The sequence below is a fragment of the Zalophus californianus genome, chromosome 9, assembly GCF_009762305.2.
Source record: "Zalophus californianus isolate mZalCal1 chromosome 9, mZalCal1.pri.v2, whole genome shotgun sequence".
Classification (NCBI taxonomy): Eukaryota; Metazoa; Chordata; class Mammalia; order Carnivora; family Otariidae; genus Zalophus; species Zalophus californianus.
The window spans coordinates 135,467,969-135,612,147 of record NC_045603.1 but is presented as its reverse complement, the minus strand read 5'-3'; the positions used below and the strand labels follow the sequence as shown (position 1 = coordinate 135,612,147).

At 42.3% G+C, this 144,179-nt stretch overlaps 3 protein-coding genes across 7 annotated transcripts; 2 read left to right on the top strand and 1 right to left on the bottom strand.

Moving 5' to 3' along the window:
• The first annotated feature begins 32,262 nt into the window (after positions 1-32,262).
• UCN3 (urocortin 3) lies at positions 32,263-37,821 on the top strand. Its single transcript, XM_027595343.1, has 2 exons — positions 32,263-32,344; positions 37,125-37,821. Exon 2 carries the CDS (start codon positions 37,131-37,133, stop codon positions 37,626-37,628), a length of 498 nt encoding a protein of 165 aa, XP_027451144.1. The 5' UTR covers positions 32,263-32,344; positions 37,125-37,130; the 3' UTR covers positions 37,629-37,821.
• Positions 37,822-48,014: 10,193 nt separating this feature from the next.
• On the bottom strand, positions 48,015-88,782 carry TUBAL3 (tubulin alpha like 3). Of its 5 annotated transcripts, none has more exons than XM_027592824.2 (4): positions 88,755-88,782; positions 57,248-57,491; positions 51,066-51,214; positions 48,015-49,408 (listed from the first exon to the last, which is right to left on the bottom strand). In XM_027592824.2, exons 2-4 carry the CDS (start codon positions 57,348-57,350, stop codon positions 48,464-48,466), a joined length of 1,197 nt encoding a protein of 398 aa, XP_027448625.1. In that variant the 5' UTR covers positions 57,351-57,491; positions 88,755-88,782; the 3' UTR covers positions 48,015-48,463. The 5 variants fall into 5 exon arrangements, with proteins under 5 accessions (XP_027448625.1, XP_027448624.1, XP_027448623.1 ...); XM_027592823.2 differs by lacking the exon at positions 88,755-88,782 and adding an exon at positions 71,629-72,188; XM_027592822.2 differs by lacking the exon at positions 88,755-88,782 and adding an exon at positions 71,367-71,490.
• NET1 (neuroepithelial cell transforming 1) lies at positions 70,929-131,038 on the top strand. Its single transcript, XM_027592818.2, has 12 exons — positions 70,929-71,183; positions 90,172-90,238; positions 94,296-94,355; positions 123,616-123,723; positions 124,188-124,355; positions 124,784-124,846; positions 125,121-125,217; positions 125,465-125,541; positions 126,216-126,473; positions 127,132-127,302; positions 128,580-128,766; positions 129,106-131,038. The coding sequence occupies exons 1-12, from the start codon at positions 71,056-71,058 to the stop codon at positions 129,510-129,512; spliced, it is 1,791 nt and encodes a 596-aa protein (XP_027448619.1). The 5' UTR covers positions 70,929-71,055; the 3' UTR covers positions 129,513-131,038.
• The last annotated feature ends 13,141 nt before the right edge of the window (positions 131,039-144,179 follow it).

The window sequence follows — 144,179 nt, the reverse complement described above, 5'->3', positions numbered from 1 at the left end:
GCCCTTATCCTCTGGACAGCTTGAGAAATGTGCCTGTTTGAGGACTCAAGCTGACAGAATGATTTCCATCAAGTCCTTCCCAATGTGGCATCTGAAAGGGTTTAAGTGTTCAAAACATGACGGTGCTCCCAATCTCAGTGTCTTGAAAAGCTGGTCTTTGCACCCGCAGATCCGAAAATAAGCTTAGCCGGAAAGAAGCTCTCATTTCCCTTATAGATGAAGTCCTTTCAAATTTCCCTGTAGGTTGCCACCACATGTATTCACTGTCTGCAGTCAATCGGAACAGTTCTTTGATAATACGTGTGTGTAATGCTCTCTCATGACCTCATGGCAGGTCAATTCTGAACACAGGCCATGTGGCAAAGCCCTCAGACCAGGCACCAGCCTTGGTGGCAAAAAGGCTTTCCTTCACTCTCCACTGACCCTTTTTCTGATCCACTTCAGCTTTCGAGAATGACCATCTTTTTCTGCCTGAGTCATTCTGTGTAGGACATAGATGAGCTTCCGACAGAGCTGATCATCAAAGGTCCCTGAGGATTAGGGACTCAGCCTAGAGAGGAAAGGGAGCAGAGCCAGGGACTGCAGTTCTGGAAGAGGAGCAAACAATTACTAGTCTGCTGCACGATCTGATATTCCCTTCCTCATCTCTGCTGAGTCCCATAGGAGCCCCAAGCAGGGCATCTCATAAAGGCATCTGGAAATATTGAAGCCCTAAGAAGGAATTAAAAGTTTTAGGTCGGTCCCAAGGTGGGAAAACATTCAGTCTACATGAGCCCAAGTAAAGTATGTTTACTTTTAGGCTGAGAAGGGTACAGGGTCTCTTTCCTTGCTCTCCAATCCCACACATTTTTTTTTTTTAACCTCTGTTGATAACCAGCCAGAGGTTTTTTTGCAAAATTCTGTAAGTTTTGTAAACTTCCCTTCTAGGTTCTTCATCAGTAAGCTCCCCTTCTGCATAAGGGAGCTAGAGTTCCTTTCCTTCTCTCCTTTGATTTAAATGTATTTTGTGTCCACTATGGGCCAGGAACCTTGCCACATTCTCCAGACCACTTCTCTCCACCCCTCTGAAGGTAAATCACCGCTCATTCACCGCACACATATTGAACCCTTTGATACATATGGTACTGTGCTATGTACCAGGAGTGTGTTCATCCTTCATCCTTACTGAAATGAGTGACAGCATCTTACCCCATTCCCTTCCAACAACCTCCCCTCAGCCACCCTTGTTCTCTTCATCTAGTAATCCCTATCTCCAAGCATTTTCTAGACAGTCTGTGATCAGTGGTTCCAACCCCTATAATCGTGGCTTCTTTCACTAGTAGACATTTGGTCCTGGGAAGTTTGTATTCTGCCCCAAGCTGCCAATCTCTGTGTTTTAAACGTCATCACCAAACACTATTTTTAAACTACAGTTTAATGAATAGGAACTATATTTAGCCTTTTATAAAGCTAGTTTACATAAACAGCTCTTACCCCTATTAGAGGTTTTGATGCTATCATCTTAATAATATTAAAATAATATTAATATATAATAATAACAAAATCAAACAATTATTAGACACTTCTATGTGTCTACCTTATCAGGTAGTTACGGGATTAAAGAAATGGGTCTTGTGGGAGAGATGGAAATTGAGTAGGCAATGTTATATTAAATAAATATTGAGGTGGTGGTGTTATTAATCCCATTACAAGAGAGGAATCGAAGACTGATAGCATCTTTCCACAGTCACACAGCCAGCCAGGACCAGGGTTAGCACCTGAACTCGTCTCTCTGGCTCCCCACCTGTGCACCTAACCTCCCTACCACACTACTCTCTGCTCAGGTTTGGGAGGCAATTTAACCCAACTTTGACTCTTGTCCCCTTCTCTCATCCATCGGTTCTGCCCCCCCGCCAAAAGCATCAGCATGCATTGCCTTAAGTGTCAGCATTCGGATGCCAGAGCTGCCAGAATGCCAGAAAATATTACATATATAATTTTTAGATGCTTAGTGGGACCATATTTTCAATCCAAGTATTTATAGTATGTGTTTACTTGGTGACAACAGGTACCACTTCTTCCTTAGGAATCCTGAAACAAAATAACCCACATGATGCTCATCTTAAAAGATATAAGTTATTTGCTCCCAACACTGCTGCCCTAGTTAAGACTCTCATTACCTTTCCTGAAATTCGTGTGGCCCTAATGGGTCTCACTGCTTCCTGTGGTCCCTTTCTCCAATATTAATCCTGACAGAGTCGTCTTCCCAAAGCACGGCTGTGAGCACACCACAAATCCTCCTCCTCTGCCATTGACTCTACATCACAGAAACTCCTCAGCAGTCACTCAAAAAAACGGCCTCCCCCAAAAGTCCTATCTTTCCAGTCTCATCCATCTGTACAACCCAACACTCCTGCCCAAATGCACTGTGCTCTTCTGTGAACACCCTGAGCTTTTGCTCATATTCTTCTCTCTACCAAGAATCCTTCTCATACCCACAATCTTTGCCTTTCAAAATTCTGCCCAGATGTCAAGGTCTTGCAAAAGCACACTCCACTATGAAGCTTTTGATACCTTCTTACTCAAATGTGATCTTTCCTCCTTTGAGCCCCTATATCACTTTGTTTTGAAATTCTCTTATGATCCCTTTCTTATTAGCTTTGTAACCCTCAGAAAGTCACTTAAGCATGAAGCCAGACTAACACCTACCTTACATGGTTGTGGGAAGGATTAGATGAGGTTAAAAAGAGTTTTGAGTAGTGCCTGGAGTATAGGAAGTACCCAGTCTATGTAGCTTTGTATTCTGCCCCGAGCTGCCAATCTCCACACACACACACACACACACACACAATCGTAAGCCCTTGAGGACAACTGCTGAGCTCTATTAATCTGTGTATCCCTAGTAGAAAATTTCACATGGTATGTCCTCAAAAAACATTGGTTGAACTGAAAATGCCAATGTCCCATACCGAGACAGCAACACTTAATGGCCAGATAGGAAGACACTCTGAGAAGATGCATAACTCACTTACCCTGTTGATACACCTAGCCTTTGTAAATACACTTATGTGTGGGGCGCCTGGGTGGCTCAGTCGTTAAGCGTCTGCCTTCAGCTCAGGCCATGATCCCGGGGTCCTGGGATCGAGCCCCGCATCGGGCTCCCTGCTCTGCGGGAAGCCTGCTTCTCCCTCTCCCGCTCCCCCTGCTTGTGTTCCCTCTCTCACTATTCTCTGTCTGTCAAATAAACAAATAAAATCTTAAAAAAAAATACACTTATGTGTTTCCTTCGTGAGTAGTGACAGAATAGGTATTGTCTTTCCAAAGAAAGGCTCTGGCATACATCCATATGATATAATAATTGCTCAACCTTAATAGCATTTTAAAAATGTGGTATTTCTCATGGACTGAATTATGTTATTTCTATTTTCTCCATCTGTGTGCGGGTCATGGAAGACAGTGGAGAGGCCCTACCATAGCTGTTGTGGTATCCTCAGGCCCTAAAATAGAATCTGGCACAAAACTTTTGCTCCAGAAAATGCTTTCTGAATATTGTTGAACCATATTCTTGCTCTATTTCTTAGTGAAGCTACTAAGGAGGGAGAAGCAATAGATCAGTCTTGGCTCATGGGGCTCAGCTAAGCCTCGGTAATTTCTCCCCCACGTCGATCTTGTTATTACTTCATTATCCTCAGGACAGTTGGCTCAGGTTTATTTCTGCACAGGCCAGTTAGGGGCAAAGGCTCTTGGATGTCCTGAAGATGTCAGGACTGTATTAAGATTTGTAGTTAAGGCTTGACAGAGCATATTTAGAAGCAGTCCTGTTACTTTTGTTTCACAAAGTTCTTCTGCTTTGTGAATCAATGTATCAGAAGCTGATGCAAGAAGAGGATATTAAACAATCCGTCAAAAATCTTTGCTTCTTTGCTTGAGGAAAACCCAATCATAATGAATATATATCTTTTTCCTGTCTTCTGACTCCTGAAATTCATGCCCCCAGGTTCTCGCTTCTGTCTGAAACTCCAAAGTATTTTTCTAAACCAAGACAATTTCTGCTCTAAGAGGAATTCCAACATCTGCTACCGAGATTTTTTTTCTCCACCCACTAGCAAAAGTGGAATTTTTTTTCCCACCCTCTAGAAAAGAATTTTAGGGCCAAAAAATGACTTGCATTTCAGCAATAGTGCTTTGCCCTTGTGCAGAGGATTGAGGGGGGGAAGTCATACTGGGGAACAGGATGCAACTAGTAGGGACAAGAAGATTAAGGAATAAGTTCATCCCATCTTGTAAATGCTTAGTTGAGAGCTGGGAATAAGAGGGTGGAATCAAGGATCTGTCCCAGCATCTGGCCAAGCAGTAGGGCCAGTAAGAGAGCTAGGGAACACTGAAGAGGGAAGATAATGAGCTTAGCTTTGGAAATGTTGACTTGGATGTGCTTCTAGAACATTCAAGTGGAGATACCGAGTGGACAGTTGAATGTGAAGTCTGGGGGCCTGGATGGTGAAATGTCTGGGCTGTAAATACAGATGGAGGATCATCCTAAGGAGGAAGAAGCCACAGCTTCCAGAATTCTTCCAGGAACAGGACACATGACAAGACAGGCCGGCTCTGAGTGAGAGAATTCTGTGAAACGAGACTGAGAAACTGCAGGGAAGGTGGAGAACCAGTACACATTAGTCCCGAAAGCCAAGAGGTCATTCTTGAGGGGGAAGTGACAAGTGAAGGAGAGACTGAGTGAAAGAGATTTGGAGGAAGTTGGGGAAATTATTTAATATTCCATTTTTTTTATCTTGAAAATGGGGCAATAATATCCACCCTGGAGGGTTGTCAGGAGAAGTAAATGCAAACACCCCACAGAAACATCCAGTCACAAGGCAGCCCATCACTCAGCCTGTCTCAAATATTTGTCAAGGGGCTGCAAGTTGTAAGATTTGATTTTATGTACATTTCTTTTGCCTTTGTTCTCTACATCAAGTTGACAGAACATATTTACTCACAGAAATGAAGACGAGCAGTGACAGAAATTGCCATCAACTCAGATAATACCAAATAATTTTTCATTATGCTTTTAGTAATAATGCAACCATATATTGAGTACTTACCCTGTGCCAGGTGCTCTAAGAATTTATACACCTTACCGCATTTTGACCTTTACAGCAACCCCATGAGATAGAAACTGTTATTCCCATTTAATGGATGAGGAATTGGAAAACAAATTCTTGATTATTATTCCTGATTCTAGAACCTGTTCTTCATTCTAGCTCATGAGAGTCTGAGCTGGGATTTGAACCCATTTGTCTGCCTCCAAAGCTCCAGCTTTTTCCCATCCACTACCCTATGACTGTTTTATACACCATTTACTTACAAATTTGCCTTTAAAATTGTCTTTCTCTTGGGAAAATTCTGAAAGAACAGCTAGTCGAGTTGAAATGAAAAGATTTGCTTGGGATCCACTATAGTCTCAAAGGAGAGAGATGCACAGGGGGACACATCGGGAAAAGGCAGGGCTTACCATGACTAACCCAAGCATGAGCCCTAAACTCCTAAATGGAATTTCTCATCCTGCTAAGGCAGAAGGGCTCCTTTCGTGTCTTTGATCCAAGGCCCTAAGGCGAAGCCAGAAAGAATGGCCTCCTTGACCTTGAGTTGTCTGTGCCCCTCCCAAGTCTCAAACCTTAAAACTGGCCTTTGATGTCTTATTGCTGGAAGGACAAAAAGTTGGCAGACAGAGGAGACCAAAGCAGAGTGTGTGGTTGACCTAATCCATGATAATTTATATTTCTACTGTGAAATTTCAGCCCCTAACAATGAGGCCTAGGAGTAGTCTTGACCCTAATTCACATTACCCTTTCTCCTTGGGAAGAATCCTCATTTCTCCCGAGCTGCGCTGTGAGTTGCTGCACAAACCTGAAATGTGCTCAGGGTCAAGGAGAAGATGCCCTGAATTCACAACTTGCCTGGGGGCAATAATAATAATTTGCAGTCAACTATACATATTTGCCATCAGACAGGCTAATGACCCATCATCATGCACAAGTACTGGGGCCATTCTATTTGTGCTTCTTTAAAGCAATTAAATGTCTTAGACACTACAGTCAAACTGGCAGAGAAATATATTAGTTGATAATTTCTCTTATAAAAACAGCTCCTAAGTGTTAGCTCTCCTTTCATTCATAAATCCACTCGATTCCATTTTAAACTTTATTATTTATGTAATCAGATGTTTTGGTTGGGCCTTGGGATTGGTTAGTTCTGGTAAAGGAAGCTAGACAAAATATCTCTTTGTGTGTATGTCACTCTCTGTGTCCCCTGGTTTACGGAGGGACCAAGAAGCCTCTGGGAAAGGTATTTGAGTTGAGATTCAGATGTGTCTAATGATCTGGAGGGGTCTCATGGAGATCAGATTGTAGGAGACGGGGTAGAAAGATCCTGCCACAGCAAGTAGGCCTGGCAACAGGATCAGAGCATCAGAGAACATGGAGTTTCAGACAGGGTTTCATCCCCTTGCGTAGGGGGCAGGCGGGACTAGGTAGGGGGCCATGGGATCAGGCTCACAAAAATCCAAAAACGTGGAAACCATTACCACAAAAATGTAAGGAAACCAGAGATAAGGAAACAAACCAGACCATCCTGTCTTACGTGTCAGAGGTGGGGTCTTGTTTTAACAGCTACTTATGATCAACAAAGAATTTAGAAAAGAAGGAAGCCATTGAAGGTGTTATCACTAGTCCTTACTCAGTGGTGATATCAATAGAGATGTTAAAAGGATTTAAGTTCCCTGGTTAGCCTTCAATAAAAGACCAACCCTAAAAGTCCTCAGTGGCAACCCTGTCTGGACCCCTCTCACTCCTGAGAGCTTTCTCTGTATCCTCACTTAATAAAACTCTCTGCACTCACTCTCCTTTGTCAGCAAGATTCATTCTTCAACTCCATGAAACTAGAACCTCACTCTCCCACTTCACCCTGAAGCCAATCATGATAAAGCCCTTGGTGCTCTCCCACAACAAAAAGACTGTGTTTGTGCATTGAAAGAGGTTTCACAGTCATGCCTTACAGTACATGACCTTGCTCTCTGACCCCTAGCAGAGTATAAACACAATAAGAATGCTTCACTTGTGGGGAGAGACTTGGCGGACCATGGAGCTTCTCCCGAGACTTGGGAGGCAATGTCTCACTTTCCCATATACTCAACATATAGACTTCCAGGCAGAAGGGACTTCTTGGAGCAGCAAATCCCCCTGTGAATGATATGGACCAGGGACTTCAGAACCTTATCTGGACCAGCCAAGTGGTGAACAATGGTCAGGAATGATTTGTTACCACATGTACCACCCCCAAGGAAGCCCAGAAATATTTAGGGAGGAGGTATAAAAGACTGACTTTTTACATTCAGCTGGGGTGGATGGCCAATGAGAATTTCATATTATTAATGGGAATAATTCTAAACTCCTGCAGTGAATGAACCTGAGACCTTTGGTATAATAAGGTAAAACAATTTTATTATAAAACTCACATTGTATTTGTTCTTTGTTCTCTGGGTCTTATGATGACACTTGTTGGTTCTCAGGTGCAAGTTCTGTGGCTGGCTAGAGCAGCCATATTAAACCTGTCCCAGCAGATGTGTCTCAGGTCCGACCACGTGGGAACTGTCCACCCTCACGGTATCACACTTACCAGAAAGCCAAGGGCTTGCTACTGTTGTGTAATCATGTCCTCCAATTCCTATCCCCAAAGTTCTACTTGGGGCCTTAGGCTGCGTTCTCATATATTCCTATTGAGAGTGTAAATCGATACAACCTCTATGGGGGCAAATCTGGCAATTTTTTTCAAAGTGATAAAGTCTAGATTCTTTGATCCAGTAATTCCACTCCTGGGAAATTATCTTACAGATACACACATATGGAAGCCTGTTGTTAATAGCAAAAGATTGACCATCAATAGGGGACTTATTTAGTCAATTATGGTACATCTTAAATTGGAATATGAAAGAATGAGGAAGTGCTATAGCTCTTTAACATTTGTGAAAAAGAGGAGGAAAGGGCGCCTGGGTGGCTCAGTTGGTGAAGCGACTGCCTTCGGCTCAGGTCATGATCCTGGAGTCCCGGGATCGAGTCCCGCATCGGGCTCCCTGCTCAGCGTGGAGTCTGCTTCTCCCTCTGACCCTCTTCCCTCTCATGCTATCTCTCATTCTCTCTCTCTCAAATAAATAAATAAAATCTTTAAAAAAAAAGAAAAATTGTATATATACAATATAAAAATTACATATAAATTATACTACATATTTATATAAAGCATTATATATATATATAAAAGATATTATATAGAGAGGTTTCACAACACACAACACACACATATAATTTACTTGTTTTCTGCATGAAATATCTCTGGAAGGAAGCACAAGAAATGTGTAGGTTTGGTTTCTTCCAGAGGAAAAGCTCAGTGACTCAGGGACAAGGTGAAAGGGACAGTTTTCACTGTGTGCCCTTGTGTACCTCTTGTATTTTGAATCACGTGAATGAGTTACTTCTATAAACAAATAACTTATAAATTGCATATTATCTTTGCTCGTGATGCAAACAAGCAACGCACCTCTAAGTTTGCCAAAAACCTTCCCAGGACTTCTCGCTGCTTCTCTTCTGATGGGCAGCATCAGAGAAGCCTCTTGTATAGAAAGGAGCATTAGATCCTAAACAAGACCACACCATCTCTCAAGTGAACCACGACCTCGTTTCCTGTTGGGAATGAATAATTCCCCTTCATCCTTCAACTGTCCTACTAAGCGTGAGCTTCGATGCCTGGGAATCGTTGGGTGGCACCCGAGACTGGACAAGGGGCTCCTGGAGATGTCCCCACGGCACCCTGGCCTCCCCTACTGTGGCAGCAGGTGATCTCATTGTCCTGCCATTGCCCATCTACCCATCTTCAGCCCAGCCCAGCTCACCTGGCCGGTTCCATGGACCTTAACTTCCCTTCTCCTGTAGTCCTATTAAGAGTACAAATTGGTACAATCATTATGGAGGGCAATTGGCAATATTTTTCTGGTATTATAATATCTTTTAAAATCATAAAAGTACAGCTCCTCTGATCCAGCAGTTCTTAGACATCTAACCTAACACTTAATCTGAGAATTGAAGAATGAATAGGAATTACCCATTCCTCACAGGAAATGAGCTTGTTCCGAGAGACGCTGCTTTGAGAGATGAGCTCTGAGAGCAAGAATCATGACTGTCCCACTCCATTTTTAATCTCCAGAAGTCAAGACGGTCCCTCACACCCATAGGCATTCAATGAATGTTTAAGTGGACAAACGCCTGTACCAAAACACAGATTTTCTTCATTATGTAAAATTTATTTTTAAAAGCCCGGCGGGTTCTTCTTCCAAATGGGACAATTAACCAGTCCTATAATTTTGAAATGGCAAAGCAGAGCATCTCTGAAGCACTTCGTTTGTTGAAAACTGAAATGTATTTATTAATGACATATAAACTGACAACTTTTTCTCCCACCTACTCCCCCTTTACAAATATTTCTGAAGAAAATCCATTTCTGGATAAATTTATCCTCATTTACGTCGAATGCTCTTCAGACTACACTCAGTGGAGGAGTGTTAGAAAAGATTAGGACAGTGGGGAAAGGTGACAACCAAAGAATCAAGTAAATGAAGAGCTTTAATCAGCAATTAGTCCGAATGAAGGAGGAGACAGAGGAACCAGACGCCTAGTCTAACACGCAGCAAAGAACTCTCCGCTGTGATTGACAGTTGCAAAGAACACATGGAAGGGATTTCTTGTCCTTTTAGACTTGTCTTTCTTAAACTGCAGATCCATGGACACTTACCAAGCCAGAAAAAGTCTCAAGGTAGCACCTGAACAGGTGAGCGCAACAGGAACACACTCACCAATATGGCCGGAACCAGAGCATTCCCGGCATTCCTGACTCATCTGGGAGGATGCATCTTCCTCTTAGCATCATTCTAGAATGAGGTGCTTCTAAAGCACCTGCTGGGTAAGTGGTGCTACCTATGAATCTAATAAATAACAGGAGTGACAAATTTGCATTTAAGGGCCATCTGAGAGCTAGCGCCAACCAGGCATATAATGAAAACTGAACTGATCTTAAAGCAAAGAGCCTTTCCCCCCAGAACACTTGGCTGAAACAATTATAGCAAATGCTGACCCTGAACTCCCATAATATCTACTGTCTATAATAGCAAATCTCAACCTTCTTGGTCTCAGGACACATTCACACTCTAAAAAGAATGCCAAAGAGCTTTTGTTTATGTAAGATACATTTATCAATATTTATCATAATAAACCTTAAAAGATCTTTTAAAAATAAAATTTTTTTTAAATATGTATTAATCCGTTTAAAATTAACAATAGTAAATCCACTACCTGTTAACATAAATAACCATACTTATGAAAAATAACTATATAACCTAAAACAAAAACTAAATTTAGTGAAAAGTGGCATTGTTTTATAGTGTTGCAAATCTTGTTAATATTTGAGAGATTTCTTTTATAAATACCAAATCCAAGTTCTTTTTTGGAAGTGTGATTTGCAAATGTTTTCTCCTAGTCTGTGTCTTGTCTTTTCATTCTCTTATTAGTGATCTTGAAGATCAGAAGGTCTTAATCTTACTAAAGTTCAACTTAGCATTTTTTTTTTTTTTAGTGAATCATGATTTTGGCATTGTATCTTAGGAATCTTTGCCTAACTTTGCCAAACTTATAAGAAATTCTTTCCTACATTTTCTTCTGGAGTTTTATAGTTTTAGGTTTTACATTTAGATCTATGATGAATTTTGAGGTAATTTTTATATGTGGTGTAACGTAGAAGTCCTTTTGTTGCATACGGATGGATATCCAGTTTTTTCAGCAGCATTTGTTGAAAAGGTGGTCAATTCTCCATTGAACTGCATTTGCTCCTTTACTGAAAATCCATTGATCACATGTATGGGTCAATTTCTGGACTCGGTTCTCTTTCATTAACCTATATGTCTATCTTTTCTCTAATGTCACATTCCTTTGATTACCATGGCTTTATGACTAACACTTGAAATCAAGTACAGTGAGTCTTCTAACTTTGTTCTTCATTTTCAAATTGGTTTGGCAATTCTAACTTCTTAACATTCCATATACATTAGAATTGGCTCATTGATCTCTTAAAAAAAAAATCCTGCTGGGATTTTAATTGGAATTTTGTTGATTCTACTGGTGAGTATGGGAAAAATTGACATCTTTACTATCTGTAGTTTTCCAATCCATGAACATGGTATATCTGTACATTTATTTAGGCATTATTTGAGTTCTTTCATCAATGTTTTATAGTTATCAGCATATGCATTTCACACATAATTATTTTTATGTCTAAGTAGCTTTTTAAAAATTTTTGTTGCTATTGTAAATGGTACTCTTTATTTTGATTTCTAAGTGTTCATTTTCTAATATATAGAAATACAATTGACTTTGCATGTTTGACCTTGTATCTTTTACTAAACTAACTTGTTTTCATGTAGATTCTTTGGGATTTTTAGTATAGAAATCATGTCAGTTGTGAATATTGTTTTATTTCTTCCTTTACATTCTGTATGTTTTTATTTCTTTTCCTTGAATTATTGCGTTTGAATTATTCTAGTACAATGTTGAATAAGAAGAGTGACAGCAGACATTCTTTGTTCACCATCTTAAAGGAAAGCATTCAGTTTTTCACCATGAAATATAATGTTGATGTAGATGGCATTTATTAGGTTGAAGTTCCCTTCTATTACTAGTTGGCTAAGAGTTTTTTTATTATGAAGAAATGCTGAAATTTGTCAAAGGGTTTTTCTGAATCTATTGAGATGATCTGATGGTTTTTCTTCCTTAGTCTGTTGATATGGTAAATTAAATTGATGGATTTTCATATGTCGAGCCAGCCTTGCATTCCTACGGTAAATTCTACTTGGTCATGATGTAATACCCTTTTTACATATATCGTTAGATTTGATTTGCTAGTATCTGAAGATTTTTGTACCTATATTCCTGAGGGATATTAGTTTGTAGTTGTCTTTTCTTGTAGGATTTATAGAATGAGTTGGGATCTATGTTCTATATAGGGCTGGGACCAGGGTGAGACACCAAGGTACAAAATTTATGGGGGCAGTTACTCACAGGCACTGACCCTGTGCTTGCATTAATGCCTCTCTTACCTCACTCTAGTCCCAGGCCAGCTTCTATATTGGAATTGTTTGGGTAGGAATCATATTATTTCAAGCGTTTGGCAGCATTTGCCTGTGAAGTTATCTAGGCCTGGAGTTTTCTTTGTTGGTAGTGTTTTAACTGCAAGTTCAATTTCTTTAATAAATATCATTACTATTGGTTATCTCTTCCTGAGTGAGCTTTAGGATTTTGTGTTTTTCAAAACCTTTTTATCATTCATCTAAGTTATTTAATTTATGGGTATAAGGTTGTTTGTAATATACATTATTATCCTGAAGAGTCAGTAATGATACCACTTTCTATTTTCTGATATTGGTAATTTGTGTCTTCTCTTTTTTCATGGTCAATCTAGCTGGAGGTTTATCAATTGTGTTGATCTTTTAAAAATACCATCTTCCATTTTTATTGATTCTCTCTTTTTCTATTCTCAATTTCACTGATGAAAGCTCTTATATTTACTATCGAATTTCTTTTACTTGCTTTGAGTTTAATTTGCTTTTCTTTTTCTGGTTTTGTTAGGTGAAAGCTTAGATCATTGATTTGAGAACTTTTTTTCTTTTCTAATATCAGTACTTAAAGCTATACATTTCTTCTACCCACCGCTTTAAATACAAACCACAATTTTGAATACATTGCTTCTTTGTTTTTAATTATAAATATTTTCTAGTTTTCCTTGTGGCTTCCTCTTTGATCCATGGATTATTTTTTTCTTTTTCTTTTTTTTTTTTTTTATTAGTTTCAGAGGTAGAATTTAGTGATTCTTCAGCTGCATATAACACCCAGGGCTCATTATATCAAGTGCCCTCCTTAATGCTCATCACCCAATTATCCTTCCCCCCGCCACTTGCCCTCCAGCAACCCTCAGTTTATTTCCTAGAGTTCAGCATCTCTTATGGTTTACCTCCCTCTCAATTTTCATCTTATTTTATTTTTCCTCCCCTTCCCCTATGTTTATCTGTTTTGTTTCTTAAATTCCACATATGAGTGAAATAATATAGTATTTGTCTTTCTCTGACTTATTTCACTTAGCATAATACCCTCTAGATCCATCCATGTCATTGCAAATGACAAGATTCCATTCTTTTGGATGGCTGAGTAATATTCCATTGTGTTGATCCATGGATTATTTAGAAGTGTTTTGTTTACTTTTCAAAAATGTGGGGATTTTCCAGATATCTTTGTGTTACTAACTTCCAGTTTAATTCTTTTACAGTCCAAGATCATACTTTGTATTGTTTCATTTTCTAAAATTTATTAAGGTTTATTTTATGGCCCAGAATATGGTGTATCTGGTCACATGTTCCATGTACACTTTATCTTAATTCCCATATAGTTCACATACAGTGTTATATTGGTTTCAGGTGTACAATATAATGATTCAACAATTCCATATATTACTCACATGTATACTTTAAATATATATATATTCTGCTGTTATTAAGTGGCAGGTTCTTGAAATGTCAATTAGGTCAAATGCATTGAGATAATTTTTCTAATTCTTACTGAGTTTTTTTTTTTTAATTGTTCTGATTGCTGACCAAAGTTTCAAAGTCTCCAACTACAATTGTAGATTATTGTATTTTTGCCTTTCAATTCTATCAGTTTTGCTACATGTATTTTGAAGCTCTGTTGCTGGACACACATACATTTAGGTTTATTACAGCTTCTTGGTGAATTGACTCCTTTATCACTAATGTAATATTCATCTTGATCTGTGGTAATATTTATTCTTCTAAGTCTGCTTTCTCTGATGTTAATATAGCTACTCCAACTTTCTCTTTATTAACATGTACATAATAGGTCCCTGTCATCCTTTTACTATCCTTGAATCTATCCATGCCTTTATAGTTAAGTTAGGTTTTTTAGACAATCCAGTTGAGTTTGGGGTTTTTTTCTTTAATCTGACAAACTATATGTTTATATTGATCATATATAATGTAATTATTGATTTGTTGGATTAAAGTAACTTTTCCTAGCCACTTTCTATTTGTTCCATGTTCTTTATTTCTTTTAACTATTTTTCTGCCTTCTTCTGAATTGATTATTTTTATGATTCTATTTTATCTCCACTATTAGCTTGTCACTTATCCTTTAAAAAATGCTTTTGGTGGTTAGTCTACAGTTTAATTGTAGTCTACCTTCAAATAGTATTATGCCACTTCATGTGCAGTCTAAGACAAAGTATACTCCACTTTCCTATTCTTTGTCCTATTGTATTCACATTTTACTTTTACATATGTTATAAAAATAAAATACATTGCTACCATTTTTCTTTATTCATTCACATTTTAGAGCAATTAAAAATGAGAAAAAATATTCACTTTATATTTACCTACACTTGCACCATCTCCAGTGTTCTTCATTCCTTTGTATAGATCCAAGTTTTGGTCTGGCAACATATTCCTTTGCCTGAAGAACTTCGTTTAACATTTCTTGCTGTGTAATAAATATTCCCAATTTTTGTTAGTATGAAAAATCTTTATTATTCCTTCAATTTTGAAAGACAATTTTCTTAGTTTAGAATTCTGTATTGACAGTATTTTGTCCCAGCACTTTTTATAACTTTTTATAACTGTCACTGCTTCTGAAGACACCTTCTGTAAATCTTTGTTCCTCTGAATCGTATCTTTTTTTTTCTCTGTATCTGGATGGGGCTTTATGAGGGACAGATCATTTATCCCTCTTGGTGTTCTCTGGACTTCTGGGATTTGTGGGGCTTTGTCAATAGTTTTGAAAAATTCCCGGTCATTATCTCTTCACAGATTTCTTCTCCTTTTTGTCTCCCTTCTCCTTGTGAAATTCCAGTTACAGTCATATTAGACCATTTTCTTTTACCCCACAGACCAAGAGTAATCTGTTTCATTTTGTTTTCACTCATTGCTCTGCATTTTTGTTTGAATAATTTGTACTGACCTATCTTTAAGTACACTGACTCTCTCCTTGGCTATGTCCAACTCTATGGAAAGTATTGTTCATCACTGTTACCATGCTTTTCTATTTCTTACATTTCCGTTTGGCTTGTTCTTATAGCCTCTATCTTGCTGCTAAATTTCCCCATCTGATCATGTATGTCTCCTGTCTTTTCCCTCAGAGCCTTTAACATATTATTCATTTACTTTAAATTCTAATAGTTCCAACATCCATGTTATATGCAGGTCTAGTTCCAATGATTGCTTTCACTCTTGACAATGTGTTGATTTTTTTTTCTTGTTCCTTTATAGGTCTCCTAATTTTTTGTAGAAAAAGTATTTTTCCTGCAATTTTGAAAGATAATTTTCCCAGTTGTAGAATTCTGCTTTGACAGTTTTCTCCCCCAACACTTTAAAGATGTCTCCCTGTTGTCTTCTGGCTTGCATACTTTGTATAGGACAGTAGAGATCCAGGTAAATGATATCTACATCTGAAAACACACAGGCCTCTGTGTTAATCCTTTAGTGTTGGGGTGAGGGGGAGGAGGGCTTGAGTAATTCGAGGTACGGTTTGGGATTTGTTGTTGCTGTGGTTACCCTCAGTGCACACAAGCTTCTAATTCCTCCAGCATCATCTGTGTCAGGGCAGAAGCTAGATTGTCAGAGGGTTTACCAGTGTCTGCTCCACACTCAGTTTCACTTCTTCCTTTGCATTTGCACCTTGGAGAAGAACGTTCTCCACATTCATGACCTTCCCCAGCAGTAGACATGTTGTTTATTACTTATTGCTTTCTAGCTTGGTAGTGATGGGCACAGGAAAGGGTTCTCTATTGTTCTGGTACAGCTTTGGTCTTAGATGGGCCTCAGGGATGAGGTTTACTCAATGACTCTGCCTCTCCCTTAGTGATAGGGAGACTTCCGAGGATGTGGACCCCTCACATATCCCTGCCCTCTCCTATCAGTATAGAGCTTTTGTTCTGTGGGTACAGTAAACCAAAGGATTTGTGTCTTTCCCCAGTGGCTTCTCCAAGCCTACACCATGAAATACGCTTTCTCCATATCTCACTCTGCCTGGTCTTTCTCATGATCATCCAGTAAGGCTTAAGGAAGAGTCTGTAATCATCTCTCCCTGGAGGTTGCTATGGTCTGAGTTTTTGTGGCACCCCCAAATTCTTATTTTGAAATCCTAACTCCCATGGTTAGGTACTGGTAAGTAGGACATTTGGGAGGTGCTTAAGTCATGAGAGTGGGGCCCTCATTAATGGGATTAGTGTCTTGATAAGAGAAAGAGAGACCCCAGAGAGCTCCCTCATTCCTTCTACCATGTGAGGACAAAAATATCAGCTATGAACCAGAAAAAGGGCTCTTATTGGAGTGTGACCATACTGGCACCTTGATCTTGAACTTTCCAGATTCCAATACTGTGAGAAACAAATGTTTGTTGATAAGTCACTAAGTCTGAGGTATCCTGTTAAAGCAGCCGAATCTAAGACAGAGGTACCTGTTTTTTGTTAGATTAGATCTCTATATTCTAAGCAGAAGCTGGAAGTCTCTTAATTTGGTTTTAATTTGCATTTTTCTGATGATTAATACTGATGACAACTTTGCCAACCTCATATTATCACTTTTATATCTTGTTTTATGAAATGTCTATTGAAGCCTTTTGCCAATTTTTATTGGATTTTGTCTTTACTATAGAGTTGTAGGCACTGTTTATGATTCTAGATCTATATCCCTTGTCAAATATATATTTTGCAAATATTTTTTTCCAGTCCATGAGTTACCTTTTCATTTTCTTAACAATGTCTTTTGGTAAGCAGACTTTTTTTCAACTTTAATTCAATGTACCAATTTTTCTATTACGGTTTATGCTTTTTGGTTCCTGTCTAAGAAATCTTTGTCCAATATAAGTTCATAAAGATAGTCTCCCATATTTATTTATAGAAGCATCATATTACAAGCTTTTATGTTTAGGTTTATGGTCCATATAAAAATCTTTTTTGTGTCTGATGGGAGGTTAAGAGTTGAAGTTAATTTTTCTCCATTTATCTAGTTGCCCCAGCACCATGTGTTGAAGAGATTTGCCCTTCCATTGAACTGACTTTGTGTGTTTGTCAAAAATCAACTGGCCCTATATGTGTGGGTTTATTTCTAAACTCTCTCTACCGTGCCATTGATCTATTTGTTGATTCATAGAATCCAGTATTATAGCTTTAGTAAGTCTTGAACCTAGTAGTATAAGTCCTTAAACTTTGTTCTTCTTTTTAAGATTGTTTTAACTACTCTAGGCCCTTTGCCTTTTCAGAGAAAATCCTTGCTGTTTTTTTTTTATTATTATTGGGATTGCACTGAATCTGTAAATCAACTTGAGAAGGACTTGTTATTCCTTAAAGTCTATTTCCTAGCTCACTCTATAGAAAGGGCCTAAAAACAGTGATACCCTAGCAAGGAGCACATCCGGAGTTCTCCACTACATATCATTTCTTTTTTTAAGATTTATTTATTTATTTGAGAGAGAGAAAGTGAGACCATGCATGCAAGCAGGAGGAGGGGCAGAGGGAAGGAATATCCAAGCAGACTCCTGCTGAGCACGGAGCCTGAAGCAGGGCAGCTTGATCTCACGACCTTGAGATCATGACCTGAACCAAAACCAGGAGTTGGACTCTCAGCTGCTGAGCCACCCATGTACGCCCACTAAATATCATTTCTAAACACCATTCCCCACTAAAAAGAACCAGGGCTTCTTGGAACAATGTTTGATCCCAGTCCTTTGATAGTGAAATTATAAGCCTATAATATATTGTCTTACCAGAAAGTAAGGACGTATTTAAAAAATAAAAAGAAACTAGGGGAAGAATGAAGGGGAGTAAGTCGGAGGGGGAGACGAACCATTAGAGACGATGGACTCTGAAAAACAAACTGAGGGTTCTAGAGGGGAGGGGGGTGGGGGGATGGGTTAGCCTGGTGATGGGTATTAAAGAGGGCACATTCTGCGTGGAGCACTGGGTGTTATGCACAAACAATGAATCATGGAACACTACATCAAAAACTAATGATGTAATGTATGGTGATTAACATAACAATAAAAAATTATTTAAAATAAGTAAATAAATAAATAAAATAAATAAATAAATAAAAAGAAACTAATAGGGACATGTCAAAAGACCCAGGAGCTAGCCTGAAGGGTCACTATTGGACACATTTTGCATAATTAGAGAATAAAAAAATATGGTAATGGATAATCCTGGAATTTTAAAAAGAATCTATAAGTCTGTGCTGATATGCAGAAATGAGAGACAGAGAGGGAGAGAAAGGTAGAAAGGTGGGGGTGGGGAGTTCTTCTCTACAGATAAATGCCAGCCAATAAAAGTGGAAGGAATTATAGATTTAGAAAGTCACCATTTGCATCCCCTATGTTAAGATTTATCCAATGTTGTCAGTAAATGCTGAAACCACTGAGTGAAATGTTACCAGGAAACAAGATATTCGCATGCTCTCAAAATATCAACACAGATTACTTATTGACTAGAAAGGGGGAAAGGTGCCTTACAATCAAGAACACCAGCAAGACCACGTTAACTAAGTGATCAAAGTAATATAACCAGTGACGGAACAAATTGTTATCACACACTTCTTGATGTGATGCAATAGGAAGTACATAATGTCATTGATGTGTGATTCTTGTCAGAAGCGTTTAACCTGAATCTAAACACGAGGAAACAGACAAATCTAGAATGTGGGGCATTTTACAAGATACATGGCTTGGATTGTGCACACGCGCACGCACACACACACACACACACACACGCAATGTTAACAATTGGTTAATTTAGGTAAATTGTACACCAGTGTTCGTTATGCTCTTATTTCTACTTTCTGGAGATTTAGAAAATTTTCAAAATAAAAGGTTCAGGTTTAGAAAGAACACATAGGGAGTCATTTGGGCAACCCCTTATTTATCATAGGGGGTGGTGGTGTTATCCTCGTGGCAGAGCACTGACACGTGGGCCGTCTCTTCAGTAACAAGCTTGGATGTTTGAAAATAAGCCTAGGAGAGAAGGATGAGCAGTTGTGAATGCATGATGAATTATTGTCGGGGGAAATCTCATTTTCACCTTGGAGCTGGGGCAGGAAGACTCGAGAGAAAAGTGATGTTCTCATTAGCACCCAGGTTCAGCTCAGATTTCCACGTGTTCTACACAGTATGTCATCAGCAGTCTCCCCTGCAGACATGGGTCCCTGAGTGAGTGCCTGCTGCTTACCAAGATGATGTGCCAACCTCCCTCTCCTGCGGGGAGTGTGTGCAGCTCAGCGAGCCATCCACCTGATACCCAGGGTGTGAAATGAGAAAAGCAATGTCGTTATCCCTGTAACAGAGTGGGAAAGTAAGTCTTGGATGAGCAAAAAGGGAGGTAAACTTGAAAATGTTCGGAAGTGCGGTGGGTAGGGGGAAAAATGGCAAAATATAAAGCATTATCTATGCTATGGTCACAAATCCATGTAACCCGGTTTCTCAGGCTACAAATCCAGGTGCTCATGCCCTTGTCTGAAGAACAAGGGGACCCGCAGTGCCACACTAGCCCCAAGACCCTAGGAGCTATTTCTGGGGATGTCTTATGAGAACTCCTGAAGATGACTTTTTCTTCTTCCATTTACAGCGCCCCCACCATGATCACACAGATGTCCTTCCCAAAGCTACAGACCCTAATGGGACCAAAGTGATGTCATTCCTCTCAGCTTTCACTGGGCCAAAGGTAAGGTGTGTTCCACAAAGAATGAAAAAAGCTGGTCATTTCAAATCGTCTTGGAGGCTCACCACCCATTCAATCACCTGATTCCTCAAACTTATCTACAAAAATATTCCTATAATAAGGTCATTTATTGGCTGCACCCATTGCTGCTCTTCTTACCTGAGACTTTGTTAAAATGCAGGTTCTGGTTCGTTAGGTCTGGGGTGAGAGCTGAGATTCTGCATTTGTCTAGAAAGCTTCCAAGGATGCTGCGGTTGCTGGTCCATGGACCACGCTTTGAGCAGCAGGCTCCCGTAGTACTTAGTACTAAGTCCTATTTACTTAGCACCTATGTTCCTCATACTTAGTCGGTATCCAATAAACATGCTCTGGTGGGCTGACTGCATCTATGGAATGTTTCTACAATAGTAGAATAAGGTAGAAAAGCTTTATCAAGACATCTGCCTTTCCTCCCACCCATGCACCTCTTTTCTCTTGGCATTGTTAGGTGGAAGCAGAACTGGCAAAGGGGGGTTTGTAAGAAAGTGAATCACTAGTCGGGGGGCACTCTCCATTCTGCCTGATGATCCGCCGTCGTAGGCTGAGCCTGAAGTCCCTGCTTGTAGCAGCTTCCATCACCACCTGCACAGCCGTTGTTGGCCAAAGTCGTAGATTTATCCACTGGTGGCTCTCCCCTACTACTCCCTATCTTGAATACATAGGTACCAGCATACTCCTTTTAATTTAAATGGCTCCTTCTGCCTCTATAACGAAAATGAGTTGTCTGATTTTACATTACCCAAAGCAAACTATTAGTGGTATTACCGCTTTCTAGCCTAGCCTTAGACCTACAGGAAGCAAGACACACATTCTTCATCCTTCTTTGATTATTAGAGATAAAATGTAATCTCAATGTGAACTGACTCCCTGCACTTGTCTTTTTGAATAAATATCTAATAGTCTCTCATTTTTATTTCATTTCAATAACATGACCTTCAGTAATAGGCTCATCTAAAACAATCACTCACTCTCAAGGCAAAGTTCTGTTCCCTCCTCGTGGTCAGAAATGCAGCATCGTCCGGCTTTGCTACAGAGATGACCCTCGCGAACATTTGCGGCAGGAGGCCTGAACTATCCCAATAACCTGTGTGTGACTCTATCTAAGCGACGGAACCGTGAAGTTTCTTAGGCCAAACAGTCTGTGATTCTAGAAAAGTTCGCAGAAGCAAAAGCACTTAAAATACCTAAAGAATAGAGTATCTGTTCGGGTATATGTGATTGACTGCAACAGTGTGTGTATGTGTGTACGTGTGTACATACACTCAATGTTCAGCCTCATTTATACATATATATGAAATATATACATAAACATAACATGCATATGTTATATACATATATATAAATTATAAACGTATATAAGTTACATACATATAAACTTTGCAACATATATAAATATTAATTTTTGCTATAGATATACATATATATATGTATATGTAAAATTTTGCTAATTCTACCTTGTTCTAGATTTCACAGATTAAACAGATTAAAATATATACCACACAGGTCTAGGAGTCAAATGGCTTGCATTCTTTCCTCACTCTGCCATGAATTTCCAGTGTAATCTTCTGTAAAAGTTACACACACACACACACACACACACACAGGCACACATACACACCAGCACCAGCAGCATCACCAAACACCACCAGAACCACCACCAACAGCACTATCAAGCACCACCACCAGCACCCACCAGTTTTCCTTCCATTGACCCAATCCTGCCTTTAGCGGCGGCATTTTCAGACTTGTGGTTTGGAAGGGTTGTTTGATTTGGAGTTTCCTTAATTTTATTTGTTATAACAAGAGCTTTGTTTTAAACAAAATTCTGTACAGAACCGCAGTATATAAAACAGAAGTAGACACTGTGGTTAAAGCATGGAAAGCAATCTGAAACTCTACCTGCACAGTTACCCTTCACTCCCATGCCCCCCCTCCCCATTAAGAAACAGTCCACAGAATCCTGACATTTCAGCACTCTAGCTGATGCATTCCATCATTTTGTCAGTGCTCCCTTCCACTCACAGGAGTGGACCCCCCTTTGCCAGTGCTGCTGCTCAAAGCGTGGTCCATGGACCAGCAACCTCAGCATCCTTGGAAGCTTTTTTTTTTTTGGTGGGGTGAGGGGAAGTCTAAGAGCTTCAAAACTAAGAAAATTCTGACCCTCAGTAATTCTTATTCATGAAACCTATTTCTATCAGCTGGAATCGCATTAACAAAAGAAATCTGCTCCTTCCTCCATATGAAGCCCTTTCAATAGGAGTTATCACTTCTCTCTTCTGTCTTCTTCAGATGAAATGTCCCCCATTGATTGGGCTCTTGTGTTATATTTTCAGGTCTGTCATCACCTCATGCAGGCTCTTCATTCAAATTCCAGTTTATCATTTTAAATACATAACACACAAAAACCAGTGATGTTCTCAATAGATACGGGCCTTCAGCAACATTCTAGAATGGAATGAGCTTTGTGGTGATCAGTATCCAGCTCACTAGAGCCTTCCTCTCTCAAAGTGGACACCAGAATTGGAAGCATTTGTAAGAGTAAAACTTTGCCAGGAAAAATATTCTACCCATTGAGGATCTATGCGGGGGGGGGGGGGTACCTTTGCAAATATCCATGTTCGTATTCGTCACGCAATTCTGGAAACTGAGCTCTATTTTGTTTCTTCGCTCACTGTGGGAGCAATGATGGCGATGATGATGGTGCTTAGATTTTGGTTTTCAATCTGTGGCAAGCACACAATCCTGAGTCCTCCACGGGTCCCACCCTCCCTGCTCTTTGTGGAAGAAAACAATTAGGATATTCTATTAAAAGATCTTCCCTCTTTGACAACGTCCTCCATGTTATTTCCACTCTGCTGTCCCAACCATCGATATCTGTTGTGTAGAGTACAGTACATGGTCTTTACCACAGCTACAGTAAGGAAATTAATTACTCTGCAGCCAAATGGGCTTGCTTGCTTTTTTTTTTTTTACAACAGGTAATTCCTACCAACATACATCTGAACCCCCATAGACAGATGGGTTCTGCTGTCCTGTTGGACTCAGGAGAAGCAGCAAGATACTACTGATTTAAGGAACCATGGTATCTTCACTTTAAGGAGCACAGACCACTACCAGTCAAATAATATTTAGGCATAACTACTAATATATGTATAATTATATGTTAACTACCTATCTGAATCATTTAATTAACAAACCGCACATTATCGTAAGCCATATACAAGAAAAAATAACTAGATAACATACAGCCAAATGGGATTTCTAAGGAAGTGACAGAGAGTTTACCAAGCAAACGTCTTGCTCCCACACATCTTCGTAATATGTGTAGTACAACAATCTTTCAATATATTATTTTTCCCCTCACGATTGCAGATTTTTCTTTCCCCACCTTCTTTTTTTTTTTTTTTAAGATTTTATTTATTTGACAGAGAGACACAGCGAGAGAGAGACAGCACGAGCAGGGGGAGCGGGGGAGGGAGAGGCGGGCTTCCCGCGGAGCAGGGAGCCCGACGCGGGGCTCGATCCCAGGACCCTGGGATCGTGACCTGAGCCGAAGGCAGACGCTTAACCACTGAGCCACCCAGGCGCCCCCACGCCTTCTATTTAATTGGTTGGACTGGCCCGCTGTCAGTCACTCAGGGGAGCAATGGAACAGGCAGGTAAGTGAGAAGCCTTCTTGGATTTGACCTCCAAAGACCCAAGCATAAAAGAGAACAGAGGGGACTCCTGGCATAAAACAAATGTTTGGGAGAAGAGCAAATAGTCACGGTAAGGGTCTCCCCTACAAAACTGCCACTAGGTTAAGAGTAGGTCATGGGTCCTTACAAAACTGCCACTAGGTTAAGAGTAGGTCGTGGGTCCTTACAAAACTGTCACTAGGTTAAAAGTAGGTCATGGGTGGGAGGCAGATGCGGACTAGAGGGGAAGGGAGTGAGAATAGAAAGGTTAGTGGGGGGGGTGCGCCTGGGTGGCTCAGTCGTTAAGCATCTGCCTTCAGCTCAGGTCATGATCCCAGGGTCCTGGGATCGAGCCCCGTGTCGGGCTCCCTGCTTCTCCCTCTGCCCCTCCCCCTGCTGGTGTTCCCTCTCGGGCTGTGTCTCTCTCTGTCAAATAAATAAAAAATTAAAAAAAAAAAAGAAAGGTTAGCGGGATGCAACACAAAAGGGAGGGACATCAAGGCAAAGAGCCACCAGCAACCCAGCCTCAGCGCAGGTGGGCACCAGGCAGCCCCCCCTTCCACGGTCACACAGCTCCCCTCTACCAGCTGGTAGAAACAACATTCCAATCTAACTGAGACTCAACCTTAAAAAAAAAAAAAAAAAAGATTTATTTATTTATTTTAGAGAGAGGGTAGGGTCGGGGCAGAGGGGGAAAGAGAGAGAGAGAGGCTCTCAAGCAGACTCCCCACTGAGTGCAGAGCCCGACCTGGGGCTCAATCCCAGGACCCTGAGATCATGATCTGAGCCGAAACCAAGAGTTGGACGCTGAACCGACGGCATCACCCAGGTACCCCGAGACTTAACCATTTTAACCTGGTCTTAAAAAGTGAAGATTCCTGGATATACCCCAGATTCTTAAACATGCATCTCAGTCCTTATCTCTATTATTTTAGAAAAATATTTGAAGAAAAGAAATTGAATAAAAGTATAAACTTTTTAAAGATTCTTGATAAGATCATTTCAGAAAACTTTTATTACACTACCCCCAGCAGTGTTCAGAAAATGTTCAGCCTCATTAATACGAAGAAAAGCAAATTAAAACAAACAGGATAAACATTTTGATAATATTCAAAGCTGACAAGGGTAATGACGAGATGTGTTCCCTCATGCATGGTGACATTATTGGCTGAAGATAATAGACTTTTTATTTCGATTGCCAAGAAGAAATGGAGGAAATTTACATCTTGTAAGCACCTTTCTTAGGCTAGGTGCTATGCTAGGTGATAACATGTTTGACCTCACATAATTGTCACTATACCCACCATGGTGGGTTTGATCAGTAAACACATTTTTATTTTTTTTAAAGATTTTATTTATTTATTTGAGAGAGAGAGAGAGAGGGAACACAAGCAGGGGGAGTGGGAGAGGGAGAAGCAGGCTTCCCGCGGAGCAGGGAGCCCGATGCGGGGCTCGATCCCAGGACCCTGGGACCGTGACCTGAGCCGAAGGCAGACGCTTAACCAACTGAGCCACCCAGGTGCCTCAGTAACCACATTTTGAAAGACAAAAAAAAACTAAGTGAAATTAGTTTGATTAATATATTTTATCTAACCCAATATATCCAAAATGTTATTTCAACACAGGATATAAAAAATTGTTAATGAGGGGCGCCTGGGTGGCTCAGTCATTAAGCGTCTGCCTTCGGCTCAGGTCATGGTCCCAGGGTCCTGGGATCGAGCCCCGCATCGGGCTCCCTGCTCAGCGGGAGGCCTGCTTCTCTCTCTCCCACTCCCCCTGCTTGTGTTCCCTCTCTCGCTGCGTCTCTCTCTGTCAAATAAATAAATAAATAATCTTTAAAAAAAATTGTTAATGAGATCTTTACACCTTTCCATACTAAGTCTTTGAAATATAGTGTGTTTCACACTCAGAGCCACCTCAATGGAGATTAATCACGTTTGAAGTGCTTGATAGTCACAGGCGGCTAGTACCTCCCACACAGGACAGCGCAGAGCTGGAGAGGGCAAATTTTCTCAGAAAGACTGTGATAAGGAACTCTCAGTATAGACCCCCTTTTAGCACAGCCTTCCAAATCAAGGGGCGGGAGATATTCTACAATTGTAACCAAATATCTTAATTTCACCAAGCCATTCACTTCTCACAAGGAGCCAATTTTGCTCTTGAGGCATTTTAAAGTTCTTTCCATTTCCACATTGGTTTTTTATTTTTAAATTTTATTTTATTCTGTTATGTTAGTCACCATATAATACATCATTAGTTTTTGATGTGGTGATCCACGATTCCTTGTTTGCATATAACACCCAGTGCTCCATGCAGTACGTGCCCTCCTTAATACCCATCACCGGGCTAACCCACCCCCCTCCCCCCTCCCCTCTAGAACCCTGTTTGTTTCTCAAAGTCCATCGTCTCTCATGGTTCATCTCTCCCTCCAATCCCCCCCTTCATTTTCCCTTCCTTCTCCTAATGTCCTCCAGGCTATTCCTTATGTTCCACAGATAAGTGAAGCCATAGGATAATTGACTTTCTCTGCTTGATTTATTTCACTTAGCATCATCTCCTCCAGTCCCGTCCATGTTGATGTAAAAGCTGGGTATTCATCCTTTCTGATGGCTGAGTAATATTCCATTGTATATATGGACCACATCTTCTTTATCCATTCATCTGTTGAAGGGCATCTCAGCTCTTTCCACAGTTTGGCTAGTGTGGACATTGCTGCTATGAACATTGATTTATCTTTGGCGCCCATAGAAAGTTTTTGCAGGCATCTCAGTTCTAAAACTAACCTTGAGAGGGTCCAAGCCCCTCTCTTCTGGTCCCTCGTAGATGTTAAAACCAATGTCCCTGACTCCTAGGCCCAGCGGTCTCCCCCCGGGGCAAACGTGACATCCGTTTATGTGTTTGTAACTTTGATTTTTAGTCCCCTGTGTTCTGGTGCCAGAAGACCCTCCCCAACTCCCCTTCCTCCTTGTGAGCTCAGAAACGCATTTTTAAATGATGTATTTGTATCCAGAATTTCTATATGGTCAGAGTTGGAGATTTAGGCTTATTGCAGTCTGCCATCCTTATCTGAGTCACAAGTTATACCATGAGAGAGGCAAAAGGGTAAAGGGAACTTGTTACAAAGGAAAAACTTGTCACCCTGCTTCCGGCTTCCTGTTTCCATTCATTCATTCAGCACATGGAGCTGGTCCTTGTGATCACAGATTCTATACCGCAGTTTGCTCACTGTATTGTATATGTTGTATGCAAATAAAAGAATACATGTATGATTTTCTGTATATTATGATGTTTTGTCATCCTAAAGAAACTTTCCAACTGGGAGACACTTGTCTTCCTGGGGCTAGGCCATCCTTCGAGATAACACACCTGTGATCTGCAAACTACCCAGTCCTGAGCCAGACCTCTCCGTGGGGCCTGTGCACCCCAGGAGGCAAGGTTCCTCTGCTTTCATCATCCCAGGGCCAGGGGCCAGGTAATCAGGGACACGCCTACAGCCCCGAGCCTGCCAAGTTGTTCACTATCTTGTCTTTCCTTTCCTGCAGAAACCCCAAAAAAGGCCATGGCTAAGCACTCTCCTTGTTCCTGTTTTCTGCCTCCTGACCTCCCTGGTGTTTCCCCACGTGGCCCTGCGTGGCAGCCGTGTCTCCTGCCTGCAGGACCTTTGAGTATGATAAACTTTGCTTTTCTGAGTCCTTCTTGCATCTCCTCTTACAGCCGCACCTGACTGACAAGCTCATAAAAGAATACAAAACACTTGCTTGAGGCACCTGGGTGGCTCAGTCGGTTAGGCGTCTGCCTTCAGCTCAGGTCATCATCCCAGAGTCCTGGGATCAAGTCCCGAGTCGGGCTCCCTGCTCAGAGAGGAGTCTGCTTCTCTCTCTCCCTCTGCCCCTCTCCTTGCTTGTGTGCTCTCTCTTTCTCTCTCTCTCTCTCAAATAAATAAAATGTTAAAAAAGAAACCACTTACTTATTACAACTTACTTGTAACTCCAAAATTAATACTCATGGCCCTTTCAGGGTCATTCAGGTACATGTGCCTGTGCAGAGGGGTGAAATGTTTGAGTCCCCCAGTGCACACGTTCCCGTCTCAGGTTGAGCAAGGTGATGCTGCCGTCTGCTTTCAGCTCCCCTGTTGCAAAGACGTGCACTTTTTGCAATATATTTACTGCTGCATTTTAGCATTTGTGTGTTTTTTGGTGGTGATTTTGCTGTTTTAAATGGCCCCTGGGTGGAGAGCTGAAATACTGTCTGCCGGTCCTCAGAGCAGGAGCTCTGTGATGTGCCTTACAGAGAAGATACCTGTTGGACGAAGCGGCGCTCAAGCCGGAGGAACAGCATGGTCAGCTGTGAGCTCAGTGCTAACGGCAGCCGGCTCCAAAGCCGACGCTTGCCAAGGGAAACAGATTAAAATTCCCAGCAGACAGGAATATGCTGGGTTCTCTTTCTCATTAATTGATGAGATAACTGACGGAGCATCGTACCTGATTAACCTGCAGCCATGTGGACAGGGGTTCTAAGATGCGTCTAGTCAGTACAGGGGCTGGAAGGGAAGAAGGGGCACAGGTGCATTTACTGCTTTTGGAGGAATGGCGTCTGTTTGGCCACCATCACTGCTGACCGTCTTCCATGCAGACGTGGGGGAGCACGCTGCCCACTCTACTGTGCAGAAGTTTCAGAGAGTTCCCATTTCCTCTGTCACTAGAGAAAACATCTATCCTCTACATGGATCTGGTGCTATTGCTTACTTGGTCTGCCCACCATGTAAATAGCCCCCCGAGTTTGGGAAGATAGCTGTAGAACAGGCATACAAGGCCCTCCAAGAAGGCGCACGTCCGCCCCTTCCTTGGAGAAGCAGAAAGCTTTTGAGTCTTTGTTCCACATAGCCCTGGCCCCCAGGAGCTTTGCTCCATGAACCCATCAGCTACCCAAAGTCCATTAGAGAGGACCATAAAATGTCTGACACATCACCTCTGCGCCTGGATATGGAGACGAGCCAGAACTTTCCCCACCTGTTCCCACCGCCGCTGGTTGCAAGATGAATACAAAGTCCAGTGAAAACAATCTGCCACAGATCCACAGGGGAGGTGTTGCGGGACTGCTCCCAGCGAGGACTGGATGTGACCTCGGGGTAATGGGCCTGCTATTATTGCAGAAGTACTCACTATTAACAACGAAATCCGTCCTGCCCGTTGCAGGAAACAGGAGTCAAAGCACGGGTCTCCCCTCCCCAACAGATAGAACAATTTTACCAGGTTAAGAGTGGGCTGTTCGTTTTTTGTGGAAAACAGGGAAAGCAGGGCTTCAAGGAAACACTGGGGCTTTGAATGTTTATATTATAAACTAATAAGAGGGAAAATGAAAATGAAGAATTAATCCAGCAGAACACAGACGGAGGAAAACACCAGGGCAAATAGAAAGCACAATGTGAGACAGCAGAAAATAATCCAAATACGCCCGTAATCACTAATAGTACAAGTGTGTTAAAGGCCTTGTTAAAATACAGGTTATTTTAAAATTTAAATATGTACCATTGACAAAAAAATGTTGATGCGGAAAAGACCAGAAAAGTGCACCAAGGGAACGTGACCCAACAGAAAACTGGAATAGCTATTTGGATACCAAGCAGAGCAGACTTCAAGACAATCAGCATTATTTGGCATGAAGGGGTAGACGGTCATATGATGAAACAGACACTCGCATGTACCCAACACCCCAAAAAGATAGAAGGACCCACAATAAGAAACCCACAGAGTGGGACATTAACACACTGGCCAGACATGGAGGAGTCAAGTAAACTGAGAATCAGGGAAAGTGAGGGGAAGACTGGACAGTAAGGCTGACAATAATATTCTGTGTTCGTATAAGCCTTCATCAAGTTCCTACAAATGCTATTTTGGTACCAACCTTGTTAGAAAAACAGGGAGGGCTCACTAACCCAAGTTTCATAAAGCAGGATACAAAGAGAATGCGCTAGTCCCAAGCAAATCGCCATGCGAGCCCCTACGGCAGAAGGGAAAATGCTCTTTCCCGAAACCAAGGTAAATCCTCTCCCCTGTAAATCAAGTGTTCTTGCAATTCCCTAACTCCTTTCCCTGCCTTTTTCTTTTGCTGCCTCGCTCAGAAGTTGAGAAACTAATTGTGTTATTATGTGTAATGGCTCTGAGCGCTTCGGAGATATGAGCGTTGTAAATGTAAGCCGGTTCTATTCTCATGTGAAGCGGCTCAGCGTGTTCCACGTACTCTCTACATCCCTAACCGACATTCTAGTGTGGAATCCACGGAAGATACCGATGGCTTGCCAGGGCCAGAGAACAGCACAAGCAGAGCTCAGCAGCAGAGGAACAGAACGGAGACCAGGGTTTACCAGGAAGGACACCCCGGGGGCTTTTGCTCACCAGTGGGCTTCCTTCTGTCCACAACTCTCTCCAAGCCTCCATCAGATGCAGCCAGAAGTGGCTGTGCGGTTGTAAAGCAAACAGACTGCTCTTGAGGTTTTAATCTCTAAGACAAGCACCTTTAGGACTGCACGCTCAGCCACCACCCAGGGCTATGCGACCACACATGGGACCCTCCTCCTCCCAGGCTGAGAGCTCCTGGGAGCCATCGGCAACCCCAAGGCCAACCCAGATGGGCCGATGCGGACTGATGAGCCTGCCTGTCTGGAGAAGGGATGGTGTGCTCTAGGACAGCCACTAGCCCCTGACAAGAGAGGCTCCCCAGTCCTGTGGCACTTGGGACTTAAGTAGAGAGATTTTGTAGGAAGTTGAGAGGGGACAGGGCAGATCAGCAAAAGGAGAAGCCAGTGTTTACAGTCTCTCTTTCTAAATCCCATCTTCTAGGGCAGTGGTTCTCAACTAGGTCAGTTTGGTCCCCGGGAGACCTAGCTGGAGACAGTTTGGGTTGTCACACCTGGGCAAGGCTAGGGTGTGCTCTGGAATGTCATAAGGAAAGGGATGATGCTGCTAACATCCTACAATTCTAGGACAGCCCCCCACAACATCACCGGGCTCAAAATGTCAGCAGTGCCAAGGCTGAGACTCTCTACTCTAGGGGTAGCAATGTTGGGTATCTTCCCAAGACCACCTCGCTCGAATCCCAGAGCTCAGAAAGTCAGAGAAGGGGTTAAACTGGGGTTTTTAACTATCTACCCCTCAACCTACACCAATTCCATTACTGCCTAATTATTTGAAATGGGGGAAAGAGAATTTCTCCCAAAGACGGATATATGAATGGGTAAACAAGGGAATGAATGAGTTTGGGTCAGATCTCTAGTTTCATGTGGCCACTCATCCCAGGAGAACCTCAGCCAGGCACCTTTGGAAGAAGGTGCAGTGAGGTCCAATCCTGCGCATCCACAATGAAGGCTGAGACTCTGGGCGGCCTCGCATCCTTCCCCACAAGGCTTTCTACTTGTTCCCCAAAATACCTGTGAGCATGAAGACGTTGGGATAGTTCCAGAAGTCCACTTAGCTCTTCATCTAGAGGAATTTCAGGAGGTGAGAACGTCCATCAAGGATGGGGAGCTGTGGTCTTGCCTAGAGGCCTGGACACAGCGTGGGTCTTGCATGGCTTCAGCCAGAGGTTCCAAGAGCTCCGGGGCCACAGGAGACCCGGATTCTCACCCTGACTGTGTCCTCAGTGTCCCGATCTGTGAAACAAGGGGGTTGGTCGCCTGCCTCAATGTGCCTATATCTTCACCATTGTACTTGGAATGAAATCGAAACCCCCTCGCCTGGGTGTCGGGTGCCTCCCGGTGGGAAGCCAGCCTCCTGACCCAGCATTGCCTGCCTCCCACGTCCTCAGCCCTTCTCCTTGCTGGTTCTCTCCCTCCCAACCCTCCATTCTGTCTGGACCTCCGCTCTCCTCTCCTGATGCACATGACCTACCTTGAGTCTCCAGGACGGGGATGCTCCCTTCTGTACTCTGGCATTCGCCACGCTGAAATTAGGCTGTTTTTACATATCTTTCTATACTGTGGTGTCTATAAGAAAAACTTCTTTGAATTCCTCAGGGCCCTGCCAACACCTGGCACAGAGCAGGGGCTCCAAAAAATATTGGATGAATGGATGAAAAAAAGGGTAAAATTCAAATGATTCTCCATCAGAAGCTCTAGGTACACTATGCCTGTCCTCTCGTATGCTCTTTGATGAACACAAACTTACAGAGCTCTGTGAGCAACCAGAGGTAACACTGCACATCAGGACCCACAAGGACTAAAGACAACAGATGAACTTCAGGTCACCTTCTCTACTTTCAAAGCAGATCCTGCGTCCAGATTCCCAAAAGGAGGGGTCGAGTGACAGGGATGTAGGAAGACGGAAATCAGTAAGAGCTAAGATCAGTAATAAAACCCTTCAAAGGAGCTGCTTCTCAATTTAACAGCGCATTTTCTTCTTTTTATCAATGAGTAAGTTGCTAGGGCAGGAGGGGAAGTGGGAGGCAAGGGAGGGCCGGGTGGGGAGGTGTGTAGGAGGGGTCAGGGACACGGAGTGACGCACACAGCTGGTTCGGTTGTATTTTAAATGGAATCGCATCCCAGTGTAGACACTGCGTCTGGGATTACAATCCACCCTGTAATCTGTCACTTTTATATATACACACACGAGGGAGTGGAGTGGTTTCCATAGAGAGGAAATATCACAGCCCACTTAGGAACAATACAAGAAAAGGAGGAGCCGTGACCCCAGCAGAGACAGAAGTTCAAGGGGATGTTTCTGGAGCAGACCTCCTGCTCCTGAAGCTGCCGCCCGCCTCACTGAGCATTTCTACCCCAGTGCGAAGGCCACTCACAGGTAAGGTTTAGGCTGGGGACTTGTCCATGAAGGATGACTTTATTTGCCCTGGGTTAGGCAGGACGTGCTGGGGACCAGACAGGGGTGAGAGACAAAGGCTGCAAGCGCCCTCCTGGGCACCAGCCCCAGGGAGCAGAGTGCGGAACACCGCAGCCTGCATTTTAGGTAAGGAATAATCCATCCTCCCTTTGTTGGTACAGAGAGACTTGCTTTGCAAAGGTAATAGATTGGAGGCAGAGTGGGGTCTTGCAAATGTTATTTTTCCAAAGAAATGGGGAGGTGAGTGTGAATAGAAACTACAAACTACGGGCTGTTATTCCCCACACGCCCGCCCAGGAACAGGAGGGTGCTTGCACGTATTGCTTCCTCTCTGTACACCTGTGGGGCATGGAATGTCTCCTCAGGCTGTGGCCGCAGAGAGGCTAAGTGATTGACCCCGGGGCAGGTGAGGGGGTGAGGGCGGTTTCGAACCCAGGTCCTATGCCTCCTTTCTCCCTTGGCAAGCTGGGGACACCAGAGTTAGGAGACAGACATTTGTAAGGACTTGGTACCAGCTGTGAAGGGGAGGGAACATAAAGATGGATTTTGATGTCTCTGTTTGATGTCCAAGTTCTCTGAGAAATCCTATTTGCAATTTTCTCCTCAAATGTGACAATCTAGTGAACACACACACACACACCACTGCTGAGAATGGGTTAACTAAGATGACTGTGAGCACTGCCGGGGACACGTTCTCTGTAACAGGTCAACCTTTCTCCTCTTCCTCCCTCTTCGGGGGGGAAGAGCCTTTCACGTAGAGACCCTCCTGGCTCCCCTGGAGGGTGAGCGGCTCAGCCATCTGTGGGAACATGTGTGACATGGACTTCCAGGAGTCCGCCGTAAGAGAACAGCTCCTTACTCTAACACCCGTTGGAATGCGTAACGGTACCCTAGATTGTGCAGCCACAGTTTTATAAAATGGTTTTTAAATTCAGCTTCTTGCCGGTGTTGGCAGACCAATGGGGTAATATGGGAACTAGCCCTGCCCTCCTCGCTGCAGGAAAACGGGCCGGAACGGGGCAAAGCTGTTTGCTTCTGGCTTCACTGCCTGAACCTTTCCCCTTGGCGCACCCTCTCCCTGGGGGTGCTCTGGCTTGTGGGGTGGCGCAGGTCCCTCGCCGCCTCACGTCCTCGGGTGGGACCCTGGACAGCTCTGAGAAGCACCTCGAGAAGTCCTTGCTAGAACCCAGAAGAAGGGCGGAGTTTCAGGTACCCAAACCCAAAAAGCACAGATGGAGAGCTTTGCCCCTCTTCCATCTAACTAGATGGGGGGGTGGGGGGCTCATTTTCACAGCAGGTAGCAGAGACCTCTTAAACCTTTGTGTCCGCTCACTAGGGTGACGGCAAAAGAATCCAAAGAATGTAGGAGGGGAATCAGACTTGACTGAGGAGCAAAGAGCTTCTTCCCTTCTGCCCCGAAAACCCTAAACTGAGCTCTCTCCACAACTTCCCTGCCTGCATTAACCCTTTCTCCGTGAACTGGTGTTTTGAGTCTTTAACTTTCCTTTTGATCTTACAAGCCCTTGGAAACTCCAAAGCTTCAAGATGCCTCCAAGCTGTAAGGCAGCTAAAGCCATGATTCGTACTCTTTACACAAAACAACCAACAAGCAACTGGGTCCTCAGTAAATGATAAAGCCAAATGTTTGGTTACTGAACATGATATTAAAAGACCGAGTCCATTTTCCCACAGAGATAGTCGATACGCCCCTGTCAAATGTTCTCCGGGAACCTGGCGTGCAATTCTAAGCTCACGGGAGAACGGGGACACCCAGAGAAGTGGTTCTCACGGTGTGGTCCATGGACCCGCAGCATCAGCATCCTCCAGAGGGCTGTTAGACACGTAGATGCTTGGGCCTCCTCCCAAACCTACTGATCCACAAGCCCCCCGGGATGGCACCCCTGCAGCCCATGTTTGAACAATCCCCTCATGGGATTCTACACTACTCTAAAAGCTGACAGCAACTGACTGATGCTGAGTTCAGGGCAGGAGGAGCCTGCCAGGGTGAGGACGGAGAAAGTGGTAAACGGTCAAAAACTAAAAGCCAGAAATACAACACAATAAAGATATCGGTCTGCAGGATCAAATGAGTGGATCAAAATTACCTGGCATCTAAGATGTAGATGTAGAGAGAGATAGATAAAAATACGTAGATGCAGATATCGTTTCCTAAATGGTTATGCATGAACTGAATCTTATCCTAATAGGACCTGGAAATGATTTATGTGGAAACAGATAGGAAGCAGCCTTCTTTTTAAGTATCTGGCTAGAGCAAGAGTGTTTTCCACCTCGATTTCATCTTCCACGCAAGCTTTATGAGGTAGTTACTGCCGTCCCCATCTATCGGATGAGGAAATTGAAATGCACAGAGGTCAGGCAATCTGCCCACAGTGCTCAGGCAAAGAAGGATGGGGCGGATTTGAACCTGGGTCTCTGTGACCCCAGAGTCTGTGTTGATTTCTCTGCACAACGCCACATGCCCAGACACAGCAAGGCTATGCATTCGGATCATATAAAGAAGGATTGCCTATTTTTTCATAACTGCGTGATAAAATAAGCCAGAAATTTTTATGATGTAAAAACAAATAACAAACAAACAAATCAGCATGGCTTCTTAAGGGAAAGAAAAAGGAAGGCAGTAGGCACAATGAGGAGTGTCCAGGGAAACACTAGGCATCTACACAACACCTGCCAGGTCAGTGTGTGTGTGTGCGGTCTCACGAGATTCCCCTTTAGAGAGAGAGCGAGGCTCGGGTGTTTAAGGGTCAGGTCTAGCCCCGTCCATTCACAGCCTAAAGAAGTTGGGAAGGCAGCGTGGGTTCATTCTCACTCTGTTTCTGGGAAATGATCTGCTCCGGGTCATGTTGACAATGCTTTGCAGAGCTGAGGCTAGCCCTCAGCCTCAGACGGCCAGCCCCCCTCACCTCTGCCTGTCACCGCAGAAAACAGAACGATCCTGCACTAGTCTAGCCGTCTTAATGCCCAGAAGGACCCCCGTGTTGATTTATTTATCCAATTTGTTTTGCTTCCTCAAAAACTACCTTATAGAAGCAGTCGCCCAAGTTCCATAGCTAACCACGCTTTTCTTGCTTTCTTTTGTGGGAGCCAAGGATGTCTCAGGCAGAAAATAAACTCCAAGTTCAGGTAAAACAGCCCAAGTGCAGCCCTTCACTCTTTGTGCCTCCTGGGATCACCCAGCATCCTGAGAACGGGAGGAGGTGGGGGGTCAGCATGTCAGGGCGTGCACAACAGCCGACAGTCCTTCCTCTGGGCGGGGGGGGGGGGGGGGGGCTTGATGAAATCCCACACCTTGGACCGCACATTTTTTTCTCACACCTGATGAAGGATGACAGTGAAATCAATGAATCTCATGTGCTTAGTTCAGTGCTGGAGACAGTGCAGACAGGACAGACCAAGGGTGCTGGGGTGCAGGGTGGGTTTGGTCCTAGGACCCAGGAGGTGAATCCTGCCCACTTCACCATTTTTCTAAGGTACAGTGACCACACAACCCAAATTCTGATGGTCTTCCGACACAGCTGTGAGCTGTTACTACAAAGGAGGCTGGGCAGAGGGTGGGAATGATCCAGCTGGAGCCCTTCTCCCCTGCTCTCCCCTGCTCTCCCCTGCTCTCCCCTGCTCTCCCCTGCTCGGTGGCCCGACAACCATGAAGGCTTCGAACCCAAACAGGCCAGCGTACAGGAGGGACACTGAGCTGGATGTTGTCATGGCCACATGCTCCTACACTAAATTTAGGGGTTTTTCCTTTTCTTTCTTTCTTTCTTTCTTTCTTTCTTTCTTTCTTTCTTTCTTTCTTTTTCTTTCTTTCTTTCTTTTTAATAAAAGACTAGATTCAAATGGTTGCTATAGACTATAATCTTTTCATGCCTCTGAGCATCTCCTAGCCCTGGACAATTGCATGACCTGCCCTGCATTTGAAGGCACTGACCCACTCCTGGTACAGCATGTCCTTGAACATGGGTGTCCCTGGATTAGTTCTCAGACGATTTCTCTCTCAGTCAGTCGGATGGATAACCAAGAACATACATATAATAGAGACAACTGATAGTTTTAGGACTGAGGTCACATCAATCTTAAACACTAGAGAATACAGGTGGTTTTTGTGAAATACTTAATGTCTCTACACAGAGATCAAACTGACTCTCACTTCATAAATTCTGTAGTAAAGCCAACCAAATTCACAACGTGTTTGCTCCTGAGGAATGCTGATAGCCCAGCAGGGGATGGGTCTTGAGGAGCTGCCTCACACACACTGACTGGACCACCCACCATGGTCTTCAAGCAATAGGGACGCACTGAGTCAGCAGCACTAAGGATAAGAGAACTAAACGTCACTCAGCCACTAAAATCAACCCAAGTAAGCTATGAAATGTTCACCTTGCATATTTGCCATTCATCTTGCAGGGCCAGGGGTGACCAGCAAAACTGAATGAAATAGAAACCATCAATACCAGCCGATTAATGGCACTCAAACTTTACTGACCATCAGAATCACCTGAAGGCTTGATTAAAACCCAGATCGCTGGCCCCAGACTTTTTGATCTAGTCGTCCTGGGGGCAAGACCTGAGAACTTTTTGCATTGGTGACAAACTCCCCGGTGCTGCGGCTGGTCCCGAGGCCACCCTTGGAGAACCGTTGTAGAATATGGCCAAGGCCCTACTGAATGTTAACCCATGTCCTTCCGAGAGCTGAGCCCTTCTCACACCCCGTTCTCGCCCACAGGGAGAGATGCTGAAGCCAGCCCACCTCCTGCTGTTGCTGCTGCTGGTGCCGGGGGCCCCCCGGCCAGGCCTCTCCCAGAAGTCCTGCGGGGCCAAGTCCTTGTTCAGCTGTATTGACACAGCCCTGTCGGAGGCCAGGAAGAGCCGGCTGGGGGATGCGTCGCCGCTGAGCGAGAGAGGCTTGCCCTACCCGCCCAGCCAAGAGCCCTCCTCAGGACAGGACGACGAAAAGGAGGCGGAAGAAGACAAGAAGAAGACCTTCCCAGGCTCCAGGGGCGGCAGTGGCGCAGGAAGCGCCCGGTACAGATTCCTGCCCCCAGCTCAGCCCAAGGGGAGGCTGTACCCGGACCAGGCCAAGGGTGACCGGCGCACCAAGTTCACGCTGTCCCTCGACGTCCCCACGAATATCATGAACATCCTCTTCAACATCGCCAAGGCCAAGAACCTGCAGGCCAAGGCAGCTGCCAACGCGCTCCTGATGGCCCAGATTGGGCGTAAGAAGTAGAAACAGAGGCCTGCAGGAGGGTGGCGGACACGGACGGAGGCCGGGGTGGAGGGCCAGGGGCTGCCGGTTCGGCCGCTTTGTACCTGCGGGGATGGGTCGGGTTCTCCAGGCTGCTTCACCGCTCGGCCCTTCTGCTCCCTTCCCACCTGCAGCCCAGCCCCTCCTCTGCGCACACGCACACAAGCGCAGGCCTGTCCCACCTGCGCAGACGTGAGGCCCTTCACGCTCTCCCTCGTCGGATGTCTCTCCCGTCTCTCCTCTCCTCGCCGGCAGCGAGGCAAAGGTCGCCGCCGTCCTGCTCTTCCTCCACGACCCGTGCCTGGGAACAGGACGCACAGCGCTCCTTCCTGCCCACACACCACCCCATCCGCACCTCACCATCCTGACTTCAGACCCCTTCCCTCCCCTCTCACGCCCATTAAAACCGATGGCTTCCGCACCCCCGGGCTGGTTTCGGTTCCTCTTCCTTCAGCCATTGGCCTTCACGTCTCTTGAGCGTGGAAAAGGGGAGGTGAATGAGAGAGGCAGCGGAGGAGTCCGTTCCTGATCTCTCCTGGGATGGAAAGGTTCTTGGAGGTTCTAGCAGGGGTAAAGAAAGGCTTGGAAAGGCCAAGCTGGTAGGACTCCACCAGGCATCACTCAAGCTAGAGCCATGTGCATGGCCTGGTCCGGCCCAGGAGGCCCAGCCTAGGGTCTGCTGTAGAACGGGCACCGGGTTAGGTAGGGAGGGGGCTTTCAGTTATTCGCCCGCCATGGCTGGGCACAGGGCCACTAGGCCGGCGAGAGGCGTTTATTGGCCCGGCGGTAACAGCCCAGCCGACGCCAGGCCTGGTGGGAGAGGCTAGCGGGGGAGGCAAGGCCTCTGCTCTCGAGTCAGCATGCCACGTAAGGATGGGAACCCCGACTTGAAAAGTAGCAAATACCACCAGGGACGGTATGAGCGACGAACTGCCAAGTGATAGCAACCGGCGTAAAAAATTATAGGAGGGATTCAGAGATGAGAAGTTTTAATACGAGTAAAAGTCCACTAAAAAGTGACATCGGCAAGAACTCTGATGGTCTCTGGCTGCAAAACCCAAAGGCCAGATTCCCAAAGAGGGATTGTGGTTCTACTGCCTCCTGCGTGGTGAGATGTTGTAAGTAACAGGACAGGAACTTCTGCGTGTTGCCAATTACTTTGCAATAAACGACATCCACACACACCCACAGTGCATGCTACCACTGCCCCCCGAGGCCAAGTCAAAACACAGATGCAAGACAGATGAGAAAAATGCTTGCCGGTCATACAAAAGACCAAGGGCTTACTGATCAAATGACAGAGCTGCTAAAAATTGAGAAGAAAAGAACCCCTCCCCCCAAATAAGCAAGGCCATGAATAGATCTCTCTCTCTCTCACACACACACATTCAAGTGATCTTTATGTATGAGAAAATGCTAAACTTCATTCCAAGAGAACCGCACTCGTATACAATTTCTCACCTATCAGACTGGAACAGTCCCCAAGTATGACGATTAACCTCGACTCCACGGATAAGGTCAATAGCCACACCCTCCTCCATTGCTGGCTGGTGGGAATATAAACTCTAGAGAGACAACTCGGAAGTACTTATCAAAATTCCAAATTCATTTTTTCCCAAGATTTTATTTTTAAGTAACCTCTCCACCAACGTGGGGCTCGAATTTACAACCTCAAGATCAAGAGTCGCATGCTCCACTGACTGAGCCAGGCAGACGCCCCAATCCTAATTGTTCTAAAGGGAAGGAAAGCCCCAGCCCCTCTGCCTGCTCCTCAGTAGGGAAGAATATGTACCTAGAAAAGTTTGGCAAGAGTTGAAGAGTATTCTGGGAGAAAATGGCAAGCCCACGGTAACCCCTGGGTGACACAGCAGTCTCCTGGTACACGGGGGTTTACCATTGTGATGAGGCTTCTGTGAGTCCTTGATGCACGATGCCTGTCACCTGCCCGAGATACACCTGTGGATAACTGCGGGGCAGAGGTGCACGAACAGGTTGCTTCATGGCCATGAGCCCAGTCAGTTCCTGAGTGACCGGTCTCGGGGCAGAGTCTGGGGCAGATGGCGTTGACCTCTCCTCATTATCAAGGACGCCCCATATCATTAAAGACTGCCAGAGAGCTGCTTACGTTTTCACAGGTCTGTGTTACTGCATTTTGTGAAGGAGATTGCTGATGAACATGGCAATGCTCAAAGGTCTTCGGCAAAGTCTCACTGCATCTGAATCTGTTTTAGGAATATATCAGGGAGCCCCCCAGATCCACTGCCCTAGAACTGAGTGTGCCACATGCTAGAAAGTCTAGGAGGGAACCCCCAAAGACAAAGGCTGATAGAACTGAGTTCAGCTGACATATTGTGTAATAAACACATTTTTAAAAATTAAAAAATAGTAGATTCCTAACAATCGTTAGCCTTTATAAGGAACTATGCTATGTTAGCCCTGAGGACCCTCCTCTGAAGTGGATTTAAATTAAAATAATAATTATTATAATAATGCTTTGGCTGTATCCATGGAGAGACCATGGGATGAGTGATACCAAAGGGAATCATGATTCTTCCCTATCAAGGATCAGTAAGATTCATGGGGCCAACAAAAACACTAGCATCAGTTCATCATGGCCAGGAAAGGAAATCACACCATGGAAAAGATAAAAAAAAAAAAAAAAAAAGAGATGTGATGAACACAAAGGCATTTGAGGTTCACAGGAAAGTTTCAGAAGTGGTTTTTGGGGTGATAATAATGAGATCATGTCAGTGAAAATTCTCAACACAATTTCTGTCAGATAATTTGTGTTGATTTGAGCTCCCTTGAAAAAATCATCAAAACTCTCTTAAAAATAAAACAAGGCTCAAAAGCCAAGTGAAGCTAATCAAAAGAGACAAGACCAGAGCATGGATGATGTGACCTCTAAATGTCCTACCTCAGAAGAAATCTGAAAAAAAAACACCAACCACAAGCAAAGGGGCCTGCTTGTGACAGTGGTGTGACTTTGGAGCTGTAACCAAATAATCAGGGAAAGCTGAGTGACACCCAGAATTCAGTCAGATATTTTATATAATTCCAAAAACATGGGAGATTCACAAGTTCACAAGACTGTAGAATTAAACGAAAAAGACGGTTGCCATATATTAAGAGCCAAAGAAATACAAAATCTTGCCAAATGGTGTAGCTAGCTAGCTACCTTAGTAAGAATTACAGATGAATTTCAATCTGACTTGAAAATTAAGGAATCACGTTAATCTAAGCATGGGCTGTGGGACAATTTGTTCTTTTAAAAACAAATGTATTGAGGTATAATGGATATGTGCCCTTATGTCAATTATCCTTATATTCGTTTCAAGGGTACAACATAACGATTCCACCTTGTTCTTTCATTAAGGAAGTTCCCATCATAGACTATTCCTAGGGTTGAGCACATTCCATTAGAATCTGTCACCGCCCAGTGGATATCACTAAGAAGCCTCCATAAGCGGAGAAGGCAAAAGACACACAAAAAATTATCTTGGGAAGGAAACCCCAAACCTATGGGATGACACAGTGTTTTCTTAAAAGTAAGCATGTTTCGTCCCCGGAGAGAATTCTGCCCCTTCCTCCCTAAGCCATCGTTCCCTACCTGAACCTCACGTCATCAAACGCTACCATTCACCAACAGCTGGGGCAGTGCACCTCGCTTCCCCATCATTTTAGCTCTTAGCTCATCAATCCCTCTGACACCATTCCTGCCTTCACGATTTCAGCACACGTATGGATGACCCGTCCAACATCCTGGTCTCATTTCTACTCCCTGACCCTGTCCCTCCAACTCACTCGTGGGGCCACACTCCAGACTTTGTCATTAAATCATAAGCTGTCCGACCACCCCTCCTATCTTCCCCGCTTGTTCTTTCCAGGAAGCCAACCCCAACCATCTTCTAGCCCCACTGAGACCAATAATCCATCGATCCTCAAAACTGCCCTTCACTCTTGGCCAGTGCAAATGCTGTGATCAATCATTATCACTGTAGCCGTGTAGACACCTGTAATTCCCTTGTTCTGCTTTTGCTTTGCCTTATTGATGAAACCCTGATGAATTCACTCTACCACTCTGCCCCTGCACTCTGACGCTGAACACAACTTAAAACACACGCACGCCATGCACGCGCACACACTCATGCACGCACACACATGCACGCACACACGCCCGCAATCACCGATCCCACTTTATGATCCTGACAAGCCCTTCATGCAGTTCAGCAATGGCATCGCATACCTTCCACTCCCACTCAGACTACCCGGGACGTTCACTCGTCTTCTCTCCGCAGACCTCACACATTTCCTCCGCATGTCCCATCTTAGCTGGTGACCTTGCTTTTCACTTCACTAAGAAAATTGGATGCTTCTGAAGCAAAATTTCACAAAGCCCCATTGGCACATTCGCCTACCCCAGGCCTCACCATCCACACACTCAGCCTTCTTCTCTAAGCTGGACGCACCATCCACGTACCCTATGTCATGCCCAAAGTTCCCATCCCCTTTGGCCGCCTTGAGACACTGATCCAACAACTTTTCCTCCTTTCTCCCACGTCATCAGCATTACCCCACCCGCCGCATCAGTCACATCAGCAGACAAACCCACTTTACTTGTCCTGTATCAACAACAAACCCCCGAATCCTGACTGCCACTCCTTCCAGATCGCAGCCCACCACTCTGCTCCTCTTACGGCTATCCACTGTGGGCGCTTCTCTCCTGGGACCGAATGTCTCTCATTCCCCGTTAAACCCACACTTCGCAGGCTTCATCCCTACCGTTCCACTGAAACTGCTCGTCAAGGTCAGCCAAGACCTCCACATTGCTAAATTCAATGGTCAAGGGACAGCCTTCATCCTGCTGGACCTGTGGACCACTACCTACCTCCTCCTCCACGCACCTTTTCCCAACCTGACTTTGAGGACACCATACTGTTTCCCTTCTTTCCCACTGGCCACTCCTCTAGCTCTCCTCTGCTGGTGTCTTTTCCCCAGGGCTGCTCTTCCTCCAGATAACCTGCATTCTCCCTGTGTCACTTCCTCCACGTCTTAGTCAAATACCTCTTCCTCCCTGGCCATCCCCCTCTCCCCCTTACCATGGTCTAGTTTCCCAATCGCACCTATCACCTTCACCTTCTAACGCCCAACATAATTTAATTGCAGTGTTTATTGTCTTTCACACCCGCCCCTTTACTACCATGTAAACCCCATGAGGACTGGGATTATTTTTGTTCAACAGTGTATCCCCAGTGGTCAGAAAAATGAGTAGCACATGATAGGTGGTGGGCAAATAACTAGTGAATAAGACAATTCAATAATGTAGTAAAGTTCTTGCAACAAGGAATCTGTGCCTATTTAGCATTTAAAAGTACAGCTTTTGTAATAGTTAAGAATATGTGGCCTAATAGAAACATTTGGACTTACAATTCCAATTTTAAAATATGTGAACTGAGTGAATAATTTGCGTTTGTGATCTTAAATAAAAATCTTACTAGTTTAGGGACACCTAGGTGGCTCAGTTACTTAAGGGTCTGCCTTCAGCTTGGGTCATGATCCCAGGGTTCTGGGATCAAGTCCCGCATGGGGCTCCTTGCTCAGTGCGGAGCCTGCTTCTCCCTCTGCCTGCCGCTCCCCCCAGCTTGTGCGCTCTCTCTCTCTGACAAATAAATAAAATCTTTAAAAAAAAATCTTACTAGTTTATAGACAGTTTGGAACACTTGAGCATACTCAATCAGCATGTTTATAGTTTCACTTATTAGATTTTAAAAGAATTACTTAAAGTACTTAAAAGGAAACAGAATATATTAAATTTATAAACGCAATCTGAAATGTTTAAGAGCAATTATCTAAGATTGCAAAGATGAAAAAGTCACTGTATTCGCTTTAAAAGTGATTATTTAAATTTGCTAAACTTAGAAATCATCAGATTCTCAGGCTGACCTTAAAAGTTTAAGAAATAATTAGGTTTTGTTTTGTGTTTAAGAGAGGGGGAGGGAATCTCAAGCAGACTCCATGCCCAGCACATAGCCCGATGTGGGGCTCGATCTCACGACCCTGAGATCATGACCTGAGCCGAAAATCAAGAGTCAGAGGCTCAACTGACTGAGCCACCCAGGCACCCCAAAATAATTAGGTTTTTAATCTTAATGTTAGCAGATTATTAATTTTTAAAAAACAAAAGAAAACCTCTAAATGGTCTTTTCTGAGTGTGTGAGTAGACCTACACACATGCACGCTCGCACACACAAACGTCCTTCAGAATAGCAAAACAATTACATGAACTGAGGGGTTATTTAAGCATTCACTAGTGCCCTCTGGTGTCTGAAGAGAGAAACAACACATGCATTTAAAACTAGTAAAAGTCTAATACTAGTTCAAAGTTCTATGTAGGATATGCAGATGAAAAAAATATATATATATAACTCACTAATGAGTATTTACTACAATACTTCCACTGTAGTGAGAGATTTCATAGTGTATCCCAACTGCCTCTAATCCTGGGGTGAGAGTAAATGGATGTCCAAGAAGCTCCAGGGGAAACGTGAACTGGGTTTGAAGTCAGTATTCTATCACTGGGCCACAGAAGGAAAGGAGCAAGAAGGAGCAAAGGCAGAGGCGAGAGAGGAACAGGTGCTAGGAGTAGCGAGCGCTCGGGTTGGGATGGAATGCAGGACAGCACAGTGAAGGATGGCACGGGAAATTCAAGTTGGAACGAGTGGGCACAGGCTCAGCACACCATGAGCAGGGATTTAGACTTCATACTTAAGAAGATGGGAATCACTAAAGCTTTGAGCAAGGGGGCAAAATCATCCAAGCTGTGCTTCAGAATGTGGTTGCAGGTGTGCCGGATGCATCAGGAAGACAAAGGAAAGGCAGAAAAGCCTCCGGGCCCTAGTGTTCTAGCTACAGGGAGAGGGTGTGGAGGCCTGAGCCGGGACGGCTTCGATGCGAAGACAAGGAAGGGAATGGACCCTGGAATCATCACAGAAGTAGAATGGCTAGGACTCAGGCTCTGTAGAAAGCAAGAAGGCAGTCAAAAATGATGGCGTTGTTTAGAATCTGGGAAGGTAGCATAAATAGATAAGACAGAACACTCAGGCGAGAGCAGATTTCTTTTGAGGAAAATGGTAAGGTTTTCTTGGGAGAAGTTAAATTTAAGTGCAGTCAATATGTCTGAGAAGATAGCAGGTAGGTGGAAGTTTTGGTTAGAACTCGAGAGAGAAGGAAAACTTAGTCTTCAGTCACTCACGTGGAGCGAACGTGGTTGTGGACAAGGTAACTGAGAGCCAGAGAAAGGCACCAAGAGCATCTTGGTACATTATGCGCATGGAGCTCTTGATGGCCACATCCCAGGGCACTGAAGAGCATCTACCAGGAAACCATTAAAGGTGGAGTGGCCAATCTGGGTCCACGCAATAAGAAGGTGGTTGCACTGCAGTTTGGTAAATCTCTCAATATGACCCTCAACCTTATGCCTTCAGCCAAGGCTTCAGTGGCTGTTACCCTCAGATATCTACCAGGTGTAGTGGGAGAACCAACTAGGGTCCCAGGAGCTACAGGAAAAGTTGCAAGAAAAAGGAATAACCAAACACTTAGGGTAAAGAAATCTAAAGGCTGAGAAAGTCTTTGTTTTGAGGTATGATCAGTGATCTTCAAGATAAAGTCTTCTGTAGAATGGTGGGGAAGACACATTACAAACGCGAAGTGAGCAGACGAGGTGCAGGCGTCAGACACATATTCCTTTGAGCACTTTGACAGAGCAGGAAGATCTGAGAGTATGTTATGGGGGTCATAGAATTTAGGAAACGGGGCTGATTTTTTGAACGAGGAGACCTGGACGTGCGAGTAAGGAAAAGAACAACAGCAGCAGCAGTAAAATCAATGGAGAAAGAGAGAATATACAAAGGAGATCGAAGGAGTGACGTCTTCTAGAAGGTCAGAGTCAAGAGGAGAAGGTGCAAAAATTATAAATGGCCTCAGAATGGACAGCACTATTCCTCTGGGATGGAAGAGAACATGTGTAGATTCAAAATAAGTTTAAGGGGAAGACTGAAGAGGAACACAAGAAGTTAAAAATCAGATGGATGTGATTTCAGTAAAGTAAGAAATAAGGTCCTCTCCTGGCGCTTTTCAATTTAATAAACATATGAGTACCTACTCTGTGCCTGGAGCCGTAGCTACACAGATGAACAAGAGACTCCCTGCCTCAAGTTCATATTTTCATTATCTCAGGTGACCTCACTCTTTGAGGAAGAAAAGGCAAATATTCCCTGTCAACCCCAGATCCACATCAACAGAATACCTAAGGGAGGTATTTTGCCAGAAGGAAAACGATCCCACACGGAAGTCTGGTAACCAAGGAGGAATGAAGAGCACCAGAGGATAACCAGGAAGGTAAGCTGAAGCAAAACACCCCGTTTAAAACACCAGCAATAATAGTCAATGCCTTGTAAGGTTTTAAAATAAATGGCACTAAAAGATAAGGTCACAATTCACAAAGGGCAAGAAGGTAGTACACGAGTTCTATGACTTTTTTCATCGTCCAGAAGTAGTGAAAACACTAATGCACAGTAGATGCTAACAAGTCACGTTTGAATGTTGTCGTTTCTATGGTATCCACTGAAAGAAAAAAACAGTTTAATGAATGTTTAATAAATTGAGAGAGGAAACATGAATAATACAGAAAAATACTTCATAAATCTAATATCATATATGGCATGTAGAGGCTTGATGACTACTCCTTAGGAGACCTAATCCTAAAACTCACAAGTATGTGAAATGTCTATTATATTTAGGTCATCAAATATCTTTATTTATTACCGAGTAAGACAGAGGATTTTAAAAGGCAAACATAAGACACATAGGTTAGCTGAAAAAGAGAACCCCATAAATTTGGATATAGGCTCCTTCAAGCATTGAAGGTTTTCTTTCACTCTTAAAGGGCCACACAATGCACTGTTGGTCTATGTTGTATTCAGGGAAAATGACAGAGGGCACCAATCACTCCTTTCTTTGCAGAAAAAAAAAATTTCATTTATTTATTTTTTTACTTTCCTCCAAACATTTGACCACAGCAGGTCAGAGACATAGGAATGAGAATCATCCCTTTCCTTATTGTTACCCTAGAAGTCTTGGCACATCTCAGGATTAACAGGCCTCAGGTTCCAAAGGGAACTCTGGTATGAAGTTGTTTTAGTGTCAACATAGATTGAGCCCTTGGCAGGGGACCTTGGATATAGAGTGCAAAGGGGATCCAGCCAGAAGCATTGAGACTTGAGGACCGAGCAAAAACTCACTGATGGGTAGCCTGGAAAACCACCTCTTGACAGGCATGTCTTGAAGTGTCTAGACATCATTTCTACCAAAGTGTGCTCATTGGCTTCCATGGTGACAATGTATGAGTGGAAAACAGATGGTACATCACGTGAATGGAGCTCCTGAAGGCCACATCCCAGGGCAGTGATATTAGTACATAAGAGCATCTACCAAGGAAACCATTAAAGGTGAAGTGGCCAGTCTGGCTGCACGCAATAAGAAGGTGGTTGCACTGCAGTTTGGTAAATCTCTCAATACGACCCTCAACCTTATGCCTTCAGCCAAGGCTTTAGTGGCTGTTACCCTCAGATATTTACCTGAACCAAAAGCCCTGACCACGCTGAGGCCAAGAGGGTACAAATGCAGGACTAAGGCTGCAAGGTAAACACCACAGCTGAATGAGGTACCTGGAAACTCTCTATCAGCCCAAGAGCAATACCTAAGCCCAAGTGAGCACCTTTGTAGTGTCTAGTTCACCTTAACTCCAATGATTCGTCAGACCAAACATCATGGATAATAAAAATGTGGCTGATGGTTGTAATGCATTTATAACTATTTTTGCCCATTTTAAGTTATAACTTGTTGAAAAGTGGGATAGTTTAATACCAGAAATGAATTCCTTCAAGTGTGTTTTTTAAACTTCAAATTCTTAGGTCATGCCCCCTCCAATCTCCAGATAATTTGCATGTTTAAAAAAAATTTTTTTTTAATTTTTAAGTAATCTCTACACCCAACGTGGGGCTTGAACTTACAACCCCAAGATCAAGCGTCACACACTCCACCCACTGAGCCAGCCAGGTGCCCCAAGAATCTGCCTTTTTTTTTTCTAAACCTCTCCACTGGTCCTGATGCAGGGCTCTGCTGGCCACACTTCGAGAACATCTCTTCAAGGACGGGTTGCTGAGAGAGATCCCTGTCACCTCCTGACCCACAGGAACACAGATGCAAATTTTTGAAAGACCCAAGAATATTCTCACTATTTGTTTGTATGAAAAGCAAACCAAGACCTTAAAACCTATCTTTGGAAGAAAGAAAAGAATGATACTGAAATGTTCATTATTTAATCAATGTACAAAATACAGACATGGGGGAAATAACATTAATAATTAACATGTGCTGTTTTACACTTCAGGAAAGGGAAAGCAAAAAGCACTGACTTTAGGGTTTCATCATCTTTTGTTGAAGAAGCAAAGAATAAAGCTAGGTTTCCATTCTAAGAAAAAAAAAAGAAAACAAAAGAAAAGAAACACGGACATGATCCAGACGCTCAAAGGATCCCAAACCGGGGGGGTTCACAGGTAGCCATGCTGAACCACCGAAGACCTGTGAGTTCATTGTTGATATTGACCCATTCGATTTAGTGCAGAGCTTAGGGTCTTGCTTGATTTGGTTTCCAGTTTCTTCCAGTCAAGGGAACTCTACCCATCAAGAGTACATAAGTCTTGAAAAGAAAGCATGACACTTCGACTCAACACTCATTCTCCCCAGCCACGTTTCCATCAGAAACTTTGCCCCATTTCTTCATAATCCTTCTCCAGAGCGGCCAAGTCTTCCCTGGCCTCTGAGAACTCGCCTTCCTCCATGCCTTCCCTGAGATACCAGTGCAGAAACGCCCTCTTGGCGTACATGAGGTCGAACTTGTGGTCCAGGCGGGCCCACGCCTCCACGACGGCCGTGGTGTTGCTCAGCATGCACACGGCCCGCTGGACCTTGGCCAGGTCCCCTCCTGGCATCACTGTGGGTGGCTGGTTGTTGATGCCCACCTTGAAACCCGTCGGACACCAATCCACAAACTGCACAGAGTTCCTTGACTTCATGGCTGCGATGGCTGCATTCACATCTTTGGGGACCACGTCCCCTCTGTAGAGTAGGCAGCAGGCCATGTACTTCCCCAGCCGAGGGTCGCACTTGACCAGCTGATTGGAGAAGTCAAAGCAGGCGGCAGTGATGTCAGACACAGAGGGCTCCTCACGGTAGGCGTGGTCAGCAGAGATGATGGGGGCAAATGTTGTCATGGGGAAATGTATTCTTGGGTAAGGTACTAGGTTGGTCTGGAATTCAATGAGGTCCACATTCAAGGGCCCTTCAAACCGGAGGGAAGCAGTAATGCAAGATACTGCCTGACCTATCAGCCTATTAATGCTGGCGTAAGAGGGGCGCTCGACACCGAGTTTATGGTGGCAGATGTCATAGATGGCCTCGTTGTCCACCATGAAGGTGCAGTCCGAGTGCTCCAGCGTGGAGTGCGTGGTAAGGACGGAGTTGTAAGGCTCCACCACAGCAGTGGAGATCCCGGGGGCTGGATAGACAGAGAACTCCAATTTCGTCTTCCTGCTATAGTCTATCGAGAGCCGCTCCATTAAGAGAGATGTAAATCCTGATCCGGTGCCTCCTCCAAAGCTTCGGAAAATCAAAAATCCCTGAAGTCCACTGCACTGCTCTGCCTGGGGAAGCAAAGGAAAGGTGAGACCTGGGCTACATGAACCCAGAAGCAGTGGTAGTGGGAAGACAAGAAGTTCCCCAAACAAACAAAACTTTCAGGAAGCCAGGTGTACCCTTCTCAACGCCCCAGTAACACACGCGAGTGGTTACCTCTGGGGTAGGGGAAGCGCTTTAGAGTTTCACTATAAGCAAAGCATAAATATTCAACTGTCTTTAGCTGCCCTCCACGAATTTATCTGCGTGTGACCTAAGGCAAGGTCTTTCTTAGTAACAAACAAAAGCACTGAACACTGAAGCCAAACACTGAAGCAACCTACTCTCCCCCCACCCCAGGAGATGAAGTACCTATCATGTCTACGTCCAATCTACTGGCCAGTGTAAAAGACACTGTATTGCTTAAGGATTATGCCAGACACCAAAATATGTACTAGACAAAGGATTCCCCAGACGCAGGTCCTTAAAGAAGAGTTCACTGACAGTAACTAGAGTAACTAATCTCCTGGTAGAATGTGCCTCCTGTTAACCTCACGAATAATGGATACTACTGGAAAAGGACAAGTGTTAGGATGTTTTGGAAATCTGTGATAACAAGGCGAGCCATGATGAGTGGGCAGAAGCAAGAGTAGAGGGGGGTTAGCCATTAAAAAGAAGGACATCCTGCCATCTGTCACAGCATGGATGGACCTTAAGGGCATCATGCCAAGTGAGATAGGTCAGACACAGAAAGACAAATCCCATATCATCCCATTCATATATGTGGAGTAGAAAAATGTCAAACTCATAGAAATGGAAATTATGCTAAGCAAAATAAGTCAATCAGAGAAAGACAAGTATCATACGATCTCACTGATATGAGGAATTTGAGATTCCTCAGATGAAACAAGATGAAGCTGGAGTGGGAGATAAACCATAAGAGACTCTTAATCTCAGGAAACAAACTGAGGGTTGCTGGAGTGGTGGGGGGTGGGAGGGATGGGGTGGCTGGTGATGGACACTGGGGAGGGTACGTGCTATGGTGAGCGCTGTGAATTGTGTAAGACTGATGAATCACAGACCTGTACCCCTGAAACAAATAATACATTATATGTCAATTAAAAAAAAGAGAGAGAAAAGGAAAGTAGCACAGTATCTGGTGGGGGTAACGGGGAGACGTTGGTCGGAGGACACAGACTTCCAGTTAGAAGATGAGTCAGTTCTGGGGAGCTAATGGACAGCATGGTGACTTTGGTTAACAATACTGGGCTGTACGCTTGAAAGTTGCTAAGAGAGTGAATTTTAAACGTTGTCACCCCCCCCACACACACACACACGGCAACTGTCCTGTGGCAATCACTGCGCAATATGTGTGTATCAAATCATCATGTGGTACACCTTAAATTGACACGATGCTGTATCTCAATAGAGCAGTGGAAAAAACCAAAATACTTCCTCATAAATCTCAAATAGAGTAGATAGGGCTGCAGTAAGTGTCAAGGTTTCTTCACGCTTCCTATAAAACAAAGTGTCATCAAAGTCAACAGCAAGGCGCTTCCTAGCTGTGAACTTCCGCGGGAGAGGCCGGTGGCAGTGACCCGGTGGGTAGGAAGCGTGGTACTGTCTGGAAGGCAGATCCCGGGCACTCAGGTACGGCCCCCGACTAAGGAGAAAGGGGCCACTTGCCAGCTTTCGGATCCTCTCTAGCACAAGGTCGATGATCTCGGACCCCACAGAGTAGCGACCGCGGGCGTAGTTGTTCGCGGCATCTTCCTTCCCGCTGACGAGCTGCTCTGGGTGGAAGAGAGAGCGGTGCTGGCCAGCTCGAATCCCATCTGCAGAGAGGACATGAGGTCAGGGCACGCCACTCCGACTGCTAGCTCTTTGCCGATTCAACTGCCAACCCAATGCCAGTTTCCCCAGTGTTGCGGTAAAGAAAGGGCTTTCAGCTGCTGAGCCGGCCTTCCTTAGTCTAGGAACAGTATCATTATTTCCAGACAAACTGAAAGTACGTTTTCCCATCGTAGACCCTTTGTTAGTTTCTTACGGCTGCTGTAACAAATTATAACACACTTGGTGGCTGGAAACAAGAGAAATGTTTGCTCTCACCGTTCAGAAGGCCGGAAGTCCAAAGTCAAGGTGTTGGCAGGGTTGGTTCCTGCCCGAGGTCTCAGGAAGAAGCTGTTCCTCGGCTTGGGGCTGCACCACTCGTGCCTGCCACCATCACGCATGCCCGCCCCCCCCCCCACTGGGTCCCCTCTTTCTCTCATAAGGACACAGACCCCTGGAGTTAGGGCTGACCCCAATCCCGTAGGATCTCAACTTAGTCCATTGGCAAAGACCTTCTTTCCAAATAAAAGCATATTCTGAGGTTCTAGGTGGACACCGATTTTTAAGAGACGCTCTTTAAAGCCATCACACACCCTGTGACACTCTGGTATTCTAAGGCAAGTATTTCTACCTACAAATAGCCAACTGAGTGCCAGAAAAGCAGGGAAAAGCGGACCGATCTAAATTATTACTAGTCTGCTTTAAAAAAGAGGCTTTAACAAAGAAGGTGTGAAGAGCTTGAATGCCCACCCAACTCGAATGCAACTGATACAAACGCAAGAAGCAGGGAAACTGGGGTTAAGATGCTGGCAGTCTTCAACCCAGCCAAGGGCAACTCCTGCCTGGATTTCCTCCTTTTAAAAACCTGCTCAGCATGAGAAAATACCCAAACACAGGTGTCTCGGGCCCACGTCCTGCTCCCAAGCCTAGAATTACCCAGATAGCACAACTCCTACAGAATCAGGCACCGGTGTTTGAGGGCTAAGCAGGCTCTGGGAATGTTGCCCAGGTTACAGTGGGACACTGTGCTGCACAGTATTCAAGAGCATGTGTCCGAGAATCCATTTCCCAGGTTCACGGTTTCCTTCGTCACTCGGCTATCCAGCAGTTCCTTGGCATCCCTAAATATCAGTGACCTCACCTCACATATAAGGATGATAAAAAGACCTACCCCCCCCCGACCTACTAGGAGGATTACATGAGATCATAGGGCACAATCATAGCCCATATGGCAACGATTATAAATAATAATGATACAATTGCCTTCATGACATGTACCTACACTAATACTGCATCGGCCTCATCACCAGATACCTACAGATAGTCCCAGAAGCTCGCTGCCTAAGAGGAAACACTCAATTTCTAAAAAAGAGACAAGACGGCAATCTCAATTCACCTTGCTCTCCTGTCCATGACCATGAATTTCTAACCACAAATTTGTACACCCCCAAACATTTAAATTTACTAGAATTGATTTAAAGGACTCTTAAGTAACACACACACACACCAAAAAAGTAAACAAAAAGAAAAACCAAAAAACCCACAAAAGTGAAAAGTTTTAAAAGGTATATTTATAAACACAATGTAAGTGGGCATATAACTCTGGGTGGACTCTGCTTCTCACCTGCAGCTATAAGGCTGAGTTCAAGCTAAGAAGGGAATTTCTGGAATTTTGGAAGCCTGCTTCGTCGTGGTAATGTCCAGGGGAGATCCTGAGGGTCATCCATAAATTCTTTCGGTAAAAACCACTTTTTGGAGATCAGTGATTATAGCATTGCCATTTATGAGCACACTCAAGCTGTCCACTCTCACTTCCTGGCACTTTTTCTACTTGGCTCAGAGATGTGGGCATCTGGCCCAGCATCCTTAACCAGCATCCTCAGGGAGTTCAAGGGTGTTTAAACATGATTATTTGACAGTTCCTTGCTTCCTTACTTCCAATGCTATTAGCCCCAGTCCACTGGAAATAGCTCACAACAGTCCCACCGCCAAAATCTTAAAGATGCAAAATCCTTTCTCCGCCCAAACTTCCTTATTTCCCCCTTCTCGCCCATGACCCAGCTCGACAATCTTTCCAGCTTCCTGTCCTCATCGCTCTCCTACTCACACCCTGTTCCTGTTCAAGGTGCACGTTCCTCCATGCCTCTGGGAAGCTGGCAACGCTGCTCCCTGGGTCAAAGACGCTTGATGGCTCCCCAGCTACTCATCCCTTCCTCGGGGATACCTCTGCACCTCACAGACATTTCGATTGTTATTAGGTTGCATCGGAGGACACTGACATTTTTTAGGTAAAAAATAATCAACCACGGGCAATTTTATATGGCTCAACTGAACACATGTGTTAGTGTTGCTATGACCATTTACATTTTCTTCTCCACTAGCTTATGCTACTTTTTTGTTAAAAGAGAATGGCTTTTTATTAGTTGGCAAACCTGGGGTCAAACCCAGTTCTACCTTCGACAGCGCAGCGATCTAAGGCCAGTTCCATGACCTGCCCAAGACCCAGCTTCTTCATCTGTTAATGGAGGATAACAATAAGGTTTCCTGACACAATTGTTGAAAGGATTATAGGAAAATATCTGTGTGGCTCCTCACTAATAAACAGTAGCTGCTGTGGACTGAACATTCGTGTCTCCCCAGGATTCATACTTTGAAGCCCTCCCCGCAGTGTGGTGATGTTAGGACGTGGGGCCTTTGGGAGGTGACTGGGCCATGAGGGTGGGGCCCTCGTGAAAGGGGTTAGTGCCCTTGCAAGAGACCAAATGTGAGGACATGGTGAGAAGGCAGCCGTCTGCAAATCGGGAAGAGAGCGCTCATCAGACACCAACCACGCTGCCACCGTAGTCTTGGACTCCCCGCCTCCACAACAGTGAGAAGTAAATTTCCGTGGTTTAAGCCCCCAGTCGACGATATTTTGTTGAAATGGCCTGAGCTCACGAGGACAGTAGGAGAGAAAGGATGGAAGGTACGGGCATTTGTTCACCCCTATGCTCCTCTCCATTACCTAGCTGGAATAAATGTTCATTGAATTCACGGAAGGAAGTTAAATTCTTTCCCACCACGACCTGGAGCTCCCAGCGTTTTCATCTCCCACCCCTCCTCCCGTCACGTTAGCTTCACCGGTCTGCTCACACAGGCCTGGCCCTGTGATCACAGCCATGCACTTGCCGCCAGCCCCACGTCCCTGCCCACCCTGCCTCGCGCATCATGGGCACCATCCACCCCGGCTGTGCTCTCCACCCCTTTGGGCCCACACTCAGCACACGCTTCACACTTCCCTTGACCCTCTGTCCTCTTCTCCAAATGTGCATTAAACCTCTTCTCCTTTCTGTGAGTTCTCACACAGCATCACCCCATTATTCTAATCACAGAACTCTCGATGAACACCTTCCTCCTTACCACAAAATCCTCAGTCTGTGCCTAGAGAAGGAGATGTACAAGCCACCCTCTCCGTGCTTCGGGTCCCCTCACTCACTCTGAACCCTCCTCCCTCCCTCCCCTCCCTCTCTCCTTTGTTCTGCCTACAAATATCTTCAGTAGAATTCTACTCCACAATCACAGCTAAAAGTCACCTTTCCTTCCTCCTAAAACCATTCGGGCTGGCTTTGAACAAGATCGCCTACTTTCACAGCCTTTTAATACCATCTCTGTAGGATAACTTCTCACTGAACACCTCTGGTTCCCCAGCTTCTACCAGGACCAACCTGTGGACACTTCAAATTCCTCATGCCCAAATGGAACATATCTACTCCCACAAACTAGGTCCCCCTCTGGAATTCCTATGTCATTTATCAATCCCATTACTGAAACAGTGAAATCTGAGTGGCACCTCTGAATTCTCTCTAGAACATTCATTGACACGTAATCCGCTCTGTTTTAGATGAGCGTCTCTCAAATCTTTGTTCTCTTTTCCATACTCAGTCCATACACCACAAAACCTTGTAACTTTCTCCAATCCACTCTTTCTAGATTAGTACCTGGCACTTTAGCAGGTGCTAAAGAAATGTTGAATAAATTAATGAATAAATCTCTGTGATTAATGTTATTGAAGTATAGTTCTCAATCTGTCTTTTCCCTGCTCTGAAGTCTTTACCCGCCCCCTATTTCCTATCAGGTTCACACCACAGAAATTATTCAAGGAAATTCCATAGCCAGCCTCCACTCCAGTTTATGTCTTCTGTGACTCTGATATATCAACTTCCTCCCCCTTTTCAAGCTGCAACAATATTCACAGGTGTCTGAACATGTCTTTGCTTGTGCTTTCCAGCTCCTCTCATCTGTGACCTGTTAAAATCCTCTTATCCAGTCTTCAGGACTCAGACAGAATATCACTTTGTCCATAAAGTCTTTTCTGATCTCTTCCAGAGAGGTAAGTAAGGCTCATGCCCTCACTTCCTTCAGATCCCTACGTGTCACCTTCTCTATAAGGCCTTCCTCGGCATTCCTTAAGAAAAAGCACCTCCCACCACTCACATGACCTTCCCCATCCCTGTGGCCCTGCTTTATTCTTCTCCATGCCACTGATCACAACATCAGGCACACGATTTGGTTTTTATAGGTCTGCATGTAGGCTCCATGAAGACTCAGAGTATATACACCTCCAATGTCAAGAATAGTGCCTTGCACGTATGAGGCTCTCTAATGTGCTGAGAAGAACAAGAAAAATCAGTGCCTTCTCCTAAAACCTGGAGCTTATGCCTTTTTGTTTGGCCCAGCTCCAGATCCTCAAAACTGCCCTCTCTCTACGCTCTATTCTAGAGGATTGGGGAAGTTCTTCCGGTCTCTTCCTGCCATGTATCTCTGCCCCGACTTGCTTATTAGCTTCCGATTCCAGGTCCTAAGCCTCCTATTTGCCTAGCATCTTCGGACTGGTGCAAGTTAAAATATCTGCTACGATATTCATAATACTGAGGCGTGGCCTGTCATGCTGCTTATTTAGCTACATTTACCAAAATCCTCTGGGGACATATTCCACTCTGCCCAGGTTTCTGGGATACCAGATTCCAGCTAAAGCTCACAACTGCAAACCCCCATTTGTCTGAAACAAAAATTGAGATATTGTCTTCAGGCAACTTAGAACTCAAGTCAGAAGACAACATAACTGCCTCTCAGCCTCCATACGAATCTCACCTGTTCTTGAAGCCAGCAATATTTCCTTATTTTTAATCCTTTCACACCCAGCAAACACAGAAACTGCATATAGGAGTCCTGGCCTAGACAGTTCTTATCGCCCCCTCCCCCCGCCACTAACACTCTCCATCGTTTCCTTCCCATGGACGTCGATCTACTTTCACCATCAGTTACTTGACCTGACCTGGTTCCGATAAGGAAATGAACTCCAATCCAGTGTGTACAGACTGCTTTTTCCAAAGATGGCCACAAGAACGTTTTCCATTTCTCATATGCTTCTAGAACCTCGCTCTTTCTACATCAAGAGGAGGTCTCTATTCTCTCCCTGGGTGGATCTCTGTAATGGTCTCAAGCCATCAAACAACAGCAGTGAAACACTAGGACTTCTGAGGCTAGATTAGAAAAACGCCATGGAATTCTGCCTTGTGCTCATGTGATGCTTGCTCTTGGAACCGAGCTGCCATGCCATGTTTCTGGACAAGATACTACAAAGTCTGCCATTAATAATCATAAAATTGTACTGATTTCCCCAGTTAGATTTGTCTGGTTCCTTGCCTCTTTGGAATCATGTTCAGGTAATGCCAAATTTCAGATTCTTTGTTGGAACCTTCTAGCAACTGGCTTTCAAATCCAAGAAAAGATTTAATCTTCTGTGACAACAGATGTGTGTGGACAAGTTAACAAGGTTTGAATTTGTTTCATCACACAGAAAAAGAAGGCTAAGCAAGTACTCCCTTTGGGTATGTTTCACGCCGATCACCTTAAGTGGTCACAAGTGAACTTCTAGATTTAAAAAATGTCCCCATGATCCTGTTCAAACAGATCCATATAATCTGAGGATTCCATCCACTGGTACAGGATTTGTTTGCTTTGAGTGTGGACCTGGTTGAATGCACGCCTTACATTACCTATAACAGCAGGATCCAGATCCATGAAGAGGGCTCTGGGCACGTGCTTCCCAGCTCTCGTCTCACAAAAGAAGGTATTGAAAGATGCATCCATATGCTCCATGTTCTCACTGTCCAGTTGATCCTTTCTACTGTTGAGAACAACGCCATCTGGCTGGATTCCATGTTCCAGGCAATAGAGTTCCCAGCAAGCATCCCCAATCTGGATACCAGCTTGGCCAATGTGGATGGAAAGGCACTCCCTCTGAAATAAGCCGGAGGAAGTTAGAACTAATAGCCTCTGTAGATAACAGGAGCTTGGTCACTCAGTAATGCGGCTCACAGTCGATAGAAACCAAGCTCACATATGCCATGAAGAGAAATGTATGATAAGGCTAATTGAAAGTGTCTCATGGAAACCAAAAACCAGGGCACAGGTATGCAAAGGACTCCCATTTTACTGAAAGATTTCTTTCAACAACATAATTTAAGGATACTTTTTGTGTAACGGGTTAAGTGTGAGTTAAGAATATATATACATAATATACTATATATGTATAAAATCAAGCTGCCTCACCCAGAAAAATATTAGCTAGTTACTGGAAAGGAATAAAACCAAAAAATCAACGTATAACCTTGACATATATTAAAACCCACTGCAATTAAAGATGTTACCTTTTCATATCTTGAGATTTCATATTTACTATTCATGTGTGCTCTAAAGAAGGAAGGATGTTCTAAGCATAAAAGTAATGGAAAATTTACCAAGGGAACATGTAGTAGATTTCACAACCCAAAAATGTAAAAACTCAATATTGTAATAAACAAAGAAGAATAATGATGTATACAAAAAATGATTTATATATAGTCCTTCATAGTAAGGGCTATCAATAAGGCAATTTTATATACATTAATTAAAAAAAAAAAAACTTGAGGGGCGCCAGTCTGGCTCAGTCGGCAGAGCATGTGATACTTGATCTCAGGGTTGTAAGTTCAAGCCCCACGTTGGGTGAAGAAATTATTTAAAAATAAAATCTTTAAAAACCCAACCAAAAACTTGAGATAACTAGTATATAAATAGGCAGATGACATACACAGGTGAATTATTTAAAAAAATCTAAAAATGCAAAGATTTAGGCACAAGGGCATTCACAGTATTATTATTTATAAGAGTGAGGATCAAGAACAAATCTACATTCACTCTTCTTGGGCATCTGAAGAAAGAGTTATGCAACCCTTAAAAGTTTACCCCCAAAATTTTATGACATGGGAAAAGCTTATGATAAAAATGAAGTAAAAGTTATGCAAGTCGTATAATTGTATATAAAGTAGGATATCAAATACATTAAAAAATAAGCAGAGAAAAAGATCTATAAATGCATCAAATATGGGGGCGCCTGGGTGGCTCAGTCGTTGAGCGTCTGCTTTCGGCTCAGGTCATGATCCAGGGTCCTGGGATCAAGCCCCGCATCGGGCTCCCTGCTCGGCGGGAAGCCTGCTTCTCCCTCTCCCACTCCCCCTGCTTATGTTTCCTCTCGCTGTCTCTCTCTCTCTCTCTCTGTCAAATAAATAAATAAAATGTTTAAAATAAAATGCATCAAATATTAACTGTCATTACACCTGGGCAGTGATTTTTTTCCTTGTTTAAACTCTACTGTTTTCCATTACCCTCATCAGCCTCCTCTCTCCCATCCCACGTTTAAATCACCATTCACATCTTTCTTTTTAAAGCCCAACAACCGTTTTGGTCTTTTAAACAGACATGAATATGTACTCATCTAAGAGAAGCAAAGAAAAAGTTAGATCCTAAAAAACCGTAAGGGCGGCAATCGTGCATCTGAATGTTGTTGGGTTTTGGTTGCCAGCGAGCATGGGACGGGTCTGGGCGGGGGGCTGGTGGGGTGAGCAGCCTGTTCTCCACATCATCGGAGCCCCACCAGCTGTTCGCCTACTGAGCTGATTGGCAGCCCTGCCCTTGTCCAGGCTGTTCTTCCCCTGGACAAGGTCTGAGACTCAACCACGAAAAGACAGACCACTAGTCCAGGGAGGGAGGGAGCTCTGGCCGGTCACAGCCCTGCAATCCGACTTGGACTCTGTTCCAGCTCTGCAGCATCAAGCCCTTGTACTTTGTCTCCTTGATTCACAAGGCTTAACACAGCCCTCTCTGCTTTATGAGGAATTCAACCTCACTACTTGAGTAGAACTTGCCCCTTGTTTCTTCTCTGTGCATTTCTGGGTCTCTCATGACAAAGGCTGCGAGCTCAATTCAGAAAGCACCTCACTCCGCACCAACCCAGATTCCAACCTCTGTCCGGCACACAAAAAAATCAAACAGCATGCACCATCCTAAACAAGCTTCTAACATGCTTGTCTGCAAAGCTTGGCTTCATTCCTCCCACATCTGCTGCACTGCAGATGCTCTCAGTGCGTTAGCTACTGTACTCAGATCCAAACTCCCTAGATTTAGGTAAAAATGCTGGACGGGAGGTGCACCTCATGGTTTCCCCATCATTGGACCCACTTACATGTCGATTTCTCTCACAGCACCCCCCAACTTACCGCCCAGGCCACGGGGGGTGCACATGCATTTGCTCCAAGTACTCACAGGAAAAATAATCACCAATGTGGAAAAGCAATTGCGGCTCTTCACGCAGTCTGTTACCCAAGGGGCATAGACATTCAGACATGGGCATGATACTACCCTTGTGAACTTGGCAGGGTAATACCTGGCCCAAGAAGGATCAATGACACCCTTCCTGGTTTGAGAAGCAACTGAGTTTATGATGTAACTGTGTCCCAGGACACAGAAGGCTATCTTTACCTTCTTCTCTTAGCCATTCCCTCCTTTCCAAACTGTCTGTTACACAGCAGTCAGACTCTAAGATTGTAAACTGCCCATTCAATATCAAGATTACGAATCACAGCACGTTAGCGGCTACAACACTTATCTGAATTACTAGGAAGGCACAATTTTCTAATTAACGTTTTATTTTGAGATAAAGATAAGTAATAGATTGATAGGCAGTTGTAAGAAAATAAAGATATCATGTGCCCCGTACCCATTTTCCCCAGCGTAAGTATCTTGCAAGATGAAACAGAACAATATCACCCCCAGAATACCGAAATTTAGCCAAGCTACCGAACGTTTCCGTGACCGCAGGGATCCCTCATGCAGGAAGGCATAATGTTTAAGAGCAAAACAACTTCAACATCCTCAAAATGTTGGAGAGAGAGTCCAAGGGGGTGAGAACATCAAAGATGAGAAATCAGAATGAAAGGCTGCTTCCATTGAGAATTTAAAATTCTAAGATACCAAAAACTACTGGGACTAGCACATAAGACATTAAAGGGAAAGTGGATCTTAAGAGATGATCCCCCAACAGGCATTACTGTAAGTAACTATGTTCATTGTTGTCCCCCAAGAATGAAACTCGAGAGAGGACGAGGAGATGTCCGTGCACTTTACCCTGCCATGCATTTATGAGCTTAGCAATGATGACCTGGGTCTGAAGTCCCCAGAAATTCTAAAAGCATAACTAAAAGTGAAGCAATTGATTTCTACAGAAAAATCGGCACAGCAGGTTTAAAACAAATGTAGAACTAAAGGAAGGAGGGGTTCTCGTTTCAATACTTCAGTTAAAAGCAGTATTTAACATGCACATCCACTAAGCTTTTCTTAAAAGCAGCAAAACCACAGATGAACAGACGAGCGCTTATCCAAATCTGCCTCAAACACAGTTACTGGGAGAGCGCCTGGGTGGCTCAGATGGTTAAGCGTCTGCCTTCAGCTCAGGTCATAATCCCAGGGTCCTGGGATCGAGTCCCGCATCGGGCTCCCCGCTCAGCGGGAGCCTGCTTCTCCCTCTGCCCCCCCCCTTCCTCTGTCTCTCATTAATAAATAAATAAAATCTTTAAAAACAAACAAACACAGTTACTGGAAGAAGCAAGTGCCTCCTTAAAAATTTCTTCTCTTGTATTACGAATGTATTAAGGATGGTCTGGCGGGGAAGAGGGCCAAGTATGATGAGTAAGATTTGCTACAACACCGTGGCAACACTGATAAGCACGTATGAGGACCCTAGCCACTTACCATGCTGATCTGGAGGTACCCCCGCCGGGCTGCAGTAATGACGAGCCGCACGCCCAGGCAGACTTTATCACAGGGCAGGAAATGACTCCACCTGAGGGCTGCGGCACCGGCTTCACTTAAAGCAGTACAGCCCCTTCTTGGTTTTTCTGTTCCCTTCCCCAGAGCAGCCGTGCGGGTCCTGAACAGCCTGAGATACTCTGTGCACAACTACAGGTGGCATTCTTAGAGCTTACCCAAATCTACTTCCAACTTAAACCTGTTTTGGTTAAAAATAACAGTTGTCTTCTTAAAAAGATCCTCCTCCTGGATTAAGAATGTATTAAGCATGGATGGGGAAAGACTAGGAGTAAAATTTGCTGCAACAGCAAATAGCTTTTTCTAGCGCATTAAGTACTACACGAGTATCTTCTCTTTAAGTAAGATTCAAACAATCCCTGGAGACATAGAGCAAAAACCAAGAAAGTATCCTTTTTACCTCCCATCTCCTACTCATGCGCCTTGACCGTGACCACCACGACTTCCAAATGTATGGGGATTTTCTACGTTTTGGTTATTACTAATTTTATTATTTGTTCCATTCTAAATTGTGCTATTATTATATATAACATACACCTATGCCGTTATTTTTGATTATTTGAATTAAGATCAGAGAACATACTCTAAATGATTTCTCTCTTTATATATTTGTCAAGACAACCTTCATATTCTGCTCTATGGTCAATTTTTAAAAATGTTCTGTGAATGCTTGAAAAGAATGTATTCTGTAGTTTGTTGGATGCAATGTTTTATATACACATTTCAAACTGATTTACTGTGTAAATTTTCAGTACTGATTCCTTTTAAAGATGTGTTAAATTTTTCCATTATGATTGTTGATTGTTTCTCTTTCTGACAATTTTTGCTTTATATATTTTGAGGCTATGTTATTAAGAACATGTAAATTTTAAATTGTTAGATTTTCTATGGAATTGAAACATTCTATCACTTTTATTTTTTTTAAAGATTTTATTTATTTGAGAGAGAGGGAGAACGCGAGGAGGGGGACGGTCAGAGAGAGGGGGAGAAGCAGGCTCCCCGCTGAGCAGGAAGCCTGACGTGGGACTCGATCCCAGGACCCTGAGATCATGACCTGAGCCAAAGGCAGCTGCTTAACCAACTGAGCCACTCAGGTGCCCCCACATTCTATCATTTTAAAATGACTATACCTACAAATGATTTTGCTTTAAGCTCTTTATTATTGAATAGTAATATTATTACTTTAATATAGTTTTCTTGGTTAGTGTCTGAATGATGTCTTTTCCGTCATTTTACATTCTTAGAATTTAAAAACCTTTCAGTATTCTCATATTCTTGATGTGTCCTTTGTAAGCATAATGTAACTGAATTTTTTCCTTTTTATCTTTTAATTGAAGAATTTAGTCCATTACATTTAATGCAGTAACTAATAAAGCTGGGTTTAGATATCTTACCTTGTGCTTTTATCTTATTTTTGTCTGGCCCCATGTTCTAGGGTATCTTTCGGTGTCCTTTCTTTTGCGCCCGTGAAATGTATTTAAGCCTACAGGGCATTATTGTTGTTGTTTCATAAAAAAATCAATGTGTGTTTTACCACTTTCTTTGCTTTTCATTCCTTCTCCCACTTACTTTCTTTTTCTTTTACTTCTGTCTGAAGTAAATCCTTCAGAATTTCCTTGAGTGAGGTCTTTCAATTATTATTATTATTATTATTATTATTATTATTATTATTATTATTGCTTTGTGTTTGAAATGCCTTTATTTCACCCACCTTCCTGAGAGATATCTCACCGGGTATGAAATTCTATGCAGCATTTCTCCCTGAGTCCACTGGCCTCTGGCCCAGCTCCTGCCTACGAGAAGCTGTCGGTTTAAAAGTTGCTCCTTTTAAAAGGTCTCTCTGGCTGCTTTAGGATTTATCTTTGTCTTTGGTTTCTTTAGTTTTACCATAATGTGTCTTTATGTGGATTTCTTTATTTGTCTGCCTTTGGATTTGTTGGGACTAATGATCTGTAGATTCGTGTCTTTCTTAATTTTTAGAGAGTTCTCAGCCATTATCTTTTTGAATATTGCTTTCCTCTCATTTTCTCTTTCCTCTTCTTTTTGTTAGACATTTTTACTGTAGCTTATACATCTCTGAACATCTCATATTCGCAATCTCTGTGCCACATCCTGCTTAATTTCTCCAGCTATCTTCCCCTTCATCCATTGTCTTTTTTTTTGGCTTTATCTAATCTTTTTTTAAAGTCACTCACTGAGTTGCCAATTGTAATGACTATATTTTTTTCTTTTTACAAGTTTTTTTTTTGAAATCTGCTACATCCAGCTTTTTTTTTTTTTTGGTAATTGACTATTTCCCGAAGATATCGTCCATCTTGTCTTCTATTTGTTTAGACACAGTAACTGTAGATATTTCCTAATCTAAATGATTATTTCACGAAACAAACAACTTTGCAGATCTGTTTCCTCTGTCCGTTATTTTTTCTGATTCGTACCAACACTGGCTTTTTTTTTTTTTCCTTATGTACTTGTTTTTGACTGTGAGCTTCTGGTTTTCTTTGAAAAGTTATTTGAAGGGAGTCTTTGAGGTCTGGGATGAACACGTTTCTCCAGAGACAATTTGCGTTTACTTCTGCAAGGCACGTAGGGGGCGTTATCTGTTTAAATTGATTCACTGAAGGTTTATTTTTCAGACTATCCAAGTGAAGTGATTTTAGGCTACCTTTTCGTCTAGGGTCAGCTTGTAGTTCTAACTTCTGAGAGGCAATCCCTCCCTATGTCCTGCTCTGCTCAACGCCAGGGAAAAACCTCGTCATCTCTTGGGTAGGGAGTGGACTTGCCCTTATTCTAAAAGTGTTTTGGGAGTTGAACTTTATGGAGAAGGATCTCCTATGAAGCTGTCTTGGGTTGGGCCCTGGGCATTGAGTCGTCTCCCTTGTGCTCACTGGGTCCCTGAAAACTGATGCTTCCCGGTTTGGCAAGCTCCTTTAACACAAGAGGGCGCTTCTGGCCCCCACGTATCTCTCTCATATTTCCTCAGCAATTGGCCATGTAATGCTTTACTATCTCACTCATCAATGCTTTCGATATGTTCGTGTGTCAGTCGGTATTTTTAGTTTCACTTAGTGGTCAAAGGGGTCCAACTAACTTATCCCGTTATATTACTGGAGCTGGAACTCCAATTGTTTATTTTTAAACTTGTTGTGGATGTGTCTCTTGTAAGGATGGTGAAGAGTCTTTCGGTGGGAAAATGTAGTGTGTTCGCATTGCTTGTGATTACCAGTATGCCTGAGTATATTCTTGCCTTATTTTATGTTTTCCACTGACTAGGCTTTTTTTCTTTTCTCACTTTCCTCCAATTTGATTGACTGAATTTTCTTTGCACACCACAATTTTTTTTCTAGTGGTTTGTAAGTTGTAGCCCATTTTCCAGTACTTCTGTTACTCTCCAATTTTTAACATGCAAATTTGATTATATTTGCCAATTTATATATTATGTTAATCTTATATATTTTAGTCTTTTAGAAATATATTACCCGCCAAAACACGTCCACGCATGTGCGTGCATGCACGCACACACATATTTTCAATCTTCCCCACTTTTTAAAAAATTTTTTTAAGATTTTATTTTTAAGTAATCTCTACGCCCAATGTGGGGCTTAAACTTACAACCCTGAGATCAAGAGTAGTATATACTCCACTAACTGAACCAGCCAGGCTCCCCTTTTAATGCCATCGTCACTTCCATTGCTTCCAAAATTGATAATATCTGGAATTTTGGTGACAAAGTGTCATTAAAATAAATTTTTTGCACTAGCCATTAAAAATTATTTAGGCATAAATATAAATCATACTGGCTTCTTTATACGCTACTGCTTCCTGTAACCCACTTATTCTTTCTCATTGGATTTGTTAATCACGTTGCTGGATTATACATGCAAGTAATTCTTTCAATTATGCAGATGGTACATTTGAGAGGTTCTTGCAGATCCAAAAATGTGCTCACTTTTTCTTCACCCTTAAATAATAACAATTTGTTTGAATATGGGATTTTAGGTTCCAAACCATATGTCCTCAAACCTTTGAAGATATTGACCATTATTCCTCCTTTCTGATGAAAAATACTATACTGCTCTGATTCTTTGTTACTTGTAGATAGCTTATTTTTCTCTGAAAACTTTTATGATTTTTCTCTTTATTTCTTCTAACATGAAAATTTCCATGATGTGGCTACATGTAATCTTTTTTAAATCACCTCGTTCCGTACTTGGAGGACACTTCTAGTATTCAGGTCTTATTTTCTTGGGCCTGGGCTTTTTATTTGATTATTTCCTTCTCTCCATACTGCCTGTTCTCTGTCCTGGAACTCTTGTTAGATAGAACTTGAGATTTTTAGTTCTGCCCTTTTGACTCTATATTCTTCTTTCATACTTCCCTTTTTCTTGCTCTTTGCATTGTATTCTTGGAAAATGCCTCAGCTAGAACTTTTGGCTAGTTAATTTGCTTTTCATCTGTGTTGGTTCTGCTATTGATGTGTCTTTTGGTTTATTTTTATTTTATTCTATTCTATGGTTTTTAAAGATTTTATTTATTTGTTTGACAGAGAGTGAGCACAAGCAGGTGGAGGGGCAGAGAGGGAAAGGGAGAAGCAGACCCCCTGCCAAGCTGGGAGCCCGATGCGGGGCTTGATCCCAGGACCCTGAGATCATGACCTGAGCCGAAAGCAGACGCTCAACTGACCGGGCCGCCCAGGTGCCCCGTTAATTTTTATTTTAAATGACCAGAGTTTTAGTGTATTTTTTTTTCATGGCTGAACTGGCATCTCACGTCTCCCTTTGAAGTTCTTCTGTTTGCATTATTTACTCTTTCCTTGTGTTCTAATTCTTCCTCCTTTAGGATTTTTGATGTCTTTCATTGTGAAGGTTTTCCTTAAATCTTTTAACAGTTGTGGTTTTGTCTTTTATCCAGTTTCTCTTAGACCTCTGTTTGCCAGCCTGTATGTGCTATTTTCTATAGCCCGTTTCTAGTGATAAAGGAGGAAGGTTGGAATGTACGGCCAGAGTGGCTTCTATCTGTCTTCTGCTTTAGTGTTCCCCATCTTCCCTGGAATATTCAGCTTCCTGAGGCACTGCTCCATGTTTCCAGCTCTGGGTCCTCACTCACTGCTTTAGCCTATGGGCAAGTATACTTCATAAGCAGAGGAGGGGGAAGAGGAGAATTGACTCACCAGCTCCAAATGTACCTTCCAATTTAATGGCTCCAACAAATCATTTAAACATCTTGTATCTGTTGATTCTGCATGGGGAGCTCCTTTAATCGTGTGTTCTCCAGCAGTTTTCTCCTGAATTTATGAGTTCTACTTGCCACAGAATTTGATCTTCATAAAGTCAATCCTATCTGTCTCTATCTGCCAATAATCCCCTGAACTTTTAGGGTTCTGGTGGTTCCATACAATAAAGACAAAGAGTAAGCCAGTTCTGTTTTATAAAATCATAATCATGTTTATTTTGTTGCTGTGTCAAATTTCTCCCATTGGCCCCTGATTACTTTTAGTTTGAAACAAGATAAGAGGAAATCAGATGATTTGAGTATCTCATTTCTGGTCCACTGACACATTCAGTATGTTTCATTATTTTTTTTTTTTTAATTCTCAACCTCACTTAGAGCTATGATGAATGTAGATTTGCAAAGGAATTAGAACAAAATTAGAAAAATCTCTTCTGCAATATAACTTAAGAAATGCATCTTAGTATTATTATTATTATTATTTTAGTAATTCCTTTCTTCCTTGAAAGACTAAATCCTAAAGGAATAAAGTTCCCTAAACTAATAATAATTGGAATTTCAAGTCTGGAGAAGTCTTCTGTTGTGATGGTTAGTTTCATGTATCAACTTGGCTAGCCCGTGGTGTTCAGTTATTCAACCAAACGTTAATCTAGGTGTTGCTGAGAAGGCATTTTGTAGATACAGTTAACACTGACAATCAGTTGACTTTAAGTAAACATTACCCTTGATTATGCGGGTGGGCCTCATCTAATCAGTTGAAAGGCCTTAGGAGCAAAGCAGCAGCAGAGCCTTCAGCTCCTACCCAAGAGTTGCCAGGCTTCCAGTCTGTCCTACTGACATCAGATTTTAGAGTGCCCACAATCACATAAACCATTCCATGAAATACATCTCCATGTAAATATGCAATATACTACTTCATTACCTCATATACATATAAAAATATAAATAAATCTCTCCTCTCTATAATTCTCCATTTTTATATAAATATAGACATAAATAAAAATTTATTTATTACTAGCTCTATTTCTCTGGTAGAACCCTCACTGACACATGGGGTGGTGGTCCTCAGGTCTTGAAAGAGAGTGAAAAAAACTTGCAAGTATAAAAGTGTGGTGTGTGTGGTTAGGATTCCCTATCTTTACAAAGTTCCTCTCTTAAGTATTTTTTTAATAGAGGCCAGTTAACTCACTGGCTAAGTGACTGAGAAAAAAGAAACCTTCTAAGCAAGAAATTCCTGTTCAACAAAAATTCTGCAGCTCTGAGAAATAATTCTGACTGATATTCTGACATTTCTGAGGTTATCTTTGCTAATTCTCCGTTGGCAGCCCTGGCAGCCACAGCCAGAATCACTTTCCACTGCCATTCCCACCCCCACCGTGCCCACATCCCTACCTTTCTCCCTCTCCTCCCTCTCCTCCCTCTTCCCCCACGACTAACATAACTCGGTACTTTGAAACTTCAATGGCCTCCTCCCAAGATGGTCTAAGCATAAAAGCAATTTGCCTCAAACTACTTCCAATTAATTGTGCTTCTCCTGGCCACACATTTTTCTTCCCAAGTTCCATTCTTTTTAAAGCCCCCAGCTGACATTCCAGTTTCCAATTTTACTGTTTTTCTCCTTGAAATATCTAAAAGCAAACCAAGATCATAAATAGATGATAGATAGAGGCAAAAAAAAAAAAAATGAACAACTTTCCCTTCCCCTACACACAAACACACATGATAGATTTTAAGAAACAATAAACCTGATTTCAAATAGTCTGCCCTGTTGTGCCTATAAATACTCTTCTGCTGGTCAGATAGATGATTGGACGTTTTCTTCATCAAATATGTTTACCATCAGAGTAACATCCCCATTGGCAGTTTAAGAAAGCACAGCTTTGGTATCTTTAAAACATTCTTCTCATTCTGATTTTTCTGCAAAACATGCGTCTGAGGGCTTGGGGATAGAACTGAAGTATTCGTCGTGCAGAGGGGTCAGGCAGACCGTCGGAAGTGGCAGAATAAAAAAAAAAACTGCATTCCCAGCATTTTCCCTCTGTGACCCCACTTACATACAGTACATACTGTATGACCTTACCGGTTGTTAAAACAAGCATGATATACATCACTTGGGGAGTAGTTTTACAAAAAGAGAGTTTGATCTATTTACAGAATGTAAGAGAATGGGTTTTAGAATTATTGATTTGTGTACTAATTTCTATCAGTCTACTAGTTGTTGAAATAATCTTTGAGAGAGAACCCCCACCCCCACCAAGATAATATTTGTAAGTCTGTGTTTGGGTGGAAACCAGCTCCTTAGGGGTGCCTGGCTGGCTCAGTGGGAGGAGCATGTGACTCTTGATCTCAGGGTCATGAGTTCAAGCCCCCGTTGGGTATAGAGATTTACTTCTTTTCTTTTTTTTTAATCTTTTATTTTATTATTTTTTTTTTAGATTTTTTTTTTAATTTATCTGCGAGAGAGAATGAGATAGAGAGAGCATGAGAGGGGGGAGGGTCAGAGGGAGAAGCAGACTCCCTGCTGAGTGGGGAGCCCGATGCGGGACTCGATCCTGGGACTCCAGGATCATGACCCGAGCCGAAGGCAGCCACTTAACCAACTGAGCCACCCAGGCTCTTTTAAAAAAAAAAAAAAAAAAGCAAAAACAGCTCCTTAGACAGCATTTCTGTACTGTTTTACTCTAACTGCTGCAAAGCAATACTTTCTTCTTTAATTTTTGGTGGAGAATAGGATAAGGTAGAATGTCTCAACATGATTCTTATAACACAAGAATTTTTCCTGTGTTATAAATGTAATTCAAGTTCAGCATCTCATGATGTAAAAAATTATGAAATACAAGAAAGTAAAAAAAAATTCAATACTCATAGTCTGACTACTTAGAGATATTTTAATATTGACTGCATCTTCTTCCTGTTAAATCTCTTACAATTCATAACTCAGAATATACTAAATATACCTCTATGTTCCATGTTTTTATTTCAAAATTACAGTACTTATCCTAATATACACGTCATAGTTCATTTTTATTGGCTGAAAATATTCTTTCCAGTGGATCAACTATAATTAACCATTTCCCTACCATTGTTTATTTAGACTGTCTTTACTTCTGATGTTATAACATCAGTGCCATTAATACCTTGATGTTGTAGGGAAAACAAAATATCACTTCTACCCTCTCAGGGTGTCCGGGTGGGGATGAGAGTTAAAATGACAGAATATAGATTAACAGGGGAAAAGCAAATACATTTTCACATGTACACGGGAGCCCCGATAGGAAAATGAAGACCCAAAGAATTGGCAAAACCTTAGTGCTTTTAGCCTAGGTCAGATGAAAAGAGGCAATTGGGGAAAAAGTAGCTGAAATATATGAGGAGACCAAAGGAAGGTAAAAGTTACTTTAACAAGTGCTGCTTCTACAGAATTCTCTCTCCTTGGGCTTCCTCCTGACCCCCCAATCTCTGTTGAGAAGAATGTTTCTTTCTTCGTGGTTACAGGGAGGGCAGCTTTCAACATGGAAGTTTTAATCCCCAGCTTTCGAGAAGAAAAGGGGAGATCAGAATGCCCTTTTTGCGCCTGGTGTTGTTCAAGTGCCTAGAGCACATTCTGCCCCCCTTCGGGGTATATACAATTTTATTCCTTAGGCTAGATTTCCAGAAATGGAATTGTAGCGTCAAAGGAGAAGCTACTTGTTAAGCCTTTGACACATAAAAAACAATACTAAAAATCAAAGAATGTGCTATTGAGCGATCGTCTTTTTTGCTTGAGAAGGCCCTTTACTTGATGTTGTACTTTTTGCCGCTTTCATGGACTTAGAGGATGAAGGCACCTTCACTCCGTTTTGCCACCGAGGGGCTCTGTCTCCCGAGGACGACTCACGATCAGATTTTAGTGGTTTCCTAGAGACGGCCCGAGAACGCATTTCCATTACCTGTGGTAACTGGGGACTTATCGACAGGAATAATTTAGCGTGTATGGTGGCCAACCACCAAATCTTAGTTTAGGTCATCACTTTCAATCCCTCTTCTCCACCGATACTAAGAAAGACCTCATGTTTCCAATTCGCCCTGGCTTGTGGCGAAAGTCCTAATGAACGGTGAAGTAGGAATCAGGCCTTGGGGATTTAGAAGTGCAGTCTGAACTAAACCCAAGGCCGTCCACTAACGTGCGGGGCTGTCACCCTCCACCATCCTGCCTTTCCAGCCTCTACTTCCGCGCCAAAGGGGCGGGACTTCACGTTTCCTAGCAACCGCCTGCTGTCTTCCGATTGGCTGGCCGCCGCACGGCCGCCATTTTCAAACCCCGGAAGATGGCGGCGGCGGTGGCGGCGCCCTCCTGACAGGAACTGCTCTCCGGGCAGAAGTGGTCGGGCGCCGTGCCCGTCCCAGCGGGTCTCCCGGGCACCCGGCCACCGCCCCACCCCCACCCCCCCTTCGCGCCATGGAGCCCGAGCTGGCGGCCCAGAAGCAGCCCCGGCCGCGGAGGCGAAGCCGCCGGGCCTCCGGGCTCAACGCGGGCGGCGCCGGGGGACCTTCGGCCGACACCCCGAGGCCTGAGCCGGACGGCCGGTAAGCGCGGGAGGCAGCGGCGACCTGGGGTCCCGGGCGTCCGGTCCGAGGCCGCGCGGGGAAGGGGGGAGAGAGCGGAGGGGCGCGGGGAGGTGCGAGCTGCTCCCCTCCCTCGTCCTCCTCCTCCTCCTCCTCCTCCTCCTCCAGACCTGCCTCGGGCAGGGGTGCGCGCTCTTTACTCACCCCTTCCTCCTCCTCCTCCTCCTCCTCCTGCTCGTCCTCCCCTCCTCCTGGCCGTGGCCGAGGGCGCGGGCTGCTGGCCCTCCTCCTCCGGGCCCTTCTCAGGCGGGGCGCGGGCTGCTGCCGCCCCTCCTGCCCCCGCCTCCCCCGGGCGCCAGGGGTGGGGGGCGGCGCCGGCGGGCGGAGGTGGGGGGTGGGACCGTCCGCCGCTGCGGGGCCGGGGCTGCCGCGGGGGCGGGTCCTAAGCGCGCACCGGGAGACTGACCTGCAGGCTGCGGGCTCCGGGAAGCGCCTTGGTCCCCGGAGCCGGCCGGCTTGTCGCGGGCCCCGAAACTTCTCGCCTGGAAGCGAGCGTTCACGTGCAGTGTCTGGCGGGACGCCAGAGTTCTTGTCTCCGAGGACCGGCCACGTTGGGGAACCGGGCCCAGCTCCGGGTTCCAGCCTCGCGGCTGAAGAGATGGCAGAGCATGGCCGCTGACTTTTTCACTGTTCGCACGTTTCCCACTGTGTCTCGGGAGTCTGGAAAGGTGGGCCCTGGAGGGTCTCGGAAGGCCGTGTCTGGAAGAGGAGCGCCGGACAGAAGGCCTGAGCACTTGGCTTTCGCTCAGTGTTGGGGCTGGTAGGGTCGTGACTGCGTGTCGGACCTGTCGTGTCTAAGGCTATGTCCTCATCTGTACCAGGGAGACGGTACTAGTACCCGCTTCCTGGAAATGGTGACATGTGCCGGGTGTCCGAGTGTCTGCGCAGAGAGCTCTCGACATGAGTTAACTGTCATTCGTTGGTTTTCGCCTGTAAGAATTCCACATCTGCTCATCATTTCAGAAGTCCCTACGGTCCGTTTCACGTATTGCTTTGGGCAAACTACAGCCCCCTGCATATTTATATTCCAGTTCTAGCTGGATGTGCTGATCCCTTACTTACCAGGACACCTTACTTACCAGGAAGGCATTTATAAACCCGTTGTTAAGTTACTCTGCAGAAATCTAGGGTTGTTTTTCTTTTTGTTTTTGTTTTTTTCCATTAGAAACTGATTTTTGTTATTTTGAAGTTTAGGGTACTCCTTGTCTTAATATACCTTTGTAAAATCTTTGTACTGATTCCAGCCTCTATTTAAGAGGTAGTGAAAGAGCAGAGAGAAAAACGTCAACTCAGACTGAGAGATGGAAAGACTGGCCAAGGAAAATAGAATTTCAGAAATATCAAACAGAGGCAGTGTTAAATTCATTCTACGTTCATTCCGTAATACTGTAGAGCACCTTCCAGACATTGTTGTAGATACTGGGAATTCTGGTGAATAAAACACATGAAGTCCCTGTTCTCATGGGGGAGAAGGATAATAATCAAATATATATAATATCCGGTGGTCATGCGGTGAAGAGAATTAAGGCATGGATAGTCATAAGGAAGGGGTAGTGTTGCTGTTTTGTTTTTAAGATTTTATTATTTGACAGAGAGAGACACAGCGAGAGAGGGAACACCAGCAGGGGGAGTGGGAGAGGGAGAAGCAGGCTTCCCGCTGAGCGGGGAGCTCGATGCGGGGCTCGATCCCAGGACCCTGGGATCATGACCCCAGCCGAAGGCAGACACTTAACGGCTGAGCCACCCAGGCGCCCAGTGTTTTTTTTTAAAGAGCAGAAGGAAAAGCCTCTCTGATGATGACATTTGAGATCTGAAGAAATTAAGGAACTAAGCCATGTGAATATTTGGAGAGAGGGGCAGCAAGTGCAAAGGTCTTAAAATAGAATCTCATTTGGTGTGTTTAAGGAACTGCAAAGAAGCCAAGCCCAGTGGAGTGAAACAAAGGGAAGAAGTGCAGAGGAAGAGGTCAGAGAGATGGCTGGGGCAGATGATGCAGTTCCTGGGAGACCACTGAAATGACTTTAAATTTAAACTAGTTGGGAAGCAAGAGGAAATTATGTGATCTATATTTACAAGGACCACTGTGACTGTTACAAGCACAGACCAGTTAGGGAGGGTATTGCAGTTGAGACATCATATCAGAGTGGGAGATGTGGAAAATATTCATATTTGGGATGTGTTTGAAAATAGAGCTGACAGAATTTGCAGATCGATTAACTGGAGTTAAGAGAAAAAGTGGAAGGATCACTGAGGTTTTTGGCCTGAGCACTAGAAGGATGGGTTTTACTCTTCTCAGAAGGAAGACTATGGAAAAAGTTTGCTTTGGGGTCGGTTCTGAGACTCTTATTAAAGAGTTCATCACAGTTTTTTTTCTTTTTCTTTTCTCTTTTTTCTCAATTGAAGTGTACAGCATAGAGTGTTTTATTAGTTTCAGGTGTACAATATGGTGATTCAACAATTCTATACATTATTCTAGTCATTACCCTCTTTTTTGCTTTTTTTTTTTCTCTTTTTTAACCTCTTATTGAACTAAAAACTTGAATGAAAGAGTGCACAAATCATAAATATTTAGCTCCGTTAAATTTCAGAAAGCGAACCCACCTGTGTAACCAGATACAAATTTGAGAGTTGTGAGCATATAGACTTGAAATCATGGAACTGGGAAGTTATCTAGATAGTATAAAGAAGAGTTTGAAGACTAACTCCTGAGGCACTCCCAACATTTAAAGGTCAGGGTAAAGAGGATACTCAGAGGGAGCATTTGGTGAGGTAAGAAAAGAATCAAATAAGAACAGCATCTAGGAGGGCAAATGAGAGGATTTCAGGAAAGAGGGTATGGTAGACTATATCAAACGTTATACTGATAAGGAAGGACTAGCAAGTTTAAGTTAGATAAGACATAAAAAGACCATTAAATCTGGCAATCGTAGACTAGTTAAAATACTGAATTTAGAATGTTTGCAGGGTTTGTGAAGAGAATGAGATATGACTTATTAGGAAATATGTAAGACACTAGAAATAGGAGATGGAAAATACTATCCTTACTCTAAAAGAATTTATAATTTGATAGGGAAGAAAGATAATAATTATAATTGTGATAAAAATTACTGTAGAAATATACACAGGATGCCATAGATGCAAATAGAAGGAGTACTTATAAAAGGAACAGAAAATGATTTCCTATTGAAATCCCAGAGTCTTGGAGGACCAGTTTAGAGAGGTGTAAATGGGTGGTTTCATATGGGGGAGAAGCATGCTAAAAGGCCCTGAGGCAAATGAGCATGAGTTCCAGGTACCGTACCTGGTTGGCTGTGACTAGATGCTAATTGTGTGGGGGAGGACTTAGGAATAGGGATGAAAGATGATGCTAAAGAGGTGAGAGCCACATCTTGAAGGAGCCCCCGTATGCCATGAGAGTTTGGGTGCTTTTGTTTTTGTTTTTTAAGGTTTTTTTTATTTATTTGACACAGAGAGAGAGAGCACAAGCAAGGGGAGTGGCAGGCAGAGGGAGAGGGAGAAGCAGGCTCCTCGAGGAGCAGGGAGCCCGATACGGGGCTCCATCCCAGGACCCCGGGATCATGACCTGAGCCGAAGGCAGTCGCTTAACCAACAGAGCCAGCCAGGCGCCCAGTTTGGGTTTTGTCTTCAAGGTGATGGGGAGATACTGAAAGACAAGCCAATGACATGATCCTATTTGCATTTTAAAAGGTCATTCTGGTGGCCCCTGGGTGGCTCAGTCCTTAAGCGTCTGCCTTCGGCTCAGGTCGTGATCCCAGGGTCCCGGGATGGAGCCTCGCATCAGGCTCCCCGCTCGGCGGGAAGCCTGCTTCTCCCTCTCCCACACCCCCGCTTGTGTTCCTCCTCTCGCTAACTCTCTCTCTCTCTCTCTGTCAAATAAATAAATAAAATCTTTAAAAAAAAAATAAAAGGTCGTTCTGCCTTCGTTGAAAAAAATAGGTAAGGGGCGCCTGGGTGGCTCGGTCGGTTAAGCTACTGCCTTCGGCTCAGGTCGTGATCCTGGAGTCCCGGGATCCGGCTCCCTGCTCGGTGGGAAGTCTGCTTCTCCCTCTGACTCTACCCCCTCTTGTGCTCTCTCTCTCGCTTTCTCTCTCAAATAAATAAAATCTTAAAAAAAAAAATAGGTAACATTGGGGCCATAACACTCCTTAAGTCTTATAAAAACTATTCCCAAAAAAGTGCTGATATACGTAAAATTTCAGATTTGTGGTCCTTTGCAGTCCAACTATGGATACCAAATTTAACATCCCAAATATATACAGTGACTTGGTGGGAAGTCAGTCTGAAGTATCCTGGGTGAAAAATGATGAGTGTTTGAATCTGAGAGCTGGCAATGAGATTGGAAAACAAGAAATATTGAGTGTGAATTGTACTTTGAAGAAGTTTCACTGCAACAGGAAGGCAAGAAATAATGGAGGGAGGCAACACAATTTTGTGGGGCAGACATGGGATAAACTTGATATGCTTGGGAGATAGGTAGAGGGAGAAGTTGAAGAGACAGGAGAGAAGGGATGATTAAGCAAGCAGCCAAGAAGGCAGAAAAGGATGGAATTCAAATTAAGTGTAGAGAATTTAGCCTGGCTAAGAGCTATGGATGGTATACCTTTAGGTAAGTTTTGGGGAATGGGGTGGGTTGTGAGAAGGAATTTGAGGCTTCCATTTTTTGTGTTTGGAGGTGGAAATGAGGTCCGCTGAGGAAAGGGTGGTAACACAGGCCGCATGAGGATAGAAATGAAGTTAGAAGAACCTTGGAGGCAAACCAGGGAGTGAAGTAACTGATCTATATTCCATTTTCCAGAAAGGATGTAAGACATCTACAAAAATACATTAAATATGACAGGGTAGTATCAATTAATAGTTGAGCAAGAAATAACTAAGCTAACATCAAATCCAGAAATCGTAAGGAGAAAGACTGGTGTATAAATGTATGTAAATATAAAACTTTCTGTAGATAAACTCACTATACACAAATTTGAAAAACAACAGACAACGTATGATTGGCTTTTTTAAAACAGGGTTCACATTCCATACAATTTTACCCATTCAAAGTGTACGGTGTTTTTCTATGTAGTCAGGTATATGCAACCATCACCACAGTTAATTTTAGAACATTTTCTTTTAATCTTGAAAAGAAACCTCATGCCCTTCAGTTATCATCCCCCTCCCTAACCCCCCCCCCCTTTATCCCTAGCTCTAATTTACTTTCTGTCTCTATGTATTTCCCTTGTTATGGACATTTCATTTGAATGGAATCATGTGGCCATTTTTGGCGGACCATCCTTTGCCCGTTTTTTAAATTGGGTTATTTGTCCTTTTTTCATTATTGAGTTATAAGAGTTCTTTATTCTAGACTCACATCCTTTATCAGATATATGATTTGCAAATATTTTCTCTTATTATGTGGGTTGTCTTTTCAGTTAACTGATGTTGTCCCTTGAAAGAACAAAAGTTTTTAATTTTGATGAAGTCTAATTTATCTGTTATATTTGTTGCTTTTTCTTTTGGTGTCACATCTAAGAATCCTTTGCCAAATTCAAGGTTGTAAAGGCTTACCCCTAAGTTTTCCAGTTTAAGCTCTTTTATATAGGTCTTTGATCCATGTGAGCTAATTTTTAGATATGATGTGAAATACGGGTACTGTTTCTTTTTCCTGTGGCTATCCAGTTGTCCCAGCACCATTTGTTGAAAAACCTGTTCTTTCCCCATCAAATGGGCTTGGCACCTTGTCAAAAACCAGTTGACCATAGGTATCTTAGTTTATTTTTGGACTTTTAATTTTATTCCCTTGATCTGTTATGTATAGCCTTAGGCCAGCACCACACCTTATTGATTGTCATTACTTTATAGTAAGTTTTGAAATTGAGACATACAAGTCCTCCTTTGTTCTTCCTTTTTCATGACTGTTTTGGCTATTCTGGGTCTCTTGCAACTCCATGTGAAGTTTAGTACCAGCTTGTCAGTTTTCACAGAGAAGTCAGCTGGGATTCTGATGGGGATGACACCGAATGTGTAGGTCGGTTGGGGGGGTACTGCCACCTTAGCAATGTTAAGTGTTCCAATCTATGAACAGGGAATGTTTTTCCAACTATTTAGACCTTTAATTCTTTCAGCAGTATTTTGTAGTTTTGTAGTTTTCAGAGTATAACTTGTGTACTATTTGCTTAATTTATTCCTAAATATTTTCTTTTGGATGCTAATGCAAATGGAATTTATTTCTTAACTTCATTTATAATTTCATAATTTTAAGTGTATAAAAATACAGTTGATTTTTGTATCCAGCACTGTTTGTAGTTTTGTGTCCAGAGCTCATTTATTCTAATAAGTGATAGGGTTTTTTTGGTGAATTCTTTTGGATTTTCTACATACAACATTATGTCATCAATGAGTAAAAATAATTATATTTCTTCTTTTCCAACCTGGAAATTCTTTTAATTAATTCTTAATCTTCCCTAATTGCCCTCACTAGAACCTCCAGTTCACTGTTGAATAAAATCCTCGAGACTGGAAATCCTTATCTAGTTCCTGATCTTAGGGCAAAAGCATCCAGTCTTTCACCTTTACTATGCTGTTAGCTGTGGGGTTTTGTAGATGCCCTTTATCAGACTGAGAAGTTCCCTTCTAGTCCTAGTTTTTTGAGTGATTTTTATCTTGAGAGGATGTTGGAGTTTGTCAAATGCTTCTCTCCCCGCCAACCCCAATTTTGGTCTTTTTAAAATTTTATTGATAAAATTAATTTATTACATTAATTTTTAGGTGTTAGAATAACAATTTTGCCTTCCTGGTATAAATCTTATCTGGTCATGGTGTATAACTTTTTGGATTCAGTTTGCTCATATTTTATTGAGGATTTTTTTCCATCTACATTCACAAGAGATTGGTCTGTAGTATTCCTCCAGTGTCTTTGGTATTGATTATCAGGGTAATACTGGTCTCATGAGTTGGATGGTGTTCCGTACTCTTCCGGTTTTTTGGAAGAGTTAGTGAAGAATTGGTATTAGTTCTTTAAATGTTTGGTAGGATTCAGGGGTAAAGCCGTCTGTACCTGGGCTTTTCTTTGTGGATAGTTTTTTGATTACTAATTTAGTCTCTTCCCTTGTTAAAGATCTGCTTCTTAAGTCAGTTTCAATAGTTTGTGTCTTTTATTTTTATTTTTTAAAGATTTTATTTATTTATTTGACAGAGAGGGAGACAGCGAGAGCAGGAACACAAGCAGGGGGAGAGGGAGAGGGAAAAGCAGGCTTCCTGCTCCTGCTGAGCAGGGAGCCCGATGCAGGACTCGATCCCAGGACCCTGGGATCATGACCTGAGTTGAAGGCAGACGCTTAACGACTGAGCCACCCAGGCACCCCAGTAGTTTGTGTCTTTTAGAAATTTGCTCATTTCATCTAAATTAATTTGGCGGGATACAATTATTCATAGTATTCTTTTATAATCCTTTTTATTTTTGTAAGATAAGTAGTAATGCCCTCTCTTTTATTTCTGTTTCTAGAAATTTGAGTCTTTCTTTTTATTTTGATCTGTCTGCCTAGAGATTTGTCCATTTTGTTGATCTTTCCAAAGGACCAGCTTTTGTTTTCATTGATTTTTCTCCACTGTTTCTTTATTCTGTTTCATTAATTTCTACTTTAACCTTTATTATTTCTGTCCTTTTGCTTGCATTAGGTTTAGTTTGCCCTTCTTTATCCATTGTCTTAAGATGCAAAATTATTTATTTGAAATCTTTTTCTTAATATAGTTATTTATAGTTATAAATTTCCCCTCAAGCCCTACTTTAGTTGCATTCTACAAGTTTTGATGTTTTGTGTCTTCATTATCACTAATCTCAAATTATTTTGTAATTTCCCTTTGCTTTCTTCTTTGACCCATTGATTATTTAGGAGTGCATTGTTTAATTTCCACATACTTGTTACTTTCCCAATTTTTTTCTTGTTGTTGATTTCCAATTTCATTCGACTGTGGTTGAGAACATATTTTGTATCTATATCATTTTAGATATATTAAATGTATATCCTTTTAAATATATTAAATTTTCTTCTATGCCCTAGAATATAGTCTCTCAAGGAGAATGCTTCATGTGGATTTGAAAAGAATGTATATTCTTTTGGGTGTAGTGTCTATAGATGGCTGTTTGATCTAGTTGGTTTATGGGGTTGTTCAAGTCTTGTATTTGATTGTTGATCTTCTAGTTATTCTACCATCGTTGAAGATGAGGTATTGAAGCTATCATTGTTGAATTGTCTGTTTTTCCCTTCATTTCTGTCAGTTTTTGCTTCCTGTATTTTATTTTGTAATTAGATACACATATTTTTGTTATTCTGCGGTGGGTTGAGCCTTTCATCATTATAAAATTCCCCCCTTATCTCTGGTCACTCTTTTTTGTTTCAAAGTCTATTTTGTCTGATACTAATACAGCAAGTCTAGCTTTCTTGTGGTTTGCTGTTTGCATGATATCTTTTTCTGCCTTTTTACTTTCAAGCTATTTGTATCTTTGAAGCTGAAGTATGTCTCCTGTAGATGGCACAGTTGACCCTTGAACAATGTGGGTTTGAGCTGCATGGGTCCACTTAATACATGAATTTTTTACAGTACTGTGAATATATTTTCTTTTCCTTATGATTTTCTTTTTTTTTTTTTAAGATTTTGTTTATTCATTTGAGACACAGAGATACGGAGAGAGAGAGCATGAGCAGGGAGAGAGGCAGAGGGAGAAAGGAGAAGCAGGCTCCCACTGAGCAGGGAGCCCGAAGTGGGGCTCCATCCCAGGACCCTGGTGGGATCATGACCTGAGCCGAAGGCAGATGCTTAACCATCTGAGCCACCCAGGTGCCCCTTCCTTATGATTTTCTTAATAACATTTTCTTTTCTCTAGCTTACATTATAGTAAGAATGCAGTATATAATACATGTAACCTACATAATATGTGCTAATCTACTATTTATGTTATAGTTAAGGCTTCTGGTCGACAGAAGGCTATTAGTAATTAAGTTTTGCAGGAATCAAAAGTTAAACATGGATTTTTGACCTCATGGATGAGGGGTCATGACGACCTCCTAACCCCACATTGTTCAAGGGTCAATGATACATAGTTGGATTATGTTTCTTTTTTTAAAATCCAAGTTAACAATCTATTTTTTGATTGTGTGATTTACTCCACTCAACATTTAATGTTAACTGTTGATATAGTTTGATTTATGCCTGCTATTTTACTTTTTGTTTTATATGTGACCTTAGTTTCTCTGTTTGTCCTTTATTTTCTTTTGCATTGAGTGAATGTTTTCTAATTTATGGCATTTTAATTTCTTTATGGATTTTTTTTTTTCTCATTTAAACTGATCTTATTGGTGCTCTTTGTCTTTTTGGGTAGATTCAAATTACCATGTAGACTCCCTTGTTTTAGCCTGAGTATTTCCTTTAGTATGTGAGACACGTCTACAAACAGCAAATTTTCTCAGTTTTTGTTTATCTGATAATGTCTTTAGTTCACCTTCATATTTGAAAGATAGTTTTGCTTTATATAGGATTCTTTATTGATAGTCTTTTTCTTTGAGCACGTTGAATATGACATCCCACTGCTTTCTGGTTTCTGTTGTTTCTGCTGATAGGTCAGCCATTAATCTTGTTGAGATTACCTTGTAAGTAGCAAATCATTTTTCTCTTGCTCCATTTTTTTTATCCTGTGTTTGACCATTTTTATTATGATATGTCTGTGGATCTCTTTGAACTTATCTTCCTTGTAGTTCACTGGGCTTTCTGGATATGTAGGCTGTTGTTTTTCAGTAAATTTGAGAAGTTTTCAGGCATTATTTCTTCAAATATTTTTACTGTTCCTTGCTGTCCTCTCATACTCCCATTACATGGATGTTGTAGAAGAAATTTGGCAGATAAAACAAAATTTTAATAGTGCATGTATTTAAACTGAGCACTATAAGTATAGGAATTTATATCTTAAGAAAGTAATTATACAAGTATATTTGGGTGTACGTGCAAGAAAATATGTTACAACACTTTTTTATAGTAAAAAGGTTAGAAAAAAACTGGAAGGAAATTAAATACGTTATGATACTTTTATACAGTGAAATATTATTAACGATAATAGTTTTAAGTCTTTTTCCATAATTCAGATGGAGTTTATTTGGTATATCGTATAAGGTTATTTTGGTGTACATTTTCTTTCCACACCTGTACAGGATTTTTCTAGGGCAGCAATTCTCGTTTTTGTGGTGTCACAACTTCTGTACACTCTTTAAAATTACTGAGGACACCAAAGAGCTTTTGTTGATGTGGATTATGTTTATTAAAAATTATTAATTTGTTAAATTTTTTTTAGCAGTCAGACCCATTATATTTGCATAAACAACATATTTTTTAAAACAAAGATTTGTAAAAACAAACCAGTGAGAAGTCTGGAGTTTTTATAAGTTTCGTAGATTTCTAATAATCTAGCTTAACAAAAGAGAGCAGGATTCTTACATCTGCTTCTTGCAGTATACAAAGATGAAGTCTATAGGGAATAAAGTGTATGAGTATATAAAGAAAATTTGCCCTGACACAGATTTTGAGTTCAAAGTGCATGAGCCCTTTAATGGTCTTTTCAGACAATTATGGATATTCTTCCTTGATAATACACCAGAACTTGACAAGTCATAATTTCTTAAAGTTTGGCTGCGGTTTGGAATCTGAAATGAATCAATGAACTTGTCATTCTCTGTTACATTAAAATCCACTGTCTTTTAAATTTTTGAGTAGCTCTGTTTTACTTATCCATGATTTTGTGACATTATGTATTTGTCATTTAGAAAATATTAGTGTACTGAGTTATGCAGATCTTTCAAAGGTTGATACATACTGTTAAACGCTATCAAAAAAATCACAGTCATTTATATAATCACCAATCTCACATGAAAAGCTTTTAAGTGTTGAGATGTCATGCTCACAGTGATGGGTACAATTTTCAAATTCTAATTTTCATTTGAAAGCACAAATTTTTATCACTGGCAGCAATACTTCATTGTAGAGTAAATGCCTGCAAAATACCCGAGTCCAAATAATGATAGTTTGTCTGTTAATGGTTCCCTCAAGTAAAGATATTGTTCTCTGAAAATGAACAACTAATTCAGTTCACAAATCCACTGATCACACGGTTACTTTTCCTCAAGACCTTATTACACTATGTGCCCTTATTCAGAAAGAATCTTCCTCTAGCAGTTTTTAATCTTTAACTTGTTGGATTTTATCTATTTACATTTCATATCTAATTTTTTTGAAGTTAATGTGTTTTGTCTCTGGCTTCTTTTAAGAGTAGAGAAGAGAAGATATAACCCAGTGTATAAATGGAAGGTTTGGTCTTAGTTAATGCAGCTTATACATTGTAACAAAAAGAGAAGAAAAAGTTTAGGGTATGTTGGTAGATTGAACAATGTAAATGTGGGGGATATAATATTATAAATTGCAAAGGCATAAGCTGAAAGTGAGGTGGGGTTGGGGAGGGAGTATTGGAAGAGTAAAGAGAAAAAGGAGAGGAAGTGACAAGGGAAATGTAACAGCATTGCTGGGCCAAAGTGAAGACCTACCTGAAATTTGTAGTCAGGAGTTTAAGGTGAAACTAGTCAGTACAGGGGGGGTGTGTGTGTGTGTGTGTGTGTGTGCGTGCGCGTGCACGCACGCATACATACACATGCATGCCCACCCTTTAGTCAACCTCACCCACAGGTCTGGAGCTCATTTCCACCCGTACCCATTGCTAATAATTAATCCTGACCTGCCAAGCAAGAAATGGGCTAGATCAAAGGATGAAGTAGGCAATAGAAACCGCTAGGATGTACAGATCCTAGGATGACTTATTGTTTTTGAGTCTGTACCAATGGTTTGCTTCTGCTAAATATTGATTTTGTGGGGAACATGTCATATGTATGGTGACTGCTATAGGCTATGGCAAGGGAGAGGTAATTAGGGGGAAGAAAGAGTAGAAATAGCTAGAATCCAGTAGAGTGTAAGCTTCTGTGTAGGTTCTATGGCGGCCTCTCAAATCCTTTCTCCCCTTAACATCCCTCCCTTTTTGTTCTGGGTGGCAAGAAAGGGTCTTGTCTACTGAGAGCCCTGGGTGGTCCCTGCCATGTGATTCAGAGCTCAGAAGAAGGCCTGCTTTCCCGGATGCATTTCTCTGATGCTGAGTCTGTCCTGGCCCTAGCTTTGATTCACCTAATTATTTTCTCTGGTAATGTACATTTTTTTAGACTGAGACCCACAACGCAATAAAATATTAGTATTTAAAGAGTTTAGGCTTTACAGTTAGGCTTCCTGGTTTCAAACTCTGGCTCTTGAGACTTAATCTCTCCAAATCTTACTTCACAGTATCTATCTCATAAGGTTGTGAAAATTATTCGACCTAATTCATATAAAACATTAGAACAGTACATAGACATACCAAATGCTCCATGAATATTAGGTATCATTATTTGTATTTTTTGAGGCAACACTAGAACTATCACTTACTTACTGTCTATCAAAGAATATTAGCAGTTCTACTGTCAGCTCTTGTAGAGGTGGTGTAGTGTAAATTCTCACAGCATAGTGCTAGACCAGACTGATTGGATATAAATCCTGATACTGCCACTGACTACTTTGAGGCCTTGACCAGTTTCACTGGTGTGTGCTGCCAGTCTCTTCATTTATACCTCATTTGTGCGTACCTGCCTTATATAGTTGCTCTAAGGGTTATGAGTCAATGCGTAGAACTCTTACAAACATCTAAATGCTTAGAATAGTGCCTGGAACGTAACAGGCATTCCATAAATTTCTTGCTGCTGTTATTAACTCTAAGAAACATTGACTCATCCATTTTAGTACCGAGAGGGCCTTAGAATTTAGCACAACTTCTTTTATAGATGAGAATGTGAAGCTCTGAAATTTCACAGCTAGATACTGGAAAATGTTTGTCCTGTATTTCCTAACTCCTAATTTAATGTTCTGTTTGCCATGCTTCCTCCACAAAATGTCTCTATAAAGGGGTGTATTAGTAGCATTAACCAGCAAAACAATTACCGTCACTTATGTAACCACATTTAAGGAGCTTTTCTATGCAAATACTATAATTACTAGACGTAAATAACATCTAAATAATTATATTTCTGCCCTTTGGGGCCTTAGGAGAATCCACTGAATATTACACATTACTTGTATGCAGGAGTATAAATCCATAATGATCCTTCTAAGGATTTTATAACATACTCCTTTTAATAGATTTGAAATAATGCTCTCCATTGGTAGAAAGATAATACTATGGGGCATCTGGGTGGCTCAGTTAAGCCACCGACCCTTGATTTCTGCTGAGGTTATGACCTCAGGATCCTGAGATCAAGCCGCCACCATCACCACCACCCCCTCAGTCTCTGTGCTCATTGGGGAGCCTGCATGTCCCTCTTCTCTCCCCCCCCCACTATCATGTGTGTGCGCCCGCGTGCGCTCGCTCTCTCTCAAGTAAATACAATTTAAAAATTAAAAAAAAAAGAAAGACAATACCGTGCCTATGATCTACCAGTAGTGAACTCTATAAATTTTGTTTTTCCAGTAAAACTGATGAATTTGTAGAATGATATCCAGGGTTAAAGGCACAGTCTTAAGCCAGGCTAGCTTTAGTATAAACTCAGTCTAAGGATTCCTGTTCCCTTTAGGGGGATGTAACTTTTTGGATAGGCTATTTTTCAAAAGATATTTTAAACCAAATTAGGGCATGTAAACAAATAATTGAGCCAGTTCTTGATAACTCAAGATTGTCATTATTATTACTGTTTATATAGTTGCTAAAAATAAAAGGATACCCACATTAGTTCCTAAGCCTATTTGTTCCCACATCAAATACTTTTTAACAGTTTTATTGAGATGCAATGTGCATATGATAACATTTACCCATTTTAAGTGTGCAATTCAGTGAATATTAGTAAATTTATACAGTTGTGCAACTATTACCATAATCCACTGATAGAACATTTCATCACCACAAATGTTACAAGTTTTTATGCGGTCAGTCCCCACTTCTGCCCCCAAGCCTAGGCAGCCACTTAACCTGCTTTCCATCTGTATAAATTTATATTTCTGGACATCTCGTATAAATGGAATCATATAGTATATAATCTTGCAGTTCATCCATATTATGGCTTGCCTGAATATTTCATTCCTTTTTATTGCTAAATAGTATTCCATGATATGAAATGAATGTTCCACATTTTGTGTGTATGCGTGTGTGCTGGCTTCTAGGTGCTCAGCTGTGTTCTAGACTTAGAGATGTTCCAAGATGTATCTATTATTGGGGACTCACAGATAACAAAGTTGAGAAACCCTAGTAGGGTAAGGGATAATAGTCTACATGAGTTTTGGCTCCTGCAGAACCTTTACAAAGTGGGAGAAGAGACAATTTCTTAATAGCAAAGATGCTAAGCAGTCAAAACAGTCCACTACATCAGATGTTTGACCCAAATAAATGAATTGTTTCAATAATATTTGTCATTGTTTTTTGCCTAATTTGCTAAGAAACTGAGAACCTGAGTAGTTCAGCACCCCGAATATCAACAAATGTTCACTACAGAGAATAGTTTACATCACTCTTTCTACATTCAAGGTACCCTTGGCATTTACAGATTAAAATTACAGATTTAAAATTTTAAATTTTAGCTGTTTGTGAGTTATGCATAGTAGTTTGTGATTAGGTCCAGGTGTTTATTTGAGTCGCACTGCTGGTGTGTGGGACCAGCTTCCTTAGCCTAGCAGCTAGATTTCAGGGCTACTGTATTCTTTTCTTGTTTTACCACATAGGAACTAATTATAGATCTGGAGGCATCACACACAGTTTTCAATACCTTGTCATATTTTAGGTGCCCTATGCCTCAAGTCTTCTTGCTGATGTCAGTGACCTAGTGTGCTATATTCCTATCTTTAGTCCTTCTATTTTGCTTGCTTTTTATTTTTATTTTTTTTAAGATTTCGTTTATTTGAGAGAGAGATAGCAAGAGAGCACAAGAGGGTGAGAGGGGGTGGGAAGAGGGAGAAGCAGGCTCTCTGCTGAGCAGGGAGCTCAGGAGAGAGAGCCCAACACAGGGCTCCATCCCAGGACCCTGGGATCGTGACCTGAGCCAAAGGCAGACACTTAGCTGACTGAGCCACCCAGGTGCCCCTTACGCTTGCTTTTTAAAAACATTACTTTGCTAACTCATTTTGGTTCTTCTTCATTGTAAACCCCTAAATATCTACCTTATTATAAGGCAATATCTTTACATTTTCTTCCTTTTTAACTGGAAGAATTATCCTATGTTGTCCGGTACATTTTGTGAAAATGTTCATTGAACTACCTTTCTGCTATTTATAATTCTAATTCAGCTCTTAATTCTTTGCCATGATAGAGGAGGGCAGTGACATAAATCATAATCTTTGAAAACATGATTTGGCTTAAGAATGAATTAACAGAATTTTTCTCTTTTTGAACATCATCTTTACCATTGTAATTATGCTTTGTTTAGACTAAAACTAGTTTATTGTGAAAATAATTTGCATTGTTTAAAAACACACGAAATGATAGGAAAGGAAGTATGGATGTTAGGCTAAGGAATAATCACAATGGGGTTAAGAGGAAACACAGTTTAATATACCAAGCTAGTTTCTACATGTATTAGTTTATTTTATGCCTGAAATGTTGTGATTGTTTGAATATATGAGAAAAGGGGATTGGACAAAAATTATTGAAAAGATGAAGGACTGTCATTTCTTATTTCAGCCTTTAATAACCTCTTTAAATGAACTCTTAGTATCGTCTAGAAAGGCCACTTAACAATCTTAATGTTTTATGAAATCAAAAATTTTTTTCCCACAAGGATTTAAAATAGCTATTACATTTGGAGTCTGAGCCCTGTGAAAGATGACTGTATGTCTTTCCAAGATTTTTAAAAGTTGGCACTGTCTTACATGATTCCTGGGCACAGTTTGTTTATTGGATTCTTTTTTTCCATGGGTATTCAAAATAAATAGGTACTTGTTATTGAATTGGGAAAAAATAGCATAACTATAAAACCGATTACAGCTTGTACTGGAAAGAATCTTGCCATCTGATTGGAAATATTTTTCCAGTTTGTTGACCTATTTGAAATTCCTAAGAGCTATTTTTCTTTCCAGCTTTCAAACATCAAATTCATTCTGAGGTCAGTTTGTGATTCTAGGGACTAAAGAAATGAATAACTTTGGTTTTGTGTTCTCCTTAAAACTTGTCTTAAGGACATATTTATTGAATATTTATTTTAAATGCCACTGTGATTACTACTTTGTAATGACTATTTGTACTGGATTAAAAATAATCTTAATGAGAAATCATAATTGATGCTTCTCAATCCTGCCCCCACTGTTGCTCTTATTAACCATGTAGTATATGATAGCACTTACCTAGAGTAGTGTTTTTAAAAAGCGTGATCCATGGATACATATGGTGTGAAGGTCCTGTTTCTCCTATAATCTTTTAGCATTGTTCATAATACTGTATCTTTGTATTGTTCAGACGTATGAATTCTAATGCATTTCAGATGTCATGTTGGTTTAACCAAAATACCTTATTCCAGTGTTTTATCAAAACTCCTACTGTTTTCTTCATTGTTACTTTTTCTGCAATGGCAAGAAAAACCTTAAGTTATCTTGCTCCACTAAGGAGGCCCTCGGGAGAAAAAAGCGTGAGCTTTAAAAGTAATAAAAGGCTGACTGTGTTTTAATCTTTCACAAATAATTATTTAGGAAATGTTTGCTTAGGGGCGCCTGGGTGGCTCAGTCGTTAAGCGTCTGCCTTCGGCTCAGGTCATGATCCCAAGGTCCTGGGATCGAGCCCCACATCGGGCTCCCTGCTCGGCGGGAAGCCTGCTTCTCCCTCTCCTACTCCCCCTGCTTGTGTTCCCTCTCTCACTGTGTCTCTCTCTGTCAAATAAATAAATAAAATCTTAAAAAAAAAAAAGGAAATGTTTGCTTAAATATCTTAAGATCTTTCTGCATCTATTTCTAATTACTATTAATGGAACCGTATTTCAGTATGCCAGGAACCTTGGTGGAAACTGAGCTGGCATGGGGAGGGAAAGGGGAAAATCTGCCAGTTTTGTCACCGAACCCTCTTTCTAATGTGCTTCTCCTAACTTTGTTGCTATTGCTTCAGCCCTTCACTGTCTATTGTAAGCAGTACGGGAGCTGCCTCCTGACGGGTCTTCCCAACCAGTCCCTCTGCCTTCCAGTTCATCCTTCTTGTTACTTAGAATCCTATAGCTGATTGCTGCCACCATACCTATTCCAGATCAGTTCCATACTCTTTAAGAGTTGTTCTGTAAGGCCTTTTATCTAGCCCTTTCTTATTTCTTTTGATACCCAAACATAAGGAACTACTTGCAGTTTCCTGAATATAATTCATTTCACTCCCCCTTAACTTGTACTGTTCCCTTTGCTCAGAAAGCCTTCCTGGCTCTCATCTGCTTTGCTAATTGCTATTTCTCTTTGACTTACCTTTAGTGTTGCTCAGATGTGAATTCTTCTGGGAAGTCTTCTGACACCCTCTCTCTCCTTGTAGCCATCTTCCCTTGTCTTTATCAGAATGTAAGCAAACTTCCCTTGTGTTTGATTTAAGCTTGTAAATTCTTGTAGGTGTAATAGCTGTCTGTGGTATTTCTGGAACTTAGAGTGAACAAGACCCTGAGGATCAAGGGTGAGAAATGGAGTGAATATACAAATGGAGAATGACCTTACGATTCAGAAAGCTGAAAAATAACTTTAACAATCGACCCACAGTGGCCAGGACTTGATCAATAACTGCCAGGTCCCCTAATTTTTATCCTTGCTTCCAACTTTGAACCAATCAGAGCAAGCCAAATACGTACCCCCCCCCCCCCCCACGACCAGCCACATAAGATGTCCCACTCCTGCTCAGCTCACCTTCAGCTTGCCACGCCAACAGCCTCCAATCAGGGCACACTTGAAACCTTCCCTTTTTTCCACTATGAAGTTTTCCCATTCTTTAGCCTGCCCTTGAGTCTGCCTGAACACAAGTGATGGTGGCTGACTCCCTCACCTCTAGCAAGCTGAAATAACAGCTTTGCTTCTCTCATTTATTTCTGTGCAAGGGGAAAACCTACTTATTTTATATTTATTTACATCCGAAGAGATTAATGGTAAGTATAGTTTATAAACCGTATTTCTTGTGCTAGCTATATTTTGTGATTTTTTCTGCATGTTTTATAAACATAGAGGTTTATATTTTAAAAAGGTGAAGACAGGTTTTTGTTGAAAGGATTCTCTTGAATGGAAAGATAAACAGAAGAAAAATCTGTCACTTAATAGTAACAAACAAAATCCTAGTCAAATTTTAATCTTACTTGAGATTTTTGTCTCATATAGTTTTTAAAATTCTTTATTTGGTTAATTAAACCGTAACTTTAAAAAAAATCAATACATGGAGGAGATTTAAACATTAAATGCATTTGGGTTTTATTTATTATGTTGAGCATCCTTTTATTCTTGTTTTTAAAATATTAGGTGTGCACGTTTAATTTCATTAAGTAATTTTTGCATCATTTACTGCTTTTTATTTAACCTATTAGTATAACATACTATATAAATAGATTTCTTACTGTTGAACCATGTATATGTTCCTAAAATAACCATGCTTGGTTTGGTGAATTATTTTTAATATGTCCACTCATTTTATAAAGGCCCTTTCACTTTTGTGAAGATTCTAAAAATGACCAAAACCTATACCCTGATTTTTTTTTTGCATACCCTCATTTATATTTATACAATTGAATGACTAATAAGGCTACTTTAAATAATTTTGAACCTATGAAAAAGATAGCTTTTTATCTGTCTAGTGCTTTATTTTACTAAAGTTACTCTCAGTTTATTTATTGCTTGAATTTTCTCTTAACAGATATTCCCTTCGGAGAGGTAGCTCCTTCACATTTTTAACACCTGGCCCCCATTGGGACTTCACTTTGGTGAGTAGCTACCTGGGTATTTAACGTCAAGACATTGACAGAATTAATTCCTAGGTTGTCTTTCAGTCTGGTGTACAACTCAGTTGTCCTACTTCTCTGAATATCTTGAGGTACAGGGTTTCTGTCACCCTCTTTGGCAGCCTCATTTAATTCTTTTCTGCTAACAAGCTAAAAACAACTTTTACTTCAATTAAGTATAAAACATATTTTAAAAAGTATCAGATCTATTTATTTTTAACCTTATGCAATCCTTTCTCTTATTCCTACCAGTTTTAAAATTAAGAGAATATATTATGAAACATGAAGTTGTTTTTATGTACATACTCTTAACTTTTTCCTTGGTTGAAAAATATAAAAGTGATTGCAGATGATATATTTGTTGAATGAATTATTTTGTTATTAATCATCCTAGAATCCTAGTCTCATTATTTTTAGAATGAGACTTTATAGAGGCATCTAACTCTGCAAAATGACACCAGCCAATTGATTCTTTTTGTAATTAAAAACTCATTACCTTATAATACTCATATAAATAATGTATGTACAAATAGAACATGATTCTTATGTTTTCTTATTTGGAGGAAATAGCGAAAATCATCCTGTTTCTAGTTTGCCAAGCTTTACCTGATTGTGTGCTGATGGGTTCAACAATACCTATTTAATTCGCACTCTGTTCTTTTGTATTTAATTTATATTTCTATTGGGGACTTCTGTTTGAGATTTCTGTACTCTTATACCAGTTACTTATATTAATTGGTCAGTAAAGCATTCATAGCAAGAGTCTCCTGATTTTAATACAATTCTTTATTCTCCTTGAGACTTTTTTCATCTTGGTTTTTTTCCCTTAGTAGTTGACAAGCCTAAACTCAAACAGAAAAACTTAGTAAAGAAGGGTCTCCAAACTTGATTTTACAACCTATCAGCAAAAATATTTTGAACACGTATGCCTGATATATTTATTTAGGATTTTTATGTATGTACCACAATTATTAACTAATAATGCACAGCACAGTACTCAACCTAGGGTGAAATTCATGATGGTGGATATAAGTCTATATTTCAAATAGCCATGACATTTTCACAGTGTGCAGTCAATTTCTGGGAACTGATTAGATCACCTTTGTCTAACCTGATACTGTGGTTGATGGTGAGCTCATCATCTGTGTATTAAATATTAGTAAAGCTTATTTTTAAGGATTAATAAATACATAAAACCAGAAGTTCTTACATTTTCTTCCTGCACTCCAGGGAAGATATCTTGCATGTCCTCTGGGATGGGCACATCCCACTTGGGAAAAACACTTTTGTAGAGTTCTCTCATTACAAAAGAAATAGCTCAGTTCATGTATTAAAACATTTGCAATGTGATTAAGGAGTACTAAGAGGGAGATTTATAAACTTTCACATACATAGTTTAAGAAAAGAAAAAAACAAAAGCAAGCATCTAACTCAAGTAATTAGAGAAAGAAAAGTAGAACGAACCAAAGAAAATAGAAGGAAAAATGAGAATGGATAAAAATAAAATCAGCACCCGGTCATGATAAAATTCTTGGCAAACCGGGGAATAGAACTTTCTTAGCCTGAGACCTGCCACAAACAACATGTTTTGTAATGATAATATGTTAGAAACATTCCCTTAAAATTTTGAAAAACAGCCTGCTGTCAACATGTCTATCCAGCATTGTACTGGTGCTTCTAGCCAACACAGTAAGACAGGAAAACAAGTGGTATTCAAATTCAAAAGGAAGAGACAGTAGGATTTCATTACTTAGGGACAATATGACTATCTACATAGAATATCCCAGAGAATATTAATAGCAGCTATTAGAATTAATAAGAGTTCAAGCAAGATTACTGGCTATAAAATTTATAAAAAGGAGTCAGTAAAATGTGTATATATACTGGCAATAAACAAATGTAATTTGTAAAGATGCTTTTATTGACATAAAAATTTTTTAAACTATGAATAAATCTATGAAAAGATCTGTGAGATTTTTATGGGAAAAATTGGAAAGCATTAATAAAGATATAGACACCAAAGTAAATGGAAAGATAGTCATGTAAGGAAAGGCTCAGTAACATAAAAATGTTAGTACTCCCCCTATTAATTTATAAATTTAGTGCAGTTCTGATAGAAGTCCCATTAGAATGTAAGAGATCTCCTTCTACAATTCAGGAAGAAAAGTAGCAAGCCCAGAGCAGCAAAGGTATGTACAAGTCAGGGAATGTATGACTTAGCTGGATTAGCTGTTAAGGCTTACTCCACAGGTACAGTAATTATGGAACCACAATGTGGATGAAGGTCTAGGTAGATAGGCCAACGCCATAAGATCAAGAACCCAGAAACTGACATGTGTATGAGAACTTACTGCATTGTAGACATTAGAAGGAATGGTGCCTGCAACAATGGTATTAGCGGTGGGGACACTTAGATATGCCATCTCATACCATATACAAACAAATAAATTCTGGATGGATTGAATATGTAAATCACAAAAGCAAAACTTTAAAATATTTGAAAATATAGTAGAATGTTTTAAAATCTGTTAAATGTCTTTATACATATGCAAATACATGTACATGATTTTATATAAATGCGTAAGTACAATCATGAATGAACTTTTCCCTTCAGTACACTTCTTTTTGTTTGGCAGTTTCCTCCTCCTTTCCTCTCTTCCCCCCTGTCAATCCTTCCATCCGCAACCTCCACTCTAACCCATGTCAGCAATACCATACCTATCCTTCTGTGTTTTGCTCATATAATTATTTACACACAGCCTCACAAATAAGATACACATATGCAGGATCTTTGCTTTGTTTTTCAAAATTAGGATCATATTTTTCATATTTTTCTAGATCTTCTAGATATGACCTTAGGGTCAATAAAGATTTTTTGTCAACTCATTTTCAGTTTTTTTCCAGTCCTGATTTATATTGTTCTTTCAGGTCTTCTATCATTTTCTTAATGTCTTTTAGCTAACTTTGGAATAGTATGTCATAGTTTTGCTCTTCTTCTTTGAGTATTTTGTTCTCAAGTGCTTTCATTCCCTGTAGGGATGTTATTCTTCCCCTTTTCCCATTTTTCTTAGAGTTATTTTGTGTAAGACTGACTTGGAGAATTTTCTGTTCATTTTAATATGAATTTAGTTTTTCTGAACTTTACAAAGAGGTTTGGTTCAGATAACTTTTCTAACTTCACAGAGAGAAGCTCCCTCTCTACTTTTTATGGTACCTTGCTTCTGTGATTTCCAGGCTCCGTCTGTTTTCCCCACTTCCATCTGGACTCTATCTTTCCTTTTCTCTGTTGTCCCTGTCCTCCATTTTGATGCCACTACCACCAGTTTCTCCTTGGGGTGGAGTCAGGTCCTGGAAAGGAACCCTGGCTGGTCAGTTTTGAGAGTTCACAAGAGCTAGACTGTGTCACAGGTAATCTGAAAAGTTATTTTGAGGTGTGAGTGGGTGATGTGTTACTTAAGGATTCTTCTTCAATAGTGATGAAGGACAGAAATGAGATTGTACACAGTTTTGCCGCTATAGGCACCAGCAGGGCTGAGTGAGGTTGATGAGTGATAACTAGGAGTGTGTTGTCTCCCAGCAGATAAATCCTGCTTCAGGCAACAAGTCTTAATTACTTTGGGCCATGAGAAAAGGGTATTTTTTTTCTAGTGAAGACCCTCCCCCCTCCATAGGATAAATAATGTGTTCGTTTAAAAAAAAAAAAAATTGTTGCCTTTATGTTTAAAACATATTTTACTTTTTCTCATAACAAGTAGTCAGTCCTTGACTTACATAAGAGTTCTGAAAAAACTTAATATAAGGTTTTTGAATAGGGTGGAACTTCGCAGCATGAGATGATTCAGACTGGGGGGACTATTTAAACAGTATGCTGGAGATAATTTATGAGCATCCCTCAAAAATAATTTTTTTTCAAAAATAATTTTCTTATGAGTACAGCTTCACTTTTTTAAAGTGATTTTTCTGGTTTTATGAGGTCTTTGTTTAGTGAAGTAACATGCATTCCTTCTATATAAGAATGAAATCTTTCTTTTTCATATAGAAAAGAAAGCGGAGAGCAAAAGACGATGATGTCGTAAGCCTTAACAGCCTTGATCTAAAGGTAAGCCTTCCTGCTCTGTCAAAGCATTTAAAAATATGCAGATAGCGTTTTATTTTTGTGCTATAAGGATAATGAATGCTAATTTTTAAAAAAATTATAAGTGCAAAACTGAATAATATGGGCTCTTACAGGTATCTTCTTTTTTCTGTTGTACTTTTTAAGACTGAGGTAAAAGCCTTCCTAAGAACAATGTTAAGCTTTAGCTAGTGATCTCACACTCAAATGCCTGAAGAGGCCAGGCGTACGGTGTGTGCAAGGAGGAAGGAAGGGAGGGACTGTGGTGGAAAAGAGAAATGTGCCCTCCTGTAGGAGGCAGCTGCTACTGTGCTCTAGCCCACGGCTCCTTGTAGGACTGTCAAAATCGGGATTTTTATGTGAAATCTCCCAGTCTTTATATGTTGGACCATGCAAACCAAACAGCTTGTCTGCAGGTCCGAAGTGGCCGTGCATTTCCAATGTGTGACCTGTGACTAACTAAAATCCAGTGCACACTTAAAAAATAATTATGTATCCTTTATGTAAAACTGTAGTTAAGTCCCAAAACCTGGTATTTATGGAATTACTTAGTCCATTTTTATCGGTTGGCAAACTTTACAGAACCATCTTGGTTTTAACGAACCTTTTTAAAGATTGTTACATAAAAGTTACACATTTTTTAAGCGAGATTTTAAAAATGTTTGACATCATGTGTAACGATGGCAAATTTTTATAGGTCTGCCCATCAGCATTTTACCAAATCCAGCAAGCCAGATTTGGGGGGTGGGGTTGGCATGTGTACATACATAATATGTTTATGGAAGAACTCTGTGTTTTAAGTGTTAGGCTTTTTGCAAAACAGTTTTAGTTACATTTAAAAATCCTATATTCAAAGAAAGAAAAAAGGATGAAATGGCAACCATGAGTATTTTTAGGTATGCTTCAAATCAGATCACGCACAGAAATAGTGTTTATAGTTTGCCACAATAAAATCCATGGTCAAATCTACTTAAGTATAACCCTCCTTTTGTTTATCCCAACTTCAGCGGTTCCCATCATGCAATCAGATTCTTCTCCTTTTATCTATCTACTTGGTTCCTCTCCCCTGGATTATTTTGAAGAAAATCCTTTACTTTGTATCACGTTATCTGTATCATCAGATTGAGTGTTCACACTTCCCTTGATTTGTCTTACACCTTTTTTGTTTTGGTTTTGTTCATTTTGTCTGTTTGAATTGGAATTCCTATAAGGTCCGTATATTGTGATTCTCTCTTCAGTGTCTTTTAATCTGTAGGTTCCCTCTCTAGCTTTTTTTTTTTTTTTTTTAGAATTTTTTGCTCTTGCATGACAAGTTCTTCCAGGCCCACTTGTACATTTTGTTGTTGTTTCTGCTCCATACCTGGAAACAGTCATTTCTAAAAACCCTGGTTTCCTTAGGAACCGGTAGAGGCTTAAACCTGAACATTATGAACACTCCTTGCTGCTATATTGATTCTTGTTTCTGTGCCTTTTTAATGGACAAAGCTAGGAAACATACCACTTTTTCAGATAAAGTAAACTTTGAGTTTATACTGAAATTTCAGATTTGAGGCTACAGTGTTTTTTATTCAATTGCGTTAATCTTACTATCTAGATCTCTCAGCCACACCAAAAATTTAGGTCTTGGGGACACTGACATAATTTCTCATTTGATTTACTCACAGTTCAAAGACAACAGCAAATTGCTACTGCATTCCTATAAGTGAAACAATTACTAAAAACATTGTATGTTTTATTTTTCAGATTTTTTTGTTTTTTACATATAAATTATATGTACAACTTACTGTGTTTTTAGATTATTGTACTAGTACTTTTTTTTTTTAAGAGAGAGTGTGAGCAGGGAGAGGCAGAGGGAGAGGAAGCGAGAGAATCCTCAAGCAGACTCCCCACTGAGTGTGGAGCCCAATGTGGGGCTCAATCCCAGGACCCTGAGATCACGACCTGAGCCAAAACCAAGAGTTGGATGCTTAACTAACTGCACCACCCAGGTGCCCCTGAACTAGTACTTTTCTACGTGTAATTATGACAACAACTCACTTGTTCCTTTTTATTTTCAATTTTTAAGAACTGCTTTTTAAACTTATTTTTTCTTATAATCACGTAACAAAATTGTATGGAATTTCAAAGTAGTTCCACAGGATTCTTGTTTCTATTCCTAGATCTTCTACCCTACTTCTTTCTTCCGTACAAAATCCCTTTATTCCTTTTTTAAATTTTACAGTTTATTCTTTCACTTTTTAAAAATAGAAGCAGTTGCATGTATATTTGTGTATCCCACTCTCTTGGCTAAACAGTAGCATGCTGTCTTTCATTATATGCTCTATTTTATTCTTTCCTTATTTGTTTTACTTGTGTGTTTTTGCTTTGGTATGTCTTTCCATATTTAGGAAGGTTCATGTTTTTGTTCTCTTGGTATTTTTACCTTCAGTTTCCTCTTTTTTTAGCCAGTAAATTGGTGCATTCCTATGAGCATTATTATAATCAACTAACACCTCTTCTCCCTCCTCTCCTTCTCCCCTGTTAACAAACTGAAGTAATATCTCTTTATTCTAAATTAATACATTTAAAGTATTTAGTACTTTGTTTTTCATGTACAGTCACCATTTTCCATGTTTTGAACATAGGTTTACTGTATCTACAAGATCAGAGCGTCTAGCCATTGCAGATTGTGCTATGTATCCTGGTAACCATCTTTAGGCTTTAGTTCTACAGGTAAATGTCTTTTGAATGCTGAGCACCAGTTCTAGGTTTTTGGTTTCCTGAAACTCATTTTCTAGCAAGGGGGTCAGCAAACTGTAGCCCAGAAACCATATCTGACCATCGTTGACTTACATATATTGTTAATGGCTGCTTTTAAAAACACTACAGTGTCAGAGATTGAGTAGCAGTGACAGGGACCATGTGACGTACAGAAACTGAAATATTTACTATTTGGCCTTTTACAGAGAGTTTGCTGACCCCTGCTGTAGACTTGAGTAAATTCAGATGACTTGTTCTCATAGTTTTTGTCATTTTTTTTTCTATTCCATTGTTTTCTGTCCCCTCCCTGATTTTTACTTAGATTTTTTTAATCTTTTATATTTATCACTTTCTCTCAAAATATTTTCTATCTCTTTATATCTTCTTAAAATTATTTTACTATTTTTTTTTTTTAGTAGGCTCCATGCCCAGTGTGGAGCCCAATGCGGGGCTTGAACTCACGACCCTGAGATCAAGACCTGAGCTGAGATCAAGAGTCAGATGAACCACCCGGGCTTGTCTAAACTTGTCTTCCCTTTTGTCTTTTTTTTTTCCTCTTAATGCAGTAGACGGATTTTTTTTTATTCTGAAATAATTTTTCTTCTATTTTTAATTCTTTTTTTAGTTCTATCACCTCATTGCAAATCTTCCTTTCTCTACCCATCTAATTTCTGAGTTTTAAGTTCTTTCATAGCTTCTATAATTTTATTAATTTATTTTATGCTATAGAGACATTATTCTACTTCACATTTTCTGTATTCTTAAAATAGTTTTAAAGGGGATTCATTATTCTCTTCTTGGCTCATTTTTGTCTTTTCTTTTCTAGATATAAAAGGCAATTTTATATAAGCTCATTTTTTAAGTCCAGTAAATTTTCCTGTCTTAGACGTGAGAGGAGTGAGTGAGCCCTAGTAGCCTGTCTTCACCTTCATAGCTCCAGAGCTCCCTCTTCTGTTGTCTTCACAAAGTGGTTTTTAACAATACAGCCTCACGCTTTCTGAGATCTTTTTGGCTCCCTCGTTTTTATCTGCATTTTTTCTTGTGTTAGCTTCAAGAGTTTAAATGGCCCAGACTGCTAACCTCCTTGCATGGAAGGGCCCTTGCTCTCCGCTCAAGAATTTGATCATGGGGTCCTTCCCGGGTTAGACTACTGTCCTCAGACTAGCATGCTAGTGAGGGGCTCCCTGTTCTCAAGGCCATCAGAGGAGCCCAGTTGGGGCCATGTGTGGGTCTCATAGTGGTCCTTTTCGTAACTATCTGACAAATAAAATGTTTTGGGGGGAAACACTGTCTCTTCATTTTGTTGTAGATTGGTCTGTTTTATTGTGTTGCTCTAGCTGCCTTTTTTTTTTTTTTTTAACTTTAAAGAGTGAAAACCTGTCAAAGATTTAATTAACATATTAATGAGTGAGCCAGCAGAAACACTGAAGGATTCTAATTACTGGAAGAAAGAATGGTGAAGGGGCACCTGGGTGGCTCAGTCAGTTAGGCATCTGACTTCAGTTGGCATGAGTCACCATCTCAGGATCCTGGGATTGAGCCCCCTGTGGGGCTCTGTGCCCAGTGGGGAGTCTGCTTGTCCCTCTCCCTCTGCCCCTTCACCCGCTCATGCTCTCTGTCTCTCAACTAAACAAATAAAATATTTAAAAAAAAAATGCTGGAATAAGATTGCTAAATTAGATGCAAAACAGATTAATATCCTCATCTACATATCTACCTACAAAATGTATTTTCACTGCTCTCAGTTTTCTACAGTTAACATCTGCCCTTACAGAGTCGCAAAACCTGATTAGTAACAAATGGTGAATCAGATAAGATGCACGGCCCTAGAAGATAAGATCATCCACTGACAGGACATGCAGGCACCCTTTATATCTGATTTCAAGTTTTGGATATTTTCTTTCATTGCTAATCCTTTCCTTAATTTTACCACCTTTCTAATTCTGATTTATGCTCTCTTATAGCTAGTCCTGGGATATTATAGTTTTTTTGTGAGCACGTTTTTCTACCATGCCTTTATTTTTTTGTAGGGATATTATTTTTTCCCTTATACCTTTTTTCCTTATGAAAAGTTAATAAGGGATTTGGCTGTGATTCTTTTCTGTTGGTCATTACTACATGAAAATGGCTTTAGAAAGGAGGAGTGAGTCAGGAGAGCTTTTCTAGCTTCATGACCCTAAACTTCCTCTTCTGTTGTCTTTAACAAATGATAAATGTAGATATACTTTGAGTTCTCCAGGACCTGTTTTCCTCCTCAACCTTTATCGGAACCTTCTCTTTTCCTGTGTGTCACCTCTATTCCACTTGACTTGAATCTGTTCCCAGATTCAAGATTGCACCACAGTGTAGGGCTTTGTCCTGGAAGGGAGCTTTCAAAGTCCTAAGCTCATGTGTTCCAGCCATGAACCCCTTTACTGCCACCCTTGAGTAGATAAAACCCTTCCCAGTTTCAGTTGCTGTGCTCACAATGACCTGTCTAACTCTGCAGCTGTAGCAAGTAGCTGTCGATAGGTTTGGGGTTCTTCTCTACTCAGATCTGGCAAATGTTTTGTTTTTCTCTGCTTTCTCTTCTGATGCTATATAAGTCTTATAGTTAGTTGTTGGTAGTTTATCCACATTAACTTGTATTTTTGGGTTCTTGGGGATATGTACCTTGTTACATGGTGCTATACATATTGACCTTGGGGTTTTGATTTTGCTGTCCTTGTTCTGTGTGTTTTTATAGAAGAATTTGGAAAAATTGTAAAACTATGTCGTTGCCATCACCTTAGTCCCAGAATTATGACTCCTGTATTTTATTCCCAGTGTGAAAGCAAATTTAGATTTCTTCTGAACCCAGTATAATTTTAGCAGATTTTATTGACATTGAATTGACTGGAATTATTTAAATTGCTATAATTTTTAGGATAAATTGTATCTTATGCACTGATACTAATACTCATCAACTAGCCAAAAGATAAGCTTTTTATTTTCCTTCAGAATTTATCAAGTTTGGGGCAATGGTTATACATTCGCATATACTGTTGCTATGTTCTTCAAACTGTGGAGTTATATTCAAGAAAGAAATCCTTCTAAAAGTTTGATTACGTTAGCCAGGCCTACCTACATGCCATGATAGAGTCTCCATTTCTTCCAAACCTGAGGAATCATGTACAACTATGTACAACCATGATAAGAATGAATTTGAAATTATAATTTATTGAATATCATCTTCATATACTCAAAACTTTGCTAGGGTCTGGTCTAAATTATTTATTGATTGATTGATTGCGCAAACATTTTATGGAGCACCCACAATGTTCCAGGTCCCATACTTAACCTTAGAGATAAGACTATATCCAAGCAGGAAACGAGAACCTCTGACAAAATCATGCCTGCGTAGATTACAGAAGTATGATAGTGTTAGAGGAATGGGAGGGAGAAATAGAAGATTTGGGGAGGTTTTGATTTGGAGTTGGGTTTTTATGAAAGTGAACATGAACTGGGAAAACCAACCCTAGATGGAGAAGGGGTGTCTAAAAATGCCAAGAATTAAAATGAGTTGTGTATGTGTAAGGAATGATCAATTCTTTGGAAAGAGTCAAATATATGAGGAAAAACTAAGAAATGAAGTAGTACAGAGGGTTAATTGGCCACTCAGTTTGAAAGCTGAAAATGATTGGCTGAAGAGTTTATTGACCTATGAAAATCAACAGAAAGGACATTCTGGATTCTTGAACTGATTTTCTACAGTTATAGTCCTTCCATCTCTGTAGAAAGTACTTGTTAGTGAAGACCTGGTACAGAGTCTGGAGGCCTGGAATGGGAGTGATGACTGTGGAAATGAAAAGAGCATTCCTAAGGTTTCATCTTCATCAGTTTTTTTCTTCTTACTTAATGATCTTTCTTTGGAGAGCTCATTCACTCACCAGATTCAGCTGTCTGTAACTGATGACTCCCTAATCTGAATCTTTATGCCAGATCACAGTCCTGATTTTCACATCCCTTTATCCAGTTGCTTCGAGAGATATAGCCTTGTAACTGGCCTCCCTACTTGTAGCCTCTTTATGATGCCATATTGATTTTCTTTGGTCTTTTTTTTTTTTTAAGGGGGGGGCACATGCCCGTGCGTGCAGGTGTGGGAGGGGCAGAGGGAAGGAGAGAGAATCTCAAGCAGACTCCATGCCCAGGGTGGAGCCCAACATGGGCTCAATCTCATGATCCTGAGATCATGACCTGAGCCGAAATCAAGAGTCCTGATGCTTAACCGACTGAGCCACCCAATCGCTCCTCCTTGGTATTTCAGTACCTTGCTAAATTCTTTAAGTAGCTACTCATTGCTTTAAAGATAAAACCCAAATGTTACTTAACATCTAATCGCCATTATGATGAGCTCCATACCCTATCTCTCCAAAATATCTCTCGTATCATATTCCCTGTTTCCTTTCCCTTGTACATCCTTATTCCTTTTCTTTGTCTGGAGATTGCCTGCCTATCCCCACTCAGGCATTATATCCAGGAACCCTTCCCAGAGTCTTAACCCCTCTCCCTGTATCCCACCCCTACCAACCTAGCCTGGTTACCCCTCCCATAAGCCCTCTAGGTAGGGAAAATTGAATAGAAGGAGCAAATTAGGATTTCATGAGGAGGAAAGAAGTCAGCAATGAAGTTCTGATGATCACAGTAGCATTAAGCTATATTTATACCTTGAAAATAATTGCTCAACTCTGGCTGTAGGTCAGAGTTACCGAGAGAGTTTTTAGGGGAGGAAATGTGCTGCTAGGCCCTATCCCAGACTATGTGAATATGAGGAGATGGGGAATGAGGATGGGTGCCATTGGGACCTAGGAACATCTGGGTTTTGTTTTTGTTGTGTAAGTTGTCCCAGCGATTCTTAGGTATAGCCAGAACTTAACCATTAAGTTAGAATGTGACATTCTTAAAGTTGTCCCTCTTCCCAAAAACGTGCCCTGAAATGGATACTCTGCCAACTCTCCTAGGCCTGTGTTTTGCATGGCCTTTCATCTAAATATGATAGTTATTATGTAATATGCTAAATATGATCAGTTTGTATGGTCTTTTGAGGCCTGTTGCTGGGAGCCATTACTTTATTTACCTCTGTACTTCAGTCACCTAGCCACATGGCCTGACACATAATAGGTGCTCAGTAAATATTTAATGAACAGATAAAGTAGTATAGGTCATATGAATCAAATAAGACTTTGGACTTAGGTAAACATATAACATGAGCATTGTGTTACATATTTTGATTTTGGATATCTTACATTAAGAATTTAATACTGATGTTAAGGATTTGTCATGTAGGGGATCATTGGCTGTTTTGTTGTGAAGTTGTGGTTGCTTATCAAATTTGTCACTAAGTAAAATTTTAGCACTATCTTTTATCAGGTTGCCTTACTACTATATTATGTATAAAATTATTCATTTTGAAAGGAACACAGTGTTTGTTTTCCAAAGGTGTTTCTCAGCTCTGTTTGTTAGCAACCATAACCTTGCCCTTTTCTTCTGATAGTGAAGGGTCCAAAGTGACTTTTTACTTTGTTAATGTAAAATAATCTGGGATGAGTTAAGACTGAGTCATATTTTTATGACCAAAGTTCTTTAACTCTGTTAGTGATCAAAACATAAACCAGAACACTTCAAAAGAAATGTTTATATATATATACATATATATATATATGTATATATATATAAATGGTTCGTTGTTTTTCAGAATGTTCAGATTTAGGGATTTCATTTTCTTGTAGGTTAAATAGTATATTGAAGGGTTATACTTTGAGTATTGGTGTACCATGTAAATTTTAGATTAAACATAATAAGTTATGTATATTATTCCTAATAAATGATTTTAAAAACATTTGTGGTTGTTTAGGATTACAATCGTCTTGTCAGTTCCTGGATTAATAAAATCTCACTTTTGACAAACCCACCTCTTAGACCATGACAGGTAATTGGTAATTTTTCTGAGGCACAGATTTGAATAATTTGAAGCTAGCTGGCATGCTAAAGCTAGTGGCTTAACTTAGTATTTTTTTTAAAGATTTATTTATTTGAGAGAGAGAGGGAGAGAGTCTTCAAGCGGACTCTACACTGAGTATGGAGCCTGACTCCAGGAGGAGCTTGACTCAGGGATCGATCTCACAACGCTGAGATCATGACCTGAGCAGAAACCAAGAGTTGGAGGATTAACCCACTGTACCACCCAGGTGCCCCTAGTGGCTTAACTTATGAATAAGGCTAGCTTACTGCCCCCCATCTTGCATTTTGATGTAACTTAGGGTCTCTGCTGGTTGCCCTATAACATAATATAATAAAACATTGTTTCTCTATGACATAGGTCCAAAAAATGAACCCAGCTGCTGGTACGGGTGATGAAAGTTAAGAGGAACAGAGAATAGATATAAGAAAATGGTTCTTAGCCAAAAACATAAAAGTTAAACATAAAACAGTTACTCCTGATAATGCTCTGAGAAGCTATTGAAGTGTATCCAGAGCTATTTATCCTTAAGGTTAATCATTCCTAGACCTTCTGTGAATCATTCCTGGCTGCTATGTGCATGTAAATGCTTGTGTCTGCTTTTTAATTATATAAGTAATATAAGAATGCATTGTCTTTGTTCAAAATTAAACTTTTTTTTTAAATTTCCTTGTATCGCCTTCATCCTCTGAAGTAACTAGTTCCTATTTGATGTTTTCTAGGTTCCTTTCTGTTTATTTACATACTTTCACACAATGTGTTTAGTAATGGTGACCTATATGTATGATCATACTGTACATGTGCTACAGCTCACTTTTTTCCTCTTTCTCTCTTATCAATACCATATAAGGCTACCTCATTCTTTTTTGGTTGCCATATCATATTCCGTAGTATAAAGTACCATAATCTACTTAACCAGTCCTTGAAGAATGGCCCTTTAATATATATTCCATTTTTTCACATTAAAAACAATGCTGCAGTGTGTCTTCTCCTTCCATACAGAGGAACCATTGTTATGTCTCAATTATGTTATATCACAATTTTTGCCAATTGTGATAGACAATCAGACAGAAAATTAAAGGAATAGAGGACTTGAACACCACCATAAACCAATTGGACCTAACAGACATCTACAGAAAACTATCCAGTAAGAGCAGAATATACATTTTTCTCAAGTGCACATGGAACATTCTCCAGAATAGATCATATAAAGCCTTAATCAATTTGAAAATATTGAAATTATACAAAGTATTTTTGCAGTCACAATGGAATGAAACTAGAAATAATAGAAGGAAAACTGAAAAATTCACAACTCTGTAGAAAATAACAGTATTGAACAACCAGTGGGTCAAAGAAGCAATCACAAAGAAAATTAGAAAATACTTGGAGACAAATGAAAATGAAAACATAACATACCAAACTAGTGGGATGGAGCAAAAAACTAAAAGGGAAATTTATAGCTATAAACTCTTACATTAAAAAGGAGAAAGATCTTGGGGCACCTAGGTGGCTCAGTTGGTTAAGCATCCAACTCTAGATTTCGGCTCAGGTCATGATCTCAGGGTTGTGAGATCAAGCTCCACATCAGACTCTATACCGGGCTTGGACCCTGCCTAAGATTCTCTTTCTCTCCCTCTCCCCCAAACTCCTGCTTATGTGCTCACTCACTCTCTCTCAAAAAAAAAAAAAAAAAAAAGGAGAAAGATCTCATATCAGCAACCTAACTTCACACTTTAAGGAACTAGAAAAAGACGAACAAGCTACATTCAAAGCTAGCAGAAGGAAGGAAATAATAAAGATTAGAGTGGGTTTTAATTAAAAAGGGAATAGAACAACAGAGGAAAATCATTGAAACTAAAACATGGTTCTTTGAAAAGATAAAACCAACAAATCTTTGGGTAAATTGACTAAGGAAAAAAAAGAGAAGACTCAGATTACTGAAGTCAGAAATGAAAGTGGAGACATTGCTACCAATTTACAGAAATAAAAAGGATTGTAAGAGAGAACCATGAACAATTTTACCTATCAGATTGTATAACCTAGATGAAGAGGACAGGTTCCTCCAAACCTACCAAGACTGAATCATAGAGATAATCTGAATAGACCTATAACTGTTAAAGAGATTGAGTAATCAAAACACCTCCTGTGAAAGAAAAGCCATGGACCATATGGCTTCACTGGTGAAATCTACCAAACATTTAAAGGAGAATTAATACCAGTCCTTCTCAAATTCTTATAAAACATTAAAGAGGAGGGAACAATTCTTAACTCCCTCTGTGAGGCCAGCAATACCCTGATACCAAAGCCAAAGATACTACAAGAGAAGAACTCTACAGACCAATATCCTTTATAAGAATTGATGTACAAATCTTCAAGAAGATTCCAGCAAAGTGGATTCAGCATATTAATAGGATTGTATACTAAGACCAAGTGAGATTGATTCCTGGCATGCAAGGATGGTTCAACAAATGAAAACCAACCAGTGGAATAACTCCACATTAACAGAATTGAGGAGAAAACCTCATAATCATTGCAACTGATGCAGAAAAAGCATTAGACAAAATCCAGCACGCTTTCATGATTTAAAAAAAAAACCAACAAACTAGGAATAGAAAGAATTACTTCCTCATGAATAAACAAGATGTGATATATACATACAATGGGATATTCAACTTTAAAGAAGAATTGAATTCTGATACATGCTACAACATGGATGAACCCTGAAAACATTATGCTAAACAAAATAAGCCAGATACAAAAGGACAAATGTTGTATAAGTTTGTTTATATGAAGTACCTAGAATAGTCAAATTCAGAGAGATAGAACATAGAATAGTGGTTACCAGGGTTTGGGAGAGGGGAAATGGGGAGTTACAGTCTAATGTGCACAGGGTTTCTATTTAGGAAGAAAGAGAATAAAAGGAGACGATGGTGGTGATGGTTGCACAACGTGAGTGTACTTAATGCTTCTGAGCCCTACCTGCTGTACGGTACCCTTAAAAATGGTTAAAATTGGTGGCGCTTGGGTGGCTCAGTCAGTTAAACATCTGCCTTCAGCTCAGGTCATGATCCCAGGGTCCTGGGATCCAGCCCCGTGTCCAACTCCTTCTCCCTCTGCCCCTCCCCCCACTCATATTCTCTCCTGCCCACTCTCTCTCAAGTAAATAAAATATTTTTTAAAAATGGTTAAAATGGTAAATTTTACGTGTATTTCATCACAATTTTTTAAATGTGAGAAAAGGAAAAATAACTTGACTTCTTTATGTTATATGGATATTAGCCTCTGATTTATCATGTATGTTGCAGGGTTTGGGTTTTTTTTTTTTTTAGTCTCTTGTTTTTTGTTTTTAGATGGGATCGTTTATTTAATATTTTTATAGTTTGAGAGTTTTCGTTAAATTTTCTATTCATCGTGTTTGGCATTTTTTTTTTTGAACCCTCTAATTCTGAAGAATTATATATATTTCAGAAATGCCTTGGAGATCTTCTCAGTTTTAGATTATTTTCATCCTCTTACTCTAGTTGTTACTTCTAGAACTCAGGAAGATTTCAGAAAAATCTGGAATTATTTTATATGTTTATTAACTCTTTTATTCTTTCCCTCTCTTTAATCTTGTATGCTGTTCTTTAGGAGAATTCCTCAACTTCATTTTCTAGCTTGTTAATTCCTTATTAGTGACTGTTTTGCTAGTTAGCCTATTTACATTTCTATTTAGGCAATAAATAAAATTTTGACAATTTTTTTTATTTCCAAGATCTCTCATTTTTTGTTTTGTTTTCCCATAATAGTCTTTATTTTCATTAATGTATTTTCCCGTATTGCCCTTCTGGGGATATTACTTCTATTTCTTTTAACATATCCTTCTGTTTGCTCTGTTAACTAATATAAAATAAACCATAAATTAAATGAAATTATGCTAGGGCCAGTAAAGTTTGTTCAGAAGTTGCAGACTTTTGGACTTAACCAGTTGTGTGTTACTACTTGTGCTACTTTGTGTAAATTATACAACCATTCTAAGCCTCTGTTTTCTGTATTTAATGATAAAATATTGATCTCAGATTTGATTCATAGCCCTTTTTCTCCACTCCTCAGCATATTCAGTCTTCATTCATTCATTCATTCATTCTTACATTATTGAGCTCCTTCAGTGTGCGAGACACTCAGAGAACAAAACATAGTCTTTTTGCCTTCATGAAGCTTACATTCTGGTGGAGGCATTCTGTCTGCAGGTAATATCTGTCTGTAACCCTAGAAATTTGTAGAAGAGACATGTATTCACTTTATTGCATGCATCTCATTCCCACCTTTTTGAGACCCAGACTCCTCGAAGGGAGAAAGAAATAGGAGCGAGTCTCTTTACCTTACTGGATGAGATTACAGTCCTTTTCATTTTGGTTGTAACTTCTGTTTCATCCTCTGTGGGATCAGTGAGAATGAGTAATGGCTCCATCAAATCCTGCTAATGAGGGATCCATTCCTGTGAAACTCCCCGAGGTATTGATAGCCCGTGGCAAGATTAGCCACATCTTTTGGGTGCCCTCCAGGAAATAGCATACTATGCGCCCTTCCAGTGCATGCTGTTCTCGGCCCACCTGGATGCAGCCATCCCAGCAAGACCACGCCCTCAATCTCACCTCTATTCTTTGTACTAGAGGAGCCAGAAATTCATGTGAGGTCAGTGCCATGTGGGCCCTCTCTCCTCTTGAAAGTCCCTAAGGGAAAGAAACCTTGGAGAGAGGAGAGAATAGTCTCTTTCCAGGAAAACTACAGGCCCATACCAACAGCTTTGTTTCTCATTCCGTTTCTGATGAAGTGGAAATGGCTGTAGTGGGCATGAATGGTTCATTCCCTGATCAGGCTCTAATGAGTAAATCCTGCAGGGAAGCCATAACTGAAGCACATTCTACTCCTCCACCACCCGTAATAGGTTTCTTTTACCCTGAGCTGGTGGCTGGTGCCACTTGCTTATGCCTCCTAAATTAGAAATATGGGTGTCTTGGGGCACTTGGGTGACTCAATTAAGCATCTGACTTCTGCTCAGGTCATGATCTTGGGATCCTGGGATTGAGCCCCGTATTGGGCTCCCTGCTTAGTGGGGAGTCTGCTTCTCCCTCTCCTTCTGCCCCTCCCCCCCACTCGTGTTCTCTCTCACTCAAATAAATAAAGTCTGAAAGAAGGGAAGGAAGGAAGGAAAGAGAGAAAGAAAGAAAAGAAATTAATTAATTAATTTGGGTGTCTTAGTCTGGTTTTCCCCCAGAATGTAGAACCTGAGGCAAGGCTTGAATGTAGATATTTTATCTGGGGAAATAAGGGACTAGGAAAAGGAGGAAAAGTATGTTCCAGGGCAAGTTGTTGACTTGGCATCTGGGCCTCTGAGGAGTCCTATAGAGCATCCTCACAGGCAGAGGAGGAGCAGTTTCCTCTACTGGCCCCATTCCCTGTTGGTCCAGATTCCCTGTAGGGTGTGTATATACCCTCGTATTTGTAGGTTGTACATTCAAGAAGCCCTAGGGCAGAAAGAGGGATTTGTAGTGCAACTAATCAAATGGTAGCGGTAGGGAATGTGAGCAGGAGGAGGGTACAAATGCTGTTTGACACTGTACACTCTACTGTAGAGATGTGCTCATATACTCCTTTAAGTCCCACCTGTCACAGAGGCCTTGGGTCGTGGCCAGCTGCCATCTCTGCACGTTCTGACACAGAGGAACAAGCCACGCTGTCTGCTGCTACCCAGAGCCATAACTGATGAACATCTTCCTCCTCTACCACTGGAATAGATTTCCTTCACCCTTGGCCACCACTTCAGTGGGTCTGAGTTACTTGCCCCACCTTAGTCCTTGAGGGGTCTGAGCCCCTAGTCGGTTTACCTTTTTTGAGTCTTGGTTGACTACAGAGCCAGGTTGTACCTGGGAAACACCACATCTGGGAGTAATGATGAGAGGGACCAGTTCTAACACCCACTGATTCTTAGGACCAAGTATGATGGCTGTTGAGGACATAGTACCATATATAGGCTGTTTCACATGTATCATATTCTGAAGGACAGTGTTCCAACAGTGCAGAATTTTAACCCTGAGCTGCTGCAATAGCTACATCTTCAATAAACAATGCCATCATTCTGTTGAGCTGTCTGTTTCTGGATAATGGGGAATATGGAAGAACCAGTGGATCAAGTGATTATCTTTCCATTGTTGTAACTCCTTTGCTATAAAATGGGTCCTGAAGTCTGAGGCAGTGTTGTGTAGTTGTGTAGGATCTCGTGCAAGTAGAGCAGGCACCGTGCCAGCCCTTAGATGATGGTGCTGGCAGGGGCCCTGAAGATGGAGAAGGAAATTCAGCGTCCGGTGGAGATCGCCACTGTAGCAGGGGTGAATCACTGCCCACTGTAGAAGTAGGGTCTGATGTAATCAGCTAGCCACCAAGTCTGCCCAGGGAATGGGACTGTACGGCTGGATTTCAGCATCATTTGTCAGCTCCTGGCAGGTGGGGCCTTCATCAGTGAGTGGTGAGGTCAGTCTTGGTAAGAGGGGCCCCTGCTGGGGAGCCGCATGTACCTTCACACCTGCGCTACGGCCACTCCCCGTGGGCCTTTTCCAGAAGTGCTGTGCTGGCTTAGGAGAGGGACTTGTCCATATGCACAGGATAAATCATTGTTTTTACCTAGTGCCTCCAAGGCACTACTACCTTTGTACTCTTGATAACAGGAGACAAAGATCCTCCCACGTTGTGCACAATCCATAGGTCCATTTATATGCCTCTTTTCCAAAAATCCTCTCAGCCTTTTTTACTTTTTTTTTTCTTTTAATCTTGCTCCTTGCAAGCCCCTGAGCAGTCAGCCAAACTGTCCGTCACTTGTCGGGAGCCTGCGTATATCTGTACTTCATGCCCTTTCTCCCTCCGTATAAACTGGACGACGGCTCTGCCTGCTGGAATTGTTGACCTGTACCACACTCTCCTTTAGGATTACCCCTAAATGGCACTGCAGTACAGTAGGGGGTCCACAGTAGTGCTCATAACAACAGACGAAGCTAATCTACCCAGGAATTAGGGCAAGTTTTTCTCCTCTATCAGTTGGTTACCAAGAGCCACCCCCACTCCCACCACCAAATGAAGAAGGGCTAATATCAGAGTACTGGGACAGTTGGGGACATCTATTTATGTAATTTACTTATGCCCTTTGGTCTTATTCAGACCGAATTCCAGATAGACCATTTCCATCATATAATAGGTTGCCACTGTACCTGCCCAAACTTGTGACTTGGTGGGCTTGACCCTGTTCATTTTGGACAGCTCTGATTGCATGAGTCATACGATGCCCCGTGGGCAGGTCCTCAGTGTTCACTAGGGCTGCTATAGCTATGGCCGGCTACCTTCCAGAAATCAGCAGGCAGTTTCCTGCCATGGAAAGCATAGCCTAGCTTCAGAACCCTAGGGACCTGCATTGCAATTCTTTTCCTGGCTTTGCCAGAGACATCACACGGCCTCTTTGTCTACCATAGAGACCTCTAGCTTTAGCAAATTTGCTAGGTCACATGGTCTGAGCAGTATGACAGCTTGCACCACAGCCTAGACCTGCTACAGAGACTTCTGCTCTGGATTCCACTCAAAACTGTGCATTTGAGATGACTCCACTAATGGGTCAGAGCAGAATTTCCAAATACAGGTAAAGTCCTACCTAGTGCTGTGCCCCTTCTAGTGCTAGGGAATGCAGGTACAACAACTTGTTCTTTACCTTGGAGGAGAGATCTCAGAAAGCGTCAGGCCATTGGACCTATTAAAACTTTTCTAATGTGGCGGCCCCAGAATTTTCATGGCATGCATTTGACTTCCTAGGGTGTCCAGAATACTTGCCATTTCCTGCTCACCAAGTCCTGTTTGATGTCATCAGTTTACTGGACTAACACGATATTCCGTGGATCGCAACGTCCTTTAGGACTCTGACAGAACAGAAAAGTTAACAGCCTCAGGATATGAAATAGAAAGTGCTGTCCTTCCCACAGTAAAAGCTAACTACTTTTTTTTTTAAAGATTTATTTACTTATTTTGAGAGAGTGAGAATGAGAGAGAGAGAGAGAGAGTACATGAGAGGGGGGAGGGTTGGAGGGAGAAGCAGGCTCCTCACCGAGCAGGGAGCCCGATGCGGGACTCGATCCCGGGACTCCAGGATCATGAGCCGAAGGCAGTCGCTTAACCAACTGAGCCACTCAGGCGCCCCAAAAGCTAACTACTTTTGATCTTCTTCACTAATAGGAATTGAAAAGAACACACAGACCAGATCAATAGCCATATACCAAATGCTAGAGGATGTCTTGATCTGTTCCAATAAAGGATCTACATCTTGCCCAATAGCTGAGATTAAGCCTACCACTTGAGTTAAGTTTACAGTAGTCCACTGTTAGCCATCACAGTCCATCTCATTGTAAGAGGCCTACAGATTAATTGAATGGAAATGGGGTGGAGACTATCACTCCTTCCGGCTGTAATTTTGATGCCTATCTCTGCATTTTCCCTTGGTGTGCAATATTGCTTCTATTTATTATCCTGGCTCCAGTGTAGGGGTTAGAATTTCAGGGGCTCCCACTTGGCCCTTCCTGCCATAATGACTCTGAGAACATTATGAAAGTTACCAGCGCTTTTTCAAAGCTTTTAAAGCAATTAACAGAAGCCAGCCAACTCTACAACCTTTGCAGTTACTATTAACCCCCTATGTTGTTCATGTGCCACAACCGCTGTATGAGCCATTGCTTCACTCCTTCCATACCGATCAGTAACCATAGACCTTACACCATTTTTCCAATGAGGGACCCAGTTCCAGAATCTCATTCTGTGTGTCTAGTCTCCAGGGCCAAGCTCAGTTTCAGTGTCCTAGCCAGGTTCCTTCCAGAAATCAGCCTGAGACGTGAGCCAAGCAGTGAGTCTGCTTTGAGGTATGGTCCCAGGGAATGGGGAATTGAAACAGAAGGAGGCAGCTAATACCAAGTGTCTGCATTTAAGCTGGTCACCACTGTGGGCAACTGAGGCTTATTTTTGCTGGAACCTTCTGAAGAGCCATGTAAGATATACCGCAGAATTGTCTTGTGAAGGGACTGAAGAGGGAGCTTTTATTCACCAGCCCCTGTGCTCCATTAGTCAATGGCTACCCCATGGAGTGTTTATTTCTCACACTACCAGGTACCTGTGTAAATGCCACATTCCAATATTCAAGAAGCCCAGAGTGGAAAGCAAGAGTGACCTAGTACAGCTGGTTGCTGGAGCAATGACTGAAGTAAACGTGGGCTGAGGAAACAGGAGGCTGGGCACAGGACACAGGACCATTTGTCTTCAGGTTTGGGCCTTAGCTGAGTTTCAGGGGCAAATGAGGAAAATCCCACTCAGCATCCTGTTATACAAGCCCAAGCGATCTTATATTATACTAGAAGTTACTTGCTCTCCTATGTCATACTTGAGATAAAAGTCACCACTAACAGCACCAATACCCCATTTTATTTGCTGTTTGTATTACTATTGCAAAAAGAACTGTGGTTTTGTTAATACCAAACTTCTTAGCCTGTCAGGTATTCTGTTTATAGTCTTGCTAATAGTATAAAGATCCGAATTGATCTTTTTCCAAACCAAGCTCTTAGTAAAGCTTGGAGATAGTCAAATGTTTAATCCAGATGATTTTTTAAAATTCAGATCTACACATAACTTCATTACCAACCTCTTTCATATTCATTTAGTCCAAATGTAACTGCCTTTTTGTTGTTTTAAAGATTTATTTACTTATGGTGGGGGAGGGGGTGAAGACTCCCCACCCAGCCCTGCTGAGCACAGAGCCGTTGGGGCTCCATCTCCCAACCAGGAGATCATGACCTGAGCCGGAACCAAGAATCGGACACCCAACCCACTGAGCCGCCCAGGCGCCCCACCTTTATTGTTGTTTTTAACTAGTTACTAAATAAATTTGGAACTCTGGTGTTTTAGAAGTTCCATTTTGTTCATATTCGAATCAGTGCTTTTTAGTAAGATTTAAAATTCTTTTTTAAACTGAGCTATTTTTAGTGAGATACATAGTAGTTATTTGTAATCTTAAATTCTAGAGTTTTTTTTTTAAGATTTATTCATTTATTTGAGAACACAAGTGGGGGAGGAGGGGCAGAAGGAGAAGGTGAGGGAGAAGCAGACCCCCCACTGAGCAGGGAGCCAAGCTGAAGGCAGACACATAATGGACTGAGCCACCCAGGCACCCCAAATTCTAGTCTTAAAGTGGAACATAGTTTTCTTGTATATAAAAAAAGCCCTTAAAATACTTCTTGTGAACTGTGGCAACTTTTCATACACTTACATGGTTTTTAAACATGTTTAATTTAGTAATAGAAAACATGAGAGCTACACAAGGGCTGAAGAAACAGATTGTACTGTTATCCATATTTCTCTACAGAATAAGATTGTTTATGTAGTCATCTACATAAGGTCCTTATAAATAAACAAAATTACAAAGCTGAGAAAAAGCAGGTTGGCAATTGCATTTCACAATATTACCTACAGAGGGCAGCAGAGAGCTTAGAGTTTGTTTTCTCTTTCCCATAATGGGGCTTTCTCAACTAATTTCCAATGGCTTGTGATTCCAGACAAAAGTAAATAAAAACAAATAATATCCAGACCAGAAGAAGTAATGATTATTCTTTAGCTCTAGTTTGTCTAAATTCCAGAATTCTGATTTCACCTTAAAAGGAGGAAAAAAGGTTAATAGCCTTCCTCTATAGAAGGGAAGCAATGTTCTCTTTATCTTTGTATTTTAGGAAAGAAAGCATTGAAGACTCCATACGAGCAGAAGAACAGAGGTTATAACTATAACTGGTCTTTGGAAACCAATATTTTCTCCAATCTGGCATCTTTTATAGAGCTTTATTATTATTCCTAGAAAACTCAGTTTTTAAGTTTATAAATTCTAGATTTTCTACACAAAGAAAAGATACTTAACCAGTCTGTGCTTCAGTTACACAATTTGTAATATTTATAAGTCATGCTCTGATAAGCTGTGACTAACATTAAACAATTGAATTAGGATCTCTAAAACTGAAGCAGCAGGAACTATTATCTTTTTACTTAACTGCCTTGTTATAAAAAGGCTATAAGGCAAATAATCTCTCAACTCTTTTATGATTTCCTTCTCTGTAAAGTGTTCCCATTTATTTAACAAACACTAGCTGGGACCAGGAGACCCAACTCACAGAAGGCTGGCCTGCACCGGCTGTGCACCAAGTGTGCACTGAACATGCTAACAGTGGTGCGTTCCCTGTCTCACCTGGGGGGTGTGCTGTAACAGGAGTTGGTAGACCAGACTCAAGCCTGTCCAGCCACTGATTAACTCTGCAACTTTGGACTTGTTTCTTACACTGTCTGAGTCCCAGCTTCCTCCATCTGTAAGATGGTGCTAATAACACATAATTCATAAAGCTGGCTAAGTAACACACATGAGGCTCCTAGCACAGGGTAAGGACATAAATTTTCCTTTTCTTTTTTCACTGATGTTCTTCAATTTCTTCCTAAGAAAACAGAGGAGGATGAGTTAATGACCTCAAAGGACCTGTTCAGCCCTCTGATTTTATGGAGCATTGTTAGCGTCAAGATCCTTTCAGGCTCATCACTCAGGGTGCTCATTGAACATCCTGTGTTCATTGTTGCTTTTTTAGATGCTATCTACAGTTGTCTAAATTATATTTGGGCCACAACCCTGAACGTTCAAAATGAAACGAAGATTTTAGGGTTAGTGAGTTGGGATTTTTGTGCTGTGACTATCACCATTAAACCCTATGTGGCTCCTGTAGGCTTTCAGCTTTTACATTTTATAAGCCTTGTCCCTCTACCTCTTGGACCCTCAGCTAAAGGAGAGAAATGAGAGAAATCCCTTCTCCTTGGCCTTACCTCTTTCAGAACTAAATAGAAAAACAGTGGAAAGAGATGTCAGGTAACAGACCCATGAGATCACCCTAGCAGCTTCTTCCCTACTCTCCCTGAGTGTAAGGCCTGTATTCCCTTGGCCATCAAGTCTTGGCCTCACTTGCACCATTTTGAACCAGTGAAACTAGACCAGTCTCCTGGGTTCTAGCCTCGCCTCTTTCTGAGGACTTGAGCAGGTCAGTGTTCTTATCTGTAAATTAAGGAACTGGCTCCAATGATCTCTAAGGTACTTCCACTTTACTGCTGTATATTCTGCACATAGTCAGCCATCCTTAAGGCCAAACATATCCACATATGTGTGATCAGGTGTGGTCAGGTAATAAAGGATAGATGATGAGATATAACCAATCACCATTATTTTTTTTTTTTTAAGTCTCAGAGCAGTTGGGGTGCCTGGGTGGCTCAGTCAGTTAAGTGTCTGCCTTCGGCTCAGGTCATGATCCCAGGGTCCTGGGATTGAGCCCTGCATTGGGCTCCAGGGGAGTCTGCTTCTCCCTCTCCATCCCTCCCTGCTTGTGCGCGCTCTCTCACTCTCACTGTCTCTCAAATAAATAAATAAAATCTTTAAAAAAAAACAAGTCTCAGAACAAAAAGATGAATTATCATCATCTTGAATACAAAATACATTGGTATTTATAGAAGAGCAGCATTGACGCTTTCTGTAAGAAGTTACACTGTCCTGCAAACCTTAGTAAATTGTTTTGTAGATCAGTTGTCATTTTAAATAGTCTGTGCTATTTATTCTGCTCTGTTCACTCTTCAGCCTCCTTAGTTTATCTTCTGTCTTTATTCCACTGAACTAGCACGCTCCAGGTCCTTGTTAAACTTGTAATCACTAAGTCCGTGCATCTTTTCTTACCCTTCTTAACCTTTTTGCTGTAATTAACACCTTTTCTTCCCTGGCATCTTGCTATGTTTCTTTTCTGCTGACTATTCCTTTTGCAAAAATCTTTCTCCCTTGGCATCTCTCCAAAGTTAGATCCTTGGGCCCTTGTTCTTTTGTCCAGATTTTCTCTCCCAAGCATCTCATTCACTCCTGGTTTCCACTCTGATCCCCGTGTATATGACTCCCCAGTCTAAATCTGCCCTCTGGCTTCTTTCAAGTCCTTGTCCAGCATCTCCAAGTTCTAGCTCAGTATTTTCGTTTTCATGTTCTTCCACCACCTCAGTAGATCTAAAAATGAAACTCAGAAGTCTCTGTCAAAGCTCATTCTTCCTCATTTCTTTATATGTATTGACAGTTACTGCTCCTAACTTTAAATTGTAGGCATCTTTGACTTCTCAGTGTGTTGCCCCTTGCAGGTATCCTTTCCCTTCCCCACTGACCCTACCTTAGGCCAACTGCTTGATAACTGATTGTGATTTTTGCATTATATTCCCAGTCATCTTTCAAACCATCTGATAGATCAGCTTACAACATAACTTCTATTATCTCTCACGGGCTCAGTAAAATTCTCTGCTCATCTGTCTACCCACAGCCCGTGACCACAATCTGAGCTTACTCCTTCATGCTCTTCTGGGAAATCCTTGCACTTTTCCCCTACTTGGGCCTATGAAGAACATAACATGGCCTTCCAAGCACCACTCAAATAACATCTCACAATGTCTTCTCTAGCATCTTTCCCAGCCCCATCTCTGCTCAGAAGACTGCTGGAAGCTGCTGCTCCTCCTGAGCTCCTGTGGCGCTTACTATAAGCTAGCAGTACAGCTTGGGAATTTTCAAAAGCTGTCTTTTATGAATTATCTCTTTGTGTAGCCTACTTTTACATAATGGTGTATTAGCACTTTAGGAGCAAATATGAAATCTATTTTTAATATCATTCACAGCATCTAGAATAGTGCCTCCTACATAGATTTCTCGGATTAATTGATCCTAATAAATCCTGAAAACAGAAATTTTTTTGCAAATTATTGACATCATATCATTCATAGTAGTATATAGTGAAAATCCTACCTTTCAAAATAGAATACAGTACATTCTGTTGAGGAAGAAAGTCTGCTTCTTAGCAGGCCTATCAAACCAACCTAAGTGGTGCTTTTCCAAAGAAAGAATTTAGAGACTGTCACTAATGCGTAACTTGGGGCAAGTTACTTCACCTCTGTGGACCTCATTTCTCTACCTGTAAAGTGCAAGTTACCTTTTAAATAAGGCCTTTTGACTCTTTAGGACTCTATCAAGATGAGTCATTTCAGAATAAAGCAGGATCCCATGATTAGAAATCACCTTTTTTGTATTTATGGTGTAAAACATCTATTACACAGATGGCAAGTTTTTAAAGCATACAGGAAAGATAGGTGCCTCTCAGTCTGAGCAGTGCTGACAGTGAAATCTGAGGTAGCGCAGTTCTTGCCCCACAGCCCTGTGGGAGAGCCACCTGACCAACAGGGTGACCTGAAGTGTGCCCGCGGTGCCTGCTCTGCCGGTCAGTCCCAAGGGCGGAGTAAGGGCCTAGATGCTCTCATGGTGGTGAATATGTTCGCACTAAAAGGTCCCTGAATAATCAGGCTTTTCTTTGGTTATCTGACTTAGAGCTTTCTTACTTGAAGTTGTCAAGTTTCGGCCACTGAATTCCTTTCTAGGTGATAGGGTTTTAGAGAAAAAGTATCCCTGTCTGTGGCCGAGTACCAGAGTAGGTAACCTAGATAAGCAATTAGTTTCCCTTCCGGAATGCTTTTTAAGCCAGGAAAGCCCTTAACATTAACCTAAGGTTTCCTTGAGCCTTGAGTTGCTGTAGAAATTCCAAACCTCTTAGAAAGAGCTTTCTCCTGCAGGAGGCAAGGGAGAAGCCGCGAAGTGCGGCTGTCAGTTAAGCGCGGTCACGTGTCCGCAGGCCCCGCCCCCGGAGCCCCGAGGTCTGGGTGGATCGCGCGGCTGCGGCGGAGCAGTCGGAGCGGCGCGGCGCGAGGGAGAGGCAGGGGCGGATGGCTGCCGGGGGGCCGGGCGCTGGGAGGGGAAGCCTGCCTGCCGGTAGTGCCTTGCTGTAGGGCGGGCTCGGCTCCCAACGACTGTGAGGGTTTGCGGGGGCACTGGGGGAAGCATGGTGGCTCATGACGAGATTGGAGGTCTCCTGCCCATCAAGAGGACTATACGAGTCCTGGACGTTAATAATCAGTCCTTCAGAGAACAAGAGGTAAGACCAAAGGAAGGTTTTCTAATTCCACGGAACTTTGAAGATTTTTCACAATTTATTAACAGGATGATTTTAAACTTAACTTTTGATCTCACTGAGTGTTAAAATGTAGGACTTTGATTTCTATGCAGGTTTGAAACGTGTCTGGCTCTATTGTAGAGGTTTATACATAGCATAGCTTGAGTGTACACAGATTTTAAATGTGTATGCTGCTAAATTTGGTTGAATTGGTCACATTTCTGATGCTTAATACATTGTTCTTTTTAACTTGCAGTTATATTACCTAGTCTGAGGAACTGCCTTACGGGGTAAAAGGAAAATAAGAATCCCTTCCTTCCAAGTTCACACTAGTGAACAAATGGCAACTAAAATGCTATCAGACCTAGTGCTTGTTTTTATTTTTATTTTTCTTTCCACATCTAATAAGTTTATTTTGTGCGACTTTTTTTTTTGGAAAGGAAAATATGTTAAAATATTTAAACCACCGAACCATTATTTAGATTACTTCTCCCCTCCTTGCTTTAATTTTCTAAAGTCATTATGGTTTTTAAAAGTCTTTATGAACATTTATCAAAATAAGTCAAGTGATTTTTGTGCCATTTTATTTAATTTTGACAGCTGATCTAATACTATATGGATATCCACTTTGCACCGCTTACCCTAGGGTATGTACTACGTTATCACCTAGGGGACAGAAGCAGTGCTCCTGTGTTCACTTAACTACATACTTCTTAGCTTGATTGTGGTGATAGTTTTGTGGCTGTATACTTGTATCAAAACTACCTAATTACACATTTTCAATATGTGCAGCCTGTTGTATACCTCAGTAAAGCCCTGTATCGTACATACACACACCTTCTGGTAGTTAAAATAGCTGCCGTCTTTAGGAGTTATGCTTTCATTTGGTATAGTTTAGCTTTGGTTTTTGTTTTTCTCTTTGGTTTTGGCTTTTGCTTTTATGTTTCAGTTTTCTCAAAATGTGTAAGCATTTCCTTTGAGTCGGGCAAGTCATACATGGTCATCAGTGTAAATATTGAAACTGATCATTTTTTGGACCATCAGGAACCACCAAGTCTTTTGTGGTTGGTATCAGGTATCGGCCATATTTCTGGCATACCTTTATTCCAAAGATTTAAAACACTGGGAATGTTGTCAGGTTCTTAGTAGTAGCAATAACAACCTTAAATAAATGACTAAATTTGACTATTTCTATTACTAAGTAGAAAGGGAAGAAATCCTATGTAATCATAACTCTTTTATCTTTTTATAAATGTTTTTCTTTTCTTTTTTCTTATTTTAAAGTTCTTGCCAAAGAGAGAAGATTATGTATCCAGTAACCCAAACAAATAAACCCAAATATATACTGGGGTTTTTTTTCTTTTTAACTACGATTTATTTATTTATTTACGTGAACTCTGTATCCAATGTGGGTTTCAAACTCACAACCCCAAGATCAAGAGTCACATGTTCTACTGACTGAGGCAGCGAGGTGCCCCTATACTGGTCTTTCTTCCTTCCTTCCTTTCTTTTTTTCTTTTTTTTTTTTAAGTGTCTTGATTTGGTTGACTATAGAAGAGACCCTCCTATCCTATCCTCTTTCATGACATCATTAGTAGCAAAAAACTTCTTACCCAAAAAAAAAAAAAAAACCTGCGTTCACAACAGTTTTTCCATGTTGTCGTTTTTATGTGCAAGATACATCCCAGTAAAAGACTTAAAATCCATCTTAACAATTTTCTCTTTACAACTGGATTAGTAAAATAAATTGATTAAAAAGTTGGTCTAGGGGCGCCCAGGTGGCTCAGTTGGTTAAGCGACTGCCTTCGGCTCAGGTCATGATCCTGGAGTCCTGGGATCGAGTCCCACATCGGGCTCCCTGCTCAGCAGGGAGTCTGCTTCTCCCTCTGACCCTCTTCCTTCTCGTGCTCTCTATCTCTCATTCTCTCTCTTTCAAATAAATAAAATCTTTAAAAAAAAAAAAAAGTTGGTCTAAAAGCAGATACCCTAAAATAATGCATGTGATTGCCTGGCTAAACTAGATAGTCTGGTTAAAACCTAACCTAAATAAACAACATAAATTTATGTTAGAGGTATTGGGGTATTTCTCCCTCTCTGTGAACTTTGGCCCTGGTGAAGACTGGCTACTGGAGAAAGTTCTGGTGTATGGAAAACTTGTTGGTATTCCTTATTTATTCTCATAGATGTGCAGAGTATCTTTTGAGGAGAGTATATAGTTTCACCATCTGCATTGGCTCTCTAAGCTTTTTGTATTCACCATGACACTGTTAACAGGACTCCAGAACAGAAATAACAGCAGCAACAAAACCATTTTGTAAGCCTTATTTTAAGTGGTAGTAAGACAGGTAGACTTCTACCCCTCTCTCCCTTCCTCACCTCCAAACCCTGTACCTGCATCCTGTGTGTGCAAAGTGGCAGGTGTGGGTGTAACACCAGTTCTCGAAAAACTTTGTCTTTGAAATAGTTTTGTGACAGTGCAGATGTTTAGGTTCTTAATAACCAAACCAAGATCATCCAGATGATTCATCTGGATCTCTAAAGAAAAACTTTTGGTCATAGCTTACATAGGCAGAATCCTAACCTGTGTTTTAAAAGAAATTTTTGTCCCAACCTTTAAGGTGACCCTATATAATAGATGACTGCCTGATGCATATCACTTTGCCACAGAAGTTTCCTCTGTGTGATATTTTTTCTCAAATACTGTATGTGTATCCTAAGATTAGAAGTGAACCATCTTCAGCTTTACATTTCAGTTACTTTTTAAGTTATTAAAATTTTTCATACTCTTGAAATATATATGCTGAAAGTTTGTGTTGTGTCTCCTAAACGTTCATCACATATATCCTTTTAGTAAGGCAGTAAGTAGGTCCTTTACTTTTGGATCCCCAAAAACATGTGTGAAAAGTACAGAGGTATCCACCCCCACCCCCCCATTTCCTGATTTAGTACTGTACTTAACTTACAGGGCATTTGGAGAGTCTCGTGCTCTAGTGACTGAGCTAGCCTGGAGCTCTTACCAAGACAGTTTAGATTAGATAAACTCCTAAGACTGCCATATCCTTTGTGAAGATGGGAGATAGATGGCTTTCTGAAAGACTGTAGAACATGCTTAACCACCAAATACTGCTCAGCGTAAATATCCTGCCACCCTAAATGGACTGCAGAAACAAAATCCATATTAATTTCAGAAAGATGTTTTAGATATATTTAACATTTAACTATCTAAATCTAAGTTCTGTAGTTTTAACTTTAAACATCGCATAATTTTGAGTTACCAGGAAATCAGTAGTTGAACAGTAACTGATCCTATAAAGATAAGAATTTTTTATCATTAACCTGATTTAATATAATAAAATAGATCCAAAAATCGTTTCCTCCCATCCAAACTAACTTTTCAAGTTCACTGGGAAGAGCACATTTCCAAAGACGTTTTAAGTTGAAATGACTCAACTTGTGACTTATTAGGAAGTCAAATTTGTTATGTTTTAAACAGGGAAGAAGAATTAACCTCTGTTTCCAAAAAGTAGAACAGAACTTTCTGACAATTGCTTTGTTTCTAGTTAGTGTTGGCATATCTTACTTTGTGAGGAGGTAATTCTATCTCCACTCAAACAGAAGACTCTTTGTACTGTCTTTACTAAATAGAAAGGAATGCCTTCTGCCAGACCTTCTGCCCATGCATGTGTCACTTCAGTCTTGCACAGATGTATGTTGTAAAGGCATCTGCACATGTCCTTGGCCACACAGTGTGTCATTTTACTACATATCTTGAGGTTTTCTTTTTTAGTTCATTTAACATTTGCACATTAGTGGTTTTATATTCAGAGTTTTACTTCAGGGTTAATTATTTTGGTGGGAGAGTTGATCTACAACTCTACTTCTTAGGGCCTTCAAAGACCTGAGCTACTTATCTGCCCAGTCTCCTTCCTTAGTGAGTCACATTCCCTTCTGATAGGAGTGTGTACCTTTAGGAGCTGTAATAGGCCTTCCGTCACTGAAGATTCAAATCATGGAAGGTTCTTTCCAGAGAATTGTAACTCTTTCAGCCATTTTATTCTTAAATTATACTAAGGGGACTATTTTTACTCCATTTTCTCATACCTTACTTTTTTATATGTCATATCAAAGAATTTTTAGAAAAAATGTTTCATCTGTCATTTTTAAATGGTAATTTTTATTTTTACGTGTTATCTTTATTTTTAAGGTGATTTTTAATTATATATCCTTTTGAATTATCAGAATTATTTTGTCAAGTATGCCACAATTGTCAAAAGCACCAAATACAAATAATTATATTCCTTGGACATGTAAAAGACAGACCTGATGTTCTTTACTTCAGTAGCTGAAGAGTCACTAACGCTACACCTCCATTTCCCTAGCAGTAGAATTAGAATAATGTGATGTGTAAAGTTTGAGATCCTTGAATGTTTAAGTGATGTGTTTACTAACCTATTATTTTTGAGACAGTATGTGTAAAATAGCTATTTCTTCTCAACTTGTATATATTTTTCCTTTAACAAATTAAATGTTTGAGAGAGAACCTAATTATTCATAAATCCCAGTGTTTATGTAGAAAGTGGAAATATTTCTAAGAATGTTAGTAATAGCAGAAACTTAGTGTGTTCCAGGCATTGTTCAAGCCACTTAAAAGTATCTTATTTAATCTTCATAACAACTTTATAAGACAAGGTCTAATATTAACCGCATTTTACAGATGAGAAGACTGAGGCCCAGGGTATTCCCTAGCAAGTGCTAGAACCCGGATTTGGGCCCAGTCAGTCTGATCCCAGAGCCTGGAGTTCTCGCCTAACCCTGTCCTGCCTTTGCTTGAACACCTCCCGTGACAGGGATGCTCTACCTTCAGAGTTGGCCCGTTCCAGTGGCAGATAATGTTCATTTAAAAGCTATTCTCTAATTGAAGTACTTAAGAATGAAATGATACGATGTCTGGGATTTGCTTTAAAATAGATGAAACAGATTCTCACACCAAAAACTACTAAAGCTGAGTGATAAGTCCATGGGATCCATTATGCTATTATTTTTCACTTTTCTGTATGTTTGAAATTTTTCATAATAATCAGGTACTTTTTAAAAGTGACTCTCTATATTAAACTAAAAAGTTATATACGACTCTGGAGTCTAATGTCTTTGTTTTCATTTTAGTTTCTCTTCTGTGTAGTGATAATATTTGTTCTGTTCTCAAAGTGATATTCAGCTGGTGTTTCTCATACCATTAATTTTTTTAATAATTTACTGTTACTCAATAGGGTTCTTAGTATTTTAACAATAAAGGACAACATTCATTCTCAGAGTGTCATGTTTCTCTATTTTATAATGTACCAGTATTGGTTTTTGAGAGTGTTCAACTTTGTCCAAACTTGTTTGAAACCACTACACCTAAACACACATTTAGTATAACCTGTTTTTGTTTTTACAGGAGCCAAGCAATAAAAGAGTTCGACCTCTCGCTCGGGTCACATCCTTGGCAAATTTGATCTCTCCTGTAAGAAATGGAGCAGTCCGACGCTTTGGTCAAACAATTCAGGTAAGCAAGGGAGGGGCTGGAAGGTGAGTAATGTAGTAAGGGGGCTTTTTACAGAAGCCTAAAATTTGTATTTTCCTTTGAGCTGTACAAAGAGTTTTACACTATTATATTTAAACATAAAGTGTTTTTTAACATGCTAGTAAGGAATATTTTTACTAGAATAGTATTTATATTTATATTTATATAACTCCATTATATTAAGTTACATCTTCTATCAAAGCAGAGTTTTAGATAGTTTTTATTCCCAAAAACGTAATTTTGGCTGATAAGTAGTTTAGAATGATAGATTGAAGCTTGGACAAATGATTGTCTTATGTGTTGAGAAATTCTCAGAACTTTGTTTTTGTCTATTTTTTTAAGAAAAAGGAATAATTACTATCCTTTGAATCTCTCTTTTGTTCACCTCTTTTTTCTTTCTTTTTCTTTCTTTTTTTTTTTATTTATTTTATTTTTTTTATTTTAAGTCATTTACCCTTCGTGGTGACAGCAGATCCCCGGCCTCTGCCCAGAAGTCATCTAGCAGATCAACAGTTCCAACACCTGCCAAAAGGAGAAGCAGTGTCCTGTGGTCAGAGATGTTAGATGTCAGTATGAAAGAGTCTTTAACTACCAAAGAAATCAAACGTCAGGAGGTAAGCTGGCATTCAGTAGCAAGGCCGTATGTATTGGCTTATACTAAAAAAAAAAATTGTCCCTGTTTTTTAAAACATATGTTTTGTCAGAAGAATAGCAGACTAATGCCTGAGGCAAAAATCAGCAGCATTTTAATATCTCAGTGGTAATCCACAACACATGCTGAGCAGCAACACTTCGTGATGAATGGTGGTCATCAGAGTTAACCCTAATGGAGTAAAGTTGTAAAACATGGCAACCTCTTGAGACTCCATTTTGAATTACAGTTTTCAGACGGAGTCACTTTAAAAAACACTCTTCAAAACAGTTAAATAATTAATGATAAAAATAATAATAATTAATGATAAATATCAATTGCATATAATTTTCCTTTCTCAAAGGAAGGAGTGACCTATAATGTTTGCTGGATCTTTTTTTTTCTTTTTAGGCAATATATGAAATGTCCCGAGGTGAACAGGATTTAATTGAGGATCTCAAGCTTGCAAGAAAGGTCAGTAAATAACTTTTTATCACATGCCCTAGTTTTAAAAAATTATATTTCACAAGTTATAAACTTCTTATATGGCTTTAAATCTCTTCAAATATGAATATCAGTAAGAGAATCTGTTTGGGTATTAATATATACTTCAGTTTCTTTTATGTATAACAAATAGAATCCACGCTTAGCTTTTATATAGTTAGTCATGTTTGCGTTCAAGGAAGGTCTCTCATCATGTTTTATTTGCTTGATCTCTTTGGGTGACATACTTCTCCCCTTCTGATAGGCCTACCATGACCCTATGTTAAAGCTGTCTATTATGTCAGAAGAGGAACTCACCCATATATTTGGTGATTTGGATGCTTACATACCTCTCCATGAAGGTAAGATATGCTATTTAATTTTCGTTAGTATCTGAACAGCATTAACAATTTGGGGCAGAGCCGACATGGGGCTTGATCTCACGACCCTGACATCATGATCTGAGCTGAAATCAAGAGTCAGATGCTTAACCGAGTGAGGCACCCAGTGCCCCAACACAAGTTTTTTTGAATCTAAACTTCTAATTTAGTGCTGAATTATTTTTTTAAATAACTTTGTTATTGGTATTTCTGCCTTTTTGCATTTCAGATTTGTTGGCTAGAATAGGAGAAGCGACCAAACCTGGTGGAACAGTGGAGCAAATTGGTCACATTCTTGTGAACTGGGTATGTAGTGAGTTGCTTACACCAGATAGTTTTTTACATATATGCCATACTCGTCATTTGTGTTGAATAGCAGATCTATTTGATCTAGTAACCAAATTCTAAAAACAGATAAACAAGGCATTAAAACTGAACAAAATTATATAGCTGTAAGAAGTTACAGTGTTTAAAAAAAAAACTTCATGAATGATAGGGATTTATTTGTTTTAAAAATATATTCCTCTTTAGACAGAATTCCCACATTATGTGTTTTGTTCCCTTAGTTAACATTTGAGTGCCTGCTAGATGCTCGGTGCTTTTCTAGGAGGGACCACGGGGGATTCAGTGGAGAAAGATGTCTCCACATTGATAATCTAGTGAGAGGATAATCAAGTACATAAGCAGTCTCAAGGTTGGTGATGACCGGGGTGGAGGAACTCAGGTGCCCTGAGAATATAGAAGACTAGCATCTAACTGAGGCTGGGAGAAAGTAGGAGTCATGGGTCTTTAGTTGGATTTAGTCAAATTATAGGGAAATTAAAAAAGGACATTCTGATGTTGGCTCAGAACACTACCCTACCCCTGTTATCATCTGTAAGGAAATTTTCACAGCTTGTTTAAACTTTCAGAATTAGCTGTAAGTTTTGTGTTTTCACAAAAACATGTATCATACCATGTTTTCTCTTATTATTCTTCAGTTGCCAGGCTTGAATGCTTACAAAGGCTACTGTAGTAACCAGCTGGCAGCCAAAGCTCTTCTTGATCAAAAGAAACAGGATCCACGAGTCCAAGACTTCCTCCAGCGATGTCTTGAGTCTCCCTTCAGTCGAAAACTAGATCTTTGGAGTTTCCTAGATATTCCTCGAAGTCGCCTGGTCAAATACCCTTTACTGTTAAAAGAAATTCTTAGACACACTCCAAAAGACCACCCTGATGTTCAGCCTCTGGAGGAAGCTGTAAGTCCAGTAAATTATTTGTACATTTTTCAAGTTTATATATTAGCTTGCCTTAGAAAGGTATACAATGATACTCTCAAATCTTACGCATAGTGCAGCATGGTGAAGCGTTCTGTTGTGTTAAGTACCCAGTACACTAGTGCACTAAGCAATAGAGACGTAACGTATTTTATATTTATATTGTAATCAAAAGACTAGATTCTAATATCTGATCTCTTCCACTAGCTAGCTGTGTGACTTCAGGCAAGTCACCCGATTTGGCTGAGGCTGTTTTTTCATCTATAAAATGAAGGGACTGACTGAATTATCAGATTTCTAGAATCCCTTCAAGCTTTTATTTTATTTTATTTTATTTATTTATTTTTTAAAGATTTTATTTATTTATTTGACAGAGAGAGACAGCGAGAGAGGGAACACAAGCAGGGGGAGTGGGAGAGGGAGAAGCAGGCTTCCCACCAAGCAGGGAGCCCGATGCGGGGCTCGATCCCAGGATCCTGGGATCATGACTTGAGCCGAAGGCAGGACACTTAACGACTGAGCCACCCAGGCGCCCCAGCCCTTTCAAGCTTTTAAAATCCTGTAATTTTAATATCATGTTTTAGCCCTACATGGAACAGCCCTGCTGAAAATGCCTCATTGATTTCTTGATAATTTTTAGATACTGATAATACAAGGAGTTCTCTCTGATATCAACTTGAAGAAAGGTGAATCAGAATGCCAGTATTACATTGACAAACTGGAGTATCTAGACGAAAAGCAGAAGGATCCTAGAATTGAAGCAAGCAAAGTATTGCTCTGCCATGGGGAGCTGAAGAATAAAAATGGACATGTGAGTGTATTTTCACACTAACTAATATGAAGTGAGCTATTACTTTCATCTTCCTACCTTGTTTAATTTTTTCTGCGTAAGTCATGAAGCAGGTTTTAAAATAAATTCATCACACAGTGAAAGAAGGTTTCTGGTTTTTATTTTATGTTAACAGCTTTGATAAAGCAAACTTTGGTTTCTTTTGTGACAGAATGACTTAAATGTCTTGGTAGAAAATGGTTCATACTTTATTTTTTAGTTTGGAAGCATAAATCAACTTGTTTGGCTAGGGGTTCCTTTCTAAATAAATTATTAGTTTCATAATAAAAAAGCGTGTCCTTCAAAAAATTTTTCAAAGTTTATAGTGATGGAAGTAGCTTTTAGCACTACTAAACAAATTTCTACAGTAGATTGAATGAAAGCAAACTTATTTTTTAAATATTAATTATAAATGTATCTGCTAGAACTAAATGTAAGCATGGATTTTTTTTTTTTTTTTAAGATTTATTTATTTATTTGAGACAGAGAGCACGTGAGCTGGGGGAGAGGCAGAGAGAGAGGGAGAATCCCAAGCAGGCTCCATGCCCAGTTTGGAGCCTGATGTAGGGCTCGATCTTATGACCCTGAGATCACGACCTGAGCCACCCAGGCACCCCATGGAATGGTATTTTTGTTTCATTGAGTGCTTTTCAGAAGGAAGCCCAATTTTTTTTTTAAGTTTTTATTTTAATTCCAGTTTGTTAACATACAGTGTGTGATATTAGTTACAGGTGTACAATATAGTGATTCAACAATTCCATACATCACCAGTGCTCATCACAAGTGCTCTCCTTCACCCCCATCACCTGTTTCCCCCCACCAGAAGCCCTATTTATAAGTTGAGGTTCTTTTTGGAAAAAGTTGAAACCTGACATCTCTGATTTCTATCATGAAGCCTGATTGTTCTATAAAGGCTTACATTTGTATGGGACAAAATAGAACCATTAACATTTTTAGCAGCTTGCATTTTTTAATCCTTATTTTGTTAGAAAGCTATGGTATACAATACTGGTGTTCCCAGACATGTTACTACTGGTAGGTCTTTGTGGTGCCTAGCGTTTACTCAGCTGTGGCTTAATCTAATGTTCCACACTGATAAAAATAGGTTTTATATAGTCTGAGATTAGAAAAGCTCTCCAGGTAGAACACGTGTAGCCTTGAAATCACGGTCTTTATGAGGTCATTTGTAAGGATGACTTCAATCACTTAAAATCACAAAGATTTCACATTTAGGACATATTTGTTTCTTGTTTCTCCAGAAACTTTACATATTCCTGTTTCAAGACATCTTGGTTTTGACTCGGCCTGTTACACGAAATGAGCGTCACTCCTACCAGGTTTATCGGCAGCCAATCCCTGTCCAAGAGCTGGTCTTGGAAGACCTGCAGGATGGAGACGTGAGGATGGGAGGGTCCTTTCGAGGGGCTTTCAGCAACTCAGATAAAGGTAAAAATATAAGCTTTAAAGTAGTTTACATAAACAGAAACTCAGAATCTAAGTGAATATAGTTTTAATCTTTTAAGAATTCTGTCCCTACACAAAAAATTGTAAATGAAATGGGTTCCATTGTCCTGTACCTGTTCCACTCCCTGAAACAGTTGTCAGGTGCTTTGGTGCTCTGACACCAGCAGGTGCATCTAATATGTAAGGGGTAGGCCTTTTTGAACGTATCTGCCTGATAGACAGGCCTGGGATAAAAACACCCCTGCCCATATTAGGATAGTATGCTGACTTTATTTTACAATAGACTATAAAAAGCCTTTTTTACATTTTTTATTCTTCTAGCTAAAAATATCTTTAGAGTTCGCTTCCAAGACCCCTCTCCAGGCCAGTCCCACACTCTGCAGGCCAATGACGTGTTCCACAAACAGCAGTGGTTCAACTGCATCCGCACCGCCATTGCTCCTTTCCAGCAGGCCACCAGCCCGGCCGAGCTGCAGGGTTTGCCGGAGCTCCACGAGGAGTGCGAGGAGAACGACCCCTCTGCCGGGAACGTCCGAGCCCAGAGAAGGGCGTCCACGGCGTCTAGTGGGACTCAGGTCCAAGTTGCTGGAGACGCTCCAGAGTGCGGCTCCCCGGTGCACACGGCAGGCGACACGAAGAGTGTGAAAGTTCACCAAACACAGGCTGGCTTCCGAAAAGCAAGGGACAAAGCCCAGTGCAGTGGCAAACGGAAGGAGACTCTGGTATAAAGGAAGTTCTGTGTATTAACTGGGGGAGAGACTGTTTATTTATAAATGTGTACAGTTTGTCTTTTCTTGTAATGTGAGCGTGGGAGCATTGCAGGGCTACTTAACACCAGTCTTAACATTTTCTATGTTTTTGGTTGGTTTTGGTGGTTGTTCCTTTTTTTTTTTTTTTTTTTAATGGCAGCTAAAGATACATGCAGATTACTGTTATACTGTAGCCTTTTTGGTTTTTTTTTTTTAAGATGTTTTCCCCAGATTATTTAGAACATGCAAGCCTGGTATTTTTAATCAAATGAAATATTTATGAAATGGATTTTCTCTTTATTCTGCATTCATTATGACTTTCTAATACCAACCAATTGTGATATTTAAAATATTTGCCAAAAACTAAAGTTTTGCAAATACTGGGATTTTACCAGTGTTTTTCTGATAAACTTTGCAGAATTTGAAATTGTAGTATTGGCACCTAAAATCATCATGCAATACATGCTTATGATTTCAGAACTTACACTGAAACATAAGTCCTTGGAGAACAAACCATAAAACTTAATAAGTTTTCCATTTTATCAACTGGAATGCCTTATATTTGTTTTTCACTGCACATTCCTCATTTTTCATCCATTTAACCTGCCAATTATTTAATTTTTTTAAATTTGTAAAGTAGTTTTTAGTATCTGCTTTTATTTTTTTACTTTGATGCCTTTGCCTTTTCAAATTGGCATGTCTTTAAAGTATTTTTCTTCTTTGATTAAAAATGTGTATGTATGTGTGTGTGTGTATATATATATATATCTCTCTTTTTTTTTTAAATCATATTAACTTTACCAAGTGAAACCAAGCCATACTGTTTTTGAGCCAATTAAGAAAATTGCAGTTTTTAAAGTGTAGCATGTCAGAGTGGTGAATACACGTGAAAAGACTCTGTGTATTCTGGACTACTGAAAGAAAAATGCCGTAAGGTTTTTGTTGAAAGTTTTAGTGTTGTCTGAAAAACAAGAGGGAAGGCAATTGACTGGTAATAAGTTTAGAAAAAAACACACACAAAAAAAAGAGGGCCTAAGAGAGTAGTTTTGTCTTAAAGTAAAAATGTCTGGTTGCACCAGAACGTGAAAGGAGATAGTAAAAGCTAAACTTGAGGGTGTGTAGTAAGTCGTAGAAGGCTTGGGGGAAGTGACTTTTATTTGCCTTGGTTTATGGGTTTGAAAGGAAACAATGAAATGTGTTGAAAATTTGACCATATTAGATCAGTTTTGGTGGATTTATTCACAAGAGGGAAGAAAGACTGATGAATCTTACTGTAAAATGTTTCTGTTCAAAGGAGGACATAGTATTTAAGGAGGGAAGACTAAAGCCCTGTGTCATGGCAGATCTATATTGGTGATCAGCTCAAGTAAATGTTGACTATTATGTGAACTATATCTGGCCAGTGGAAATGAAAATTGAAAAAGACTGTAAATAGATAATCCAAATGATTTCTCTGTATAAATGAATTATACAATTAAAAAAAAAAAGCACACACATAATCACCCTTAAAGGTTTCTTGGCTGGTGGATGTTGGGGGACATTTGCCAGGATGTGCTAGTTCAGCAGAGGAGGTAATGGCAAGCCTCACAAAAGTTTTTAAAAATCATAAATAAACCCTTGAAATTCATTGATCAGAAAGGGAAAGACTGAATTATAAGGACAAGTTTTGTGAATCTTCTTACACCATTTAGAATACAGTATAATCAGCTATTAGATTAAAGACAGCTGAACATGTGGCAACTTTCTGGATAAAATAGTAAAGCTCGTAGCAAAGCATCCTGATTCATTTCAGATTTTAATTTAAGTATCTCAGATTTCTAAGTTTGGAAATGCAAAGTCAAAAGTATAGGTTACACCAACAGTTGTGATCTGAAAAGTCAGAAAGCAAGATTTCTCATCATTTCTAGAGATATTATATAGAATATTCCTTCCAGAATTCCCTTGATCAGTTTCTGACATTACAGAAACAAGTTCAAATGCTATTAATGGAATGATTTTTTTTATCAAAAACTGTATCTTCCTTTGGCTTACACAAGGGAGAAAATAAGACCCAGAAACTGAATAATTACATGGAATGAACACTTCATAAATTGCATCTATATTTGAGAGCATTTGATGATCTAGCCAGTAGTTCTCAAACCAGTTCAGACATCAGAATCACCAGGGGTGCTTTTAAAAAAGGAAAAAAAGGGGCTCCTGGGTGGCTCATTCATTAAGCGTCTGCCTTCGGCTTAGAGTCCCAGGGTCCTGGGATCAAGCCCCGCATCAGGCTCCCTGCTCGGTGGGAAGCCTGCTTCTCCCTCTCCCACTCCCCCTGCTTGTGTTCCTGCTCTCGCTGTGTCTCTCTCTGTCAAATAAATAAAATCTTTTAAAAAATTAAAAAATTAAAAAGGTAAGTGGGCCTGCCCCCTAACTCCTCCCCATACAAATACACATTTCACTGATTCAGGATCTTGGGGAGAAGGGGGGGTAAGAGTGAGGGCTGATCATTTGTATTTGTAAATGCTCCCTCCTAGTAATTCTGATACAGTGAACTCCTTGGGTCAGCACATCGTGATCAAGGATCCAGCCGATAGCCATTATGTAAATGATATGCAGTAAGTATCGGCTTTTATCTACCAGCTTCTCAGTTTTCCTTAAACTACTCAGGCTCTGTTGAAGTAAGTCTGATTTTTCTTTTCTAACTTTTTCTTTCTTTTCTTTTCTAACTTCTTTCAGTGAGTGCGCTTATATATTTTGAGCAAAGTTAGTCTCTGTTTGGGAAGGTCTTTTTTAAACTCAGGATGTGTACACACGAGGTGGGATGGGGGGAACCAAGGCACCCACCCAAATTAACTCCAGCAGTCGGGGAATCCAGTGTCATTCAGTCACCCTTGAATCTGTTGAGACTGCCATTTCCTCAACTGACTCAGGTGACCAGTTACTTTTGTGCAGCTGGGTCTACTCTTTGTTTCATGCTTCTCTCAAAATGCAGATCTAGCCCAGTACTTGGTTATTCAATATGTGTATAACTAATATTAGTAAACTAATTTTGCAAACATCAGCAAATGCCTAGTGGAGGAAGGCTTAAGCCCATCTGTCAATCTTGGTAACCGAGATGCAGACAAAGTAGATGTCTTACAGTTTGTCTTCATCATACTCATAAGTTAAAATTCCTGCCTGTCCCTAGAGATGAAACTGGTCTTCATTGTGTTTAGAAGTCCAAGGGATTCAAAGCACATGATATCTCAACCTCCTTGGGCTTTTCTTAACCAGCATTCAAGAATACCTATGAAAGAATAAGTGTCTTTGTCCATTGAACCTAGTTCCCCTGAGGGGAGTGTCCTATCAAAGAAGATCTCCCTTACTTCAGAGGACTCCAGAATCTCCGAGATCCAAAGGAATTTTGATTTTTGCCTGCATATTTGAACAACTCCAGAGCCAACCGCAAGTCTGAGGATGTCTCAGATGTAAGTGGTTCCTCAGGTCCAGTGGTATGTGATCTTAGTTAGACCACGAGTAGTTTGAGACTCCAATACAAGCTATGGGCCCTCTCCCCCCAGAAAATGTATGTATATACACATCCACACAAATTAGGGGGGAGTCAGGGATACTCCCCGAACCTATCTATGGATCCCAAGTTAAACCTGCTCCACTCTGTCCTGACCAGGACTTTGTTTAGGGAAACATGGTGTGGATTCTCGATTTAGAAAATCAAGAGAATATTTAAAAAATTACCTCGAGAGAATGAGAAGACTCTAAAGACGGAGAAGATATTTATGAAAGTCACACCTGACAAAGGACTATTAGCCAAAATATACCACAAACAACAACAAAACAACAAAACTTAAAACTTGACAATAAGAAAATGAACAAACTAGTTAAACAGACACCTCACCTGAGAAGTTGACAGATAACAAGCACAGGAAAAGATTCTCCACATCATGCAGCACTGGGGGAGTAAACGTTCAAACAACGAGAGTCCCCTACAGTCTTGGCATGGTGAGACCCATACCACTGCAACCCCAGACGCACATTCGTTGCTGCTGGAACGCAAAGTGGTGTGGCCATTTTGGAAGACCATTTGGCAGTCTCCTACCAGACTACAAACTGCAAAACCCACCGTATGGTCCAGCAGTCATGCTCTGGTATTTACCCAAAGATTTATGCCCACAGAGTGACTTGCACGTGGATGCTTATAGCAGGTTTATTCGTAATTGCCAAGAGTTTGAAACGGTAACCAAGATGCTCTTCTTGGTGATGAATAAGTAGACTATGGTGCATTTAGACCTAAATAAGATATTCCAGCACTTAAAAATAAATGAGCTATCAAGCCCCGATAAAACATGGAAGGATCTTAAATGCATATTACTAAGAGAAAAGCCAATCTGAAAAGGCTCCATACTGTAGGATGCCAACTTTATTACATTCTGGAAAAGGCAGAACGAAGGAGACAGTAGGGATCAGTGGTTGCTGGAGGGTGGGGGTAGGGACAGGGATTTTAGGGCAGTGTGTGTGTGTGTGTGTGATACTTTAAGGGTAGAAACATGTCATTGTACGTTCGTCCAAACCGTAGAATGTGCAACACCAAGAGTGAGCTCGAATGTCAGCTGTGGACTGTGGGTGATGTGACAGTGTAGGTTCACTGTTGTCCCACTCTGGTGGGGGATGTTGATGGTAGGGGTGGCTGTGGGTGTAAGGAAGCAGAGCGTAATGAGAAATCCATACTTTCCACCTAATTTAGTTGTGGACCTAAAGCTGCACTTAAAAAGTCTATTTTGGGGGGAAAAAAATTACCCAGGCCCAGGAAAAAATGTGCAATTAGGAATATATATCTTTCAAGTCCTATCTACAGAGACCAAAATTGGAATACTACTGTAGATATTCTGAGACATCGGATGTAAATGCTCCGCAAAGAGAAAAGGGACCAGTGTGTCTGGGTGTCTGGGCCACAAGCCATCGCTCTCAAACCACACCTGTTTAGGGAAATTCTGTGTCCGGAGGCCAGGATCTCAGGTTCTAACACTAGGCCAGCCGCCCAGGGCAGCGCACCTCCAAGTCCAGAAGAGTCAGAAGCTAGGGCGTGAAGGTGACTGAGGCCAGTCCTTCACTCGCAGGGGAAAAAGCTAGCCGGGGCAGAAGGTAGCAGAGTCAGCAGCAGCACCCCAGCTGGGTGGGGAGGGGAGCTCCGAACTTGGTTTGTCCTACCCCAGTTGAGTCCGGGATTGGAGCTGAACTCTGTTTTTAGCTAACCTGGGGTCCACCAACGTGGGGCAGAGGCCTCTGCACCCCTCCCTTACCTCCTTTGCCTCTGGTGGGCAAAGGAAGCAGGCCTGTCCTCCATCTACCACGACCCCACCTAAGGCTTCGTGCAGCCCTGGCACTCACCGCAGTAGGGTTGAGGGTGAGCTCATGGGGGGCCAGGCTGCATGCACCCCTCCGTTGGCCGGTTGGATGTACTCGGTCCCTCCAAGCCCCGCTCCCAGCAGTTCAAACTGCTACTGTCAGTTGAACGTGACTTGAGAGCTTGGCGCCAGGCCTCCCTCCATACCTGGAAACCGCTCCAGGGCTGGAAAAGAGTGTTGTCTGACATCGCCTCCCTTTGCCAACCATCAAGCTTTGACCTTGTCTGTCTTCTCCCCGGCAGACTCCTCCCCAGCCCCCCAGCACACCCAGCCCGCGCCGGGCCTGCATGTGTTCTCTCTTTATCTTGGGTGATTTCCAGGTGTGAGCTCAGCCCTCAGCTCCCCACCCAACTGCCCAAGAAACAGGCGGAATCTGTGATGACTGGAGGAGGGGCGGAGCATGCCGTGGGGGACTGTGGGCAGGTGATACCCCCATCAACTCTGAAGATACAGGGGGAGCAAAGCATAGGGTGGGGCTGGAGCCCCCCACTGCCTCCCCTGTCCTCTGTCTCAGATGCTCCCATGCAGTCCCTCTCCAAGGACCGGACACGAGGGAGGGGCTTAGCACAAAGTCTCTGCCCCAAAGGAATACGTAATCCTAGGCAGATGGCAATGAAGCCGACCACAGGGCAAACCTCACAAACCACACGTATAAATAAATAGCTAGTGTATTACTTTTCCATACCATCAAAGGCATGATGCATTTTACGGGGTGGCAGATGTAGGTGGAAATTCAACACAGGCTTTAAACTCTCGGGATATGGGCAGGCCTGTCATCACGTGTGTTCCTTCAGACCCCTGCATGCGTGCTCATCCCAGGGGGTAGCGCCCTTTTCCAAAACAGAGGAAATGGCAGATACACACCCCTGCACACCCCATCTGAGCAACTGGGGAGGGGTCCCTGAAACCCCGAAATCATGTTTGCCTCCAGGCAAGGAGCATGAAGCAGTCTTTTCCACCGATGGAAACTATTTCTGTCATTCTCTGCTGTTCTAACTCACAGCCACCTCCTCCAGGCTTAATCTCCCAGAACTTTCCAACGAGGTTCTTTGTTGCAGCAGCAGACAAGTGCAACCTGGGCATCTGCCTACCTTGAAAACAGCCCATTCAAAGGATGCGGAACTTTCCATTGGTTCTGGGAGGTTCTGAAATCAGAGCACGCAGGAGAAGTGACATCCTCACTGGGCATAGCTGAGACCCCCAGGCAGCTCGGGGTCTGTACTTGTCACACACACGGTCTCCCCACCTGGAACACTAGTCCTCTCTCCTCTCCCCCTGCCTCTTCCTGGAAGACCTCCTCCTCATCCCTCAGGACCTAACTGGCCTTCCCTATGCTAGACAGCCTTCTCTGACCCCCCCGATGTGTCCCCACCCACCCACGCAGGTAAGCGTCACCGCCCTGTGACACACAAACACTTTCCAGCTTGAGCATCGCCTTCCCCACCAGTCTGTGAGTTTGTTGGGTCTTGGTGTCCCCAGGAACTACCACTTCTCCTGACACAGAGAATGTGCATGAACGGGTTTGCTGAATGGACCAGAATGGCGAAGTTATTTCAGCTCTGTGTTAGCAAGTCAAGGAGACTCCCAGACTCTCAGACCTGGGTGGGCCCTCCAGAGGGCCCCTGACAAGCCCCGCCTCCTGGAATTCACACCGACCCAGGTCCCTTCCCACAACGCAGCCCCGCTGGTCCGCACCACCAACAGAGTAAGATGAACGTCACCACGTGTGACTTCCAAGCCCCTTCTGGCTTGCTACGTCTCGGGTCACTCGCTCTGGAGGAAGCCAGACGCCCTGCTGCCCGGATGCTCAAGCAGGCCTGTGGAGAGGCCCCGGGAAGCAGAGCCTCCTGCCCACAGCCTGCACCTGTTTGCCCAGCTTCTGGGGTCTCCTGGGGGCAGACCCTCCAACATGCAATCAAGCCTCACCCACTGGCTTCCTGACTTCAGCCTCATGAAAGGTGCTGAGTCAGAACCACTAGCTAGGTTGCTTCCAGAGAAAACTGAGCTAATTCGTGTTTATGATTGTTTTGAGCCACGAGGGTTTCATACCATTTGTTAGGCAGCAACAGGTAACTCACACAAGCCCTGAAAGCTCAGCTGCGTTGTAGCTCTGGCGGGGAGAATCACGGGGGGGTCAGGCGTGCGGGAGCTCATTGGCGCCCTGGGATTTGGACCCAGCCAGACAGAACAAATAAGAAGTAAATATGAGGAAGAGAAACCAAGGCCCGTCTCCTGGGGCCCAGAACAGAGGCGTAGGTCACACAAACACTGAGCAGGCGTGGCTGTGGTCTGAGCCCTGGGGCCTGCTGCCCTCTCTCCCTGAATCCTGCGTCCCGGGGGACAGAGCGAATAGGCTGACCTTGACTGCCCCGGTCTTACCCAATCACACTTGGTCTTACAGCCGGGGACTGGCTCGTCGACCCCGTTCCGCTGGAGAGCCTCCGCCTCGCTGAGAGCTGGGCCTGGCGTCTCTGACCCCAGCTTGCTCGGCTTCTGGCGGCACTCCCCCTAGCAGGTGGAGGAGCCCTCTCTCTCTCTCTCCTCTCTCTCTCTCATCTTCTCCTCCCTCTCTGCCTCCCTTCCCCCACCTCTCTCTCCCACATGGATGCCATTCCTAGACGCAGAACAACAGCACGAGACTTGTCAGACTCACAAGCAGTCCGGTTCAGTAACGCAAGAATGGGGTTCTCCAGTAATGGAGAACAACCATTTATTTCTTGGGTGCCCACCACGTGTGTAGAACCCACCCCACTGCTCCTGCCGGCCTCCAGCCTGCAGTCTGTCCCCTTTGCTTCCGGCTCAGCCCCGTCCTGCGCCGAGAGGGCACTCACACTCACCCAGCCCACACCCACACCCCCTCTCCCCACAAACCGCCACTGCTTGGACCAAGGGGTGTGAACAGCAGCGATCCAGTCCCCAGGCCAGAAGCAGACAGGCCCTGAATGTGGGTGCAGGGTCATCTGGGAGGGAACTCCACGTTTCACCAGGAACGTGATCTAGAAGCGGGCGGGGCTCTGGCTGGCATGGCCGCTTGGCCCAGAAGAGTCCTGACCTCCTGGGCTTGGCGAGGGGGGGAGATGCCCCAGTGGCCTCCAAAGTAAAGAGCCCAGAGCAGTGGCCCTGATTTCCCAGGCCTGAGGACAGTGCCTTTCCGGGCACCTGAAATACGACTTGCCCTTTTCTTTACTCCTCGTGACTGACAGCATCTGAAGGTTTGCTTGAGTGTGTCCAAAGGCAGAGCCAAGGTGTGAGCCTCGTCTCCTCATGCAGGAAACCTCAGCGCCACCAGCTCCCAGACCGGATTCTGAGCCTCCTGGGAGCTGACGCTGTGGTGGCGGGCTGGTCAGGACACCTGCGTGGCAGGGGGAGGGGAAGCCCAGTGCCTGACACGGAGTCACCGGTGCACCAAGCCCAAGGCCAGAGTCCCAGAGAAAGTCAGGAGCAAGGGTCCTGAGGCAGGTCCTGGGCCAGGCAGGGGAGCCCAGGAGGGATCAGACAGCGCCCAGCCCAACTCCCCCACCACGCCTTGCTACACGTCCAGGGCCCTGTAGACTCCAGCTCGGGGTCCAGGGAGCAGCTGGGCCTGGTCTGTGGACAGACCGTAAGGTGGCCGCCCCCTGGAGAGGGAGGCCTTCCTCGGGTCCCTCTTCAACCCCAAATCACCAGTCTCCCCGTGTGCTTGCTGGAGTTAGAGGGAGCTCCCTAACGGTGGTAGAAGGGCATCACCTTGGGCTGTCCTGAGTCCTCCCTGCCGCCGGCCTTGGCTTGAAAGGCCCAGAGACCATCACTGCGTGCAGTCACCAAGCTGGGGAGACTGGGTCACACAACTGGAGCCCTCAATTCTGCAGGGGCTCCTGCATGGCAGTCTACATCAGCCAAGAAACGTGGAACCAGGGGACACTTAGCACAGTGGCCGTGACGTGGGTGTCACAAGGCCCAGGCTCTGGTTCAGACGTCAGGGACGTGGTGGTGGCTGCTAGGAGCCTGCAATCGCTGTGTGTTCATCCCAGCTGTAGTCTGTGAGCCCCAAATGCCTCAATGCCTCACTCCTGCTTATAAACTTTGTTTTCGTAATGTAACCAAGCTTCTATCCGCTACAGCATCCCGAGGAAACAGCCAGAGAGGTTGACTGTCGGGGTAGGGGCTGGAGTGGCCTGATCTAAACTCATGGGCTAGGTATTCTGGAAATTCGCTTTAGGGAGCCTGGCAGACCTCTCAGAGAGACTGGCGGTGACCCTCAGCAGCTGAGCATCCCCCCAAAGGGACTGTAACGGGGACACACGTGCCGGACGTGTCAAGATGCCGCGGATGGAGATAACAAATGGGGACTTCAAATATTCGCCGCCAATCGAAGTCATGGTCCTGGATGAGCTCGGAGTGGCAGGCACAGGGCTGTCATCAAGCCTGGAGGCCTGGGCAGCGCGTCTGCTGGGCGCCGCTGTAAGATTATCCGGGACGAGGCTGGGCGGCCAGTCCTCCACAGCGCAGCTTAAGGAGTTGAGCCGATGGGATAACCCCTCGCCTCTGTGGACCTCTGCACGGAATTTTATTTTTAAATGGTTTCCCTGCTGAAGTGCGTGGGGCCATGGAAATGGCAGGGAGCTTCTGTGAACTTCACTTAAGGCACATTCCCCAGCAGCTTCGCTAAAACAGCATGGGACAGGAAAGCCTTCAGGCCTGGAACAGCTTCAGTCAGAACCCCTTTCCTGCACCGTAGTGACCTTGATGCCTCAGACTGGCTTCAAGGCTGGCCGTGCCCCACACCCCCACTTCACACTGAGCCCCTGGCCCCCGCCTCCCGCACCCCCTCCAGGGCAGAGCTTGCTGTGTTCAGAAATGTTCCTTCATCAGCTGAGTGCAGGCCTGGGGGATGCTGGGCCAGGGGTAGGCTCCTGTCATCTGGCGACCCTGAGTCTCAGAGGGAGTTGTCCCCCCTGCCCCCAGCCGCGGGCCCCCATGGCTTGTCCTTCCCACATTCTGCAAGCTCTTGCACTTCCGGGAGGAGCCAGCTCAATGTCCAGGCTGGGTGGCGTTGGCCTCCCAGCAATGGTCCCCACGTTTTACCTGGGGATGCACCTTTCCACCTCACCCCCGGTCTGGGCAGGACGGCCACCACCTGGGATGATGGGGAAGAGAGGTCCTCATCCTGCCCCAGGCCACGGAGGAGGGCTGCTCCGGGCCGCTGTGGCCTGCCAGCCTCGGAAAGCCGAGCTGGTGTGTGTGCTGGGAGGCCCGCGGGAGGACAAGGCGCAGGCAGGGCCGCCCTGGAGGGCGATCCTGGGCACAGCGCGCCCCTCTGGCACCTGTCTGCACGGCTCTGTACGCCAGAAGCTTCCAGAAGTGATTGGCCTGAGGCCCTGGCTGCAGAGCCCGAGTGTGTCTGCCACAGGCCCGTCCATCCTGGGGGCCCGGGCCAGACGTGCATCCGTCCTGACCTCACCGGAGCACACGTTCGTTCTCCGGCGCTCCGGAGCCGGACGCACACAAGCGCTCTTGGCTTCCCAGGGCTCTTGTGCGCCGGGCCCAAGGACAGCCGCCGGTCTCGAGACCAAAAGTGGCTCTGGGGCTTTTCTTGATGAGCAAAAACAAAAGTGCTGAGGCCTCCAGGAATTTTTCAAAACCTCTGATGAAACAAATCAGAAGATTTTTGGAAGCTGTGTCTTTACAAGGTCCCTTCTGTGGCGGTGGCCAGATCTTGGCCTCCGGCTTGGGTCCTGAGCCCTTGCTTCTCCCTGGGCGTCTTTGCAGGTGATATCCTCTCCCCTGCTCTTTCTACTCCATGTCCCCCTCCCTCCTGCCCACCCACACCTGTGACCGCATCCTCGGGGACCCCGGGCAGGCCCAGGGCTCTGTGGCCTGGGTCCCGTCCTCCATGTACGAGGGAGGGGGGCTTGGTCACCCCTGTATTTCCAGAGGGTCCCCGCTCTGAGAGTCACTATCACGAGCTGGCGTCGTGTGCACGCTTCTCTGCTGGATATGTTTCCATCGGCAGTTTCTGTATTTATTCTAAAAGACCCCCTTTATGTCCTGATTACTAAATAGAAAACCAGCTTCCTTTGCTACAAATAGGAGGAAACAGTAACAATCAGCGTTCTGAAAACAAAATTATATTAACAAATCCTGCCTAGATACTAAAGGGAGGTCTGCTCTCACCTTTGTGATATTTGTCATTTTATGTCCTAGAGTCATCTCAGGAACCATCAGAGGTCGGGGCCCAAACTTTGACCATCAGTGAGTTCAGAGATCTTTGGGGTCCCTTTCAGAGCGACCAGTTGAATTATTTATTTCTCTGTTTCTCCCACCCCGCCCCCTACTTTCCTTCCTAGCGGTTTGCTGTGACCCCCTGTGATAATCATAACATATGCACAAATACAATCCCCTGGCCTAAAAGTGCACGCCTGAAAAGACTTTTTTTTCCCTTTTTTTTTTTTTTTTTTTTTTTTTTTTTGCCAGTGCACAGAACAAGGGACCAGCATTGTTTGGGGAGAGATAACAGGCTCTGCTTCCAACATTTCTCCCCACTGGCCCTGAGAGATACCATGGTGGTTCCTGACAGGAAATCCCCTTCGGCCTCATGGAAAACCCAGAGAAGGAAGCAGAGCGGCCCCTGTGGATGATTCAAGTTCCACCCAAAGCTGTAGAAGTAAAGAGAAGTCGCCGTGGCAGGCCTGGGTCCCACAGCCCGTGGGCTCTGACCAGCCCCTGCAGGGCCCCCCAAGCCTGAGGGAGACGCACGCGCGCCCTGGCCTCTTGAGGCTGCCCCTGCTCCGAGGGTTAGCGGGTCCAAAGTGGTCTCCACGCTGACAGCAGCTTGATCAAATCTGCAGAGAAAGAGGCATCGCTACCCCCGACTTGCAAACAGAAAAACCAGGGCGAAGAGACCGTGCCCAAGATCAAACACAAGGTCAGTGCCAAGGTCAGCGTCACTCCCTTCCCCACTGCTGCCCACCCCACGCGCGGTTGGTGTCAAGGCTCACCACGTGTCCTGCCTGTTCCTTCTAGAACTCAAAAGCTGAGCTCTCCAGGGCTACCAGTGAAGGTGGCCGGAGCACCTGGTGTGGGAAAAAGGAGAGAGCACAGGGAGGCGAGGGAAAGTCTGGTCCGTTAAAGGCCGGTCTCCTCCACCTCGAGGCCCCCCAGCCCGTCCCTCCTCTGCTCACACACGTCCCTCCCAGGCCTCCTGTCCTGGCAGTGGGTGGCACGCACGGTCCTGCCTTCTCTGCCCGCAAGGACCACGGCTCCAGTCTTCGTCTTTGCTGCAGCCCCAGAGGGCACCTGAGTCCCAGTTACAGAGCACAGTGCTCATGACAAGCACCACCTCACCCGTCCGGGCCCATCCCAACCTGGCCTGGGGAGAGTGCCTGGGGAGAGCGGGGCCCTGCCCCTGCTGACTGATGACTTGAGCAGCCATCTGCGGCTCCAGTCCTTCCTGAAACCAGCCAGCCCTACCCCAAGGCTCCGGCGGGAAAGCAGCAGGTGAGGCTGGGCTCCAGATGGGCCCCTGTGGGGGGCCCACGTCCCCACCCTTCTCCCGGGTCCTCCCTGCTGGCCGGCCCGAGGCCTGGGGAGCCCTGTGCGCTCTCCGAGCTGCCTCACAGCTGGAGGGCTTTTAGGAGCCTCCAGCCAAACCCTTTTCTACCCAGGAACCCTTATTCCCAAATTGTGTTTTTTAGCACACGAACTGAAATTGCTGACCAGCGCTTCTTTTGTTTTCCCAATTGGTCCGATCATGATGTGGGGAGCCCATCAGACCCCGCGCAGCCGCGGAACCGGCACCCCCCTCTGCACTGAAGTTGCCCACCAGAGCCCGTGCGCCCCCTTCTCTACTCCTCTGTGAGTAGCTGACAGCTTTGACCCACCCGCATGCCCTCCCTAGGACAGCTGTGACAAATCACCACAAACTGGGTGGCCTGAGACACCAGGGCTCCCTCCCGTCTCTGCCCCATTTCACGTGGCCCCCCCACCCCCCATCTGTTGCAGGGTCTATTTCCCTGAGGAAAAGGCAGGGGTTGTTAAGTTTTGGGGCAGGGGGCAGGGGGGAATGGTGGGGAGGACACAGACCTGCTGTCCATGTCATTATTTCCAAGAAAACAAGGATCTTTAGACCCATCTTGGGAAGTGAGAGAACCACTGAACCGCAGAAAAGGGAGGAACATCCACGCAGCCAAGCCCTCGGGAGGATGTATGAATCCCCTCCACAAGCCCTTCCCAAAAGTCTTCCCAGCATCTGCCCGGATGCTTCCACCCACCACCTCGCAAGCAACGGCGTAGCCTGGGGAAGCCCCACTTGGAGGAGCACCATCCTGCTGAGCCACAGGCCAGCCCCTGCAACCCCCACTCCCAGCCCTGATTTTAGCCCTGGGGCCGCTTGGAGCAGGTCTGAGCCCCTGTCCTGTGGGGGATGCTCCTCGGGGATTCAGCAGGGGCTACTCCAGGTCCAGCAGCCCCCTGCAGCCTCTGCGGCAAAGAGGCCCACACGCAGGGTCTTCTAGGTCATTCTTCTCTGGACAGGTCCCAGCCTGTCTCCACCCCTTCGTTTAGAAGGGAGGTGCCCAGAGCTGAAAAGGATGGCCATCTGCATGCTCCTCCTTCCTACAAAATTGAATCCAGGGCTGGGAGACCGACAATGAGCAAGACAGACAGAGTCCAGCCGTCGTGAAGCGTATGTTCCGATTGAGCGGGATGGGGAGAGTATCACACAGTGATGCTCTTCAGAGTCGAAGCCGGTCCCATGATGAGGCATGACCAGTGGCCAGGTGGCCTCCGAGGGGCTGACATTTATGCTGAGACCCCAGTGACAAGAAGAACAGCTGAAGCCAAGTCCCTAAGGCCGCAGACCGCCTTCCTCGTAGCCTGTCCCTGATGCGCCCCCCATGCCCCGCCGTCTCAGCCCCCACCCACCACGCTGCCCCGGCTCCTTTCTCAGGGCCAGCAACAGAAGGGGGGTGGCACCCAAGGTAATGGCACAGGGAAGGAGGTTCATCCTTACAGAGAAAAATTCCAGAATTCCAATGGCACAGAGAAGAGAGGATTATGTGGTGGTTCGGACACAGGCCATCCCTCGCACCGCAGGCAAGCAGTCTGGCCGCCAAGGGCCCTCTCAAAGGCGTGGATCTGCCTCCAAGCAGAAAGACAGGCAGAGAAGGTGCCTGAAGCGGGGTACTCTGCAGCCACCCCAGCGAACCCGGAGCTCTGCCCTGAGCCCCGAGTGCCCACCACCCAGGGGTCTACAAGGCCACCCAGGGGCCAGCAGCAAGGCCCA

Coding starts and splice junctions, on each gene's coding strand:
- TUBAL3 (XM_027592821.2), bottom strand. Junction 51,215..57,247: donor TCTGGATCCTGCTGTTATAG/GTAATGTAAGGC, acceptor TCCTCTCTGCAG/ATGGGATTCGAGCTGGCCAG. Junction 49,409..51,065: donor TAGAGAGGATCCGAAAGCTG/GCAAGTGGCCCC, acceptor TTGCTTCCCCAG/GCAGAGCAGTGCAGTGGACT.
- NET1 (XM_027592818.2), top strand. CDS start 71,056: ATGGAGCCCGAGCTGGCGGCCCAGAAGCAGCCCCGGCCGCGGAGGCGA. Junction 124,356..124,783: donor AAGAAATCAAACGTCAGGAG/GTAAGCTGGCAT, acceptor TTTTCTTTTTAG/GCAATATATGAAATGTCCCG. Junction 127,303..128,579: donor TGAAGAATAAAAATGGACAT/GTGAGTGTATTT, acceptor TTGTTTCTCCAG/AAACTTTACATATTCCTGTT.
- UCN3 (XM_027595343.1), top strand. CDS start 37,131: ATGCTGAAGCCAGCCCACCTCCTGCTGTTGCTGCTGCTGGTGCCGGGG.